This window comes from Lithobates pipiens, unplaced genomic scaffold (genome assembly GCF_037356315.1).
Source record: "Lithobates pipiens isolate NorthernLeopardFrog02 unplaced genomic scaffold, aLitPip1_a1.2 Scaffold_25, whole genome shotgun sequence".
Classification (NCBI taxonomy): domain Eukaryota; kingdom Metazoa; phylum Chordata; class Amphibia; order Anura; family Ranidae; genus Lithobates; species Lithobates pipiens.
Genome location: NW_027507787.1, coordinates 91,420,149 through 91,564,327, shown reverse-complemented (window position 1 = coordinate 91,564,327; position 144,179 = coordinate 91,420,149). Strand labels below are relative to the sequence as shown.

The window sequence follows — 144,179 nt, the reverse complement described above, 5'->3', positions numbered from 1 at the left end:
GGTAAGGTGCATATTACCGCTGACTCATGGTCCAGCAGGCATGGACAGGGACATTACCTGTCTTTCACGGCCCATTGGGTCACTCTTCTGGCAGCTGGGAAGGATGCAGGACAAGGTGCAGTAGTGTTGGAGGTTGTTCCGCCACCACGCCTCCAAAATGCTACTATTGGTTGTAACACACCTCTCTCCTCCACCCCCTCCTCTTCTTCTTCCTCCATGGCCTCTTCCAGTGCTCTGTCCTCAGAACCAGCGGTGCTCCGTAGGCGTTCCAGGGGCTACGCAAGTACGCAGGCAAAACCATGCCATGCCGTGCTTGCGCTGGTTTGTTTGGGGGACAGGAGCCACACTGGGGCGGATGTTTTGTCAGCACTGCAGGGGCAGGCCGAGAGGTGGTTGACACCACGCCAGCTTAAGCCAGGAATGGTGGTTTGCGACAATGGCACCAACCTCCTCTCCGCCCTCCGACAGGGACAACTGACCCATGTGCCCTGTGTAGCTCACGTCCTTAACCTGGTGGTGCAGCGGTTCTTGGGCAGGTACCCCGGCTTACAGGATGTCCTGAAGCAGGCCAGGAAAGTCTGTGTGCATTTCCGCCGATCATTTAATGCCTGTGCTCGGCTGGCTGAGCTCCAAAAGGAGTTGAACCTGCCCAAGAACCGCCTTATATGTGACATGCCCACCAGGTGGAACTCAACGTTGGCCATGCTGCAGCGGCTGCACACGCAGCAGAGAGCCATCAATGAGTACCTGTGCGACTATGGCACCAGGACAGGGTCAGGGGAGCTCGGTTTTTTCTCACCACGCCAGTGGGGCATGATCAGGGATGCATGCACTGTCCTGTCACCGTTTGAGGAGGCCACAAGGATGGTGAGCAGTGACAGTGCATGCATCAGTGACACTGTACCTCTTGTCCACCTCTTGGAGCATACGCTGCGTGGAATAATGGACAGGGCACTTGAGGCAGAACAGAGGCAGGAAGAGGAGGACTTCCTTGCCTCTCAAGGCCCCCTTTATCCAGACAGTGTTCCTGCTGTGCCACCCATCACACAGGAGGAGGATGAGGAGGAGGAAGAGGAGGAGGAGGATGATTGTGTCAGCATGGAGGTGGAGGCTGGCACTCAGCATCAGCAGCAGCAGCCTTGTAGGGATGATTTACAGTCCCAAGAAACACGTGGACTTGTACGTGGCTGGGAGGAGGTAGCTGTGGATCATGTTGTCCTTAGTGACCCAGAGGACTCCGGACCGAATGCCTCAGCTAACCTACGCTGCATGGCCTCCCTGATCCTGCAAAGCCTGCGGAAGGATCCTCGTATTCTTCGGATCAAGGAGAGGGACCATTACTGGCTGGCCACTCTCCTTGATCCACGGTACAAGGGTAAGTTTGCCAACCTTATCTTGCCATCGCAGAGGGAGCAGAGGATGAGACATCTCCGGGAGGCCTTGCAGAAAGCTCTGTGCAACGCGTTCCCAGAGACTGGGAGGTTACAAACTCCTGGTCCTGGACAACGTGTTGCTGAGGCATCGGTCAGAAGGAGCGGTGGAGAAGGTGGCCGTCTGACTGATGCTTTCAGACAATTTTTTAGTCCGCAGCCCCAAGGTATGATCGGTTCCAGCAACCATCGCCAGCGTCTGATTTACATGGTGCAGGAATACCTAGGGGCAAGGTCAGACTTGGACACCTTTCCCACCGAAAATCCTCTGGCTTACTGGGTCTTGAGGATGGATCACTGGCCAGAGCTTGCACAGTATGCAATTGAGCTACTGGCCTGTCCTGCATCCAGCGTTCTTTCGGAACGCACCTTCAGTGCTGCTGGTGGCTTTGTTACCGATCACAGGGTGCGCCTGTCCACCGAATCAGTTGATCGACTGACCTTCATCAAGATGAATCAGTCTTGGATCACCCACAGTTACCAAGCACCTGAAGCTTATGTAACCAAATAATTATTTTTTGAAATATCACATCCCTTCAAGACTGCCTATGCTGATGCTGAGTGACTGTCCTGTTATGTTGATTGTCTATCCTCTTCCTCCTCCGCTGATATGTTGGAAGAACATTTCTGGTTCTGGGTGATGCCATCAGCCCAATTTTTCTGCCCCTGTTTAACAGGGGCGTTTAATTACAATTTTTGATGCAATGCTTTGCAGCAGGGCTAATTCCTGCAATAAAAATAGAGTATATGGGAGAGGTTGCAGTGTGGTGGCACCAGCACCAGTGCCTAAGGCCCAATTTTTCTGCCCCTGTTTAACAGGGGCGTTTAAGTACAATTTTTGATGCAATGCTTTGCAGCATGGCTAATTCCTGCAATAAAACTAGAGTATATGGGAGAGGTTGCAGTGTCGTGGCACCAGTGCCTAAGGCCCAATTTTTCTGCCCCTGTTTAACAGGGACATGTAATTACAATTCTTGATATAATATTTCACAGGAGGGCCCGTTCCTGTGCCCACCCAGAGTAACTGTGAGGACTTATAGTGTTGTGGCACCAGCACCACAACCACCAAAGGTCAATTTTTCTACCACTGTTCAACAATGGCATGTAATTACAATTCTTGATATAATCGTTCACAGCAGGGCGCTCCAGCGCCCACCAAGAGTCACTTTGAGGGCTTACAATGTTGTGGCAAAACCAACACCTTGCTCCGCCATTTCTGCAGAGCATATAGGGCAGGCCCCTACTTTCAAACATCCAACTTACAAACATCTCCTACTTGCAAATGGAAGGAGACAACAGCAAGTGAGATGAAAAAAGATGTACGACAAAACAAATTATACAGGGGTGATAACCCTTCCCTATGTTTTCCAAAAAGCTTAAAAATAGTTTTTTTGACTGGAGCTACACTTTAAAAATGTACCAGTTGAAAATTACAAACAGATTCAATTTAACACAACAAACCTACACAGTCCCCGTCTTGTTTGCACCGCCTGTATACTGCTATTCTGAGTATATAGGGCCTGAGGGCCACACGCATTTCCTTTTTTTAATATGGGTACTGGGTTCCCCTTAATATGCGTACAAGACCCAAAGGGGCTGGCAATGGGCAGGGAGGGCTACCCATGCCATTTTTCTCAATGATTTTGAACCATATTGCAGGAACAAGATATAACATTAAAACCGCAAGCAGTTTTAAATGATGTTATTTCCGTTTAATGTCATTTTGTGCAGGGACTGTTCTAAACACGGGAAACACGTGGCACTTCACAGGCATACTACAGACACCCCCCAGGCACCATATTTAAAGGAATATTTCACTTTTTTTTTTCACTTTAATCGTCATTAAAATCAGTGCTCCCGCCAAAACGGCCATTTTTAAAAACATTTTAGGCATTGACCCATGTCCCCTGGGGCAGGAGCCAGGTCCCCAAACCCTTTTTAGGACAGTATCTTGCATATTAGCCGTTAAAATGAGCACTTTTAATTTCGAACATTTGAGTCCCATAGACTTCAATGGGGTTCTAAAGTTCGTAGGAATTTGGGGTCTGTTCGAAAGTTCTGGTGGGAACCGAACCGGGGGGTGTTCGGCTCATCCCTAAATCTGAGTAAGCTTTTTTAAGTTTAGATAAAGTGCTGTTGTTATCAAAAACAATAAGTGATAATTATGGTGATCCAACGGAGTTCAGTGAGGTGGTGTTATTTTCCGTGTGGTCCTAGATGTTCTTTTTATGGGTGTCCCCTTACCTTACTGCTGTAAGGTTACAGCATGTATCTTTGGGTGTCCCTGGAGACCTTTTTCCTTTATGGATCTTGTTACAGTAATTCCTGCCTGGCGTCCCTCTCTTGCTCTCTATAAGGTGCGTGGCCTCTTTAAGAGTCAATTTAGGGTATTTGCTATAGGTGGTCCCGTGCCGGGTATCATATGCGGTAAATCAAGACATAAAGGAAGGATACCCCATAGTGTAGTAGGTTTTTAGTGCAACATTTATTTAGGACATAAAGCGTAAAATCAGGTACTCACAAACAAAGGGTACAGGTAGGCAGTGTAAAAACGAGCAGCAAGCTCGACCAGCGTCACTTCTGGTAGCGGAATTCCTTATTCCCGACGCGTGTTCGTCATCCCCTGATGAAGTCATGTGACCCGTGATGAACACATGTCGTGAATAGGGAATTCCGCTACCGGAAGTGACGCTGGTCGAGCTCGCTGCTCGTTTTTACACTGTCTACCTGTACCCTTTGTTTGTGAGTACCTAATTTTATGCTTTATGTCCTAAATAAATGTTGCACTAAAAACCTACTACACTATGGGGCATCCTTCCTTTATGTCTTGATTTACCACATATGATACCCGGCACGGGACCACCTATGGCGAATACCCTAAAGTGACTCTTAAAGAGGCCACACACCTTATAGAGAGCAAGAGAGGGACGCCAGGCAGGAATTACTGTAACAAGATCCAGAAAGGAAAAAGGTCTCCAGGGACACCCAAAGATACATGCTGTAACCTTACAGCAGTAAGGTAAGGGGACACCCATAAAAAGAACATCTAGGACCACACGGAAAATAACGCCACCTCACTGAACTCCGTTGGATCACTATAATTATCACTTATTGTTTTTGATAACAACAGCACTTTATCTAAACTTAAAAAAGCTTACTCAGATTGTATGCGATTTTTGGATATAATCGCATCGAGAGTTTACTTAGTCCTATGCGATTCCTAGACATAATCGCTACACTATTAAAGACCCAGTTGAATGCACCAGTGAATATGTACTAAAGCATAATGTTTGCAATGATACAGAGTTATCTCCCGTATGTCTTACTAACAACACAGACCTCTTAGCTTCAAATGCCTGAGCCTCTTCAAGTCTACAACACAAGTGCATATATGCAGTAAACCGCATCACCTCTTGCTGACAACAAGGTGACTTCAAGCGACAAGCCACAGCCAGCTCAAGCCTTAGGGACTACACCACAGTTAAACATTCCTGCAACATAATTTCATCCTGGTAACCCTCACCCTACTTCACCAGAGAACTTTCACACCCGAGGGGTTCCACAAGTTACTTTGGCACTGAAGAGTGAGAGATCAGACTTGAATGACTTCACCAGATATATGGTACTCTGCAACTTCATTAACACTACCCTCTCATGGTTGACAACTGTCCGGAGAGCTACAGGGCCTGGAGATCAACCTTCAAAGCTGTCATTGCTGATCTCAACCTTACTACCAAGGAGGAACTTGATTTGCTCATAAAGTGGCTGGGGCCAGAATCTGCAGACCGTGTTAAAAGACTGAAAACAGTGCACGTGGACCACCCAGATGCAGGTCTTGTTGCTGCATGGGCAAGACTTGAGCAAGCCTATGGTAGCTCTGAAGCCATAGAAAGTGCTCTATTCAAGAGACTACAAAACATACCAAAAATAGGGAACAAAGACTATTGCAAGCTCCAAGATCTGAGTGATCTTCTCATGGAGCTGGAGTTGGCAAAGACAGACCCACGTCTACCTGGACTAAGCTTCCTGGACACTTCTCATGGTGACAATCCAGTGGTGTCTAAACTGCCATACTGTCAGGCTAGGAGCAGATAACAAGTAACAGTTCAGGTGTGCTGATTATACAAGAGTTCAAAGCACATACCATGAGCAGGTCTAAGCAGAGCAGGTCAGCTGGGACTTGTAGTACACCGCTGCAGACAAAGGTAGATGATTGCTGCACCTTGTAGTTCACTGCTGTAGATGATAGATGATTGCTGGACCTTGTGGTTCACTGCTGCAGATGAGGGTACTAGTAGAATCAGGAAAAGCGTAGTCTAGGCAAGCTGGGTCATACACAGGTAGATCAGAATCAAAACGGTACCAAATCAGAAGCATGCACGGAGGGTCAAACAAGCCGGGTCAAACACGAAAGACACAGAGCAAATATCAGCTGGATCAAACACAAGTGAACTCTAACACGAGCACTGACTGAATGCTGATACAGGTGATTTAAACGTGAGCTGGCCAATCACTGTTGTTTCCCAGACACAGGCTGTGTCAGGTGAGTTGTGCTGGGTCCTAAAGGGATTTTAGTACTGACAGTACCCCCCCTTTCTCAAGGGGCTGCTCCTGCATCCCCAGGCTTACTTGGATAACGGAGATGGAACTTCTTCTTAAGTCGATCAGCATGAAGATCACGAGCTGGTACCCAAGATCGATCCTCTGGGCCGAACCCTTTCCAATGAACGAGATATTGTAAGGAATTGCGTACTCGTCTGGAATCAAGAATAAATGCCACTTCATATTCTTGACTGTCCAACACATCCACAGGCTCTGGTTGGAAGAACAGGAGGCTGGAAGAACAGGTTTCAACAATGAAACATGAAAGACATTTGGAATGCGCATGGATGGGGGAAGTTTTAATCGGTAGGACACAGGATTAACATTCTCCGAAATTTCATAAGGCCCAATGAATTTTGGGCCAAGCTTTTTAGATGGAACATGCAGGGACAGATTCCGAGATGATAACCACACTTTGTCACCAACTTTATATCCTGGTGCCTTTGAGCGCTTCTTGTCAGCAGTTTTCTTAAAAGCCTGCACAGAGTGAGAAATAGAACGATTTACATCGGACCAGATTTTGGAGAAATGTTCAATCGTGGTGTTGGCATCTGGAACATCAGAGGGCGGAAGATCAAACGAGTATACACGAGGATGCCACCCGTAAACACAAAAGAAAGGAGAGGTCCCTGTAGATGTACTGGCACAATTATTAAAGGCAAACTCTGCCCATGGAAGGATGTTGACCCACTCCACCTCATCTTTGGCCATCAGACAACGTACCATCTTCTCTAGAGTCTGATTAGTCCTTTCTGTTTGGCCATTTGTCTCAGGATGATATGCTGAAGAATATGATAATTTAAACCCCATCTGAGAGCAAAGGGCCTTCCAAAACTGGGCTATAAACTGAGAGCCACGGTCAGAGACAATGTTAACTGGTGCCCCATGGAGCCTGAAAATATGCTTAATGAATAAAGATGCCAGTTCTTTAGCAGATGGAAGCTTCGGAAGCAGAACAAAGTGGGCCATCTTACTGAACCTGTCTACCACCACCCAGATCGTGGAACATCCATGGGACAGAGGCAAGTCTGTGATAAAGTCCATAGATAAATGGGTCCAGGGACAGGTAGGTATTGGTAGAGGACGAAGGAGACCGGGGGGCTTAGAGGTACTGCTCTTGCTTTTGGCGCAAACTTCACAGGCCTGGACGAAGGCTAACACATCCTGCCTAAGCGATGGCCACCAGAGGTTGCGAGAGACAATCTCAAAAGTTTGTCTAAACCCTGGATGTGCTGCAGGTTTTGATGCATGTACTTGTTGCAATACCTGCAAACGAAGAGCCAGGGGCACAAAGAGCATACAAGAGGGAGTGGAGGGGCTTCAGCCTGTGCTGGTAACAAGGCCTCAGAGATGTCAGTCTGGGTAAAAGCCAAAATCCTATCCTCAGAGATAATGGGTTGTGGAGGAAGCGGAGGAGGAGACTCTGCTAAAAAGCTGCGAGACAAGGCATCAGCCTTAATGTTTTTTGGACCTGGTAAATAAGAAATTGTGAAGTCAAATCTGGAGAAGAACAGTGACCACCTGGCTTGACGCGAGTTCAGTCTTTTAGCAGAACGGATATATTCAAGGTTTTTGTGGTCAGTCAGAACTATGAATGAATAGCGAGCTCCCTCCAGCCAATGTCTCCACTCCTCCAAAGCTAGCTTTATGGCTAAAAGTTCTCTGTTGCCTATATCATAATTGCACTCTGCTGGGGAATATTTACGGGACAAGAAAGCACAAGGGTGGATGGCAGCATTTACAGGATCTTTTTGTGACAAAAGCGCCCCCACTCCTACTTCAGATGCATCTACCTCTACAATAAAAGGTAGCTCAGGAACAGGATGGTGTAGAATTGGTGCAGAGGTAAAGGCTTTCTTTAACTGAGTGAAGGCTGCCTGGGCTTCAGTAGTCCATTTAAATGTAGTAGGAGTCTTCCTGGTGAAAGAGGTGATGGGATGTGCAATTGTGGCAAAGTTCTTAATGAATTTTCGATAGAAATTTGCAAAGCCCAGGAAGCGTTGAACTGCCTTCAGGTCTGAAGATGGTTCCCAATCTAAAATGGCTTGAACCTTGGCTGGGTCCATGGTGAGGCCTGTGTCAGAAATTAGGTAACCCAGGAAAGGTACTTGTTTAACATGGAAAAGACATTTTTCAGGCTTCACAAAAAGGGAGCGAGTCTTTAGTCGGGCTAATACTGAGCAGACATGCTTCTGATGTGTTTCAAGATTGGGAGAGTATATCAAAATATCGTCTAAATATACAAGCTTGAAGCGACCCAACATGTCACGAAAATGTCATTCATGAAGTTCTGAAAGACTGCTGGTGCATTCCTGAGGACGAAAAGGCACGACAAGACATTCGTAATGACCATCCTTGGTGTTAAAGGCTGTCTTCCATTCATCGCCTGCACGGATTCGCACCAGATTATAGGCTCCCCTTAAGTCCAGTTTGGAGAAGATTTTGGCTCCCTGGATTTGAGATGAGAGGGAGAGGATACTGATTGGGAACAGTTATTTTATTTAGACCTCTGTAATCAACACAAAGTCTCAGTTCTCCATCCTTCTTCGGGACAAAGAAGCATCCTGCTCCTGCGGGAGAAGCGGAGGGACGGATGAAACCCTTAGCTAGGTTTTCCTGGATGTATTCTTGCAAAGTAAGATTCTCTGGTTCAGACAGTGGAAAGACTCTCCCTCGAGGAGGTGTAGTGTCAGGCAAGAGGTCAATGGGACAATCATAACTGCGATGAGGAGGTAAAGTGTCAGCAATTCCTTTAGAAAACACATCCCAAAAGTCCTTATAACAAAGCGGAATCTGTTCCATTCCCACTTGACAGGTATCAAGTCGAACAAGGTGCTGGATGCAGCTCTTTTTACACTGATTGGACCAAGCCAGAATATCTCCTGTTGGCCAGTCAATTACAGGATTGTGCTTCTGAAGCCAAGGAAGGCCTAGGATCAAAGGAGTGGATGGAGAGTCAATGACAAGACATGAAATCTTCTCCCAATGCAAAGCCCCTAATTGTAACTGGAAAGGGTTGGTGGATTGGAGCACTAGGTCTTGTGAGAGAGGCCGATTATCCACGGAGATCAGGCGGACTGGGCAATCTAGAGCATGAGTTTCCAGGGACAAAGAGGTGATCAGAGTTTTATCAATAAAATTATCAGCTGCTTCAGAATCCACCAAGGCCAGCAGTTCATGAGCCCCTGTCCCAAAGTGAATGACAGTGGGTAAAAGTATACGATTGTCCCCCTGAGGAGATGAGAGTAGACCTAAGGTGACCTCCCCGCAATCACCTAGGTCCTGGCGTTTCTCGGACGTGTAGGGCACGAACGGAGCATATGACCCTTGAGGCCATAGTATAAGCAGAGTCCCATATTACGCCGGCGTTTGTGTTCCTGGGCAGATAACCGGGTGGAGCCTAACTGCACAGGCTCTTCCTCAGATTTGGCACTGGAGATGGAATAATCAGGTGGTAAGGAAGGTATATAGTTTGCCACAGCCATTGTTTGTTCTAGCCTCCTCTCTCGCTGGCGGCGGTCAATTCTAATGGCTAGACACAGTGAGGCTGGGTAGGAGAAGTTGACCAGAGCGTCTTTAATAGCATCTGAAAGGCCAATTCTAAACTGGCTGCGAAGAGCTGCATCATTCTAGCCAGATTCCGGGGCCCACCTGCGAAACTCTGAGCAATACATTTCAGCCCCTATGCGTTTCGCATTTGAGCGTCGTCAGGAAGCAGCTTCCTAACGACGCTCAAATGCGAAACGCGTAGGAGTTGTGGGAGACATACGGTCCTTGAATACAAGCCAGGAACAGGTCAGCCCAGTGGAGGGAGATTAACACCACCTGCGGAACATCAGTGGCTTGCCTGATTTTAGAACGGTTTTCTCATTGCTGGAAAGCCTTGGTGTCGGCCAATAGACACATTGAAATGTGAGTGCAATATGTTTTTTATTGATTTTTCCATTAAAGTTAAAATGGTTTTACACTATATTGGTTCCATTTAATTTTGTATGAATATATGGACGTTGAGGAATTGCTAACGGGAGGAATGCGTTGTGGATTGGTTATCCGTTGAATGAACCGAAGGCTTACTGATTGGGGACATCTGGTGAGTGGCCATTCTGCTTGGTGATGGTGGCACAGTTTTGGTTATTTTAGTTGGCACAAGTGGACTTTTGATTATAAGATGATCGGTGATTAAGACGGCACAGTTGGAGCAATCAAATTAAAATATCGCACAATAAGGACGCTATATTTTTTGCAATTATAAATTAATGTCTTGTGTATATATTTTGGATAATATGGGGGCACAGTGATTATTTCGTGAATATAAGTATTATTAAGCATACTCTATTGAGAAGGGGGTAGTATAAATAGTGAGTGGGAGGCGCAATCCCCTAAAGATATATATATATATATATATATATACACATCATTCACTTACCCTGGTTTTTCTGGGGGGGGGGGTTTAAAGGGAAAAACTGCGCTATAACTAAAGGAAACAATATGCCCCTGTTGAAGACCTTTTGTTGTCGAAACGCGTCACACTTGCATCTGGCACCCCACATTGCTTTTTTATGTTTTATCCGAATTTGTGATCACATATTGTTTTTATGTCATGGCTTTTATGACCCTTCTTAAATAAACTCAATGGTTACCGTCTGACCTGCACCATTTGGAGCCTTTTTTTCTTTTCTCTTTTTTGAATACTCACCGCACTTGGGGTGACACCCCAATGTGAACAACTGGACCCTGTTGATCAGGGAGACACATGTCCCAGCGTCCAATATTGGAAGTCTGTGCAAGTTGGAGACAACGTGGTGATCCATGAGAACCATCATCCACCCGTAACACCGGATTGGCATTACTTGGGATTACAAGCGCAGTCGACCCACTGTCATATGACAGATGAGTCCACTCTCTCTGGTAAGAGTATTTATTTATTCTCTTTGAAGTCACTTCAGACAAGCTGTTACTCCTGGTCCAACCGAATTGTGTATTACCTGATCCTTTTGTTGGGAAGACCGACATTGTTGTTCGTCCATTATTCAACATATATGGACTGTTTTCTTTGGGACTCACATTTATAGCCACTAATATTCACTAGTAGTTGCGTGTTTTATACACATATTGTGTAACAAGCGCACCAATATTTGTACTTTTGCTCACCCATTTTTTGTACATTTTGTTATTAGTATGTGGTATAGTATTGGTTTTATTACTAATACTCCTTAAAGCGGTAGTAAACCCGCATTTTTTTTTTTTTAAAACCTGCAAAGCAAAAGGCATAATGAGCTAGTATGCACCGCATACTAGCTCATTATGAAATACTTACCTTAGAACGAGGCCCCGACATCTCGCCCGATCCACGCCGAGGAAGCCGACATGCTCCCTCGGCGTCTCTTCCGGGTATCGCGGCTCCGGCACTGTGAGTGGCCGGAGCCGCGATATCATCACTCCCGCGCATGCGCGCGGGAGATTTAAATCCGGCCGGACGAGCGCTGCCGGATTTTCGCGGAGAGAACCCCCTTGTGCGCATGCGCCGCTGCAGTCAGCGGCGCATACCGAGGGGAATATCTCCTAAACCGTACAGGTTTAGGAGATATTTTTTTTACCTACAGGTAAGCCTTATTATAGGCTTTCCTGTAGGTAAAAGTTAAAAAAGTGGGTTTACTTCCACTTTAAATATTCCCTTTTTGCTCACTCATTTAGCGCTACACTATTTGTCCCCTCATTTTCTGGGGGGGGGGGGGGGGACTAGGACTGGGATTGCAGCGGACCCTCAAGCACAGCAAGAGGGAGGTTGAGCATCGGTACAACTTGGTATTTTTGATCTCAGCCATAAATATCTGAAATCTCTAGGTTGGATTCTTAACCTAGAAAGATTCTCCTTAAAACCATCAAGAAGATTACAGTATTTGGGGGCTGGTTATAGATACCATATAGAAGAAGGTATTCTTACCCCCAGACAAGAATCAGTTCCATTGTAGGACTAATTCAACTTATCAAAACAAAGGAAAGTTCCTTCATTCAGCTGTGCAGGAGATTTTTAGGGGAAATGTTGGCCTCCTTCAAGGCCATCACTTACATGCAGTTTTACTCAAAGACTGCTTCAAGACACCATCCTGTCGGTCTGGAATAAAAATTCAGGCCTTGTTTGTTTCTAATACGCTTGGCTCCCAACACAGTCAGAGCCTAAATTGGTGGTTGTTATCCAGCAAAAGGGAAAATCTTTATCCTGGAAGGTGTTAACAACAGATGCCAGCCTTCTAGGCTGGGGAGCAGCCCTGGAAGGAAGTTCTGTCCAGGGGAGATGGGCAAGGTCCTCTAACCAGGACCATCAACTTTTTTGGAAGTTTTGGTGCATAACTTATTCAGGGGATAACACGGTTTATTCCTCCTATCAAGGCACCTCTAAATCCTTGGGATTTAAAATTTGTCTTATCGGCTTTGCTGAATCAGTTGTTTGAATCTTTACGAGAAATTTCCTTGATTCTTTGACAAGAAAGATTTTCTCTTTTCTCTTGTAAGAGCCATATTTCTTCAGGCATAAAGATGGGGGTGGTTTTATGTCCTCATCCTGAATTCCTACAACAGTGGTAACAGGTTTTCATTTAAGCCCAGATATTTTTCCTTCTTTCTCCCCAGAGCCTTAATCTAGGGAAGAGAAGGCACTACATTCTCTTGATATAGTAAGAGCGATCAGAGTCCATGTTAAGGCGACCACTCAGGTTCGCAAAACACGGGTTTTGTTTGTACTGCCAGAGGGTCCAAGATGTGGACAGGCAGCGTCAAGATCCACTATTTTCCAAATGAATTTGTCAAGTGATTATTCAAGCTTCAGCTTAAAGAAGAAAAATCTTCCTTCTCATAATAAGAGCACACTCATCCAGGGCTATTAGTGCCTCTTGGGTGGTGCATCATCAGGCCTGTAAGAGCGCGACTTGGTCTTCGGTTCATACGTTTATCATATTTTATCAAATCAATATTAAAGGTCATGAGGATATGGTCTTTGGGCACAGTATACTGCAGGCTGCAGCATGAGTCCTCTGGCCTCCTGTTTTTTGTTCTGTCTCCCCTCTTCAGTTGCTATTGCTATGGGACATCCCACATAGTAATTACTATGGCTCTGTGTCCCCTGATGTAAGAAAAGAAATTAGGATTTTTATAACAGCTTACCTGTAAAATCCTTTTCTTTGATATACATCAGGGGACACAGAGGTCCCTCCCTTCTTTGGTATACACTTGTATTGCTTGGCTACAAAACTGAGCACTCCCAGTAATGGGAGGGGTTATATAGGGGAGTACACGCCTTTAGGGGCGTGCCAGTGTCCAGCACCTGTTGGTCCGATATAACCCACATAGTAATTACTATGGCTCTGTGTCCCCTGATGTACATCAAAGAAAAGGATTTTACAGCTAAGCGGTTATAAAAAATCCTATTTTTTCAATGCAGTTTCACACATACACACACATTAAATATTTAATCATACATTCACTGTCAGCACAAGGATAATGCCCATATACATCTATTTTATTAAATTTTTACCTGTTTGGTTTTATTTTATTGGAATAAAACACATACACAGTAAATACAAATTATTCTCCAATTTAAAAGGTTTTTAACAAGGTTGGGCATTGGAACATTAAATAAGAAACATATAAAAGACAATATAACTATAAAAGCATATATATATATATATATATATATATATATATATATATATATATATATATATATATACACATATACGTATTATACAAATATACTATATAATTATAATAAATTAAAAATCACTTTTTGCCAGTCTGGCATTTTTTTGTTACTATGTCAGAACTACCAAAGCATTATGAATTATTACTCACTCAGTTACAGCTATCATTTGGGAACTGCATCACAGGTGCTGCCCGTCTTCTTCTCCTGAAGGCCAAGAGTGTCACTTTTTGTAAGCCTCTTGAAGCTGGATTCCATGTTTGAGGGGGTGGGGATGGTCCATGGAGGCTTTTGGATCACTCAATCTCTTTTAAATCTCTGGCTATAGGACTGTTTCAAAATTCCATTTTATGGTGGTAAATATACCATTCTTATGTATGTAGATTCTTGTATATCATGACATGTTGCAATTCAACGTTTTTTTATGTATCTTTTTAGAATAAAAGGCCCCCTGAAGACCATGACCATATGGGTCGAAACACTTTGAGGTATCTATAAGGTGAGCATTCTGTAATGTTTTGCACCACTGTATCGATATTGTCATGCATGATGAAATCTGTCCTTTCACATGTGCAACCAGAGCTCATATTTTAAAATTCATGAATTTCAATTCCCTTTTGGTATAATAAATAATTTTTTTAATTAAAATTACCACATTTGAGCAATTCAATTTCTTGCAATATATAGTGTGCAACCCTATTATCTCTCATGTGTTTTCCTCCATTTACATAGAGTCAGGAATGTTTGCTAGGTGATTTTGCCACTGAATTGCTAAGAGAAATAAGAATCCTATATTTGACGCACATTTGGCTGGATTGATCATTTTAAGTATCTCTTTCTGTCCTTCTGTTGATCTTATTTACAAATGGTACATTTTGCATTGGGATACTACCATCTGTCAAGATCTATCTATTGGCCTGTGTATTCAGTATACAGATCAGGTGAGCAGCAAATGCTTGTTAACCGCTTGCTGGCTGCTTAACGTACTAGTACAGTGTCAAAGCAGCCGGCTTTTGTGATTCGTCACAACACAAGCTAATCTGCGGGTCTCGGCCAATGATTGGCTGCCAGCACCCGCTAATCGGCTCAGTGATTCACAGATTAAACAATACAGAGCTCTCTTCACTGACAGGGGATCTTGCTTTTTTGCCCCCTGCTAAGCAGGGAAAAAAAACAAGATCCAGTAAAAACAGCACATATCACACACACACATCACACATTGTTAGGTGCACATATAACCCCTTGGTCACCTAAAATGTTAACCCCTTCTTACTCAGCGTCATTAGTACAGGGCAGTGCATATTATTAGCACTGATCGCTGTATTAATGTCACTGGCGATGTCAGTGGCGGTTAGTCAGTTCCCACCCAGTGTCAGATTTTTCCAAAGTTTTTGGTCTTTTTTGTTTATACTGCAGAAAAAAAAAACTGTGGTGATCAAATACTACCAAAAGAAAGTTCTATTTGTGTGAAAAAAAAAAAACTATATACATTTTGTTTGTGTATGGTGTTTCATGACCGTGCAATTGTCAGTTAAAATAGTGCAGTGCCAAATAGCAAAAAGTGTGTGACTGCTCAAAATAAAATGCCTAGATGACTGGCTGTCATGCTGTCCTTCTGGCTTGAGCCACTTGCCCAGAACATATTTCCTGGAATTCATAAAGGGTGTCATACACACTCCATAGAATTCTGTTGAGCTTTTGCAGCCCAACTGTCGGTGCGTGCACTGGATTCAAGTGCCTGGTGGAAACAAGTACATTAATCTGTTGCATGGAAGCTGGTACTGAGGTTGGAGTGTCGAAAGTGGAAACCCTGTCAGTGAATCTCAATAATGCTAAGCTTCCTGCTTGGCTGCATAAACAGGTGCATGGCTGAGGAAATTTGTTATGGGTGGGCAGAGTATGATGGGGAATTCTGAGTGACTAGTTCTCCTTCAGGTCTTGTGATTGATAACATGTGGAAGTAGGAGAATTTCAGCCCAATAACGGTGGCACTGGTGGCCAAATTTAAGTTGGTCTTAATTACCTCCAGTTTAGTTATTTATTTATAATTATATTTGAATCTGTAACAGTTATACTGACACATTGTAAAAGTGAAGCAAATAATAACTATGTGAATCTGTTGTACATGGGCTGAAACATATTTTAATGCCATGCCTATTTATGAATTTTGGGTAACTGTTTTTCACTGCTTCACATGCACATGTCATTATTAGCCTAAAAATAAGCCAGCACCTGTTGCAATGGGCCAGCTGTTCAGTAATTTTGATCTATGTCTGTCAGGTAATTATAATCATAGTACTAGGAAATGCCTAATATCTAGAAATATAAAATATATGCCCTTGTTTATCGACCATATAGCATGGACATACTGTATCTAACAAAATGTATACATATTTTGGGTTCCTGAAAGCAAAATAAATAGGAAAAATTATTTGGAATAGTAATAATTAAGCAAAACTTTACACAATGTTGTCAATTAGTCAGCATATAATAAAATTGCTTTATTTATATTTAGTAAAAGTTTGGCAATTAACATTCCTAGGAGTCTATAAAAAAAAATTATAATTATTATGGTAGGCAAAATAGACACAGAGTTATTGTGAAGTTAACCAGTGCATAATATAATTGCTAAATGTGGTAGAATCATCCAAGTCTCATTGAACCCTGGCCACCCAAAAATGGAACTTCCGCTTTAAGTGATGGTGATCCCCTGACATGCCACATTTGGCATGTAATTTTTTTGGGGGGGGGGGGGGGTACCCTGTTTTTAGAGGCACTCAGCTCCCACTTTCTCCGCTGGTGCCAGAAGGAAGATCACCTCTCCCCCTACCCTCCCTGCAATCTTCTAGGACACATCACAAGTCCCTGAAGATTGCCCGGCCATTCACAGCACACAGCGTGGCTCGTGCATGCGCAGTGCGTGCCTGGCTATGAAGCCACAGCCGGGCGCCCACTGATAGAATGCGAAGTGGAAGGAAGAGGATAAACGGTTTTCAATTTTTTTTACTAAGAAATATGTGAAAAGTGTGGTGTGCATTTGTATTCAGCGCCCCCCTCAGTCAATACTTTGTAAAACCAATTTTCGCTGCAATTACAGCTGCAAGTCTTTTTGGGGATGTCTCTACCAGCTATGCACATCTAGAAAGTGCAATTTTTGCCCATTCTTCTTTGAAAAATAACTCAAGCTCTGTCAGATTGGATGGAGAGAGTCTGTGAATGGCAATTTTCAAAGTCATGCCACAGATTCTCATTTGGATTTAGGTCTGGACTTTGACTGGGCCATTCTAACACATGAATATGCTTTCATAGTTTCATAGTTTGTAAGGTTGAATAAAGACACCAGTCCATCCAGTTCAACCTGATTGAGTGTCTACAATTGCCCCTGTACATTGCACACTCACATTGGTCCCAACCCTCAAAGAGCCCACAATCCAAGGTCCCCATTCTTATACTAGGGCCAATTTTGGACAGAAGCCAATTAACCTACCTGCATGTCTTTGGACAAACATGCTTTGATCTAAACCATTCTATTGTAGCTCTGGCTGAATAATTAGGGCCGTTGTCCTGCTGGAGGGTGAACCTCCACCCCAGTCTCAAGTCTTTTGCAGAATCTAACAAGTTTTCTACTAAGTTTGCCTTGTTTTTGTCTCCATCCATCTTCCCATCAACTCTGACCAGCTTCCCTGTTCCTGCTGAAGAAAAGCATCCCCATAACATGATGCTGTCACCACTATGTTTCACGGTGGGGATGGTGTGTTCAGGGATAGTTTTCCACCACACATAGCGTTTTGTTTTGTACTCCCCGTAAAATCCTTTTCTCTGAAGTTCATTGACGGACACAGCATCTTCATCTTGACCTTAGGATTATATCGCCCCTTTAGGAGAGGACTAGGCAGAAAGTGTTAAAAACAGCAACACTTGCGCAGTACCGCCCAGGGGGGTGATCCTACTGGCTATAACCCCTCACACTGCATCTAGCAGCTCAGTTCCCCAAAAGCAGTACAAACATAAATAGTTTGGGTGGGGGCTGTGTCCGTCAATGAACTTCAGAGAAAAGGATTTTACGGTGAGTACAAAAATCCTATTTTCTCTTTCATTCATTGACGGACACAGCATCTTCATCTTGACCTTAGGGACGTCCCTAAGCAGTGTCAAAGAAATAAGGGGGTGAGAACAGCAAGAAAATAACTCCACCCATAACAACCAGAGCTCCTCAACGGAGGAGTTACAACCTTAACCACTTTCAGACAGGACCATTTTGCTGGTCAATGACCAGAGGTCTTTTTACAATTTGGCACTGCGCTGCTTTAACTGGTAATTGCGCGGTCATGCAATGTTGTACCCAAACAAAATTTGCGTCCTTTTCTTCCCACAAATAGAGCTTTCTTTTGATGGTATTTGATTGCCTCTGCGATTTTTATTTTTTGCGATATAAACGTAAAAAGACCGCAAATTTTGAAAAAAAATTATATTTTCTACTTTTTGTTATTAGAAAAATCCAATAAACTCAATTTTAGTCATACATTTAGGCCAAAATGTATTCAGCCACATGTCTTTGGTTAAAAAAAAAGTCAATAACTGTATATTTATTGGTTTGCGCAAAAGTTGTCACATCTACAAACTAAGGTACGTTTTCTGGAATTTACGCAGCTTTTAGTTTACGACTGCCTATCTCATTTCTTGAGGTGCTAAAATGGCAGGGCAGTACAAAACCCCCCCAAATGACCCCATTTTGGAAAGTAGACCCCCTAAGGAAATTGATAAGTGGCATGTTGAGCCTATTAAATATTTTATTTTTTTGCCTCAAGCGATTGAATAATGACAAAAAAAAATGTTATTTTATTTTTTTTACACAAAGTTGTCACTAAATGATATATTGCTCACACATGCTATGGGCATATGTGAAATGACACCCCAAAATAAATTCTGCTGCTTCTCCTGAGTACGGGGATACCACATATGTGGGACTTTTTGGGAGCCTAGCCGCGTATGGGGCCCCGAAAACCAAGCACCGCCTTCAGGCTTTCTAAGGGCGTTACAGTTTTGAAGGCCATAAAATGCCAAGATGGCACAAACCCCCCCCCAAATGACCCCATTTTGGAAAGTAGACACCCCTAAATTTAGGGGTACACTAGTGAGACTAGGTAATAAATGGCGGGTGCCCTGAAACTATAAAAAAATAACTAACCAACCAGCGTCACCTGTAACAGTTATATGGTGATCACTGGTGAAAGGGTTAACTAGGGGGCAATCAGGGGGCTTTATGCGGTAGTATATGGGGGTCCCTGGCGCTATAAAAAGCTGCGACGAACCTAAATACCTACCTGCCTAACTAGCGTCACCTGTGACACTAATACAGCGATCAGAAAAACGATCGCTTATTAGGCTGGGTTCACACTGGAGCGATGCGGGAACGCTACGAATCCGCGGCGGGTTCCCGCATCGCATGCCTCCCGGCGGCAGTTCACACTGCCCTATGCGAACTGCTGGGAGTGCCAGTGAAATGTTAATGACACCCCCAGATCAGTTCGCATATCGCAGTGCGATCTGCAAACTCGGATCGCATGGTGTGAACACCCATGCGATCCGATTCTGCTGCGGACCAAAAAAAGGGTCCCGTGCGAATTTGCGGCGGGTGCGGCGCGAATTCAGCCATACTATCTGTATGGCTGAACTCGAATCGCACAGAGATCGGATGTGATTTGCACTGCAGTGCGGTGCGAATCACATCCGTTCTCATAAACCGCTGCAATGTGAACCCAGCCTTAGTGACACTGGCGACGGGGGGTGATCACGGGGGTTAAACCTTTATTGGGGGGGTTAGGGGGGTACCCTAGAGCTAAAGGGGGCTAACCCTAACTGCCCTAACAGTTATTACAGTCACAAATGACACCAATGCAAAAAAAAAAAAATGCTATTGGTGTCACTGTGACTGGGGGGGCAGGGGTAATTGGGGGGGTGATCGGAGGGTGAAGGGGGGGGTGTGAGTGTGCCTGGCATGTTCTACTGTGAAGTGTCGTGTTGGTGCAACTCACCGATCCTCTCTCCTCGGTGCCGGAACGAAAAATACCGACACGGAGGAGAGATTACATCACTTCCTCTCCTGTGTTTACATTACAGGAGAGGAAGTGATGTCACGCCTCACTTCCATTCGTCAGGAGCGATCGAGAGGGGGTGGCCATGAATGAATGGCCGCCCCCTCATCCCGGATCGCTTCTGAACGAAAACCGCCTGCCGCTGGCACCGGGGGGGGCCCGATCGGGCCCCCCACCCGCGGGAAGGCAGGGACGTACAGGTACGCCCATATGCCTGCCCGTGCCATTCTGTCGACGTACATCGTCGTGCGGCGGTCGGCAAGTGGTTAAACAGCCGCCTGCAAAACCTTGCAGCCGAAGCAAGCATCTGAAGATGCGCTCACATCAACCTTTCGAAATCAACCAAAATTTTGTGAAAGTGTGAACAGATGAACAGGTCGCCGCCTTACACGCCTGGGAAATGGACACTTGATGTCGAAAAGCCCAAGAGGCACCAATTGTCCTGGTAGAATGTGCCGCGACAGGAAAGGGGGGTGCCTGTCCCCTTATGGCATAAGCCTGAACCACAATCTGTCTGATCCACCAAGAGATGGTGGCTGATGAGACCACCAGTCCCTTCTTTGGACCAGTCACTGATACAAACAGCGAGTCTGACCTCTGAAAAGGAGCCGTAGCAGATACACCAGCAGAGCCCGGACCACGTCCAAGGAATGCAAAGCCACCTCTTTGGGGTGTGACAGCCGAGGACATGTCCTCATTTAGATGAAAGGCCGAAACAACCTTTGGCAGAAACGAAGGCTGTAGGCGCAGCAGCACTTCATCCTTGTGGAGGATCAAGTAGGGAGACTTGCAGGACAAGGCTGCCAACTCAGAAACCCTCCTGGCAGATGTAATAGCCACTAGAGAGCACCAGATTCAAATCCCACGGAGGTGGTGGTGGTCGAACCAGAGGGGCCACATGTCAAACCCCCTGAACAAACGTACTCACCAATGAATGAGTCGCCAGGGGTCACTGAAAAAAAGACAGCCAAAGCTGATATCTGAAATTGAGTATGTACACGGATGCCACCCCATCTCCTCACACATGGAGATGTAGGCCTTCCACGTAAGATGATGACTTCTGTGCCCTCAGTATAGTGGATATTACCGAATCCAACAGACCTCGGTCTCTTAGCACCTGGCTTTCAACAGCCATGGCGTTAAAGCCTGTTATAGTAAAGCAGGACGAAGTATTGGACCTTGCGACACAAGGTCCTCTCGCATTGGCAGTCGCCAAGGAACATCCGCCACCATTCGTACTATGTCGGCATACCACGGACGCCGAGGCCAATGTGAGGCAATCAGAATTCCTGGAATCGCCTCGGCCCCCACTCTGTGAAGCAGACATGGTAGAAGTTTGAGTGGGGGGAAAAGCATAAATCAGACAATAATGCCCCCATGGAGCCACCAACACGTCTGCCGCATCCGCCCAGGAATCCTTTGACCTGGCTACAAACCTTTGCACCTTCCGATTGAGTCGAGAAGCCAGGAGATCCACATCTGGCGTGCCCCGCCTTAGGCAAAGGAGCCAAAATACATTCAGATGTAGCGACCATTCCCCTTGGTCCAGCATCTGATGACTTAGGTAGTCCGCTTGCCAGTTTTCTACACCCAGGAATGTACACGGCCGACAGAGCCGGCAAATGCAGCTCTGCCCACCACAGGATGTGAGCGACCTCCAGTGCTGCAGCAGAGCTCCTTGTTCCTCCTTGATGGTTGACACATGCCACCGCCGTGGTGTTGTCCGACTGGATCCTGACCGAATGCCCCTGCAGCCTCTGTAACCATGTGGAGAGGCACCGCCTGATTGCCCAAAGTTCCAACATGTTGATCGGCAGGCGGGATCCTCCCTGGGTCCAGCGACCCTGGGCTGACTGTAAGCCCCAAACTCCCAACCGGTCAGGCTGGCGTCTGTTGTGATCACCGTCAAATGAAGAGGAAGGAACGACTTCCTGGACCAAAGGGCCAGCGACCTCCGCCAGCAGAGCAAGGAATCCCTGACTAGCTGACTCACCCAAATTTGACAATCCAGAGACAACGGAGATTTGTCCCATTTTGACAGGATCTCCTTTTGCAAGACTCAAGTGTGGAATTGAGCATACAGTACCGCCTCAAAAGTGGCTACCATAAGACCCAGTACTCGCATGCAAAAACGCAGCGATGACCACCCTCGGGACACCAACAACTTCACCTCAGCTTGAAGGCCAATAGGGAGAGCTACAAATTGGTAGTGCTTGTCCCGAACGCAAATCGCAGAAACCGCTGATGCTTGATGCCTATGGGGACATGCAAGTATGCGTCCTTGATGTCCAGGGATGCCAGAAAATCCCCCTAATGGAGCATAGTGACCACTGAGCGGACTGATTCCATCCTGAACCTTTGTACCTTTGAACCTTCACAAAGCTGTTGAGGGCCTTTAGGTCCAGGACCAGAAGGACCCCTTCCTTCTTTGGGACAACAAACAGATTGGAGTAGAATCCCTGAAACCTTTCCGGCATCGGTACAGGCCTCTCGACGAGCTGGAAGAAGATGAAGGTTGGAGGGAAAAAATCTGTTTGGCAGACAAGAAAGAAACTCTATCTTGTATCCTGATGAAAACAGTTCACAGACCCACTGGACAGAAAGTAGGGAGGTCCACCAAGCTGCAAACTCCCGAAGGCGACCCCCCACCCGAGAATCGGGCGGGGGCAAACCTTCACGTGGTAACAGATTTGCTCGCAGGCTTGTTTGGTTGCGAAACCAGGGACGCTTTTGTCCCTCAGCAGGAACCTTGTCAGACTGGGAATGCTTACCTGCAGACCTGGGCGGATGAAAAATCCACTTATGAGCGGAAAAGGAGGGCCCTTGCCTATGGTTTGGCTCCTTCCGTTTTCTGGACTGTGGGAGCAACCCACAAGAGTACTCTTACCCCCAATAACATTCTTAATAATGTCATCCAGCGAGGCACCAAATAGCCTCTCTCCCTGGAAGAGCAAGTCCGCCAGTGCTTTCTTAGATGCCTGGTCCGCAGACCAGCATTTCAGCCAAATCAGGTGACGTAGCACTACTGCTGATACAGAGGCTCTAGAGAGCAAGGGTATCTCAGCCCCCATCACAGACATACTTAAGGCCCTGCACCAACTGGTCCTCCAGCTCCACGCAGACCGGGGAAGCCTGTTGCTTCTCCAACTCACGGTGCAACCATTTTGCCCATTCAGTAAGAGTCTGTGACACCAGGGCCATGGCTAACACTGGCCACAATGCTGACCACACCACCATAAACATGGACCGGGCAACCACCTCTGCCCTTCTGTCGGCAGGGTCCTTGAAAGCAGGAGTCCCTTCCACCGGAATCGTGGTCACCTTATTAAACCTGGATACCGGGGGGTCAACAATCGGAGGAGATGTCCATTTCTTCAGGAAACTCCCCTCAAAGGGGTAACACACCACCATGCGTTTCGGGACTGAAAGGGCCCGCTGCGGTTTCCCCACTCCTTGTAAATAAACTTATCAAAATAAGTTAGGTAAGGAAACACCTTAGCCATGCGGGCTGGCTTGTGGGACCTGAAAGGGACCGACACCTCTGTAGATGCCCCCACCGTATCCTCAATTTTTAGAGTATCCCACTCCGCTGTAATAAGTGCTCCTAAAAGCTCCTTTTCCTGTGCTGACCCAGACACTGAGTCATTCTCGCTGTCTGAACGATCCTGGTACGCATCCTCAGAACAGGGGCCGCCTGTCACAGTGGGGCCGAGTCTGAATCAGAGGTTTCCCCAGAAGATGTGGGGGGAGGGAGCGTTGTTACCCCCCCTTGCCGCCGCACGCCGCTTCCACCCTGGCAACAAAGTCCTCCAGGACCGCTAACAGAGCGTCCATAGGCACCGCAGGTGCAGGGGAACCAGTTGCAATAACAGGGATGTCTGGAGAAGAAGCGCCAGCTTCCAACACTATGCTGACCCACACTCGCCTCTCACCACTTAGGGACCTAAGGCAAGTCACACAAAATGTCCACCCTCACCAAGGTACTGCGCTGTTCTGCTGCTGTCCGCTCTCCCCCCATCTCACCCACAGGGTGTTTGTGTGAAAAGTGCGCTGTTCTAGAAGGAAACAAGCACTCAGCGCTAGAGGCAAAACTACCTGAGGCTACTAGAAAATGTCCGCCAGCCGCCTCAGCAAAAGGCTGCCGAACTACCAGAAAATGGCTGAACGGCAAAAACTGGCTGTGTCTACAAAAAAATGGCCACGGCCCCAGGAAAATGGCCACGGAGTGCGCGTCGGCCTCCCCATATGTCACACACAGCACAACACCCCACCGTGACCCAGAAACAGGGAAAAGGAAGAGGCCAGTCACACAGCATCCCCATGCTATGGGACACTGTGTGACTAGGCACCTGGCCGGGGGTCCTCTGGGGGGGGGGGTCTCTGGGTCCTGGCAGGGGGCTGCGCTGGGTGTTGGGGGTCAAGTGTCAGTTTGAGAGGACGTACCCTTATTCCTCCCAGAACTGCACTTCGTGTGCACCCCCCAGGGAGCACATCAATGTGATCCTGTGATTTGGTGTACACAGCAGATCACCAATATGAGTACTAATTGGCGGTGCTTCACTCTGATACAATGTGATTGCTTTGACCAATCACAGTGAGCACACATGTCCAATAGATAACATGGTTGCCATTCATATGACCATTAAGAACTACTGTGATTGCTGTGACTGGTCACAGCGATCACATGGTACAGTGCCAAGCAGCACCACCCTGTACCATGTGATAGATGTAGCCAATCACAGATATCACAGTAGTTCTCATTGTCCAAAAATGGGCCCCCATGCTATCACACCTCAACTGAATCACACAAACAAAAAAATGTATTGATTGCTGCCAACACTAATGTGCTACCACATCCAGCAGCTGAAATTCTATACAAAGTGCAGGGCACACAGATTGTGCTACACTTTGTATAGAAGTTCTCAATGGCTGTATGAATGTAGCTGAGAACTGCCAGAAATGATTGCTATAAGAAATCATGGTGCAAAAAACCTAATCACTTCCCTACAGTAGTGCAGTGTCACAATGGTAACACTGCACGGCTCTGATGATACGATGTAGTAAAAAATAAATAAAAAATTAATAATAAACAAATGTAATAAAATTGTTATATATATAAATCTTTTTTTATACTGTCATCAGAGCAGGTGCAGTGTCAGTATGGTGACATTGTACCACTGTGACAGTGATTATGTACAATGCCTGGCTGCTCCGATATCACTGTATGTCTGTGCCACCAGCCATTATCTCTGATCACCGCCATAGGAGTACAATGTCACCAGACCAGTGCTGCCAGTCAGTGTTCCCAATCACCATCACACCACTCACAGTGTCCCTGATCACTGTTACAACAGTCATAATGTCCCTGATCACAGCCTTAGCAGTTACAGTGTCCCTGATCAATGCCAAACCAGACATATTGTCCCAATCACCACCAGAGCAGTGATATTTTCCCTAATCACCGCCACACCAGTTAGTGTCCCTGATTCCCACCATACCAGTTAGTGTCCCAGATTCCTGCCACACCAGTTGTATTGTCCCTAATCACTGCCACACCAGTCATATTCTCCCTAATCACTCCACCACCAGTTAGTGTCCTTGACCATTGCCACACCAGTCATATTGTCCCTGATCACCACCACACTAGTATAAGCCAGCAACGGTGTCCCAGATTGTCACCACACCAGTCACAGTGTCACCTTTGACATGTGTTTGCCTGCGGCTTGAACTGACCCATCTTCAGGTCCAACTGACTGTTCCTGCGAGACACTAGTCCTGGCTTTCAACCACAGGGACTCTTTTCTGTTCTTTCCTTTCTTCAGCCTCCTGTACTCCCTAGTTAACCACTTCGCACCCAGGCCAATTCTGACATTTCTCTCCTACATGTAAAATTCCAAATTTTTTTGCTAGAAAATTACATAGAACCCCCAAACATTATATATGTTTTTTTAGCAAAGACCCTACAGAATACAATGGCGTTCGTTCCAACTTTTTATCACGCACGGTATATGTGCAGCAATTTTTTTAACACATTTTATCACGCACGGTATTTGTGCAGCAATTTTTTTAACACATTTTTTTCAGAAAAAAAACAGTTTCATGCTTTAAAAAAAACAAAACAGTAAAGTTAGCCCAATTTTTTTGCATAATGTGAAAGAGGAGGATACGCCGAGTAAATAGATACCCAACATGTCACGCTTCAAAATTGCACGCGCTCGTGGAATGGCGCCAAACTTTGGTATTTAAAAATACCCATAGGCGACGCTTTCAATTTTTTTACTGGTTACATATTTTGGGTTACAGAGGAGATCTAGGGCTAGAATTATTGCTCTCGCTCTAACGTTCGCGGCGATACCTCACATGTGTGGTTTGAACACCGTTTTCATATGTGGGCGGGACTTACGTATGCGTTCGCTTCTGTGTGCGAGCTCACGGGGACAGGGGCGCTTTAAATTATTTTATTTTTTTTATTGTTAATTTCATTTTTATTTTTTTAGTTTTACACTTAAAAAATAAATAAAAAATTGATGACTTTTATTCCTATTACAAGGAATGTAAACATCCCTTGTAATAGGAATATGGCACGATTGGACCTATTTACAGTGAAATATGGGGTCAATAAGACCCCATATCTCACCTCTAGGCTGGGAAGAATTTAAAAAAAAAAAAAAAAAAAATAAAAAAAAAAACGATCCTGGCTTCCTAGCCAGATCAGCGCCGTTAATATGAATACCGAGGCCGGGCGTGACGTCATAACATCGCGCCCGGCCTCCGAACGATCATAGAGACTCCGGGGGCAATCTAGTCTGCCGGAAATCTCTATGATTACTTGCTGGGGCCGGCGGATCCTGTGACCGACTCACCGATGGAAACGGTGAGTCGGTAGAAGCATTGATTATAGCGGCTATTGCCGTTTTCAGCCGGTGATTCCCTGCACCATAAGAACGATCATAGTGGCTATTCCGCCGCTTGATCGTTCTTATGGGCGGCAGGAGGGGACGCCCCCCCTCCCGCCGCCCGTAAGAACGATCAAGCGGCGGAATAGCCGCTATGATCGTTCTTATGGTGCAGGGAATCGCTGGCTGAAAACGGCAATATCTGAATGATGTCTGTGGCCTCAGGCATCATTTAGATATAACCACTGAAAGCCCATGACGTCAATAGACGTAGTGTGGGAACCAAGTGGTTAATGAACATGGCTGCCTGCCCTAGGGCTGTTTTGGATCTATGCTGTGGCTGCAGCGCAGCACTCTCCTCCCTCCTTCTCACGCAGAGTGGAAGACCGCTGTGTCACAGAGCTGTGAAATGTTCGACCGTGCTATGACAAAAGTCCCGTCCTCCTCCTAGAACAGCTCGTGTGATAGACGCAGTGTTCGGTCTATCACATGAGCTGGTCTAGGAGAAGGGCGGGGCTTTTTTCACAGCACGGCCGAACATGATTTCACACTCAGCTCCGTGACACAGCACTAAGGCTGCAATGATGGTGAGGCTGTCATTAGGACACAGTGAAGCTACAATGAGGACACAGTAAGGCTGCAATGAGGGCACGGTGATGCTGCTACGATGGCACGATGAGGCTGCAATGAGGGCACAGTAAGGCGGCAATGAGATGGACACAGTGAGACTGTAATGAGGGCATGGTGAGGCTGCAATGAGGGCACAGTAAGGCGGCAATGATGGGCATGGTGAGGCTGTAATGAGGGCACAGTAAGGCTGCAATGATGTACATTTAAAAGAAAACGAAAAAACAAAAAGACAATACCGAAATCATAACCCTGGCTCCTCCCCCAAAGCAGCACATACAATCAATGCTTGCTTGAACCCCCAGCCGGAGGTAGGCACATGATAACACAGTGCCTGAACTATCCGACACCCTGCACTGTCTTACAAAGGTGCCGCCTTGTTGACCAATGCCTTCCAGGATTCCAAGGTTGGAGTTGAGGAGCTTTTCCATGAAAAGATAATCAGCTTTTTAGCATAGAATAGCAATAGGGTAAGAAGAGTCCATATAGCCCTGGTAGTAGCCAAAGGTACCACCAAATGCAATAGGCACACCTCAATAGACAAGGGAATCGAGATAGAAGTGACCGACCTGATACATCGTGCAACAGCTTGCCAGTAAGGTTTCACATTTGGACAGTCCCAAAATATATGCATGAAGTTTGATAGGGGTGCTGAGCACCTCCAGCATAAAAATTGTTGGTTCCCCGAACATTTTAGCAAGTCTAGCTGGAGTTAGATAAATCCTGTGCAAGAATATATAATGAATTAGTCTGTCTCTGGTAGAAACCAGGTGCTGAAATGCAGTTCCCCACATATCATCCCAGTCATACCTGTCCAACTTCAGGGCTACAGCTTCCCAAGACCGTCTGCAGAGTTCCATCAATTTGATCGTTTGCTGGAAGAGGTCCTTATATAGGCTGGAAACAGGTTTTGATAAAGAATCGCTACGTGTCAATAATTCTAGGTTGCTAAGCTCAAGGTCAAGAGGCTCTCTGAAAAATTGTGAGTAAAAAGCATGTCTCAATTGAATGTATCTAAAAAAAAATGTGAGTTTGGTAAATCATAATGTAGTTTCAAATCACTGAATGTCATTAGGGTACCGTTCGCTACAATTTGGTGCATAATCTTAATTTCGTATTTAGTCCAGACTATCGGGTCTGGGTAATCAAAAAAATGTGATAAATTAGGGTTTTTGCTCTTGAGCATTACACTTTTTATTTTTCAATACAAGTAACAAACCTGATGTTATTCATGTTTACACTAATCATCTTAATTGTGAACACCATCCATCCTCTTTTTTGTGACATAGACTTGATCTACATCATGGTCTATCATATCTGCTCAGTCTGCTGTATATGCCTAGTTAGTGTTAGATCTGCTCAGCTATTAGATCTTAATCCTTTATAGTAAAAGTCTTTATACATTGCATTCGTCATATCTCCTTACACATATGTGTCCCAACTGAGGGGCTTTGCTTTTTGACTCCAGGTTGCCCACTCCCCTTTGTGGAGGTCGCTTGCGGCCAACTGACCCTATCAGAGCAATTTTGTACCTTTTGTTTATTATTAAAGTTTATGCTATGCTAATGAACTGTATATTAATTTGATGTTTTTCTATATATATTCAATAGATTTTTATGCTCCTGAAGAAGCGTATCTTTACGTGCAACATGTCAAGCGAATAAGTGAATCATTTGTGCCCGGATCCACATCCTGACCCACCACATTCTATACATACATCCCTATTTGGATAATACTATGGGAATTTCAATTACCGCCCTTTTGGACGTATCGTATTTTTCTATTTCATAAAGTGGTGTCAGAGTTTGTGTGTAGGGTATACAATACTAGTCTTATGAATTATATATGTATCTATATGTAATAATCTTCTTTAACTAACTTTCTACCAAATAAACACATCTAATTACTGTTATATGGTTTACCTGTGTACCTTTAAAGTCCAATTTTTTAGCCTCTAGGTTCTATATGTCCATCACTGAGACGTTGGCACACTGCTACCTGTGTACCCAGTGTCACACTGTGAAAGTACACATCAAATTCGAAATCCTTTGCAACAAGACCCAAAGGGCCTTGAATAGACTTGGGGAGGGGACTTTTTTCAATTTTTTTTTATCTGTATTGCTGGGAGCTGGACATAAATTACGCAAGTTTAAATGAAATTTTTTACTTTAGAAATTCCATTATTGCTGCTGCATTTTATATACATCACTTTACAGGCAGACAGGCACGATATTTAAAGGAATATTTCATTTTTATTGTTTCACTTTAGGAACATCATTAAAATCACTGCTTTTTTTTAAATGATTGTTTAAAAAAAATAAAAAAATTTGCATTGATACATGTCCCCTGGGGCAGTACCTGGGTCCCCCATACACTTTTTATGGCAATAAATTGCATATAAGCCTTTAATATGAGGACTTTTGATTTTTCATGTTTGTGTCCCAAAGACTTTAATAGAGTTTGCATGATCGCTAGAACTTTTTACCTGTGAACCGAAACGGGCGGGGGAGGGGGGGTGTTCGGCCCATCCCTACTCACAAAAAATGTGGGAAAGAGGGTTTGGGCACAGGACACCCAGCCTTGGACATTAGGCAGACAGATCAGCAGACTCCAAAAAAGAAACAGCCAAGTAGAGAGCAATACAGAACAAGCGCCTTAGGCTTGCACCCAATGTTCTGTACCTACGTAGCAACAGCTGTCTCCTAAAGCAACAAAAAACTCACAACACTGTGCAGGGTTTGCTTGGATGAGTTCCCCTTGACGCTTTCCCAACCTCTCTACAGTCCCCGGCTCATGAAGCGTAACCTCTGGTACTCAGAACTCCATCCTTCAGAGTTACACACTGCATTTGTCCTGCATACGGTGGTTATGCACTGCGTTTGTTGTGCGTATGGAAAAGTTACACACTGCAGTTGTGTGTACAGTGGAGTTACGAGCTGCGTTTGTTGTGCATATGGCGGAGTTACACACTGCGTTTGTTCTGTGTACAGCTGAGTGATGTGCTGCGTTTGTTGTGCGTATGGTGGAGTTATAGGCTGCGTTTCTCATGCGTATAGCGGAGTTACACACTGCATTTGTCCTGCAAATTGCAGTTATGTGCTGCATTTGTTGTGCATACAGTGGAGTTACACGCTGCATTTGTTGTGCGTATAGTGGAGTTACACACTGCATTTGATGTGCATATGGTGGAGTTACGTGCTGTGTTGTATGTACGGTGGAGTTACGTGCTGTGTTGTGTGTAGGGCCGAAACAATTAATTGATTAATCGACAACTAATCGATTATGAAAATAGTAATCGATTAATTTCATAATCGATTAATCGGCCAGTAACAATGGGTTAAAAAAAAAAAAATGAGCCCTTTATAATACAAAAATAGCAAATAATCACTACTGTAAATATTACTTTGAATGTTCTACAGTAAAAAATGAACCCCTTTCAGTAGTGATTATCTGCTTTTTATACTATAAAGGGCTAATTTTAGTTTTTTTAACCCCATTATGTTACTAAATGTCTTAGACCTGGTTCACATCTCTGTGTTTATTGGTGCTTTTTGCATAAATGCACTACAGTTCATTTACATGATTTCCTATGGGACACGTTCACATCTGAAAGGGTCAGGGACTTTTAACGCAAAATAGTGCTTTATTGGTTCAATATACTTCAATGGAGAAGCTGCAGAAAAGCATATAATGTGTTTTTGCAGCAATTTGTGTTTTTTAATCTGCCCAAAAAAATTTAAAAATACAAATTGCAGTAAAATCACGTGTGCAAAAATCAAAACGCACAGCAAAAGGCACTGCAGAAACAGATCAAAAGCAAACTGCATAGGTGTGTACCGAGCCTTATGCTGACCACACAGATCAATTTTCGGATGAGAATATTCAGACTAAAAATCTTTGTACATTCGCTGAATGAAAGAATTTTGTTTGAAATTCTCACTTGTTTTTAAAATGAACATAACATCTGAACGAAAACCACATAGACTGTCTGAAAATTTCTTTGACTAAGAAGTTTTCTGTTATTTCTAAATTTTCCCGTCACTGTGGTGGAAAATGAACATCTACCGTATATACTCGAGTATAGGCCGACCCGAATATAAGCCGAGGCCCCCAATTTACCCCCAAAAAAACTGGCAAACTTATTGACTCGTGTATAAGCCGAGGGTAAGACATGCCTGTCCATCCCTGTGTGTGTGTCCGTCCATCCCTGTGTGTCCGTCCATCCCTGTGTGTCCGTCCATCCCTGTGTGTCCGTCCATCCATCCCTGTGTGTGTGTGTGTCCATCCATCCATCCATCCCTGTGTGTGTGTGTCTCCATCCATCCATCCATCCCTGTGTGTGTGTGTCTCCATCCATCCATCCATCCCTGTGTGTGTGTGTGTCCATCCATCCATCCATCCCTGTGTGTGTGTGTCTCCATCCATCCATCCCTGTGTGTGTGTGTCTCCATCCATCCATCCATCCCTGTGTGTGTGTGTATCCATCCGTGTGTGTGTGTGTGTGTGTGTGTGTGTGTGTGTGTGTGTGTGTGTGTGTGTGTGTGTCCAGCCTACCTGTGTCCCGAGCCTTTGTCCCGAGCCTCCGTCCCGTGCCGAGCCTCCTTGCCTCCGTGCCTCGCCGCCGTGCCTTGCCTCCGTTCCGTCCCGTCCCGTCCCGTGCCGTGCCTTGCCTTGCCTCCGTCCCGTGCCCTCTTCGTTCGTCGGCGCCTCGGCGGCCATTGTAAAATTCAAAAGCTGCGCCGCCGCCTTCGCCTGTGATAGGCGGAACACTGAATTTCCCAGCAGCCTGTGTTCCGCCTATCACGTACATCGTATCATCCTCGTCCGTAGTACGAGGATGATACGATGTCCGTGATAGGCGGAACACAGGCTGCTGGGAAATTCAGTGTTCCGCCTATCACAGGCGAAGGCGGAGCCGGAGGCGCGGCTTTTGAACTATAGAATGGCCGCTGTCTGTCTGCTCGACACGCTGATCGAGCGGGCAGACAGCGATGACTCGAGTATAAGCCGAGGGGGGCACTTTCAGCCTCAAAAAAGAGGCTGAAAATCTCGGCTTATACTCGAGTATATACGGTATTTGACCCACTTTTTTTTTTTTTTAAGGTTATTAACAGATTAACCAATTAATCGAAACAATAATCGGCCAACTAATCGATTATGAAAATAATAGTTAGTTGCAGCCCTAGTTGTGTGTACGGTGGAGTTACGCGCTGTGTTGTGTGTACGGTGGAGTTACGAGCTGCGCTTGTTGTGCGTATGGTGGAATTAAGTTCTGTGTGGTGTGTATAGTGGAGTTACACACTGCGTTTGTCCTGCATATGGCGCAGTTATGTGCTGCTTTTGTTGTGCGTATAGTGGAGTTACATGCTGCGTTTTTTGTGCTGATGGTGGAATTACACACTGCATTTTTTGTGCATACAGAGGAGTTACGCGCTGCATTTATTGCTCATATGGCGGAGTTACACACTGCATTTGTCGTGCGTATAGCGGAGTTACACACTGCATTTGTCCTGTGTATGGCAGAGTTACGCGCTGCGTTTGTTGTGCTTATGGTGGAGTTACACACTGCATTTGTCATGCGTATAGTGGATAGATGGGTCTTGAGCTTCTTCCTAAAAGGCCAGATAGTTTTCCTCAGAGTGGATGTCCACGGGTAGAGCATTCCATTAATTTGTAACAGGTCTTGGGGATGTGGAGCAGGTTCTGGTTAGTTGACCAGAGTGCGACCTGGGGTGTAGTGCTTTATTTTGTTGGAGAGGTATTGCAGGGCTTTTCCTTGTGCACATTTGTGAGTGAGGCAGAGGGTCCTGAATGCGATCCTTCACGGGTAGCCAATGGAGGGTCCTCGGGGATGGGGTGATTGATTCCCATGGTTTTTTTTCCAGTTACCAGTCTGGCTGCTGTGGTCTGGACGGTTTGTAGACGTGAAATTTGGTATTTTGGAAGTCTTAGGTAGAAGGAATTTGCGTAGTCGAGTCAGGATTGTTCCAACTACTACTGCCGTATCTCCTTCCAGGGTGAAGGGGATGAGTCTACGCAGTAGGCAAAGAAGGCAGTGGGATCTGCTGACTACGAATCCTATTTGTGCATCCATCGTCATGTTTGAGTCGAAGTTGACTCCAAGGTTTTCGGCTTTAGTGCTGGGGGTGATGGGTTGTCCAAGGATGGTGAGTGGTGTGGACATCGTGCCAGGCTTTTTGTTTCGCTTTGCGTGAAGGAACAGGATTTCTGTTTTGGATCCATTGCGTTCAAGGGAGCTCTCTGTCATCCAATCGTTGATCAATGAGACAGTTTTCCAGTGCCTGGTATTGGTCTTTTTTGTTGGTGATGCGTAGGTAGAGTTGGATGTCATCCGCATAGGAGTGATAAAGTAGATCCTGGTTGCTGATGATTTTGAGGAGTGGGCGGAGATAGATGTTACAGAGCATGGGTGACGGGGTGATCCTTGAGGGACTCCGCATGTCATTTTTTTGCTTCCGAAGTGACCGTTCCTAGTTTCACTTTCTAGAAAGGATGCGAACCAGGGTAAGGCTGGGTCTGCAACTCCAGCTACTTCTGTGAGACAAGTGAGCAGGGCTTTGTGGTATACTGTGTCGAACGCTGCTTCAAGGGTATCATCCCATATTTTGAGGAGTGCAGTTTCTGTCCCGTGGCCAGGGCGGATCCCCAAAACATCAGCGATCCACTTCCGTGTTTCACAGTAGGAATGGTGTACCTTTCATCATAGGCCTTGTTGACTCCAAATGTAGTGTTTATGGTTGTGGCCAAAAAGCTAATCACTCCAAATAACTGCGCCAGAAGGTTTGAGACTTATCTCTGTGCTGTTTGGCATATTGTAAGCGGTATACTTTGTGGCATTTGCGTAGTAATGGCTTTTTTCTGGCGACTCGACCATGCAGCCCATATTTCTTCAAGTGCCTCCTTATTGTGCATCTTGAAACAGCCACACCACATGTCTTCAGAATCCTGTATTTCACCTGAAGCTATTTGTCGGTTTTTCTTTGCATCCTGAACAATTTTTCTGGCAGTTGTGGCTGAAATTTTAGTTTGTCTACCTGACCGTGGTTTGGTTTCAACAGAACCCCTCTTTTTCTACTTCTCGATTAGAGTTTGAACACTGCTGATTGGCATTCTCAATTCCTTGGATATCTTTTTATATCCCTTTCCTGTTTTATACAGTTCAGCTACCCTTTCCCGCAGATCCTTTGACAATTATTTTGCTTTCCCCATGACTCTGAATTCAGAAACGTCAGTGCAGCACTGGATGAAAGATGCAAGGGTCTGTCAGGAGTCCAGAAACTCATTGACCTTTTATACACACTAATTACAAGCAAACAGATCACAGGGGAGGATGATTACCTTTAATAGCCATTTAAAGCCCTTTGTGTCAACTTGTGTGCATGTTATCAGGCCAAAATCACCAGGGTATGTAAACTTTTGATCAGGGTCATCTGTGTAGTTTCTGTTGTCATTATGATTTAAAAAGAGTAAACAGTGAGTGAAAGAAAAGTTTTAGTCTTATCATTCATATTCTAAAATGGCCAGGAAATCAAACTCTGCCAGGGTATGTAAACTTAAGAGCACAACCTGTCCTGCATTTCTTGTGCGTATACTGGAGTTGCATGCTGTGTTGTGCGTATGGCGGAGTTATGTGCTGTGTTTCTTGTGCGTATATAGTGGAGTTATGTACTGCGTTTGTTGCGCGTATATAGTGGAGTTATGTGCTGCGTTTGTTGCGCGTATATAGTGGAGTTATGTGCTGCGTTTGTTGTGCGTATATAGTGGAGTTATGTGCTGCGTTTGTTGTGCGTATATAGTGGAGTTATGTGCTGCGTTTGTTGTACGTATATAGTGGAGTTATCTACTGCGTTTGTTGTGCGTATATAGTGGAGTTATCTGCTGCGTTTGTTGTGCGTTTATATTGGAGTTATGTGCTGCGTTTGTTGTGCGTATAGTGGAGTTATGTGCTGCGTTTGTCGTGTGTATGGTGGCGTTATGTGCTGCTTTTGTCGTGCGTATGGTGGCGTTATGTGCTGCTTTTGTCGTGCGTATGGTGGCGTTATGTGCTGCTTTTGTCGTGCGTATGGTGGCGTTATGTGCTGCTTTTGTCGTGCGTATGGTGGCGTTATGTGCTGCTTTTGTCGTGCGTATGGTGGCGTTATGTGCTGCTTTTGTCATGCGTATGGTGGCATTATGTGCTGCTTTTGTCATGCGTATGGTGGAGTTATGTGCTGCGTTTGTTGTGCATATAGTGGAGCTATTTACTGTTTTTGTCATGTGTATGGTGGAGTTATATGCTGTGTTGTGTGTGTGTGTGTGTGTATAGTGGAGTTACACACTGTTTGTCCTGCATATGGCTGAGGTATGTGCTGCGTTTGTTGTGCGTATAGTGGAGTTACAGGATGCGTTTGTTGTGCGTATAGTGGAGTTACACGCTGCATTTGTCCTGCATATGGAGGAGTCATGTGCTGCGTTTGTTGTGCGTATAGTGGAGTTACATGCTGTGTCTGTCCTACATATGGCAGAGTTATGTGCTGCATTTATTGTGCGTATAGTGGAGTGACACGCTGCGCTTGTCGCGCGTATGATGGCGGAGTTACGTGCTGCGCTTGTCGCGCGTATGATGGCGGAGTTACGTGCTGCGCTTGTCGCGCGTATGATGGCGGAGTTACGTGCTGCGCTTGTCGCGCGTATGATGGCGGAGTTACGTGCTGCGCTTGTCGCGCGTATGATGGCGGAGTTACGTGCTGCGCTTGTCGCGCGTATGATGGCGGAGTTACGTGCTGCGCTTGTCGCGCGTATGATGGCGGAGTTACGTGCTGCGCTTGTCGCGCGTATGATGGCGGAGTTACGTGCTGCGCGTATGATGGCGGAGTTACGTGCTGCGCGTATGATGGCGGAGTTACGTGCTGCGCGTATGATGGCGGAGTTACGTGCTGCGCGTATGATGGCGGAGTTACGTGCTGCGCGTATGATGGCGGAGTTACGTGCTGCGCGTATGATGGCGGAGTTACGTGCTGCGCGTATGATGGCGGAGTTACGTGCTGCGCGTATGATGGCGGAGTTGCGTGCTGCGCGTATGATGGCGGAGTTGCGTGCTGCGCTTATGATGGCGGAGTTGCGTGCTGCGCTTATGATGGCGGAGTTGCGTGCTGCGCTTATGATGGCGGAGTTGCGTGCTGCGCGTATGATGGCGGAGTTACGTGCTGCGCGTATGATGGCGGAGTTACGTGCTGCGCGTATGATGGCGGAGTTACGTGCTGCGCGTATGATGGCGGAGTTACGTGCTGCGCGTATGATGGCGGAGTTACGTGCTGCGCGTATGATGGCGGAGTTACGTGCCGCGCTTATGATGGCGGAGTTACGTGCCGCGCTTATGATGGCGGAGTTACGTGCCGCGCTTATGATGGCGGAGTTACGTGCCGCGCTTATGATGGCGGAGTTACGTGCCGCGCTTATGATGGCGGAGTTACGTGCCGCGCGTATGATGGCGGAGTTACGTGCCGCGCGTATGATGGCGGAGTTGCGTGCTGCGCGTATGATGGCGGAGTTACGTGCTGCGCTTATGATGGCGGAGTTACGTGCTGCGCTTATGATGGCGGAGTTACGTGCTGCGCTTATGATGGCGGAGTTACGTGCTGCGCTTATGATGGCGGAGTTGCGTGCTGCGCGTATGATGGCGGAGTTGCGTGCTGCGCGTATGATGGCGGAGTTGCGTGCTGCGCGTATGATGGCGGAGTTGCGTGCTGCGCGTATGATGGCGGAGTTACGTGCTGCGCGTATGATGGCGGAGTTACGTGCTGCGCGTATGATGGCGGAGTTACGTGCTGCGCGTATGATGGCAGAGTTACGTGCTGCGCGTATGATGGCGGAGTTACGTGCTGCGCTTGTCGCGCGTATGATGGCGGAGTTACGTGCTGCGATTTTTGTGCGAATGATGGAGTTATGTGCTGCATTTGCCTTGCATATGGTGGCCATTTACCGGATTAACTGCTCTAAGTTGTGGTATGAAAACAGGCCAAAAAAGTGCAAAAGAAGCTGCGTTAGCGCTACCTGAAGGTGTGAATGGGGCCCTAGAGATGTTGTGGCCAGTCAGAAGCCCAGTCATGTCATGTCATGTGACCTCTCCGTACAATCACCTCAGCCCCCCCCCGTCCGGTCCCGGTCCTTCCTCTCTCATACTGTCCCTAGGACCGCTCACATAATAAAGTGGTGTGTGTGTTTAACGACGAGCCCTCCTCCCTCCCTCAGTCCTCCTCCTCCCCCCGGCTCTTCCCTCCTTGTAGGGCCATGTCACTTTCTCCTCTCTTCCCCCTCACATACCTCTCCGACCCCTCCCGCTCCTCCTTCAAGGGGCTGTCCTCTTCTCTCTTCCTCATTGACTTGCAGGCAGAGCAGAGAGCGACACCGAGGAGGAGGAGGACGGGGAGCTCCGGGAAGTCTTCTCTGAGGAGGTGGGAGGACACAGCACCGGCTGCCGCTCATGGCTCTGGTCACCGTCCAGCTGTCCTCAGTGGACGGGGGGGCGGAGACCACTCCACTGCAGGTAATGGGGTTCAGGTAAAGGGGCGGGGCTTGTGTGTGTGTGTGTGTCTGTGTGTGGGGGGGGCTGCTGGCTCCCTACATAGGAGTGAAGATCTCTCTATATGAATGTATAGGCGCTGGGTGATCTGCTCTGGACGGTGGATTTGCTGTGTAATGGTGATAAGGATCTGCACTGTGTCTGTATATGGAGCAGAGATCACTCACCTCTATCACTACTAATACACACCATACATTCCTACACATCCAGGAAGTTTTCTTTTCTACCAATCTGAATTCAGCTGATTACTTCAATGGGCCTGTAAACCCAGACATAGGGATCAATCGGGACAAGAAATCTGTGACTGGTCAGTGTTATATGCGCAGTGTGTGTGTACACACACACACACACACACACACACACACACACACACTTACACACACGTGAGTTCCCCCCCTCACATTTTTGTAAATATTTTATTATATCTTTTCATGTGACAACACTGAAGAAATGACACTTTGCTACAATGTAAAGTAGTGAGTGTACAGCTTGTATAACAGTGTAAATTTGCTGTCCCCTCAAAATAACTCAACTCACAGCTATTAATGTCTAAACCGCTGGCGACAAAAGCGAGTACACCCCTAAGTGAAAATGTCCAAATTGGGCCCAATTAACCATTTTCCCTCCCCAGTGTCATGTGACCCATTAGTGTTACAAGGTCTCAGGTGTAAATGGGGAGCAGGTGTGTTAAATTTGGTGTTATCGCTCTCACTCTCTCATACTGGTCACTGGAAGCTCAACATGGTACCTCATGGCAAAGAACTCTGAGGATCTGAAAAAAGAATTGTTGCTCTACATGAAGATGGCCTAGGATATTAGAAGATTGCCAAGACCCTGAAACTGAGCTGCAGCACGGTAGCCAAGACCATACAGCGGTTTAACAGGACAGGTCCAACTCGGAACAGGCCTCGCCATGGTCGACCAAAGAAGTTGAATGCACATGCTCAGCGTCATATCCAGAGGTTGTCTTTGGGAAATGGACATAGGAGTGCTGCAGAGGTTGAAGGGGTGGGGTTCAGCCTGTCAGTGCTCAGACCATACGCCACACACTGCATCAAATTGGTCTGCATGGCTGTCGTCCTAGAAGGAAGCCTCTTCTAAGGATGATGCAAAAGAAAGCCCACAGTTTGCTGAAGACAAGCAGACTAAGGACATGGATTACTGTAATCCTGTCCTGTGGTCTGAACCTATTTGGTTCAGATGGTGTCAAGAGTGTGTGGCAGCAACCAGGTGAGGAGTACAAAGACAAGTGTGTCTTCCCTACAGTCAAGCATGGTGGTGGGAGTGTCATGGTCTATGGCTGTACGGGTTCTGCTGGCACTGGGGTGCTACAGTTCATTGAGGGAACCATGAATGCCAAAATTTACTTTGACATACTAAAGCAAAGAATGATCCCCTCCCTTCAGAGACTAGGCTGCAGAGCAGTATTCCAACATAATGACCTCAAACACACCTCCAAGATGACCACTGCCTTGCTAAAGAAGCTGCAGGTAAAGGTGATGGACTGGCCAAGCATGTCTCCAGACTTAAACCCTATTGAACATCTGTGGGCCATCCTCAAACGCAATGTGGAGGAGCGCAAGGTTTTTAACATCATCCACCAGCTCCGTGATGTCGTCATGGAGGAGTGGAAGAGGACTCCAGTGGGAACCTGTGAAGCTCTGGTGAACTCCATGCCCAAGAGGGTTAAGGCAGTGCTGGAAAATGGTGGTGGCCACACAAAATATTGACACTTTGGGCCCAATTTGGACATTTTTACTTAGGGGTGTACTCACTTTTGTTGCCAGCGGTTTAGACATTAATGGCTGTGTTATTTTGAAGGGACAGCAAATTTACACTGTTCTACAAGCTGTGCACTCACTAATTTAGCAAAGTGTAACTTTGTGTTGTCACATGAAAAGATATACTATATTGACAAAAATGTGGGGGTGTACTTACTTTTGTGAGAGAGAATTGGTGTGTCTATTGATATAAATCAATCAGTAAAAAATCTGCATTACTAGTCAGTGGGTTTTTTTTTTTTTTCGTGCATAGATGGATTATGTAAATATTTGTAACAAGCCTATAATAAGGCTTACCTGTAGGTAAAAAAAATATCTCCTAAACCTGTACGTTTTAGGAGATATTCCCGTCGGTATGCGCCGCTGACTGCAACGGCGCATGCGCACAAGAGGATTCTCAGCCTGAAAATCCGGCAGTGGCCGGCTGGAATGAAATCCCCCGCGTGCATGCGTGGGAGTGACGATATCGCGGCTCCGGCCACTCACAGCGCCGGAGCCACGATACCTGGAAGAAACGCTGAGGGAGCATGTCAGCTCCCTCGGCGTGGATCGGGCCAGATGTCGGGGCCTCGTTCTAAGGTAAGTATTTCATAATGAGCTAGTATGCGGTGCATACTAGCTCATTATGCCTTTTGCTTTGCAGGTTTTTAAAAAAAAAAAAAAAAAAAAAAATTTACTACCGCTTTAAGCACCATCAACTTATGCAGCGCTTTACATACTCTGTTGCCAAAAGTATTGGGGCACATGAACTTTAATGGCATCTTAGTCCGTAGGGTTCAATATTGACTCTTCTGGGAAGGCTGTCCACAAGGATTAGGAGTGTGTCTATGGGAATGTTTGACCATTCCTCCAGAAGTGCATTTGTGAGGTCAGGCACTGATGCTTGACGAGAAGACCTGGCTCAGAGTCTTTGCTCTAGTTCATCCCAAAGGTGTTCTATAAGGTTGAGGTTAGGACTCTGTGCAGGTCAGTCAGTTTCCTCCACCCCAAACTCGCTCATCCATGTCTTTATGGACCTTGTTTGTGCACTGGTGGAAAATCATGTTGGAACAGGAAGGGGCAATCCCCAAACTGTTCCCACAAAGTTGGGAGCATGACATTGTCCAAAATGTCTTGGTATGCTGATGCCTTAAGAAACCCCTTCAAGCCCAACCCATGAAAAACAAGCCCACACCATAATCCCCCCCCCCCCACCAATTTATTTGGACCAGTGCACAAAGCAAGGTCTATAAAGACATGGATGCGCAAGTTTGGAGTGGAGGAACTTGACTGGCCTGCACAGAGTCCTGACCTAAACCTCGTAGAACACCTTTTGGGATGAATTAGAACGGAGACTGCGAGCCAGGCCTTCTCATCAAACATCAGTGCCTGACCAAATGCACTTCTGGAAAAATGGTCAAACATTCTCATAGACACTCCTAAACATTGTGGACAGCCTTCCCAGAAAAGTTGAAGCTGTTATAGCTGATAAGGATGGGCCAACTCAATATTGAACCCTACGGACTAAGACTGGAATGCCATTAAAGTTAATGTGTGTGTAAAGGCAGGTGTCCCAATACGAATAGAGTGTGTGTGTGTGTGTGTGTATTGATCTAAAACAATCCGTATATAGTGCCGTTAACTTATTCCGCGCTGTACACAGCGTATTATACATTCACATCACTCCCTGGCCTCAAGGAGTTTACAATCTAAGGTCCCTAACTCAAATCCATACAAACACACATATTACGGCCAATTTAGACAGACAAGTAACCTACCAGTTACTCCCTGTCTTTGGAGTGTGGGAGGAAAACCAGGCAGGCAGGCACAGGGAGAACATGCAAACTCCATGCAGGTAGTGCTGTGGTTTGAACTGACAACATAATGCTGCTGTACACACAGGCATAAAAATTAATCGGTAAGAAAAAAAAAATCTGCATTACTGTCAGTATTCTACTTGCATAGAGTGTATATATGTAATATATCTTTTTTTTTTTTTTTTTCATGGTTCCTTTTAAGAACCTGCCAGAGGGTGCGCGCCCGCTGCACGTGGCCGGTGATCATGAGCCCCAGCATGATGGGGATTTGTGTGTGTAAACACTCAAATCCATGTGCTGTCAGAGAGGAGACATGTGCTTTGTTCCTATTATGTAGTCCAATCCCCATACAGTTAGTACACACGTTTAACCCCTTGATTGCCCCCTAGTGTTAACCCCCTTCCCTACCCGTGTCATTTACTCAGTAATCTGTGCATTTTTATAATAAATTTCATTTGGGTACAGCATTGCATGACCGCGCAATTACCAGTTAAAACGACGCAGTGCCAAATAATAAAAAGTGCTCTGGTTAGGAAGGGGGTAAAACCTCCCGGGGCTGAAGTAGTTACCCACTTGTCTACTGGACACTTTCACCCCCTTCCTGCCCCGTTTTCAGCACTGTCACACTTTAAATGACAATTGTGCGTTCATGCAGCACTGTACCCAAATTAAATTTTTATAATTTTTGTTTCACACAAATGGCTTTCTTTTGGTGTTATTTAATCACTGCTGGGTTTTTTTATTTTTTGCTAAAGTAAAAAGTCTGAATAGTTTGAAGTTTTTTCCTAGTTTCTGTCAGTAAATAAGTAATTTTTTTATTTTTTTTTCCCTTCACTGATCTGTTCTGGTGAGGCTGCACTGATGAGCACAGAAAAGCGGCACTGATCGGTGTCACTGATGGGGCCGTACTGTAATTATCATCAGTGCCTTGATTACCTGTAAATGTCTCCGCTGCGAGGAGAGCCGATAAACAGCACTTCCTTATTTAAAACACAGCATGGCCATGATCGGCATGCTAGGCTCCCCCGCTCTGGGGCGCCGTCATATGACGTCCCAGAAGTGGTTAAAGTAGAACTATAGACAACTTTTTATTTTCATAGATGGTCAGGGAGGGTTTTAACCCTGTCAGGTTTTTTTCCGCCATCTGTGTCCTATTGCTGAGATTTCCCTTCACTTCCTATCCTATAGTCAAACAAGAAGTGAGAGGAAATCCCTGCAAATTAAGGGGATTCTTTGGGGACCCCCAGGCCACCAGAGCTAGCGTCCCCATTGGATGATTTTGCCTCTGTTACTTTTTTGGGGACAACCCAAAACTGGGTGAATCTGCTTAAGGCCCCTTTCACACTACCACGTCTTCAAAGTCGCATGATTTCACGGCCGCGATTTCAGATGTAACTTGCATCAAAGTCGACCCAAAGTAGTGCAGGGAATTCTTTAAAATCGGCATGACTTGAAGTTGTACTAATATGAATGGTTGTCATTGGAAATTGTGGGGAACGACATGTCATACGACTTTGGAGTCCCAAGTCGCAGGACAAGTCATACAAGTGTGAAAGGGGCTGTAAGGAGAAGTCCAGGCTGAGCTCCTTTTGGCTGGTCTTCTCCTCTGGGTCACAGGAGTGTAATTCGTTTTGCACTCCTGTGACCCTTTTTCAGTAGAGAAAACGGTCTGAAGTCCTTTATCTGCTGACGTCACAGGAATCTGTCCAGGCAACGCTTCATCACAACAGTAAAGTATGGATCCGCCAGGTGCCTGGACTGATGCACTTCTCGGGCTCTCAGCAAGCCACTGAGAGCCTGAGCTACTCCCAGCCCCTTCGTAGCTCAGCGTTTCAGTGAGCGTGGAGGAGCAGAGCGGACAGTCAGTAACTCTCTGCTTGGGGAGGAGTGAGAACTGAGCCATCGGTTCTTAGTGTAGAGGTGACAGATGCAGCATCAGACGGATGATACATCCACCTAGGTAAGTATGATGGAGGGAAAAAAACAAGCCCATACTTCTCTTTTAACGTGGGAGAGGCAGCAAAAAAAACACGGGGGTTCTACTCCACTCTAGCCAAAACACAAAAAGTTTTGCCTTTTAGTTATATACCACCCCCCCCCCCCCCCCCCCCCCAAGACATTCCTCAGCCAGATCTCAATCCAGTGCAGTGCACAAGAGCAGCATCTATTTTTTTTTTTTCTCTCTCTCCCTCCAACTAGACAGCTATTGGCTCCTGCTGCTGTCAATCAGCATCTGTGAGGAGGAAGCTGAGGGTGGAGCTGAGCTTCACTGTGTTTGTCAATGGACACACACAGCCTGGCTCAGGACCAAGCCCAAACGAGTGCCTTAATATCGAGCTGCTTGCTATGGGGGAACTTGGAAGGAAGGCGGAGCGCCGACAGGGGACCCCAGAAGAGGAGGCTTCATGGCTGCTCTGTGTAAAACCATTGCATAATGCGGGTAAGTATAGCATGTTATTTAAAAATAAAATAAAATAAAAATACCTTTTACAATCACTTTAAATCCTTTAAGAGGGTGGGGCCTCCATCGATTGGACTCGTTTTTACAGCACATCCCACACCTGGCCGTCCACAGTATGTAAAAGAAAATGTAATTTATCAGACCAGGCCATCTTCTTCCATTGCTCTGTGGTCTAGTTCTTATGCTCATGTGCCCATTGTAGGCCCTTTTTCGGGTCAGCATGGGCACCCTGATTGGTCTGCGGCTACTGGCTTTGCGAAGGGGTGTTGGTCCTTAAACTATGCAGCTACTATCAAGTTGGTCGTTCAGCCACAGCTCAAGGAACCCAGTTTTGGCAACGGCTGGTATAGTTACATTGGTCCAGCCTGGCACAACGTAATTGCCATATCTCATACCTAAAGGACAGCTGGGGAAGCCGACAATCAATGTAGTAGTCACAATGATCGCCATGATCTTTTGGGACCTGTCCGAACGGCTTCCCCTCTGCACAGAACACAGGGGGTTGCTTGTTTAGCAAGGCCGCCATTCATAGAATGTCTTAAGAAATACAAGGCATTCTCTGATTGGACAAGGTGGAGTGGCAGGCAGTAACGACGTGATCTCTGCCTCAGAAAATGTGTTGTATTCCCCAAAAATAAAAATACAAGGTTCTGTGAAAGGTGGCAGTGCCAAGAGAGCGCCTCCTGTGATTACTAAGAAGGGAAGCCACTTGGCACAGGACTTGTGGGGTATTAATACAATTGGAGGAGGTCTAAAAATATATTTGGTCTGTGTATTTAAAGAGGAGCTCCAAGCTCCTTCAGAAAAAAATAAGTCAGTAGCTAGAAATACTGTAGTTGCCAATATTTTATTTTTTTATTTTTTTATTAGGCCACTTACCTGTCCAGAAATGTCAGCATCCAAGCTGATTTTTCAATCAGCTATTGGGTGCTGCCACAAGACCACTGAGTCCAACCCATGTGTGTGATTGTATATCAGTATTACAATGTATATCCCTGTATGTTGCAGTCGTTCAGGTGCTTATCTAATAGTTTTTTGAAACTATGAATGCTCCCCGCTGAGACCACCGCCTATGGAACGGAATTTCACATCCTTTGCCACTCTTACAGTAAGGAACCCTCTACCTAGTTTAAGGTTAAACCTCTTTTCCTGTAATTTTAATGAGTGGCCGTGAGTCTTTTTAAACTCCCTTCTGCAAAAAAAAAGGTTTATCCCTATTGTGGGGTCACCAGTATGGTATTTATAAATACACTATAATATGTAAATAAAATATAATACACTATAGTGCAAAAACAGGTGAAAAAAATCGGTCAAAGATTATTAGGCGCAAAAAAAAAAGATAGATAGAGATATAGATAGATATATATCTCTCTCTATCTCCAATAGTTACTACTCAAAACAATACTTAAAATGCATGTACCAATAGTTAGAAAATAGAATTTCTATAATTCAATACCTTCAGTACCTGTCCCACTTCCAGGAGACCGTGCTGCGCCGAAGTACGTCAGCAGCTCAGTCCCCCTCCTCCTCCCTTCCCTTGTGCTGGGCCAGTGAGAGAGCGTAGCGTGCTTTGCACATGCGCACTAGGGACCTGGCCGTGAAGCTGACAGGCTACACTGCCTGGTTCCCCTACTGGCAATGACTGCATCGGCACCCGACAGCTGATGGAAACATCAGCTGCACTACCGACATCTCTGGACTCTGACAGGTAAATATCCTAATATTAAAAGTCAGTAGCTAAAGTGTGTATAGCTGCTGACTTTTCATTTTTAAGGGGTCGGGTGGACCTCCACTTTAAAGAAATCACAGTGATACTGTATGTTAAATAAGTCTTTGTTGCGATAACCTTCCAGACCAAGATGAGTCTGTGATAAGTATGCTCTCACGCTCATAAAGCCTTGTCTGACTGTACACAATGGAGACAGTTAGAGAATGTTCTTCAAAAGAAACTTGCTTAGTTAATTGCCATGATGGAGGAGATCAAAGCAATCGTCAGACACTCCTCCAGTGTCGGTCACTGGTATGAACCTGTATATCAAGAAGAAGTTTAAAATAGGTTGTAAACTCTTGTGAACAAAAAAAATCAAAAACCTGTAAGATAAAGGCATAATGAGCTAACGTGCACCACATACTAGCTCATTATGAACTACTTGCCTTAAATCGAAGCCCTCCAGCGGTGCCCGCACACTGCTGAGGCAGCTGACATCTTCCCCGGTGTTTCATTCGGGCTCTGGCGCTGTGAGTGACCGGAGCCGCGATGACATCACTCTCGCGTGTGACAGCCGCCAATCGCAGCACAGGGCTCTGAAGAAACGGCACGGGCGACGGCTCTTTCAGAGCGCATGCGCCATTTATTTCACTGGCTGCATGTACAGTAAATATCTCCTAAACAGTACATGTTTAAGAGATACAGTATTTACACTGCCTATAGGTAAACCTTATTATAGGCTTACCTTTTGGTAAGATTCAGTAGTAGAGTTTACTTCCTCTTTAACTTGTAAAAGAGAGAGAGTGTAATAAATACATACCTGGAGTTCAGCGATTTACATCTTATTATTGTAAAGATGCTTGTAGATCTGTCGCTTAAACCTGGATATTTTCAGCTGTGTTGGGTAATTATCTCCCATCTATAGCTTTGTACATACAGGGCTCCAGTGACCAAGTGTTTGTACTGAGCCAATGACTCCAGAAGCAATGATGCCTAAGACTGCCAGGAAACTAGCAGTTTTGCAAGGTGTGACATGGCAGCATTTCCCTTCAATTCCTAGAGACACAACAGGAAGTGAGGGGAAATCTTAATCTTAAAGGGAGAAGAATTTCCCTCTAATGCCCTGTGCACACGGTCGGATTTTCCGACGGAAAAGGTCAGATCGGATTATGTTGTCGGAAAATCTGATCGTGTGTGAGTTCTATCGTACTTTTTCTGTCGGAAAAAGTTTGAGAGCTGAATTTAAAATTTTCAGACAAAAAAAATCCAATCTGACTTTTTCCGATCGCTTGTAGAGAATTCCGACAGACAAAGTGCCATGCATGCTCAGATTAAATTACGAGACCAAAGCTATTGGCTACTAGCCTCTACGTAGTCCCGTCGTACGCAACAAACATTACCTCGTTCCGAACAATCGGATGTTCTGACAACTTTGTCCGACCGTGTGTATGCAACACAAGTTTCCAACAAAATCTGTTGGAATGTCCGCAAGGCATTAGACCTCATTCACATGGGAAAATATAAATATAAATATATATAATTTTTTTTTGCACAACTCTGAAGTGGATCACTTTTCACAGACCATTGACAAGTGGCTTGAAAGTGATATGATGCCTATTTTTTTATTTTATTTTTATTTTTATTTGTGAAATCTCCTAAAGCCTCATACACACAATCAGATTTTTGGCAGGGAATTGTATGATAACAGACTGTTTGCCTAAAATCCAACCCTTAGTACGCTCCATCAGACAATTGTCCAACTTTTTGCCAACAAATGTTGGATGGCAGGCTAGTAAATTTTCCTCAGACAATGGTCTGTTGTCAGATTTTCCTTTCGTCTGCACACAAGACCAAGACTGTCACACACGTTCAAAGTACAAACGCGCATGCTCAGAATCAATGCTCACCAAACATGACTCTAGCAGAAGGTGTCCAACGGGGGGCGCTCAAGAGCTGAAATTCCTTTTTTCGTGTTTGGCCGACAATTGTGTGCTGTTTGTATGCAAGACAAGTTCCTGGCACACACCCTTCGGACAAAAGTCTGATGCTTTGTTGGCCAGCAATCTCATCATGTGTACAAGGTTTTAGGCTTCTTTCACACAAAGGGTCCAATCAGGTAGACCCAATTGGATAATCCATTCACTGCTATGGACCGGTGGGTGTAAACAGACTTCTATCCATTTCCCCCTGCCTACGTTGAGTTTGGTCCGCTAAAAACAAACGGACGGGGAATCGTCCTCCTCAGTAGCGGCAGATTAGATCACATTGCAGTTGGGTGTAAACGACAGTCCGGCCTCCCTTAAAGCAGAGCAGGCTCGACTCGTCTCCACTGTGCATAACCTGAGCAAAGACAGACCTGTCATACGCCTGCTCTTCTCTGGGATCTTTCTTGCTGATCAGGGCAGAGCGGGTGGAAGACAGGTCTTAACAGAGTCCGACCCGTGTGAAAAGGGCCTAAAAGTTTTGAATATCACCAGCAGGGACACAGGCAACAGTGACATTTTGCCAAAATTAGGGCTACATTCATACTAGCCTAGCATGCGTAGTAAAAACGTGACCTTTTGCCACACAGGTTAGTGCAGTTACAACTCCCCCCCCAACTTTATTCCTTTTAATTTATGTCACAGCACAGTGGGATGCGCTGCTGTTCAGTGGCATGTTGCCACCCAGTGCGGTGCAGAAAAAATGCAGACGTGGTGCAGTCTTCCACACTGCACAGCATTGCAGTATGAATGAGGCATATAGAAAATAATTGCTTTCTATGTGCCCTAGCACTAACCTGTGTCCATGCGAACAAGCCCTTAGGCTCAGTTCACACTGGATGCCGATGCGGCTCACAGCAGGGATCTGGTGTGTCATGGTTCACCGTTGCAGGTCCGATTTCAGTCTCTAATTTTGGGCTGAATTCAGACCTGAAACAAACCAAAAGATGTACAGGGCTCCTGTGCAAATTTGCACCGGAACCGCATCGGAGATATGTGAGCCGGCTCCATAGAGATTCCACATTCAATTCGCAATAGTGTGAACCCGGCCTCAGGCTGGCCATAGATTGTGAAAATTGAACCTGAAAGCGGGAGGTTTCTCCCCGCCATTAGAAAATGATGATCACTGCTGGCAAATATTGCCCCTGCAGTGCTTGTGTGTGTGTGTGTGTGGGGGGGGGGGGGGGAGAGAAAGACAGGCTGATTGTACTGAAGTTGATTGGATCCACTTCAGTACAACCAGCCTGAAAATAGATTGAGTGAAATTCAGCCGGTCCCTGCCAAACCAGACAAATTTCGATCTGTCTACAGCTGGCTTTAAAAGTTTTTTTGCTTTTTATCTACATTTTAATAAGCTTCAGCACTGCTTGAAGATTGTACAAAACCTGCTAAAGATTGCTTAGAGTGACAGTCAGCATTCCCATTCAGATCGAACATCCTTCTACTGGAACTGATGTTTGCTTTAGGCTTTTCGCACCTTAGCATTGCAATGGACATGTTGTGTCACACGATAACATGCATTACATCATTTTTAACACACTATGTAAAAGCATGTTTGAGCCCAAGTACAAAAACTGTCATATATTGCAGATTACCAATTTTGCATTTTTAAAATTGAACTATGAGACTATGGGATCTGTTCGTACTGGTGGGTGGAGAAGTACTAAGGGGGCGATCTTTTCCTGGCGGGGGCACGATCTGTGGTGATGAGGATCTGTATTTTGCGTGGGTAGCTTTACTGGCTGAAGATCTGTAATGATCGTGCACTCCTGACACCTGCCATTCTGTGTGATTTTCACTTATGCATTCTGGCCTCTGCGGATCCCTGATCTATATACATTATGCTATGTATTTCATACTCCTCACCACTGCATTCCTTATCCTATATTGTACAACAATTGCTGGTTGCTTAGTAGTCAGTGACTATGGTAGGTTGTGTGCAGAAGAGCATATGTAATGGAAGAGTTTTCATTTTACAAATGATTGCGCTAAATGTTATAAGACTGTTAAGCTCTTGCTGAGAACAATAATTACAAAATATCTTTTGGGTACAAGGACTGTTGCAATTGGTAGAGTGTACTCAGCGAGTAGGCAAAGTTGGTTATAAGCCTCTCCTATTGTTAGAGCAATTTACCACACCTACAATCCTCTGCAGCTCCTTTCTAAATAAATTTTCCTGGCCTCTATGACACTCGGGGTCTTCCTTCCCTGCTTCTTCTCTGGCGGTGGTCAGTCCTAGATGAAAAGTGGTCATTATTTGATGGCGTTTACTCTGCACCCTCTGTATAATGGTGTGAGGAGTTGAGTGCTATGGTGACACGTCCTCAGGGGTGGGTCCATGTCAGCCTGCAACCAGAGTATGCCTATCCAGGTTGAGTCAGCTTGGGAGTCATTCAGCGTCAAAGACTTGGAGGACAAGTCTGTGGTAAAAAAGGCAGTACTGGGCACTGAGAAGAGCCCATGCTGCTTGTGCCTGTAGCAGTCCAGGGGTGGCAAAAAATTTAATTTTGGGGTAACTCATTGTTTTTATTATAGCACTATTGCATGCTTTTTTGTTTAGGTCCTTGGACTTTCCCTGAAAATCTTGGAGGGGGAGGGTATGTGACCTTTTTAAAAAAATAAATAAATAAATAAATAATTTTTATTGGGTATTTGCAAAAGGTGTTTACAACAAGATGTAAGGAAAAGACTATAGAAACTACAGTGTGTCATAGTATACAATAATAATCCAAGAATGGAACATATTAACACATGACGGTAGTTAATACAAGTCAGTAGGCATAGTGACAATAGACTTTTATGGGGAGAGGATGCCTCCCCTCTCAGGCACCCCGGGTGGGAACAAGCTGTACGACGGGGGGAAGGCAACTTCACTGACCTTATGGAGTGAAATAAACTTTTAATCATAGTAAAAAACACATAACGAAGTCTGGAAAGACACATTTTTCCCCAAAGATTTCAAAGGAGTCAAAACTACCAATGTATGGATAGAAAGACCAGGGGGAGTTCCGAATGGATAACTTCGCTTTACGAACAGGTTCTTCAAATTTTCCCACTATCCCGAGTGATCGTACTAAGTTTGTAGGATTCAGTATGAAGATGATATCTTTGTGTAGTCGTGTGTTCACTCCGATTTCCCTGGTGATAGCTTATTGTGGGTGACTAGTGCCTATGAGTGGAGGGGCGTCTGTTGCATAGGATCAATGAAAGAGTAATGGGCCTGTGGTGGTTAGGATGTCAAATCTCCCATTTGGTAGGACATCGGAGTCAGGACTGAGAGAGGATGGGGGTAGTGATGTGGTGTTGTATGAAAGACCTTTGTTAAATTGGGATTGTTGTTTAGCTGAGGGGTCACTGTCACCTTTATTAGAGTTTTGTTGTTGGTTTCTGCAGGGGGGGAATGGTGAGGGGAGTACCGGGGTGATTGGAGATAGAGATGGGGTTGGGACCGGGGTGCGGTAGGGCGTTGAGTGCGCTGGTCGGGGAGAAAAAGTTGAGACTGAGGGGAAGAGGGAGAAAGAGGGACAAAAGAAAAAGGGAAAAAAAAAAACAGGGGGAGGGGGATGGTTATGCATCTCTGACTCCCCCCCCCCCCCCCAAGTAGAGAGAAAGTAGGAGTATCATTTCGTTGGGTTGGCTTGGTGGGTATTAAGATCAGATTGGGTTAGGGGGGGAGGAACGAAGTGGAATGTTGTGTTTCGGGCATTTGTGTATTGTCCCTCAACTGTTAACTGTCCTGTTGTAGTTTCGTTCCCGCTTGCAAACGGCTTCATGTATTGAAGAGGGAAGGCCTATGAATTACAATATCATTGTTCCCGACATTTTATGGGGATGATCTGAGAATGCCGGAGTAGCTAGGAGTGGTTCGGTAGTGTATCCAGCATGCCCAGTTACTGCTGAATTTAGATGGCCAGGGACAAATCCCGCTTGGTCAGGGGAGGTAAGTGTGGGGAGAAACGGAAGAAGTCTATTCGCCAGGATTTGAGAAGATTTTGATGTCCACGTTTAGCAGAGAAATGGGTCTGTAACTTCCTGTATTAGTGGGATCCTTTCCCTCCTTGGTATCACTGTCACATGTGCCTCCAATAATCCTTGCATGAGTGTGTTCAAGGGGGTAAGTGAGTTAAAGGCTTTCCGGAATGGGGATTGGAGTGTTTCCGCAAATAGTTTATAGTAAGAAGCCGTCGGCCCATCCAGGCCTGGGCTCCTGCCAGGTTTTAGCTGTCTCACAGCTTGCGTCCACTCCGTTGGGGGAAATCGCAGACTCAAGGAGTTCGGCCGCATCGGCAGGGATTTGTGCTATGGGGAGATCTCGTAAAAATGCATGTATGATGTTCGATCTATTTGGCGGGGGGGGGGGGGGGTATTAGAGTTTTGTTTTTGCTTTTAAGGTTTTATAAAAAGTAAAATTTCTCAAAGGCGTACGCAATATCATTGTTTTTCGTGTATATGTTTCAGAGCGGGTCATTTATTTGGTGTATTGTGTGTTGCGCTCTTTTCGAGCGAATGGCCTGGGCGAGTAGGTGGCTCGATTTATTTCCAAATTCATAGAAAAGCTTCTGTGAGAGGAGATATTTTTTTTTTCTTCAGGTTGCTGCCTAATTCCTCTAGGATGAGTGTACGCACCTCTGTGAGTTCTGTCGGGTGTTTGGGGCTGAGGTGCGTTTGTGAGAAGCCTCCAAAATTTTGAGCTTCGCAAATAAGTCTTTGAGTTTAGTTGTCTTCTCTTTTTTGAGTACCGCTGCTAGGGAGATTAATTTGCCTCGAACAACACACTTGTGTGCCGCCCACTGGGTTAAGTGGGAAACATCGGGAGTGCCATTTTCAGTGAAGTATTGGGTCAAGCAGGTGCGGACTTCCTGTTCTCTAGCTTTATCTGTCAGAAGGGTCGAGTCCAATCTCCAAATACTGGTACGTTCCATTTTGTCTGGGAAGGAGAGAGTGGCTGAGATGGGGTGATGGTCAGATAATGTCATGGGTTCTATGGTTGCTCGAGTCAAGCCTTGTAAATCTGGTTGAGTGATGAAAAGGTAGTCAAGTCGGGAGTATCGGTTGTGGGGGAAGGAATAAAAGGTGAATTCTTTGTCTTTGGGGTGAAGTGTCCTCCAGGTATCATGGAGTAACATCTCTTGGAGGCATTTCCTGATTTGTTTTAAGGCCCTAAAGGGGAGATGGGAGGTACCAGAAGATGTGTCCAGTAGGGGGTCGAGTGGGACATTTAGATCTCCCCCAAGTATCAGGGTCCCCTCTTGAAAGGTAGCTAAACGTCTTGTGACGTCTCTAAAGAAGGAGACTTGGGATGTGTTTGGGCTATATACATTTGCAAACGTTATCCGTTTGTTGTGGTATACTCCCTTGATAAAGAGGAATCTACCCTGTTCGTCTGCAAGAGTGTCCGAGACTTGAAAGGGTGCATTCTTTGAGAGCAGTATGGAAACTCCTTTGGACTTTGAGGTGGGGGATGTAGCGTTGAAGACATGAGGGAAGTGGTGATTGGTTCGTTTAGGGATCGATTTGGTACAGAAGTGTGTCTCTTGTAGAAAAACTGTCGGCTCGCATGGAGCGTATGCTGGATAGGACTTGTGAAAGTTTTTCTGGAATATTTAAGCCTTTTGCGTTCAGGGAGATAAGTTTCACAGTGGGATTGGTAGCTTGAGTGTTTAGCGAAGCCATATTAAGGGTAGGTCAGAATCTAGTGGTGCCAATGTCGTGTGGTGTTTTTTTTTTTTTTTATGGGGGGGGAGGGAGGAGTCGGCTAACGCGGTGGAGAAAAAGAATAAAAAATTAGGGGGGAGGGGGAAGACGGGAGGAAGGGAAGATGAGAAGGGATAGATAGGTGGATATACCAGGTGCAGGTTGAACCAGTCAATCTGCTGTGTATAGGTGGGGGTGCCTGGCAAGGTCAACTGTAACTACCAGGGTTTTTGGGTGGGGGTGGCAGGCAAGGTATCACGAGGGTCGTGCTCTGTGTCCCTGGGAGGCCCATAAGAGCAAATGATCGGTTCCATATAAAGGTCAGTGCGGTCGCCGACTTTTCCATGCGTCCCGACTGTTATTGACTGGGGAGCGTGAGGGGACTCCCCTTTCTACTCCGCCATGGCCAGATTGTGGTGTGGGATTGTGTAGTGGGATCTTTTGAACTCATAAGGTGGTCAGGGATGAGGTGTTGAGCATGGGGATCAAGGGTGTTATGAGCATGGGGGGCATTTTAGACCTAAGGCTGTACGTGTCAAAGCAGACAATAGATAACTAAGCAAAACGGTAAACTGAGAACCAACCAAACGAAATTAAGAAGACAACAAAACAGAACAAATGTTATCTTACCCGTTGATGAGAGCTGTGGGTTCGACAGGTCCGAGGGGGAGGTGTCTGGTGTTCGGTTCCGGAAATGTGGATCCTGGGGGTAATATCCCCGGAGCTATAGCAGGGGGGAACAGGGCCTCTGTGTGGCTGATCAGTTTGTTGGGCATGGGTGTTAATGCTCTGCATTATAGATGGGGAGTGTGGGCCGTGGAGATATCTTACCTGGACACCTCTCTCTCGGGTCACCAGGACCCAGGTATGTGTGATTATGCACATAATTTAGCGTCATCACCCTCTGAGATCTAAAAGAAAAAGTCTGTTACCGAGGCGGCCATAAGATAAAAAAATAAAAAGAACGACACTTCTCGGGTTACAGTCAGAAAGTGGACAGCGAGGCCAAGGGGAGTGGAGAGCGAATGGTGGGTGCGGTATTACCCATGACCCTAGAGGGACAGAAGGATGAATGGAATAGAAGTATCAAGAGTAGTTTTGTGGACAAGAAGGAGAGAGCATAGAAAGGTAAATAGAGTATAATATAAGGGGAAGGGAGAAGAGGAGGGAGGCAGGAGATACTCGCTGCCATTCCGTAGCCAGTCGATGCTTGGTAGAGTGGTTCCCGGTCGTCTCTGCTGAACGTGAGGAGATAAGGCCGCTCAGCGGGGGATCACAGGGATATGTGGTTTGATGTCGGAATGTATGGCCGGAGCTCGAGTATGTCCATATAGTAAGTGGACTCATTGTCTCTCTGCATCTCAGCATTGTCGTGTGGGTCTGGCAACTGGGGAGAGCATGGTGGTAAGGGCATGTGTCCATGTAAAGTCCCGGAGTACATCCCAAATGCCACAGATAGCTAAGTTCCTTATTCCAGGAGCAAAGGAAGAGTAAACTCTATTCCACTGATTCAGGTTCCAAGCTTTCGGGATGCCTCAGTTACCCAGCCCAACACGTGGAATATTAGTCAGTATTGGCAGGCTTTGCTTAATTTTCTTTTTATCATTACCTTGTCCTGTGGTGCCCTTTCCTCTCCCTCCTCTCTCCCCTCCCCATCCTCCGTGGTGAATTTATAGTCTGTGAGGTCCAATTAAGTTGGATATGATCAGTTCTGTACCGGGGGCTATAATAGTTGCTCATGACGGCCCTCGTTGTGCCTTCTCTCTGATCACTACTAATGTGGGTTCTATATTGATTATGGACTTAATCTATAAGAATTTGGTAGTGAGATCATTTATGGATGGAGAGCTGTATACATGTAAGCGGGGTAAGCAGAGTGGGGGTGCCATAACTTAAGATGTTCATCAACGGTTCTAGGGGAGTAAACAGTGGTGGTCTCGTGGGGGGTACAGTTCCAAAACTGGATCCGTGCTCTGTGATGTGCCAGGGAGGCCGTGGGACTGCCGTTTCTTGGAGCTTCTGGGGCCTGTCGAGGAAAGCATGGTGGTGGAGGATGCTGTGCATGTGGCGCCGGCGTCGTATGCTAAAGTTACCCGCCTCTTCAATGCCATCCATTGAGGTTGTCCTGGCGAGTGAGGGGAGCTTGAATTTGCTGTACCAATCCGGTAGATCTATGAGTGGTAAATCTAGCGTAGAGCAGAAATGATCTAAGTCTTCAGGAACCCTGAGATTGGCTGTGCGTCCTTGGTGTGTTACCGACAGGCAGAAGGGGAACTTCCAGCGGTATAAGATGGATCGTTCCCGAAGCACTTCTAGGAGGGGTTTCAGTTCCCTTCTGCGTTGCAGGGTAATGTTGGAAAGGTCCTGAAAGATCTTGATGTTCGCCCCCCGAAAGGTTAGTTGATTCCTACCTCTGGCTTTGTGTAGGATCTCCTCCTTTAGCGGAAAGTCCGTGAGGCAGCAGACAGTATCTCTGGGCGGATCAGTATCTTTCCCCTGGGGCCGGAGCGCTCTGTGGATGCGTTCAAAAATGATTGGAGTGTCAGGGAGTCGTTATAAGAGGTCATTGAAGAGGTTGGTGACAGCTTGAGAGAGGTGGTTTGGGTCAACAGCCTCTAGAATACCTCTAACTCTCAAGTTCCGGTGTCTCCCTCTGTTATCCAAATGCTCCATATGACGGTTGATATCTCTCAAGTGTATGGCGTGTGACTGTCAGTTGCTGTACATGACAGAAGGAGACATCATGGCGTGCCTGAGTAAACTCTATTTCCTCCACCCTCGTGGCTATCGCATGGATGTCGGCCCTGAGGACAGATATGGCAGCCGACAGTGTGCTCTTGATATCTGTGGCAACAGTGCGGCGGTCCTCCAGGCTGAGCGTTTTGGTCCTCGGGGAATCTGAATCCTCCCTGTCATGCTGTGGGCTTCTGCTGTGAGAGTGCGAGTCCCGCGAGAGAGCTGCAGATGCGGCCTGCAATCCCCCTCTAGGCCGTGCCCGGAACAGCTCCGGTATGTGGTGGTTGTTAGGCGGGTCCTGTTCCCGCAGAGAGCGGGACCTCGTCCCTGACGTGCTGGTAGGTATTTTCTCCATGCTATCGCGGAAATGGGGTTAGGTAGGAGCCGAGTGCTAATGAGATTGAGCCTCATGGACAGGAGCTCCAGAGCTACGCGTCCATCTTGGCACGTTGCCAGGCCACGCCCTCCATGTGACCTTTTATGGTCAGGTTCTCTCCCTCCTATTGACCCTCCCCTCAGGAGAGCTAACCTTGCTTTGGGGGGTCCCCAAAGAATGAGGTCCGCCTGATTTTGGCCGGGTGAACCATGAGAACTTGGTCCCCGTCAGAAGTCTTGTGGCCCAGGAGGTTAGAGTTCTTTCTCTTTTGAAATTTCAGTTATTTGGGTGTATTGTATTACATGATTGAGCTTTCAGTTTACATTGTTGATTTGCATTTCTAGATGAGAACTGGTTGGAAAGAAGAAGTTCGTACTGGGTGTAGCATGTAGTATAAATATCTGTCACTGGTGGTGAAATTGCAAAGCGTCACAGCTTTGCAGAGCATTACTATTTTACCATTACCTTCCTGGATTGTGAGTGTAAACATAATCAAGCCTGTCTAAAATCAAGGACAGAAAGATAATATATTGCAACTTCCCAGTCCTTAGCTGTGGTGGTCTCATTAGTTTCCTTGTTTCTGGCTTTTGCTCCTTTTTCACCTGCTGATTCTGTCAGTAATACATTTCTGTGCTAATTCACTATACTGCACCCATGGAGGAGTAACCTCATTACCCTAGGACAGGACGCCTAACCCACTCCTCTCCTTAACATAGGGGTGGTGGTCTGTAGTTCACAGGAGTAATCTCGGTATAAAGATGACACTTCTTGCAATAACACTGAATAGGATACAGGACAGCAGTGCTGAATTTATAAGGGGGCAAAAAAGGGCAACTGCCCTGTGCCCCTATATACAAAAATATAAAAAATGATATAAAAATATTGAATACTAAATGACTTTTTTATTAAATGTATGTTGAGAAGTAATATTTTGCTGGTTATAATCTGTAAAGGTTTTTTTTATTTTATTATTTTTTTTATTTTTTTTTTTATTCAATCTTATTTTTATTGAGATAAGAAAAAGACATGGTAGAAAAAAAAAGGAGTACAGAATAATCCAACATATATTCTTTCACATTGATACATAGACGGATAAACAGAAAAATCCAACTCTGCTACAATGGAGTCAAACCATCTCTAGGTTAATAGGAGTTCTTGGGGTTCGGTTTGTGTAGTATGATGTAAGAGCCTGTACGCCCACAGTGTCTATTCCAAGGTAACGTGAGTATGTGCGCACCACTATCCTCTCAATGCCCACTCATTACAGTTAGGCTACGGCTGTTGTTCCTATTCTGTCCACGTCCCCTCTTGGGGGGGAGCACTGCATGTGCCACCATCCCGGTCTAATGAGACTGGAGGTCTTGAATTAAATAATGAGGTGTTGTTGCCCCATGTATAAGGGAGGAAAGAAAGGGGGAAGAGAGTAAGGGAAGAGGGTTCAAGACAGTAAAGAGCTTTAGGGTTCAAGAAATAGACATTCCACCCTGGTCAGCTTAAACCCCTTTTCTTGAGAGTTGGAGGCTAGAGACATTTTGTGAGTCAGTATGAAGCACTTTTGCCAGTCTACAGTTGAGATGGCGTGGCCCAGGTCCTCCTTCCATGCCTGTGTGTAAAGGGGAAAGTCAGGATTATAAGCCGTATGCAAAAGCGAATATAATTGAGAGACTACATGTGTAGGAGGGGTGGCCTGGAGCAGCAAGTCCTCCAAGTCTGTTAAGTCAGTGAGTACGTTGGAAAGGTGCGAATGAAGGATATCACCTGTTGCCTCTGCAACCAATGCGTCGAGGTATGAGCCGGGGGGAATGTCTTGAGTCAGAGAGGGGTCTGAGCGTAGGACTTGAGCAAGTCGCCTATGGTCCTCTTTACACCAAGGTCCAAAATTCGCTCCCCTTAGGGCCGGTGGAAAATCCGGTGTCCCAAACAAAGGAGTCATGGGTCCCTTCAGGGAAGATGGGGTCTTGGAGGAATTCATTCGGATTCAGTGTAAAGTTGTTTATTTTTTTTTATTTTTAATTTTTTTGCTCTGGACTGGTATATTGTATAATTTTTAAAAACACATTTTGGCAGCTCGAGTGAACCACACACACAGTTATATTATTTGTATGTGTTGTATACATGACCCTGAAGGGCCTCGGGCCCCACAAGGTCTAAATCTAGCCCTAAAGTCAGTACTGGATTTCTGTCCAGTTCAATGGATATTTTTGCCAATTATTGAACAGATGTAACAAATAGGGTTGCCATCTCATCCCTTTAAACCCAAACACACATAAATTACACAGGTTCTGAGGCTAATTTAATGCAGATAAGGCACCAAGTGAGTTTAATTACCACTTTAATCAGCCACAGAACCTGTGTAATTAATATGTGTTTGGGTTTAAAGGGATGAGATGGCAACCCTAGTAACAAACTACATTCATTGCTAATTTTAACAGACAGACAGGGCACAAATAAGAGAAGTTCATTGTTAATATTTACATACAAATTAAAGGATAAGTGGGGCTTGTAAAAAAACAGACCTATACTCACATCTATGCTGCAGCATCGATGTGATGCTGCAGCTGTCTCATGTTGGCTCTAAGCCTAAGTACTGAGGGATCACATGATCACTAATCACCCAGTTCTTGATCTGCTCGAAGCGGAGGGCTGTGACTATCTGTCACCACTCACAGCTCTGCCCCTCCAGTGCTCACTGGAGCATCGGGTGGGCAGAGTTGGCTCTGCCTTTGAGCCTCATGCTGAGAAGTAAAGCAAAACTAAGTGCACTCCTTTGCAAGAAGTATGACCAAAAATGCATCGACCTACTTCTCATTTAATACTATTTTGAATTTGTCAAAAGCTTGGATTACGTAGGCAACTATTTGCGGAAACAGATCTCTCCCTTAACTGGTGTAAAATAAAAAACTGTTTTGCGTTTTTGTTTTACCCCATTTTCCTCATTTTGTGTAAACTCATTATTGGTTATGGTCCCAGTAAATTTGATCCCTATACACTCACAGTAGCTTAGCGCCCAGGTGCTGGTGCTTGGCCAGCAACTCTCTAGCTGTGATCCCTGCTTGTCAATGTTACCTACAGCCATACATGCCATTAATGCACACTTGTCTTGGGGGGGTGTTAAAGGGATTGTAAAGACAGTTCTTCACCTTAATGCATTAAGATAAACAACCTTCTTTGCTGTTGCGCCCGCCCCCAGACCACCCCATTTTCTTACCTGAGCCCATTCGTTCCAGCACCGTGCATGAGCCCAGTGGCTGTCAATCATATTCAATGACGCGGGATTTGGGCCGAGTCCTGCTGTCTGTGTCAATGGACTCAGCAGCAGGACTTGGGTGCATCCGTACGGGTGAACCCAGGGAATGCGGCTTTCTGTGGGGGCACCCAATGAAGGGGAGGAGCCAGGAGCGCCAGCAACGCACCCCTGAAGACCAAAACCCTTGCACAGAGCAGGTAAGTATAACATGTTTGTTATTTCTATTTAACCACTTAAGGACCGCCGCATGGCAATGTACGTCAGCAGAATGGCATGTACAGACACAAGCACGTACATGTACGTGCTTGCCTTCCAGCGGGTGGGGGGTCCGATCGGACCCCCCTCTCGCTGGATGCGGCGGTCCGTTTCACTTCAGGAGCGATCCGGGATGAGGGGATGGCCGTTAGTTTCTGGCCATCCCCTCTCAATCGCTCCTGGTGAATGAGAAGCTTCCCTCACTGTGTATTGTAAACACAGGCAGGGAGGAAGTGATGTCATTCTCCTCAGGCGGTCTTTTTGACCGGACTGCGAGGAGAACACAGAAAGTAAGTGCACCAAACACTACACTGACATGTAGGTACACATAGGCACACAAATCCCACCCCCCCCTCCTAGTCACAGTGTCACTGATTGCAGTGATCATTTATTTACTGATCACTGCATTTAGTGTCAGTTGTGACAGTAAAAACTGTCAGGGCAGATATACTACCCAATAATGGTTTTAACCCCCTGATTGCCCCTAGTTAACCCTTTCACCCCCTTTTGCCAGTATCACTAAGCAATCGTTTTTCTGATCGCTGCCTTAGTGTCACTGGTTATTTTTTTTAGGTTCACCGCCAGGTTTTTATAGCGCTAAGTACCCCCATATACTACCCAATAATGGTTTTAACCCCCTGATTGCCCCTAGTTAACCCTTTCACCAGCGATCACCATATAAGTGCCACTGGTGACACTGGTTAGCCAGTTAGTTATTTAGGTTCCCCCGTCAGGTTTTTATATAGCGTCAGGGACCCCCATATACTACCTAATAAAGATTTTAACCCCCCTGATTGCCCCTAGTTAACCCTTTCACCAGTGATCACCATATAAGTATTACGGGTGACTCTGGTTAGTTTTCTTTTTATAGCATCAGGGCACCCACCATTTATTACCCAATAAAGGTTTAACCCCCTGATCACCCGGCGGGTGATATCAATTAGGTTTTAGGGTCAGGGTCTGCGTCGCCCCAGGCAGCGCTAGGTTAGTGCCAGTACCGCTAACACCCACGCGCAAAGCATAAACCTCCCGTAGTGGTGTAGAGTCTGAACAGATCAATATCTGATCTGATCAGATCTATACAGCAGTTTAGGGTTCCAAAAAAACGCATTGTTAGCGGGATCAGCCCAGATGCCTGCTAGCACCTGCGTTTTGCCCCTCCGCTCAGCCCACCCAAGTGCAGTATCGGTCGATCACTGTCACTTACAAAACACTAAACGCACAACTGCAGCGTTCGCAGAGTCAGGCCTGATCCCTGCGATCGATAACAGTTTTTTTTGGTAGAGTTTTATATTTAAATCCTGAAGGCAGTGCTTGGTTCTCAGGGTCCCGTACGTGGCTAGACTCCCAAAAAGTCCCCCACATGTGGTATCCCCGTACTCGGGAGAAGCAGCAGAATTTATTTTGGGGTGTAATTTCACTTATGCCTATAGCATGTGTGAGCAATATATCATTTAGTGACAACTTTGTGCAAAAAAAAAATTTTTTTTAATATTCCTGCAACTTGTGGCAAAATATAAATATTTCATGGACTCAACATGCCTCTCAGTAAGTAGCTTGGGGTGTCTACTTTCCAAAACGGGGTAATTTGGGGGGGGGGTTTGTGCTATTTTGGCATTTTATGGCCTTCGAAACTGTGATAGGTAATGAGGAGTGAAATCAAAAATTTGCACCCTTAGAAATCCTGAAGGCAGTGATTGGTTTTCGGGGTGCCGTACGTGGCTAGACTCCCAAAAAGTCCCACATATGTGGTATCCGCGTACTCAGGAGAAGCAGCAGAATATATTTTGGGGTGCAATTCCACATATAACTATGGCATGTGTGAGCAATATATCATTTAGTGATAACTTTTTGTAAACTTTTTTTTTTTTGTGTCATTATTCAATGACTTGGGACAAAAAAAAAAATATTCAATGGGCTCAACATTCCCCTCAGCAATTTCCTTGGGGTGTCTACTTTCCAAAATGGGGTCATTTGGGGTGGGGGGTTGTACTTCCCTGCCATTTTAGCACCTCAAGAAATGAGATAGGCAGTCATAAATTAAAAGCTGTGTAAATTCCAGAAAATGTACTCTAGTTTGTAGACGCTATAACTTTTGCGCAAACCAATAAATATACGCTTATTGACATTTTTTTTTTACTAAAGACATGTGGCTGAATACATTTTGGCCTAAATGTATGACAAAAGTTTTAGTTCATTCGACTTTTCTTATAACGAAAGTAGAAAATATATATATTTTTTTTTTATAGTCTTTTTTCCTTTTATAAAAACAAAATCTACACAATGAATAAATATACTCGTTTTATAAAATCATAAGTCGGATACATGTGTCGTTTTTTATTATTCATTGTGTAATTGTTTTTATATTTGTACGGGTTTAAAACCCCTTTTAAAACAGCTGCTAATTAGAAATAGACCAAAAAAATTCCACAGCCCCCAGGTAACAAGCACGCAAATTGAGTGTAAGCACCTGAAATTGTTCAGCTAACGGGGCGGAGGTTACCTGCAACAAAAGGGTTGATTAACTTTTTCCTTTTATATCGTAAAAAAATAAATATCTCAGAGGCAATCAAATACCATCAAAGGAAATTTGTGGGAAGAAAAGGAAGCAAATTTCGTTTGGGTACAACATTGCATGACTACGCAATTACTAGTTAAAGCAGTGCAGTGCAAAATTTGTAAAAAGACCTCTGGTCCTTAGGCTGACAATTGGTCCGGGGCTGAAGTGGTTAAAGGATATGTAAAAGTGCTTGGTTTAAATAAAATAAAACGTATCCTTTTAAATAAAGTGTTTTGGTCTTCTGGGGTGCCCCACTGGTGGTCCTGGCTCCTCCCCTTCATCGGGTGCCCCCACGGAAAGCCACTTTCCCTGGGGAGACCCGTGCGGGGCCGCTCCCGAGTCTTGCTGCTGCGTCCATTGACACAGACAGAAGGACCCGGCTCCCACATCATTGGACTTGACTGACTGCAATGGGAGCCAATGGCCGCGCTGCTGTCAATATATCCAATCAGGACCCGAGGCACCAGCTGGAGCCGGTCTTCTTGTCCCCATTGCTGGAAAGATCAGGTTCAGCAAAGTAAAAGGAGGGCTTGGGGGGCTGCTGCATCACAGGAGGTTTTTCATCTTAATGCGTAGAATGCATTAAGGTGAAAAACCTTGAGAGTTTATAACCACTTAACGAGGCCTTAATATTTAATATATGTAAGGGATAGTTTGAGGAATTCAGTAAACAATTTAAGAACATTTTCTGGTGGTAAAACTACCTGCATCTAATTGAGACAAGCTATTGTGACAACTTTAGTAACAATACCGACATGTCACAAAGCCAGGTAGCTCTTACCACAGCTACTATGGCAGGGACAGATACAAAAGAAACTGGCAGTAATTAAGACCAATACTCTGGTGTACTGAGAGACACCGGTGCTCAGGGTGGGGCATGTCTGTGCTGGGAAGCTGCATTAAATGTGACAGATTCCCACAAAGTACTCTATCCCCAACCATATTCAACTATCAGCCGGGAGATTCCTTGACTAAAAGCTGTATGTAAACATGGGGGTCGGGAATACTGACTGACAACATTGGCCAAATATGACGGTGCCCATATCTGGCCAGTGACAAGTCAAACAGAACGTGGCCTTGATGTGGAACTAGTATCGGACTTCCTTATCAGGCTTCACCCACCCAACACTGCAGCTGTAGCGCCTGGCTTGCGCTTTCAAGTAAAAGAAAAACTGACCTGATGGGGATCTAGTCTTTCATGTATGTACTCCTAGATACACTCACCGGCCACTTTGTTAGATACACCTTGCTATGAGGGGGTGCTGATAAGGGTGAGGAAGCTAAACTAAAATTCCAAGGTGTACGGGATAATTTGTCTATATTCAATGGTGCAAAAATCAACTACCGTATATACTCGAGTATAAGCCGAGATTTTCAGCCTCTTTTTTGAGGCTGAAAGTGCCCCCCTCGGCTTATACTCGAGTCATCGCTGTCTGCCCGCTCGATCAGCGTGTCGAGCAGACAGACAGCGGCCATTCTAGAATTCAAAAGCCGCGCTTCCGGCTCCGCCTTCGCCTGTGATAGGCGGAACACTGAATTTCCCAGCAGCCTGTGTTCCGCCTATCACGGGCATCGTCTCATCCTCGTACTACGGACGAGGATGAGACGATGCCCGTGATAGGCGGAACACAGGCTGCTGGGAAATTCAGTGTTCCGCCTATCACGGACATCCGATAGGCGGAACAGCAGTCAGTGGGAAATTGAGTGTTCCGCCTATCACCGACGGAGGCGCGGCTTTTGAATCCTAGAATGGCCGCCGACGAAGAGCTGAAGGACGGAGGCTCAGCTCGGGACGGGACGGGCCGGGCCGGGACGGGACGCAGGCTGGACGGGACGCAGGCTGGACGGGACGCAGGCAGGCTGGACACAGGTAGGCTGCACGGACACACACACACACACACACACACACACACACGGATGCATGGACACACACACACACACACACACACACACACACACGGATGCATGGACACACACACAGGGATGGATGGACCCACAGGGATGGACGGACACACAGGGATGGACAGGCATGTCTCACCCTCGGCTTATACACGAGTCAATAATTTTTTCCAGTTTTTTGGGGGTAAATTGGGGGCCTCGGCTTATATTCGGGTCGGCCTATACTCGAGTATATACGGTACCTATGATTTTAATTTTTCTTTTTTTTTCAGGTCCAAAATGAACATGGCAGCACCTCCAGAAAAATTAAATGTGGAAGAGCATAGGACCGTAATAAAGTTCTGTTTCTCCAAGGGAAAGGTGTGAAGCGGATCCATGATGAAATGTCAAACTTTGGGTGACAGTGCCCTTCATATGCAACTTTGGGTCCTCCATTTTAAAACTGGCCATTTTGGTGTTGAAAGTGAGAAACCCAGTGGCAGGCCTGTTTCTGTCTCTCTGCCTGCAAAAGCCAAAAGTTTTGGGATCCACATTGCTGCAAACTTTCTCATTTCTAAGTCATTTTGGATAATAGCACCAATTCTATCATGTGATATTCCCAGATATGTAGCAGAACTTTTGGCTGATATTCAGCAGTCCTCCACGTTTATGTCATGGATGGCTTTCACATTTGCAGGCGCAGAGACAGAAACGGGCCTTCCACTGGGTTTCTCACTTTCAACACTGAAATGGCCAGTTTTAAAATTGGCAGCCCAATGTTTAACTGTTGCATATGAAGGGCCACTGTCACCCAAAGATTGTGACATTTCATCATGGATCTGCTTCGCACCTTTCCCTTGGAGAAACATGAACTTACTTATGGTCCTATGCTCTTCTACATTGAATTTTCCAGGAGATACCATGTTCATTTTGGACCTGAAAGATGGTTCAAAAATCAACTACCTATGATTTTAATTTATTTGAATATAGACAAATCGGCCAGTGTACCCTGCAATTTACAGCTTCCTTGCTCCAATTTTTTTCTGGGCAAGGCTCAGTACTTATCAGCAACCCCTCGTAGTACCGGGTTGGACCCCCTTTTGCCTTTCCAAACTGCCTTAAAGGGGTTGTAAAGGTAAATTTTTTATTTTCTACATAGGTTCTTTTAAGCTAGTGCATTGTTGGTTCACTTACCTTTTCCTTTGATTTCCCTTCTAAATGTTTTTTTTCTTTGTCTGAATATCTCACTTCCTGTTTCTCCTCAGTAAACTTCTCACCATCATCCGAGCTGGTGGTTAGTCAGCCAGAACAGCTTACTGAACAGCTTACTGGGGAGGAACAGGAAGTGAGAAATTCAGACAAAGAAAACAAAGAAAAAAAAACATTTAGAAGGGAAATAGAAGGAAAAGATAAGTGAACCAACAATCCACTAGCTTAAAGGAACCTATTTAGAAAATAAAAAAATTACCTTTACAACCCCTTTAATTTTTTGTGGCATAGATTAAACAAGGTGTTAAAAAACATTCCTCAGAGATGTTGGTCCATATTGATAAGTTGCTGCAGACTGTAAGCTGCACATCCCAAAAGTACTCTATTGGATTGAGATCTGGTGAGTGTGGAGGCCATTGAAGTACAATGACCTCATTGTCCATGTTCAAGAAACCAGTGGTGAGATGATTTGAGCTTTGTGACATGGTGCATTATCCTGCTGGCAGAGGCCATCGGAAGATGTATTTATGTAGTCATAAAGGGAATGATATGGTCAGCAACAATACTCAGGTTGTGGTGTTTAAATTATGCTCAATTGGTACTAAGGGGCCCAAAGTGTGCCAAGAAAATACACCAGTAGTAGTGTCTGTAAAATGTTAAATGTCTTCAGTTCAAAACCCTGAATTTATTAAACATTTATACAGGATAATCAGCCCTACAAATATATTCCATAACCTTTATAAAGATTTAATTTACGTTTTGACTATTATTAGTTGTGTATCGCATGACCATTGCAATTTGTGTTTTATAGCTTTACCTTTGCACAAAAAGGGAAGAAAGCTTAATTACAAAAAAGGAAACAAAAAGTGTAAAAGAAACATTGACTACAAACCACAGTCATTCTGATGAAGCAAATTGCATCATTTGTCAACTGTGTGAAGGTTTTGTCTACAAGTGCAGAGCACAAAGTAGTTTCCAAGGCAAATGCGACAGAACAAGGTACAATGTGAACTCAGCTAGTGGGTTCTGAAGTCAAAATTGTTTTGTCCTTTTGGATATAGAAAAATCTTATGTTGTTCATGGGGACAACACAGACCTTTATTTTTAGACACATGCAATAGGGATTTCACTCTGTAAATTTCAGATAATTGTAAAAGTGTCTATGTACTACTCCACCACCTATTCTACAATGTGAACGGGGTAATTTTAATGCTAACTGAGAGGGTAATGATGAGTTTGTTTGACATCTTAAGGCCAAACTCTAGTCTAATTTAACTTTTCAGAAAAGTCCCCCAGCTTATTTAAAAAGAAAAAGCAGCTCAGGGTGCAATACTCCACTCTAATCCAGAGATGTGACCGGCAGTACCACTTTTTTTATCCACAAGCTGTCCCTGGCCCTTCAGGTTGAAAGGTGCCCAGCGTCACTCGACCCAAAAGACTGAGGACATGTTTTGAGTGCAGAACATTACCACGGCCATGTGCAATAGAACAGATTTCCTTCGTCTTTAGCTCCTGTGTATGGCCACTTCTTCTCCTCAGCTAGGCACACTTGCCTAATCTTAACGGGAAGAAAATCACAGCCCATGTGCAGTTTTCCCTATTCTATACACAAGCTGTACACAATTTTTGTGAGGTTGTCGAGAATAGACACACAAGCTGATTTTCCGTTTGCAATCTGGCAATACCCTCTTTGCTTGATCAATGCATAATGGAGACCTGTGCAGGGGGGTGTTGGACCATTGGAGGTCCTCACTATTGTGCAATCTTGAGTAGTGGTGCAGAACTTCACAATGCTGCTGATGCAGGAAATTTTGCCCATAGTTGCAGTACATAGAAAAAGAAAAAAGAGGAAAAATAATGACGGAGCCTTTACTGTTTATACAGCCTGATGGAATTACAGTAATAAAAATGGAAGTTCAAATGGGCTTTCAAACATTCTTTTATTTAATTAAGCTGCTTCTCCTAACTATATAAAAGAGAGGATTATGGAATTTATGTAAGCCAAATTGACTTTGTGTGACTGTCTTGCTACAGTTGGTATGGTGCCATGTTGTGCCGGGACCTTGTCCAATAAGTAATTTAAAGGGAACCTACAGTCAGAAGACTGGAAGTAGCCCTGTTATTGAAGGTGCAGTCTACAGGGGGTTATGAATCATTTCTTTGGCTGGCTGGATTTTTTACATAATGACAGAAGTTACTGAATGGTGGGTGCAGGGGAGAGCTGTTATTAAGTTTAACCACTTGCTTACTGGGCACTTAAACCCCCCTCAGTCCCAGACCAATTTTCAGCTTTCAGCGCTGATGCACTTTGAGTGACAATTGCGCGGTCATACAACACTGTACCCAAATGAAATTTTTATCATTTTTTTCCCACAAATAGAGCTTTCTTTTGGTGGTATTTAGTTACAGCTCGGAGTTTTATTTTTTGCTAAACAAACAAAAAAAGATGCAAAAAAAAAAAAAAAAAAAATCATGTTTTAATAGTTTGTTATAAAATTTTGCAAACGGGTCATTTTTCTCCTTCATTGAAGTGCGCTGATTAGGCGGCACTGATAGGCTGCATTGGTGGGCATTGATGGGCTGCATTGGTGGGCACTGATGGGCTGCATTGGTGGGCACTGATAGGCTGCACTGGTGGGCACTGATAGGCATAGTTAAGGCGGCACTAATAGGCACAGATAAGGCGGCACCGATGGGCACAGATAAGGCGGCACTGATGGGCAAAGATGGGCACAGATAAGATGGCACGGATGGGTGGCACGGATAAGTGGCACGGATAAGTGGCACGGATGGGCACTGATAGGTACCACAGATAGATGGGACTGATGGGCACTGATAGGTGGCACTGATAGGTGGCTCTGATAGGTGGCACTGCTGGGCACTGATGGGCGGCACTGCTGGGCACTGATGGGCGGCACTGGGGTGCAGCACCTGAGGCAGATTTTGGGTGGCACTGTGGGTGGCACTGCTGGGTGGCACTGTGGGTGGCACTGTGGGCACTGCTGGGTGGCACTGTGGGCACTGCTGGGTGGCACTGTGGGCACTATGGGCACTGCTGGGTGGCACTGACAGGGGGGCACTTACTTTATTTCAGGATGGCACTGCGGGTGGCAGGTGGGCACTGGCAGGGGGCAGGTGTCCTTTTAAATTGCTGGCCGTGTTCGGGACTGATGTCCCGAACACGGCCGCCGGCGATCGGCTTTTTTTTTTTCTCCTCGCGCTGTCAGCGCGAGGAGGAATACTAGCCGATTACCGGCTCCGTTTTATCACATGATCAGCTGTCATTGGCTGACAGCTGATCACGTGATAAGGGGTCGGGATCGACCCCTTACACGGATCGGTGATCAGGCGAGTCTCACGGACTCGCCGATCACAGAGCGCGCCGCGCGCGCCCCTCAGGGGGCGCGCAGGCCGCTCGTAACCGGGACTACGTCAATAGACGTAGTCCCGAAAATGTGGGTCCGCGCTATTGCCGTCATTTTGCAATAGCGCGGATCCCAAGTGGTTAAACAACATTTCTGTAGAGTATTATATTTATAACACTGCAGAACATTCCTGCCTGTACTACTGTGACCAGCAGGTAAAGTGGTAGTTGATGAGTTGCTATGACCTCATACAGCACCAGCTGATGACAGACCCCCTTCCATATGATGATGGATGGTAAGAGATCCATTATCTGATACAATTGGCAATTGAGGGAATTTGTAGCCAAATTCATTTCCTGGTATGAGTGGCTGTTCAAGAGGGATTCCATTTCATGTAATGGTTGACTGTGAGAAATCCACCTGGTAAAAGTGGGTAATGATGAAAAACCCTGTAGTGCAGGGGTCTCCAAAGGTCCAGTTTACCATATTTTAGACTTTAGGAGGGCCATACTGTGGCCAGTGGGAGTAAATGCCCTATTGTGTTTTATTGGGAGGAAATGTGCTGCTGTTGGTATATGTGGGGATAATAGTGTGCCATTGTTGTATCCATGGGAGGAATAGGAGCCCATCACTGCTGTCTGTGGGAGGAATGGGGTCCCATCATTGATGTTAGTGGTTGGAGTAGTGCCTCAAGGGGCAGTTAAAGGGCCCCATCAGACCCCCAGGCCGCAGTTTGGTAGTCGAATACAAGTGGCAGTTGATGCGAGAAGTCTTGTCCTATTATAGGTTTATGAGGGCTCTTATTTTGGGGCAGCTGAAATTTAAATGGCGGCACAGTGGTGTAGTGGTTAGCACTCTCACCTAGCAGTAAAAAGGGTCGCTGGTTTGAATCCCAACCACAACACTACCTGCCTGGAGTTTGCATGTTCTCCCTGTGCCTGTGCGGGTTTCTTCCGAGGTACTCCGGTTTCCTCCCACACTCCAAAGACATGCAGGTAGGTTAGTTGGCTTCTGTCCAAAATTGGCCCTAGTATATGAATGGGGACCTTGGATTGTTGGCTCCCTGAGGGTAGGGACCGATATGAGTGTGCGATGTACAGGGATAGGGACAATTGTAGACACTCACTCAGGTTGAACTGGATGGACTGTTGTCTTTAACCACTTAAGGACCGCCGTATTGCCATTATACGTCATCAGAATGGCACAGGCAGGCACAAGCACGTAGATGTACGTGCCTGCCTTCCAGCGGGTGGGGGGTCCGATCGGACCCCCTCCCGCTGGATACGGCGGTCCCTTTCGGTGCCGGAGTGATCCGCGATGAGGGGATGGCCGTTGGTTTCTGGCCATCCCCTCTCGATCGCTCCTGGCCAGTGACGAACTTCCTCCCCTGTGAAAATGTAAACACAGGAGGAGGAAGTGATGTCACACTCCTCGTGGCGGTCTTTTTGACCGGACAGCGAGGAGTGAAGACATACAAGTGCACCAACAGTCCACTGACACATAGGTACACATAGGCACACATTTCACCCCAGTCACCCCCCGATCACCCCCCCCCCCCCAGTCACATTGTTACTAATGCAGTGTTCATTTATTTATTGATCACTACATTTGGTGTCAGTTGTGACTGTAAAAAGTGTCAGGGCAGCTAGTGTTAGGCCCCTTTAGGTCCAGGGTAGCCCCCTACCCCCCCCTAATAAAGGTTTAACCCATTGATTGCCCTCCCAGTTAACCCTTTCACCCCCTTTTACCGGGTGATCGGAGATTCGCTGTCCAAGGGCCTCGGCTATGGAATGCTCTACCAATCAACATCCGCCTGGAAGAAAATCACCTGGCTTTTAGGAAAAAACTCAAGACCTTCCTCTTTTAGCAGATGATCAAAGCTCGCCACAGCGCCTAGAGGCGATTCAGTTCGCATTGTGCGCTATATAAGTATTTCATTCATTCATTCATTCAGTGTCACTAAGCGATCGTTTTTCTGATCGCTGCAATAGTGTCACTGGTCCCGCTAGGAAGCTAGTTTTTTTTTTTTTAGGTTCAACGCCAGGTTTTTATAGCGTTAGGTACCCCGATATATAACCTTATAAAGGTTTTAACCCCTTGATTGCCCCTAGAGTTAACCCTTTCACCAGCGATCGCTGCATAAGTGTCACTGGTGACGCTGGTTAGCCAGTTATTTAGTTATTTAGGTTCCCCGTCAGGTTTTTATAAAGCTTCAGGTACCCCCATATAAATACCCAATAAAGGTTTTAACCCCTGATTGCCCTTAGTTAACCCTTTCACCAGTGATCACCGTATAAGTGTTACGGGTGACGCTGGTTAGGTAGTTCGCTTTTTATAGCATCAGGGCACCCGCCATTTATTACCTAATAAAGGTTTAACCCCCTGATCACCCGGCGGGTGATATAAATTTGGTTTTAGGGTCAGAAAGGGTCTGCGTCGCCCCAGGCAGTGCTAGGTTAGTGCCAGTACCGCTAACACCCACGCGCAAAGCATACACCTCCCTTAGTGGTATAGTATCCGAGCAGATCAATATCTGATCTGATCAGATCTATACTAGCGTGCCCAGCAATTTAGGGTTCTAAAAAAACGCATTGTTAGCAGGATCAATCCAGATACCTGCTAGCACCTGCGTTTTGCCCCTCTGCCCAGCCCAGCCCACCCAAGTGCAGTATCGATCGATCACTGTCACTTACAAAACACAACACACATAACTGCAGCGTTCGCAGAGTCAGGCCTGATCCCTGCGATCGCTAACAGTTTTTTTTTGTAGCGTTTTATACAGTCGCTGACAGGCTAGGTGCTTTTTTTACCTGTGAGTCTCACTACTGTACCCCTAAATTTAGAGCCCAAAATGGCAAAGCGAAGGTACACTAGTGAAGAGGCCTACACGTTTCTGAGCATGACAGATAGTGAAGAGGAAGACACTGATCTGTCAGATTCAGGCTCAGAATACGAACCTGTAGAGGACAGCGCCTCCATGTCAGATAGCTCTGACGACGAAGAAGAGGTCCCTGCTAACGTCAGGCATACCCGACCCCGATTTACTGATGTTGTTGAGGTGCAGGAACCGCAAGTCCCTCGTATGGAGTATAGAGCCAGTACTAGCGGCGCTCATCCTTTTGGTGAACTGGCAAGCACCAGCGGCCTAGTACACCCTGGACGTACATCCAGCACTGCAGTATCACGTGGTGACGTGGCGAGTCCCATAAGTGCAGTTCAAGCTGGCGAGGTGGCAAGCACAAGTAGTGTCCCGCTGCGACCAAGAAGACGAAGACAGGCCCGTCGTTCCCATAGTGCCCTTCCTGCAGAATTCGCCAATCCTGATTGGGTGCCCACCACTTCTGCAGCACCAGTACTTCCCCCCATTCACTGCCCAACCCGGTATTCAGGTAGATACAGATGATTTCACGCCACTCGATTTTTATTCTCTGTATTTCACGGAAGATCTCTATAGATCTATTGTGGACCAAACCAATTTATATGCTTTTCAACACATCGCCGCTAATCCCCAGTTGCCGTCTCTTGCCAGAGATTGGAAACCAGTTACGGTTTCCGAATTTAATACCTTTCTGGGCCTTTCCCTCAACATGGGCACACATAAATTCATGAGGATGCGGGCTTATTGGTCCACGCATCCGGCTGACCACATGCCCGTATTCTCTAACTCCATGTCCAGGAAACAATACGAGCAGATCTTGCGGTTCTTGCACTTCAGTGACAATGAACTTTGTCGTCCATGTGGAGACCCTGAATACGATCGGCTCTACAAAATTCGGCCCCTCATAAACCACTTCAACCAACGTTTTGCAGACTTGTTTACTCCCCAAAAAGGTGTCTGCGTTGATGAGTCCCTGGTTAAGTTTACTGGTCGCTTGTCATTCAAACAGTACATTCCCAACAAGCGTACCAGATACGGGGTACGCTTGTTGGGAATAAATAAGTGCTGTGACAGGGCCACAGGCTATGCATGGAGCTTTATGGTTTATGAGGGTAAAGATAGTTACGTAGAGCCGGAGAACTGCCCTGATTACATGGGAAGCGCTGGCAAGATAGTGTGGAAATTGGTGTCACCCTTATTCGGAAAGGGGTACCACTTGTACGTGGACAACTATTGCACCAGCGTGCCACTGTTTAGTCATTTATTTGATCATCAGATTGGAGCATGTGGCACCGTGCGACCTAATCGCCGGGGCTTTCCCCAGCAGCTTGTAGATTCCCGTCTTAGGCTGGGGGAGAGAGCCTGCTATCGGTGTAATAATTTGCTCGCTATGAAGTGGAGGGATAATAAGAATGTTTTCGTTCTTACCTCCCTTCATGCAGACACGACAGTCCAAATTTCTACGGCGACTGGTATTGTGGAGAAACCCCTCTGTGTCCACGAATATAACAAAAATATGGGAGGGGTGGACCTCAATGACCAGATGTTGGCGCCGTATCTAGCTTCCCGTAAGGCCAGACGCTGGTACAAAAAAGTGTCTGCTTACTTATTTCAATTGGCTTTGCTGAATGCTTTTGTGCTATACAAAACTTCAGGCGGGACATTAACCTTTCTTTTCTTCCAAAGAGAGGTTGTCACAGAGCTTCTGTATCCAGAGGGTTCTGCACCTCACCATTCCCAACCAAATGCAGTAAGCCGGCTGCATGAGAGGCATTATTCTTATGTCCTCCCGAGTACCCCTACCCAACAAACCCCCCAAAAAAGATGTCGTGTCTGTACCAAGCGCGGATTTAGGCGTGACACCCGTTCTTATTGTCCACGCTGTCCTGGCAATCCTGGTCTTTGTCAGGGTGAGTGTTTTGAACGCTACCACACACTAGTGAAGTATTAGCGTAGGGTACAGCATTTCACAGGCTAGGCACACTAACACAGAGTCTCCCAAGATGGCATCGCATTTTGAGAGACCCGAACCGTAAATAGCTTGGGGTGTCTACTTTCCAAAATGGGGTAATTTGGGGGGGGGTTTGTGCTATTTTGGCATTTTATGGCCTTCGAAACTGTGATAGGTAGTGAGGAGTTAAAAAAAAAATTAATGCCCTTAGAAATCCTGAAGGCGGTGCTTGGATTTCGGGGTCCCGTACGCGGCTAGGCTCCAAAAAAGTCCCACATATGTGGTATCCCTGTACTCAGGAGAAGCAGCAGAATGTATTTTGGGGTGTCATTTCACATATGCCCATAGCATGTGTGAGCAATATATCATTTAGTGACAACTTTGTGCAAAAAAAAAAAAAGTTTGTAATATTCCCGCAACTTGTGGCAAAATATAAAATATTCCATGGACTCAACATGCCTCTCAGTAAATAGCTTGGGGTGTCTACTTTCCAAAATGGGGTCATTTTGGGGGGTTTTGTGCTATTTTGGCATTTTATGGCCTTCGAAACTGTGATAGGTAGTGAGGGGTGAAATCAAAAATTTGCACCCTTAGAAATCCTGAAGGTGGTGATTGGTTTTCGGGGTGCCGTACGCGACTAGACTCCCAAAAAGTCGCACACATGTGGTATCCCCATACTCGGGAGAAGTAGCTGAATATATTTTGGGGTGCAATTCCACATATAACTATGGCATGTGTGAGCAATATATCATTTAGTGACAACTTTTTGTAAATTTTTTATTTTTTTTTTGTCATTATTCAATCCCTTAGGATAAAAAAAATAAATATTCAATGGGCTCAACATACCCATCAGCAATTTCCTTGGGGTGTCTACTTTCCAAAATGGGGTCATTTGGGGGGGGGGGGGTTGTACTGCCCTGCTATTTTAGCACCTCAAGAAATGAGATAGGCAGTCATAAATTAAAAGCTGTGTAAATTCCAGAAAATGTACTCTAGTTTGTAGACGCTATAACTTTTGCGCAAACCAAAAAATATACGCTTATTGACATTTTTTTTACTAAAGACATGTGGCTGAATAAATTTTGCCCTCAATGTATGACTAAAATTTAGTTTATTCGATTTTTCTTATAACAAAAAGAAGAAAATATCATTTTTTTTTCAAAATTTTCGCTCTTTTTCCATTTATATCGCAAAAAATAAAAATCGCAGAGGCAATCAAATACCATCAAAAGAAAGCTCTATTTGTGGCAAGAAAAGGACGCAAATTTCGTTTGGGTGCAATATTGCATGACTGCGCAATTACCAGTTAAAGCAGCGCAGTGCGAAATTGTAAAAAGACCTCTGGTCCTTAAGGTGTTTATTGGTCCGGGGCTGAAGTGGTTATTCAACCTTACTATGTAACAGTTGGGAGATCCAGTAACTTCTAAGTAGAAATTTTAAAGGTGGTTCCATTATACATGGAAGTTCATAGTGATTGCTTGTTCTTTTACAATTGGAAGTTCAGGAGAAACAGTTGAGGACTGATGTCTCATAACAAGTGTCAGTTATTGAAAGGTTTAATTATGAATGGCAATTGATGGTGAAAGATCCCATGACTTGTCAAAAGTGGCAGTTGATGATAGAGACCCAGGAAGCTATTACAAGTGGCAGTTGATGATGGGAGATGCATCTTGCACATTCCGTTTGTTTTACATTTTACAAGTTGTTGCTGCAAATCAACCTATTTGTTTGGTAAAATGTGATTTGAGAGAATTACTAACTATGTTGTATTTTTTTTTTGTTTTGTTTTTTTATTTGATAGGAAGATGCGAAGAACAGGAGAAAGCGCATGCAGAGAAGGTGAGCAAAGCCTCAGTTTTATATCTTAGCTTTCTCCCTTTGCATTACAATGGGGGATCCTTTTTATACAGACCTTTTCTACCAGAAACATATCTCTGCTTTGCATCCTTTTTTTTTAAATTGTATATTATTTTTTTATTTTAGCCTTTCTATATCTCTTAACCCCTGCATCTGCCTCAATAAATGCAATTTCTATCACACAGGCAGAGCTTTGTCATGGTTAAAGGAGCTGCCCTGCTACTCCAAGATGAGGATGAGCATGAAGAGGTTAAAGAACCAGAACCCTCACAGACTGCAGGCCCTAGTGAACAGCAGCTTCACTTACAAGCCATGCTAAGACTTCTTCGGCAGGAGGACACTTTAAAATTGGTGAGAAGGTTTCTCTTTCTGCTTTTCAGACTATTTCAAAGGATGTCATGGATAATTTTTCTACTACCACATATGATGAAGTTGCTCAGTCCTTGACCTTTCCTGGGAAACCATATTTAAGGGCTTGTCCAGCCTAATGGCTTACGCCCTGGATGGGTTTACTAAATGTAACACCTCCAGAGATACCCAAACCCAAGAAGAAATTGGCACCATTCCTTCAAACTTAAACTGTATAGACCAGGGTTCTTCTAGAGGATGCTAGGGGTTTTTGAGCAATGAGAAATTTCTGCCTCACATAAGTTCCCTCTGATACCATTGATCTTTTTATCTATCAAAGGGGTAATTCTTGCCAATGGTCACAAGTGTAAGGATCATTCTTCCCACTGACAATTGCACTAATGTATCATAAGTTGTAGATTTAGTAATTTTTAGCAGGGGCTTCCTGAGACTGGAAATGTATTTAAATAGTTCCTCTGTGGTAAAAAGGTTGAGAAAAGCTGGGATAGACCAATGTAAAACAAACTCCCCAGAAACATGGTTCATATTAAACTAAAGAAGATATGTTTGCAAAGTAATCCTTGGCACACTTACAGGCAACTTACAAAAATGTAAAGGTATCCAGCATCCCCAGATGCAGTAACATGACCACCTTGCCTAACCAATCAATACTTAAAATAACTAACGTTTTAAAAGGGGGCGTATCACAAGGTTCCCTGAAAAATGCTCCTGCTTAGCTTGATGGATTTCATTTTTTTTTTAATTGGATGGGTTTCCCCTAAATTTCCATAGAGGGGGGGAGTAAGAGGACATCTGCCTAATAAAGACACATACACAGGGCAATGGAAAAACCTGCAGTTCTAAACCTTCTCCCAGTAGGGTTTCCCACTTAAAAACAGAGCTTCATCCATTATCTGAGAGCAGAAGTTCTCCCCCTTCCCTCCCTCCAGTCTTCTGGGATACAGCAGAGGTCCTAGAAGAGTGCAGAACCAGTCACAATGTGAGGCTCGGACATGAGCAGTAGGCACCCGGCTGTCAAACTGCGAGATGTTACAGCCGGGTGCCCACAGTTAAGGTGCTGCCGTTGGGGACCGAAGACCGGTGGAACACAGGGCTCGGGTGAGCACAGCACTAGATCCTGGGACAGATGGGTATCTGTTTATTAAGTCGGCAGCTACGTTTTTGTAGCTGCTGACTGTTTGTTTTTACATTATACTGGAGCTCCTCTTTTTAAGCAATAATATACTAAATAAGTAGATTGTAGTAGTAGTAGTTGTTCCTTTTTTTTAAAGAAGTGGTCTCCAAACTGTTTTCTTTGGGGCCAGATGTGGCCCTTTGCTTGCCTTTTATCTGGCCTTTGGGGCACTATTCCTCCAACTGACACTATCTATGGTGAACTATTTTTGTCACGGATATAAACAGTTGGGAACTATTCCTCCCAATAAAGCCAATGATGGGGCTCTGATTCTTGGACATTTTCTGCTCCCACTGGCCACAGTCCCACTCCCATAAAGCTTGAAGGACTGTCAACTGGCCATAGCATATAAAGTTTGGAGACTCTCTCTCTAAATGGCTTTTATGCGATACCAACCACCCACTATGATGGTTTTCTGAGCCTTAGTGGGCACTTGGTAATTTATGCTTGGGATTTGTTCCCTTTAACTGGCGAATGCCCACAATTTATATGCCATTTTCCACCACTATATGCAATGTTGCTATTCTTTACCCATGGTTTGACCTACAGAATCTCACCAAAGTGAGTACACCCCACACATTGTTGTAAATATTTTGTTATATCTTTTCATTAGACAACACTGAAGAAATTACACTTTGCTACAATGTAAAGTAGTGAGTGTACAGCTTGTATAACAGTGTAAATTTGCTATCCCCTCAAAATACCTCAACACACAACCATTAGTGTCTAAACCCCTGGCAATAAGTGTGAGTACACCCCTAAGTGAAAACGTCCAAACTGAGCCAAAAGAGTCAATATTTTGTGTGGCCACCATTATTTTCCAGAATTGCCTTAAACCTCTTGGGCATTGAGTTCACCAGAGCTTCACAGGTCGCCACTGGATTCCTCTTCCACTCCTCCATGATGACATCACGGAGCTGGTGGATGTTGATGACCTTGCGTTCCTCCACCTTCCGTTTTTGAGAATACCTCACAGATGCTCAATAGGGTTTAGGTCTGGAGACATGCTTGACCATTTAATCGCCTTTACCGTCAGCTTCTTTAACAAGGCAGTGGTTGTCTTGGAGGTGTGTTTGGGGCCGTTATCATGTTGGAATACTGCCCTGTGGCCCAGTCTCTGAAGAAAGGGGATCATGCTCTGCTTCAGTATGTCTCAGTGCATGTTGGCATTCGTGGTTTCCTCAATGAACTGTAGCTCCCCAGTGCTGGCAGCACTCATGCAGCCCCAGACCATGACACTCCCACCACCACCCTTGACTGTAGGCAAGACACACTTGCGTTTGTACCCCTCAGCTGGTTGCCACCACACACGCTTGACATCATCTGAGCCAAATAAGTTTTTATCTTGGTCTCATCAGACCACAGGACATGGTTCCAGTAATCCATGATGTCCTTAGTCTGCTTGTCTTCAGCAAACTGTTTGCAGGCTTTCTTGTACATCATCTTTAGAAGAGGCTTCCTTCTGGGATGACAGCCATGCAGACCAATTTGATAAAGGTGTGGGGCATATAGTCTGAGCACTGACAGGCTGACCCCACACACCTTAAATCTCTGCAGCAATGTTGGCAGCACTCATATGTCTATTTCCCCCTCTCTCTCCCTGATGGGGATCCCCAGTGTGAACTGAGTTAAAATTCTTGTAAAATCCTAAACTCCACTCTATTACAGTAGTGTACAATGTGTGTGTGTCTCTGTAATATAATTGCGCCGCTCTGTGCTTCTGTGACCCACCAGAGCTCTCTTCACCGCAATTATATTACAGAAATACACACCTTGCACATTCTGTTCTTAGTTTGCAGTATATTCTGCCTGCATTATGGATTTTCATCTCCTATGTTTGATCAATCATAATGTGCCTGTTATGGTCTTTGCTCTTTTTGTGAAAAAAATATTCTATAAAATTATTGAAACATAAAATTTGCAGATCTCTGCTAAAGAGAACCTATCATCAGATCATTTATTTAAACAAGTTTCCACTAATATATGTGCATTCAATGTATTTAAGGAATGTTATTTACCTTTTTAAAAGTCTCTATTCTGTAGACATCCAAAAGCCCTGAGACTGCTGCTGGGTTTTACCCAAAGGTCAAGTCCTGGGGGAAAAAAAAGTGTGGGAACTCCCACCCAAGATCCACTCCCCCACCAAAAAATAAATAAATATATGCATATATATATTTCACAGAAAATACAGTGCAACATTTATTGTAAAGTGCCAGTTTACAAAAACAGACAGAATAATCACCACAAGAACGGGAGGGGGAGAGCAGAACAGAGGGGGGCATGGAGGAAAACTGGAGGGGGACAGTAGCAGAACGGAGGGGGACATGGAGGAAAACTTGAGGGGGAGCGGGGGACACAGCAGCAGAATGGAGGGGGAGTGGGGGACACAGCAGCAGAACGGAGGGGGTGCATGCTCACTGTAACTAACAAAGTGTATGTAACACTAACCTTAAAGTTTGTCAATGACTCTGGCGGGCGGCAAACTTGTGCCGGACCTCGTGGGCGGGAGGACTCGGAGGCTCAACTCAAGAGAGGGGAAGTTGAACTGGAGAACTCTGGCAGCTCAGAGTTGGGCTGCACTGCTGGCAATGTGCTACAGCGGCTGTGGGAGTAGTCGGCGGCGGACCCGGGACTGTCTGGCACTTACTGGGCAGTGGGCACAGGCTGGATCCTTACCAGCAGTAAGTGTGGCTCTGTCTGGTGTGGTGTCTGTGGCTGGCTGCTCTCTCTCAGCGTTGCTCAGCCTAGCAACCAGTTACTCAGGCATATGCAGGTTGCGACTGCTAACGGGAACTGAGTTCCTGTTGTGGAAAAAGTACAGGAACTCCGTTACCATGCGTTCCCACAGGACTTGAGCCCTGGTGTTACAATCTTGTATGTCATGTCAGCAGACTCAGACTGTCACTTAAATGATGCTCTATGGCAGGGGTCTCAAACTGGCGGCCCTCCAACTGTTGCAAAACTACAAGTCCCATGAGGCATTGCAAGGCTAACAGTTACAAGCATGACTCCCTCAGGCAGAGGCATGATGGGAATTGTATTTCTGTAACAGCTGGAGGGCCGCAAGATTGAGATCCCCTGCTCCAGAGTATTCCTACCGCAGGAGTTGCTTAAAGTCGAATTTCACCCTAAACGTGAAGTTCCGCTTTTCAGATTTGAGGTTTATTTTTTTGGGAAGGGAGTGGCTACCTAGTTTTGGCAGGTAACCATTCCCACTTACTAGGCGATTTCCAGTGGCAGTTCCTCTAAAGGGTCCTCAACCTCTTGGGACACTTCACAGGTCCCCGGGCAGTGCGGGACTATTCACAAAGTGCAGCACAACTCATGCATGCACAGTAGAAAGGCGGCGATGAAGACGTAAGGAGTCACAGCTAGCTTTCCACACTAAACATGTTGGTGCTGAGGATGCAAAGACTGGCAAAGAACCAGCCTGGGCGAGGACAGCGCTGGATCCCTAGACAATTAAGTATCCTCTTATTAAAAGTCCGCAGCTACAATATTTATAGTTGCTGACTTTTAATAATTTTTCTCAAGTGCCTCTTAAAAAGATTTTATGGAGCAAGGTGGCAGGAGAGGTAGAGTAGCTAGGCCAAAGCAGAAACTGCCAAAGTAGGAAAGAACTGTGATGGAAAGAAGCTCCACTGTTATAGAATTTACACTTCCTGGAGTGGTTGAACATGCCTAGCTGATGAAAAGCAAAGACACATTTAAAGTACTTAACAAAAATTACAGGTCAAAGCCCAGAAAAATTAGGTTGGTGACGGGGGTCCCTTTTTAAGAAAGGGCACAATAAGCAGGAAATGTATAAATATATATCCTTGAAGATTTTTTTTTTTATGTTCAACTTAACTTGAGATGTGCTTATTATCTTTCCACCTCAGGCTGTCCGCTTGGAGCCTGTCCGGTCCTGTCTAACCAGATATCTGTTGGTGGTTTCCTCTGTGGGAAGAACCAATGAGGAACAGACCATTCTGTTGGGTGTTGACTTTCCACATGATGGGTAAGACTTGTTGGTGATACTTTGGTGTCACACTTTATTAGGAGACATTGCAGATATTTGAGAAGCAAAAAACTCAGAACAAAATGTTTTATGTGCTCCTCTCTGATTTAGTCTCCCTTCGTTACTGGGGCCTGACTTCCTATGATTTATTACAGGTACTTGTATAGCCTTGTCAAATTTACACAGCACCTGACATATTTATTATACATTGACATCAGTCCCTGCCCTCAAGAAGCTTACAATCTAAGGTCCCTAACACACATTCATACATACACATACTAGGTCCAATTAACGTACCAGCATCTCTTTTGGGTGTGGGAGGAAACCAGAGTACCCGGAGGGAAGCCACACAGGCACAATGAGAACATGCAAACTCTGTGCAGGTAGTGCCGTGGTTGTGATTCGAACCGACAACCCAAGTGCTGCTAGGTGGAATTGCTAACCAGGCATAAAGGATACGTTTATTATGTTTTACTTGAAATTTTAAGTTCAGTATTCACAATTGCCACAGTTAAGTGTGTGTGTTTATATCCTGGGTAGGCAATCCCAAGCACAACTTCATCTAAGGGGAACTCTAGTGCCTGACCCAGAATACTTAGCCTGGTGAACAGTTCTTCCCCTGAGATTGGGGTGTACCTGAACAGATCAGGCAGAGCCAATAGGCATATGGTCCTCCATTCAAGTGGGTGATGAACCTCTCCTATTTAAGCACAACTTACCTAGCAGTATACAGTAAAACCTTGGTTTGAGAGCGTTTTGCAAGACCAGATACGTTTTTAATAGATTTTGACTTGATATACAAATAGCGTCATGTCACAAATGAGTATAAAAGAGAAGAGAGGAGCCTCTAAATGTAGCAATATGGTTACATTTAATGAAGGTACAACATTTAGCAACATTATTGCTACAATTAGAGGCTACTCTTCTCTTTTATACTCCGTAGCTCCTGCTGAATTTTGCTTCTAATCCCCTTGTGGAGGTGGCCATTTGTGGATGGACATTTTATGGTTACACAACCTGGTCACATTGCTATAATCTTTTTATATGGACTAAACTGAAGGACCTATGAACATAGTAATACCTTGGATTGCGAGTAACGCAGTTAACGAGTGGTTCAAAATATGAGCTACTATTTTTTTTAAATCCTGACTCTGTTTGCGAGCATTGTGCAGTACCGCATTTGGCCAGAGGTGTGGGGGCACCGTTGACACTCGGAGCCGCTCGGAAACACTCCATTCCTGAGTGTTTCCAAGTGCATCAGAGCGGTTCCCGAGGGTCTCTGGTGCCCGCCTCCCCCACCTCTAACCACATGCGTTACTGCATACAATAGAAGTCGCTGTGGAACAAATTATCCATTGATTTCTATGGTTGTGGAACAAATTTGCTATATCAAAGCAAATGGTTTGCTTTGATATACAAGTGCTTTGGATTACAAGCATGTTTCTGGAATGAATTATGCTCGCAATCCAAGGTTTTACTGTATTAGGAACAATTGGACACTTGTTTCTTTTAATTTATTTGTTAAGATCTGCCTTAAAGAACAACTCCACTTTAGTGGGAAAAAAATATACAAATAAAAAAAACAAAACAAATAACATATGCAATTGTTAAACAAACCATGTTAACATTTTAATGTTATTAAAATTACCTTTCCTTTTCAACCTGCAGCCTCTGTAATTTTCTATAAAATTCAATGCAATATGGCAACCTGGAGATGTTCTGTACACAGAAATGTCTTTTCTTACTTGTGTGATTAGTGCATACCTCTGGGCCAAGATACAAGTCACCCTCTGCAGTAGGAATTTAGTTTATTTATTTTTTTTGCCCCAGGGATAAATAATTCTAAAGGAATGGAAACCCTGCAACGTTTCTCTTCGGAACACTGAGGGTGTATACCAGCTTATTATAATGAACCAGACCTTCCCATTCAGAATCTGTATCCAAAGGACATAGTAAAACAAACTGCTTTTTCTCCAGAGCAACAAAAGATAAGAATCTGCAACAAAGTTTGTTAAAGTCTCTGTACTGCACATTGATCAGCCAGATGGGATTGTGTTTTTTTTTTTTTTTTTTTCAACAGAAGTGAAGTTTAATCTTTAAGGCTTTTCTGCTCGTAACAGTTGTAAATGGTGGTTGTCTGAGTAATGCCCTATACACACGGTGGGACATTCTGACAACAAAATCCATCAGATTTTTTCCGACGGATTTTGTGCCAAACTTGTCTTGCATACACACGGTCAGACTAAGTGATCGGAAAATCCGATCATTCTTAACGAGGTGATGTACAACACGTGTCGGGACTATAAATGGGCCAGTAGCTAATAGCTGTGGTCTCTTAATTTATTCTGAGCATGCGTAGCACTTTGTCTGTCGGAATTGTCTACGCAGGATCGGAATTTAAACAATTGGCTTTTGTTGTCGGAAAATTTTAGATCCTGTTTTCAAACTTTGTGTGTCAGAAATTCCGACGGAAAGTCTGATGGAGCCCACATACGATCGGATTTTCCGACAACACGACCCAATCGCACATTTTCCGTCGGACAGTGTGTACAGAGCATTACAGAAGTCACCTAACCCAGTCTGGCCATTCTGCTATGACCTTTCATCATCAAGGCATTTCCGTACAGAGAACTGCTGATTGGTTGATGTTTTTTGTGTTTTGCACACTTCTTAATGAATTCTGGAGACTTTATGCAGGAAAATCTCTCAAGATCAGCAGTTTCAAAAATACTCAAACCAGCCCTTCTTGCACCAGCAATCTGTTCTAGGTCATTAATTGAAGCACCTGACCTGTAGTTGTATTGTTTTACGTATTGGACTGCAATAAGTAAGCAGATATAAAGGGTGTTCCCCCCCAAAAAAATCCCATGTATACAAGTATTCACAGCTTTTACGCAATACTTTGTTGAAGCACCTTTGGCACCAATTACAGACTCAAGTCTTTTTTTGAGTAGGATGCTACAAGCTTGGCACACCTACATTTTTAAAGTTTCTCTCATTCTTCTTTACAGGACCTCTCAAGCTCCATCAGGTTTGGATGGGGAGCCGTTGGTGCACAGCCATTTTCAGATCTCTTCAGAGATGTTCATTTGGGTTCAAGTCTGGGCTCTGGCTGGGCCACTCAAGGACTATCACAGAGTTGTCCCGTAGCCACTCCTTTGTTATTTTGGCTGTGTGCTTAGGATCCCTACTAGTCTCCCAGGTCCTTCCACTGAAATACATCCCCACAGCATGATGCTGCCACCACCATTCTTCACTGTAGGAATGGTTTTGGCCAGGTGATGAGCAGTGCCTGGTTTCCTTCAGACATGATGTTTCATCAGACCAGAGTATTTTGTTTCTCATGGATTTAGAGTCCTTCAGGTGCCTTTTGGCAAACTCTTAAGTGGGCTGTCATGTGCCTTTTTATTGAAGAGTGGCTTCTGTCTGGCCACTCTACCATACCGGCCTGATTGGTGAAGTGCTGCAGAGATAATTTGTCTTCTGAAAGTTTCTCCCCTCTCCACAGAGAAACGCTGGAGCTCTATCAGAGTGACCATCAGGTTCTTGGTCACCTCCCTGACCAAGGCCCTTCTCCCCGCTAAGTTTGGTTGAGCAGCCCACTCTAGAAGAGTCCTGGTGGTTCCAAACTTCTTCCATTTATGGATGATGGAGGCCATTGTGCTCATTGGGACCTTCAATGCTGTAGAATTTCTTTCTGTACCCTTCCCTAGATCTTTAATTCGGTACAATCCAGTCTCTGAGGTCTACAAACAATTCCTTGGACTTATTTGTATAGTTGGGGTGAAAAAAAGACACAAGTCAATCCAGTTCAACCATAAAAAAAAAAAAAAAAATAGAGCAGAGCATGCTCCAATTTGCTACAGCAGGGGAAAAAATTCCTTCCTGATCCCCCAAGAGGCAATCAGATTTTTCCCTGGATAAACTTTACCTATAAATGTTAGTACCCAGTTATATTATGTACACTTCATGATTTGGTTTATGCTCTGACATGCACTGTTAACTGTGGGACCTTTTATAGACAGACAGGTGTGTACCTTTCCAAATCATGTCCAATCAACTACATTTACCACAGGTGGACTCCATTTGTAGAGACATCTCAAGGATGATCAGTGAAAACAGGATGCACCAGAGCTCAATTTTGAGTGTCATGGCAAAGGCTGTGAATACTTGCGTACACGGGATGTTCTTATTTTTAATACATTTGTAAAGATTTCAAACAAACGTCTTTCACATTGTCATTATGGGGTATTGTTTGTAGAATTTTGAGAAAAATAATTAATTTAATCAATTTTGGAATAAGGCTGTAACATAACAAAATGTTAAAAAGTGAAGTGCTGTGAATACTTTTCGGATGCACTGTAGGTGTCGGCAGTGATCACACAATAAAACCACAACAGGCTGGTTATACTAAAGATTGACAGATCAAATTCAGTACAACCAGCCTGCCCATAGAAGGATAGAAATTTGTCTGGTTCCTGCTGACTCTGCCGAATTCCGATCCATCTAAGGCCGGCCATACTGTACTAAGAACTTACAAGCCGTTTGTGGCTGGCCTGAGTTAAATTTTGTGCAAGTGTCTTTCATACTACTGATCTCAGGCTTTGTGATCTTTCTTTTTTACTCTCATTAATATCCAGCTAGCCATAAGGCCGAATTTAGTCATTTTTGTTTTCCAAAAAAAATTCTTCATCCCAACTATCTCTCTACTTATAGATTTAAAAGGAATCACAATGCACTTTATTAAAATAGAACTTTTTTCCCATTTTTGAATAGTGTAAGGGAAAGTTATAAACCCTCTAAGGTTTATTTTTGCCATCTTTGTCCTATTGGGGAGATTTACCTTCACTTTCTGCCGAATAGATAAACAGAAAGTGAGTGGAAATCGCTGCAAATTAAGGGAATCTCTCTCACGGGGACCCCGAGGTCTCCAGAACTAGTTTCCCCATTGGAAGATTTCCCAATACTGTAGCGGCTGACTTTTTAATATAAGGACACATACCTGTCCATAAATGCAACAGTGTCTTCACTGGGGGCCGATTTTTTTCAGTCTGTTTTTGGGTGCTACTCCACTAAGTGAAACCAGCAATGAACCTGTGCGGCTTCAGAGCCGGTTCCCTACTGCGCATGTATGAAGTGCACTGCTCTCTAATTGGGCCAGCTGCAGGGGTAGGAGGAGGAGGCCACAGTGGACTCAGCCGGAAGTGGGAGCGGTTACCTGTTAAAACTAGAACAAGGTACCCACTCCCCCCAAAGTTGCCAAATGTGGCAGCGGATGGGGGCGGAAGCAAATAGGTAGAGGTTTCCCTTTTGGGTGGAGCGTCACTTTAGGGTAAGAAGGTAAACACACATATGGAATACATATTTATAAGCTTTTGTATTTTTGTCCATCTAGTGCTAGGAGTTACACAGCTCTGTCACAGAGTGCAGCCCTGTCTGACAGGGCAGGAGTCCCACAGTCTATGATTGGACAGTGCAGGAGAAGCAGCAGACTGGTGAGCTTATCTCTTGGTCACAATTTGCTCAATCCTCCTATCAGAATGCTTCATGTCAGCACATAATCTGAATGGCTTCATGTGATGCTTGTTCCTTCCCCTGTCTGTGCAGAGGCTGCAAGAGGCTGATGCCAAACCAAATTTAGGTACTTTCTCTACTGCATTAGGACCCGTTCACACTAAACTGATAGCTGCTACATAATTAAACCACAGGAGTTTACCTGTCTGCCAGCTGCTGCTGTCCATGCCTGAGCAGGAGGGCGGTGTGGTGCGCAATTCAGTACATCACACGGCTCCCTTATTTCTTTTTTTCGAACCAACTTTACAAAAGTGACACTTTTTTTTTACAGATTATAATAGTGTCTCTTTAACAAATTGAGAATTAACTTTCCTCACTGTCATAGGTCCCAAGGCTGCACTATAGGCAACGTTCTGCCAGTATGGAGTAATACACAGGTCTTCATAGATGGAGATGGGTAAGTTCTGTTGATGCATAAATCTGTCAGTCAGTAACTTTAGGCAATGGATATCTAATCACTTCATGTGTTTCTTTAGTGGATTCAGCGTTACATTCGGTTTGGATGTCCGATCATTTAAACCTATATCTGTTCAAACAATGTGGTAAGTTAAAAATTAGTTTTCTTGTTGAATATTTATGCTGTTCTTCCAGTATATTGCCTGTTCTGAGACTCATGTCACAGTCCAATCTGTGGATGGCTCTGTCAATAGTATTTAAAACTCCTTTAAAACAAAAGATGTGGAAAGTTTTACAGCATGTTTATCTATCGAAAGCAGCCACAGCTTGAGTGGGATAGCCTGTCCCCTCTGTGCAATCTGACTGCAGAGCCCTGACACACCCCTGCTGAGCAAAAGTTCTATGATAAGAAAAGCTAAACTCCTGGCTGATTGGAGAACTCTAGCTTTGACTCACTAGGGGGCGTGTCAGATGTCTGCAGAAAGACTGACTTTTCTACACAATGAGAAAGTCCTTTTTGGCTGTAGCATACAGGCATAGGAAAACAAACTGTAATGACTTTGCGTACTTCTCTTTGTTTTTGATTCACCTGGAAAGTATATAGCTAATTTAAGCTAAAAAAGGTCTGTGAAAATGTTATAGGTAATATTTTTTTAAATAACAAACGTGTTATACTGATCTGCTTTGTGCAATGGTATTAGCGCAGAGCAGCCCCGATCCTCCTGTTAGCTGGTCCCCTGCCGGAACTCCTGGCTCTCTATGGGGCCTAGCGGCTTGCTATGGGGGCACTTGTGTGAGTTCACTACTGAGCCCCACTCTGTGTCTCCATAAGACCCAGAGAGCAGGACTGGGCCCTGCTCCCTCCTTACTGACAGCAGCGGGAGCTAATGGCTGAGCCAATGAGAAGGAAGAGAGCCTGGAGAGCAGCTGCTCTTGTTCACATTGCCAGGTCAAGATTGGGCACAGGTAAGTATTGGGGGGACCTGCATACTGAAGATTTTTTACCTTCATGCATAGACAAGTCCCCCTGTCGTTTGTTATCTGGTGATCCGGCCAACAAGTCTGTTTTTCAGCTCCCTTCAACGGATCAAGCTGTCCAGCAAAGGTGGCAGTTAAAGGGTTGACACAAACCATTTAAAGTGGAAGTAAAGTTGAAAAAATTGTGAAGAGGCAGGTTCTTTTATTGCAGAAAAGACATGCAGTGTCTTCTCTGCAATAAAATACACTTGCCTGCCTGTTTACAATCCTCTGTGGAATGTACACTGAGCTGTGCATGCACAACTCAATTTGCATTCCGGCACATTGCCTGTGTGCTAGGGTGATCGCCAGCCTGTGCGTGGGCAGGAGTGACATCATCTTGCAATGGCTAATCAAGACAGCTGAAGACCGCCGCCTGGAAGAAATTGGGGAGAAGATGCTGGCACCAGGGAGGGACCTCACGAGCGTTGGAACTAAGGTGAGTGTTTTTTGCTTTTAGCTCTGCCATAAAGTGGCAGTAAAATTTCAACAACAAAAAAAATTCACCCTGTAAGGTAATATCTATATGTGCACATTGTGATAGACTCACCATAAAACAAAGCCCTCCTGCACCGCGCTGTCACCGCAGACAGGGCTTCTATCTTCACCTTTGTCTTCCTTCTGGGTTCACAGGCTCTGGTTGTTTGCATGGCTGAGCCACAGTGACATCACTCCTGCAGGATGGCATGAGTGTTTACTACCAATTTAACACTGGCAGGGGGGCCTACAAAAAAAAATAAACTGTAATAGAAGTTCATTGCTAAAGTGGTTCTAAAGGCAGAGGGTGTTTTTTTTTTTTTATATAATACATTTGCATGACCATAAAAAAAACTTCTGCATGCAGATTACCTGAGCCCAATCTCGATCCAGTGATGTGCACGAGAATCTGCTTTCTTCCTACTCATTGGCTCAGAGACAGCAGCAGGAGCCATTGGTTCCTTCTGCTGCCAATCACAGCCTGTGAGGAAGGAGCAGGGGGCATAACATCACTAAGGTTTGCATACAATTTATGTTGTAATCTCTTGCTTTTAATGTATTTTTGATTGCAGGTCCCTTCTTCAGACGCTTCACAAAGCCTGTGAAGCTGCAGAGTCCTATAACTATATCCCAGGCAATAGTGTCCATTCTGGGCTGGCATATTACCAGGACCACCGTCATTCACCCCAGGGTTGTATTCACGCTTGGATGGCCACAGCAGACTTGACGTCTACCCGCAGAGATGCTACCACACAAGAGAGGTCAGAGAAAATTGGCAAAAATCATAATAGTAGACTGTTTAAGTAAACCCATTTCAAAATCGACCCTCCTTCCCACAATGACTGCCTTGCACTATTAGAATATAGTAAAAAAACAAAACCAAAAAAAACCCTGCATTACTTTCCTGTCTGTCATGAACAGCTCTGGGCTCTCAAGGTAGCCAGTCATGTGACCAGATTAACCAGTGGCCTAGTGCCACCAGATCTTATCTAAACTAGGGGAATTGGAGTTCAAGCACTAAACTCTGCACCAATGTCAGTCCTCTAAATCCTCTTCTAGTGCAGAAGCCCTAAATACCGAAGTTTGCCTGAAAACTGTATTTTTAAAGCTTTGGCTTTGGTATCCGTTACTGCAATTATAATACCCAGTAATGGTATCGGAGGCTGCAATTATAACCACCAAGTTTGGTGTCTGTAGCCACAATTTAGAACCCCCGGGATTGGTGTCTGTAGCCACAATTTAGAACCCCCGGGATTGGTGTCTGTAGCCACAATTTTTAGAACCCCCCCAGGATTCGTGTCTGACACCAATCCTGGGATTTAGAATTGTAGCTACAATCAGTTTGTAAGTCGTTTGGTAAGCTTAAAGTGATTGTAATGTCTCCTCATTATTTTTATAGGAATTTTTTTTTATAATTACCTGCTCTCCTCTTCTTACCAGGTCCTTCTGTGCTCCTGCCCCCCTTTATGTTCAGTCAAGCAGCTTGCTGTGGGGGCACACCGAGCTGAGTCATAACTCCCCTTGTCCATTCAGACACAGAGCCCTGACCCGGCCCAGGCCCCTTTCTCTCCTGATTGGCTATCTGATTTTGGTGGGAGCCAATGGCACCGCTGCTGTGTCTCAGCCAATCAGGAAGGTACATCTCGGACAGCTGAGACACTCGTCAACATTGCTGGACAGAGATGGATCTCGGGTATGTATTAGAGGGGCTGAGGGCGGCTGCTGCACACAGAAGGCAGTAGTACAGGAACCTTTTCTAAAGTCAGTGACTTCAGTAAAGCTAATTTAAGAGAGCTCTCATTGACTAACATGTCACGTGACTTGGGGCCTTCACAAGTCGTATCCCAAGTCGCAGCAGTGCGAACCGAGCCTAACATAAGAGGAAAGTGTTCGGTAGTCCACAGAAAGCCGGGCTGATGACACTGCTTACTGAATTTCTGTCAAGTTTAATAGAGATACACTACATGTATGTATGTAAGTTTTATTTTTTTTTATTTTTTATTTTTTTGTTTTTTTTTTTGCTATATGTGGTCTCGGATATATATTTCTGTGTTAATTACAGTGGGGAAACTGAGAAGATCATCCGAAAAAAGCTGCGAGACATCTTGCGGGAAAGCGACCTTGAGAATATAACGTCTAAGCAGGTGAGTGGACGAAGATAAAAAGGAAGACACATTTACACTTCTATAATTAACTTTATGCCCAATTTACATACCAAAATAAACTTTACTTTGGTTTTAAAATCCGGAAATGACTTTTGTTACATTGTTTTAATTTAATACCCTGTTGTGTTTTTTATTATAAGCTGACAAATGGACGCATTTACACTGTGTGCACAATTATTAGGCAAGTTGTATTTTTAAGGAATAATTTCATTATTGAACAACTATAGTGCTATCGGTTGTTAATACATCTCAAACCTGAATATCTAAATTAAAAGTGAGGTTTTGGCTTTCTCAGTAGAATATCTGTGTTCACAATTATTGGGCAACTATTTGTGTGCAGAATTATGTAACTAAATGAAAAAACGAAAATGTTCTTTTCTCACTTGTCTATTTTTATCAATCACAGTGAGAATATCAAACAACTCAAAATTTTCAAATAAACATTTCTGACATTAAAAAAATTTGTGACCAATATAGTCACCCTTCTTTTCAATAACGGTCACAAGCCTTCCATTGTTGGAGTCTGTTTCTGTTGACAATCAACTTTTTCTGTAGCAGCAACCACAGCCTCCCAGTCTTTAAGGTCTGTGACAGACTCACCTGGGACAGAGGCTTTTGGAGGGGACTGAATGCATCTTGCCCACTGATTATGGGCCCTGGCATTTGGGGGAACAGTGCTCTTTGTGAGCTGTATGCCTGGGGACCTTGGAGGAGGTGTTACTTTAGATTCAGGTCCATGTTCCCCAAGACACACAGACTCTGAGATCCCTGTATATGCCCAAAGACTATTCTTGGTTCTTAATTCTGAACAATACACTATCCTTGAATGAGCTGGTCACATAGACCTGCGGAGACGGACTGTCTGGTCACCTAGGCTGCCTTAACTGCTGTGTTAATTAACATGTTAATTATGTAATTGTCTTTTAACGTGTTGCTATAGGGGAGGGGGGAGTATCCATGAGCAGCCCTACTTCATTATCTAACCCCTTGTGTTAAACATGTATAAAAAGGCTGTATTCTGTCCAATAAAAAGCATTCAAGATTCTACAAGCTATTTTCGGCTAGACTTGTATTCATTGCAGCTATCACTCTCTGATGGTCAGACTGGAGGAAGTGGGATATACTGACAGAAGCAGTCAAGCGGTGTTGGATAGGATCCGTCACAAGGACTTTACTGGCTAGCCACACAGTGGAGAACTTCGATGCATGCTATGGAGTATTGTCCTATATAAATATCATGGTCTTCTTCAAAGACGCAGACTTTTTATTTATTTATTTTTTCCTGTACCACTGCTTGAAGAAAGTGTTTTCTAAACTGGCAGTAGGTTTGGGAGTTGATTTGGTGTCCATCTTCAAACCGAAAAGATCCAACTAGCTCTTTGCTAATCATACCAGCCCATACCAGTACCCCACCTTCACCTTGTATTGAAGTGGAGCTCTGCCCATTACTGATGAAGCCACAGGCCCATCCATCTGGTCTGTCAAGAGTCGCTCTCATCTCATCAGTCCATTAAAACCTTTGAAAAAGCTGCCTTTTAGATATTTCTTTACCCAGTCTTGATGTTTCAACTTGTGTATCTTGTTCAGTGGTGGTCTTCTTTATCTTGGCCATGTCTCTGAGCACTGAACACTTTGTACTTGCAGTTTTGAATTCTGACAGCACTGGAGGATAATGGGTACCTGGTAGCTTCACGTTTTTGATTTTTCGCAAATCTTTGGCAGTTAATTTGCATCTTTTTTTTTTTTTTTCCTCAATGCTTTTTTTGTGACCCTGTTGACTATTTGCAACAAAACTTTGGTTCTGTGATCAGGCCCCAATATCTTAGCAATTTCAAGAATGCGGCATCCCTCTGAAAGACTTTTTACAATGACTTTTCACAGTCAGTAAAATCTTTTGTGGCCCATTTTGCCTGCGAAAAAGAAGCTGCCTAATAATAATCATCCACACCTTGATATAGGGCGTTGCACTACTTATGCCACACCCTCCCTCATTACACAAATACACATCACCTGATATGCTTAAAGCGGAGTTCCACCCAAAAGTGGATCTTCCGCTTTAAGTCCTTCTTCCTGGCTCCTGTTTGTGAACTGAGCTTTTGGGCTGAAAGGGGGGTGGGAGCAGATGCCCGATTTTTGACAGGTACCCACTCCTACTTCCGTTCCTGTTGCCTTAGGTGATCAGAATTGGAATTTCTCTCTTCCCCTGTGACGGACCCCCGTACTCCTGTCCACTGTATGAGCTCCCTTGCCCAGTGCCAAGACAATGCCCCATCATACAGCCCACGCAGTCACTAGTCAGGACAGTGGATAAAAGCATAAAACATTTATTGAAGAACAGATACAAGTGCATATACACCCCAGGGGACAACACCCCCCGCTTGCATAGAGACACAGGGCGGGGTACACTGTGCATCCAATAACATGAGGCACAGATAAATTCAAACATTTCTACAAATCCTATGAACAAAACCTGGGCATGCAGCCAACTTTGTCATTGGGAAGAACAGTTTAGGAAACTTTCCTCTTTCTTACACTACCTCTGGCCTTCGTGCTTGGAACATGCATAATACAAACAGTAAAAAGGGTGGGGTAACGTTAGTGACTGGCATTAAACCCCATAGATCCAGCTGGACGAAGAGTGGCTGGACGAAGAGTGGCTGCCCGGTACCTGAGCAATGAAATGCTGTATGACCAGTGACAGCAATGTTACGTCCAATGTCTGTGTTCTAAACATAGAGTACCTGGCTGGTTTAGGGGCCAGTATCCCAGTGAAGAAAAGGGACTTGGGACAGATGCTAAATGGGACTGGTACTATCACACCCAATCCCTCCCAAAGGTTTCTGGGACACATGACACATCTTAGGCTTCAGGACCAGTCACAGAGCGCAGCACCACTCGGGCATGCACAGTGGGCGCCCGACTGTGAATCTGCAAGGTGCCCATAGTGAAGATGCCTGCGGCGCTGCAGGAGAACACGGCTGGAATGGGTGGACCGCTAGATCGTTGGACAAGTGAGTGTGTGTTTATTAAAAAGTCAGCAGCTACAGCTGCGCTTTAAACTGTAAGTTCAGTCAAAAACTAATTCTAAGTCTGCTCTATGCCACATTCTAAATGGAATCTATCTAACCCTGTAAAGTAAAAACGCTATACTTGCCTATTCTGCAACCGAGTTGTGCGGAGGTGAGGACCGACAACAGCTGTGAAATGGATGGGAAGTGACCCCCATAGACTTATGGGACTTCCATTGTGGGCTGCCTCTCCTGCACCTGTCTCCACATTGAAGCCACTGCTGATACTGGGACCCGACCAGTTTGGCTGCAGAATAAGCAAGTACAGCAATTATTATTTTTTTGTTTATTTTTTTTTATATTCGCTTTAGAATGTCGCAAAGGGTGGGTTTAGCTTTAATCAGGTTTTACCTGGATTTCCACTTTAAATCCAATAAGCATTTAAGTTTCTACAGCTTGGACAATATGCATAAAAATGATTTGGTCAAAATACTCACTTGCCTAATTGTGCGCACAGTGTATATAAAGTTTTTTTTACATTATTTTCCTACACATTGTAATGATTTCTAACTCTGTACCTCTTTCCCTGTGCACACTGTCTGACAGAAGAAATTTTCAGCAGTAGCCACCTGTGAATTTTTCTCTGTGCAGGATCTGTATAAGAAAATTGACCACAAGAAAAACCATAGCATTGTTTTTATCAATATAAAAGTATTCTATAACAACCATTTTAGCCTTTTCTTTTCTTTAGATATTACTATAATAACGTGACACCTGATGCAGCTGTGTCCTCTGTTTTAGGTTCGGAATGCTCTGGAGCAGCACACCAATTGCAACCTGCAGGAGTACACAGAGTTTATTGATAACGAGATGATTATAATCTTGGCACAAATGGACCGACCCTCAGAAATCTTCCCCTACTTGTACTTGGTATAGTCTGATAGTTCTCTTACACCATGCAAAATAAATAACCATCCGCCTGCCATTTAGGCTGTAAAAATGACAGATGGGAAATGATTGGGTGTCCTGGGTAACACAGAGCACTTCCCTTTTAAGGCTACCCTGTCGCTATACTAAAATGTTAGAGCAAAGCCCTGTAAAACAATGTATTTACTTGCCTCCCCTGCAGCCTATCCCACTGAATGCTGACCACCCATGAAAAGTGTTTCCCTGAAGTTTGCTGGGAAGCTGACACTTCTGGATTGTCAAATTACCTAGTCCCCCACAGCACCCTCTAGTACTTCCTGCTGAACCCCACATTACACGATACAGTGATGTTGTAGAGGTGAGCAGGAGGAACAGTGAGCGCTTCAGAGGCAGGGCCGTTTTGAAGGCATTTGGGGGCCTCCAAGCAAAATGGACATGGAGGACCCCCGCACGCACGCACGCACACAGTGGACACAGTATATCTGACAATATCTAATCAGGAGAGCTAAAAGGAAAGATTTACCATCCCATTTCCATCTTATTGATTCTCTGCTTTGTAAAAATTTACAAAGCAGAGAAAAGACTCTACAGTAGTGTACTGTAGAGTCTTTTCTCTGCTTTGTACATTTTTGCAAAAAGCTTTAATAAATATTACCTGATTCAAAAAAGAAGCAATAAGATGGAAATGGGATGGTAAAGAAAGAGAAAATGGAAAGAAAGCTATGGTAATTGTTTTTATTATGGTCAGCAAGCTACCATATTGTTATTACTAAATGAGTCTTGACTGCCCCCCCCTTGCGTTCTTTTTAACCCCCCCTCCCTACTGCATACCACGCGGCAGGAGATTGTTTCCTGTTCCCGGCCAGCTGGACTGAAAGGAAGTGAGCACTCCGTGTGTGCACTTCCTGTCAGTCTAGCCGGGAACAGGAAACTGAATCTCCTGTACCGTGTGGACTGCAGGAGGAAGGAAGAGGAACTTCGCCACGCTACAGGCTGTCTGCAGCTTGTAGGAAGCGGCGGCCGGCATCGCGGCTGGGGCCCCAGGCCAGCTCGGGGCCCCAAGCATTTGCTTGTTTTGCCTGTCCTGACGCGACGGGCCTGTTCAGAGGACCCCACGAGGTTGACGCACCTGTGTTCTTTTTTCCCCTGGACTTCTGGGAACATTTCAAAGAGAAGTGTTTAGTGGCATGGGCAGCAGGAAAGGTAAGTGTTTTTGTTTTTTCATACAGGCATCTGGTTTTCTCATAATGTTAAATTTAGTGACGGGGTCTCTTTAATCTCGTTATCTGATTGTACCCCCTTTTATCACCTGTGTATTTTGAGCTTTCATTATTGAAGTTACTACAGTCAGATTGTTTGCAGTTACCAGGTAAGAGTTGTGTTCAGCTCTTTGGTCACAGCAAGCATATAATGTGAAAGTGGGTACGGTCATGTATGTGTAAAAAATAGCCTGTGTAAAGCTGGGTACACACGGGCCAAAAATCAGACAGTGTGTATAGCAGGAAACCATCATCCGATCAGCACTTGTAGCCAATGGCTGCAAGCGCTGATCAAAGTGTCCTTGTGGCGGGGGGGGGGGGTCCCCGTCCCGTCCCGTCCCCCAAAACAATAGCACAGCAGGAGCAGATCGCCGCACTAACATCACTTGGTTAGCATGACAAACTCATTAAATTATTATTTATTTTTTTTTTTCTTTCAGCCCGCTGGTTTGAAAGAAAAAAACTTAACATTTGTACTAGGTTTTCATCTATGCCCTTGGGCAGAAGTGCACAGCACATTAGGGCATACATCAACTGGCTGATCTAAAAGGAGTTGGTGTATGAAAATGTAAAACCCTAATTTTGACATCATGCATCACTGTATACATTTTTCTTGAGTAGATTGTTTGTTTGTTATTTTGTGAATGTTTTTCAAAAATTCTTACCTGGCGATTCTGACAGTAACAGAATTTTTCCTTTAGAAAAATGACAATGCGAAGCCACTGGCATGCAGTTATCAGCAGTGTTGTCAGCCTTGAGGCCTGGTTCACACCTATGCAGGTTGTAGTTTGCATATTCCAGCTGCATTTTACATTTTTTCAATACGCGTCATTGATCCATTGACGTCTATGGAACCAAAAACCAGATTAAAGTCCCAGGCCCTTTCAATAAAATGCATAGATGTAGACGTGACCCATAGGAAATCATGTTAAATGGACTGTGGTATGTTTCTGCAAAACTGAAAACACACTAAAAAATGCATAGGCGTTAACCAGGTCTTAATGCACACTGCTTTAGTTGGCTACATATATGCTCACACAGACAACGCTGCTGATAATTTCAGTGGCTTAAGGTTATCCTGAAACAGGAAGTTCTGTTACTAGCAAGATCTCCAGGTAAGAAATTTGTAACCAATTCATAAAAATATGAATGAATTAAATTGCATAGTGTGAGACATGGGGTTGATTTACTAAAACTGGAGCGTGCAAAATCTGGTGCACCTCTGCATAGAAACCCATCAGCTTCCAGGTTTGTTCTCAAAAGCTGTAGTTGGAAGCTGCCTACCTACCATGCACAGCTGCACCAGATTTTGCACTCTCCACTTTTCGTAAATCAACCCCATGACATGAAACTTACAGAAAAATTGATTTTGTTTTTATGTAAACTTAAAAGCCCGCTCCCCTTCTTCTTCTTTTTTTTTTTTTTTTTTTTTTTTGTGTGTAGCCGAGACAACCCAGTGTACATTGGGTTGTGATTGGAAGTTCTTCAGAGCACACAGTGCAAAGAATCTTAGACCCCTTTTACGCTAGCGGAGCCTGCCTGCTCAGCATGTTATCTCTCCGCTGATCACTGCTTAGCAAACGGATGATAAGTCTGTGTTTTGCTCCACTGATGCTGAGTGGACACTGACACAGTCCGCTGTTTTCTATGGGCTGTCGGATGGACATGGACCGACTGTCATCTCAATCCGATCTGCCAGATAGAACCATGTTCTGGATCAACTGTGGGTATAGAATTGGGTATATGGGATTGCATGATATTATTAATTATATATATATATATATAAATATTTTTTTTTTGGGGGGGGTTGAACTGGATGGACTTGTCTTTTTTCAACCTGACTAACTGTTTTCAGCAGGTAGAATTTAATTGGGTGTCAACGGACACATGTCTGATAACATCCGCTGCTCCATAGAGAGCAATGGATGGTCCAATTCCATCTAAAAAAAAAACTGACAGGTGGACCCGATCAGCCCATCTGTGTAAAAGGGGCCTTACTGAGATGCTTTGTACTACACTAGCCAAAACAACCAGCACTGTTCACAAAGTGGGACTGCTGCTCATAGGATTTAATGCATCTTATAAGCAATGGGACTATTTTAGCTATGCTGGACACCTTTTGATGCAGCTGTTGCTCTGTCAGCCATTTACACCTGCCCTTGAAGTGTATGTAAACCCTAGAAACCAATTTCTTATTTCTTCGTTCTGGTCTGTTTAATATAGTTAGAAGCATTTTGTTATATTTGTTTTATAGATGCAAAAAAAAAAAAAAAAAATTTTGAAATTTTGAGTTGTCCTGTGTCCTCTGCATACTTCTTTTGTTAGCTCAAAGGGCCCTCCTAATTCTTATGTTGAGAGATCTGGAAGTAGAAGTTTACCAAGAGACAAGTGGGTAGGGCTGGTGCTGCTCAGTCCGCAAAAATGCTGTGTGTTTTCTGCCCACAACAAAGCTTAGGAGACAATTTTTCAGATGTCTAAATCAGTTGTTCCTATATTGAACAGTGAGAGCCTTTCATCTTGGGGTGCCTCCTTTCAGTGCACAAGGATGCATCTATCCCAGATTTTACTGTACCTCCTTATAGCAGATTAGCAGATAGAAATCTGTCTGCATGTACTCTTCCCCTTTCTTGAGTCCTTGATGCTGGAAAATGGTTTCTCTTCCAGTTCTTTGCACTTTTTGTATTACTAATGCTGCTAAGAGGAGTTGGTTTACCAGGTTCCCCTTCTGGGATCATCTGCCCTGCTTGTTTGACCAGGTTTATCCCTGGTGTCATTCATTTGTCAAAGTCCTTTTTCCATCAACCCTTCATTCAGGTGTTGATTCTAGTAAGCTAGCCTGTAATGTTTGCCTTGGGCACTGGATCCTGCATTTGGTACTCCCCTTGGAATGTGGTGTAACGAGTAGTTAGCTGCTAGCAGTGGTGGCCCGTGCATTGTTGGCACACAGGCACCGCCCTCCCTATTCATGTGCCCGGCCCCTTTCAGGATGCACTTCGTCCCGATCGAAATTTTCACACTAATGTTCCTCCCTGCCAAACGGCAGGCAGGTCAGTTATACCTGTCTCCCGATTGGCCAAAGCATTAGGAGATCCTATTGGATGCCTATCGGTTTGGAGGAAGAGGAGACGAGCGGACATAGGAGCTGCAGTAACCGCTTCCCACATAGAGGGAGGAGAGCCCCGTCACTCCAGGAGAGGAGTGGTAAGTGCCGCTTGACCAGCCGCGCACGCGGGGGGGGGGGGGGGTTGGTTTGGGTGGTGTGTGTTAGTGAAGTGACAGCGGAGCCTGGCTCCATTTGATGGGGTACAGTGAGGCTGCAATTGATGGGGGGGGGGGGGGTTCAGTATTTTTCAGTCTGTTTGCGCCCCCCCCTAAAATTTGGAGCACCAGCTGCTAGTGCTATACATGTCAATTTTTGTAGTACCCAGCCCCCAAAGACCCAAAGAGGCTGGTTGTACTGAAGTTGATTGCTGGATAGCATAGATAGATAGATCAAAATGTGTCTGGTTACTACTAAACAGGCTGAATTTCAGTCAGTCTATGTCCGGCTTAATTCTTACTCTAATGCCTTGTACACACGGTCGGACTTTCCAAAGGAAAAAGTGCAATCGGATCTTGTTGGAAAACCCGATCGTGTGTGGGCTCCATCTGACTTTTTCCGTCTGAATTTCTGACACAGTTTGAGAGCAGAATCTAAAATGTTCCAACAACAAAATCCGATCGTTTAAATTCCGATCGTGTGTAGACAATTCCGACGGACAAAGTGCCACGCATGCTCAGAATAAATTGCAAGGCAAAATCTATTGGCTACTCGCCCATTTATAGTCCTGTCGTACGCGTTGTACGTCACCGCGTTCTGAACGATAAGATTTTCCGCCAACTTTGTGTGACTGTGTATGCAAGACAAGTTTAGGCCAAAATCCATTGGAAAAAATCTGATGGATTTTGTCGTCGGAATGTCTGACCGTGTGTACAGGGCATTAGGCTCAGTTCACACTGGTGCAATGCGAGGACCCTGCAAACCCAGTGCGGGTTCCCGCATCGCACCTGAATCGCACCTGAATCGCACAGTGGTTCACACTGAGATCTGCAAACCACTGGGGGTGTCAATGTAAAGTTAACGACACCCCCAAATCAGATCGCAGTAAGAACTGTGAAATGGTGCCGGAGTCAAATGGCATGGGTGAGAACATCCAATGCGATCCTATTCCAGTGTGGCCCAAAAAAGGGTCCTGCCCCATTTTGTGCGAATGTGACTTCAGCCATACAATTTTTGTATGGCAAAAATTGCATCACGCAAACATCACATGCCATCTTCACAGCAATGGGGTGCGAATCACTTGCGATGTCTGGCATTGCACCAGTGTGAACCGAGCCAAAAGCCTCGTTCACGCGATCAGATTATCGGACTCATTTTCATCCGTTTTTTTGTTGCATGCTAGTCTCCTGTCGAAAGTGAAGAGGTTACTTTCATACAAAAAATCTCATATGACAGAATTCAACTTCAGAAGTGATTTCATGTGTTGAAATGTTTTGTATATATTTTTTCGTTTCAGAGTATGCGTGGTCTTGCTCTTACAAATTTTTTGGCCTAAAATCGGACGTTGTGTTCATGTACAATAACAATTTTATGGCCTGCACATACAATTTTTGTCATCCGAAAATTCGTAATCAGCTGTCGAAAGCACCATACTAACGATCCGAAAATCGGTAGATCATTTGTTGGACTAAATTTTACTTCCGATTTTCTTATCGTGTGTACAGGCCTTTAGACACAGAACAGACAACCTATCTGGCTAAGGCAGATCTCGCTGCATCTATATCTGATATATTTGTAAAACTCTCTGCTCTTCTACAGAGTTCAGTCTCTTTGAGGAAGGTGAACTGGCCGCCGTATTTTGATCCATCTATGGCTAGTTTAGGCTTATATTGAATAGACAAATATAGTGCCTTGCAAAAGTATTCCCCCCCCTTGTCATTTTCGTGTTTTGTTGTCTCACAACCTGGAATTAACATGGATTGTTTGAGGATTTGCATTATTTAATTTACAGAACATACCCACAACTTTGAAGATATGTTTTATTTTTATTGTGAAGCAAACAAATAGGACAAAATAACAGAAAAGGTTAATGTGCATAACTATTCACCCCTCTAAAGTCAATACTTTGTAGAGCCACCTTTTGCAGCTATCGCAGCTCCAAATCGCTTTAGATAAGTCTCTGAGCTTTCCACATCTTACCACTGGTATTTTTGCCCATTCCTCCTTCCTCCTAGCAAAATTGCTCCTGCTCCTTCAAGTTGGATGGTTTGTGCTTGTGAACAGCAATCTTTAAGTCTGACCACAGATTTTCTATTGGATTGAGGTCTGGGATTTGACTAGGCCATTTCAACACATTTACATAAACCACTCAAGTGTTGCTTTAGCAGCGTGTTTGGGGGTCATTGTCCTGCTGGAAGGTGAACCTCCATCCTAGCCTCAAATCACACACCAAGTGGTACAGGTTTTTCTCAAGAATATCCCTGTATTTACCACCATCCATCTTTCCCGCAACTCTGACCAGTTTTCCAGTTCCGACTGCTGAAAAACGGGGATGGTGTTCTTTGGGTGATGTGGTGTGTTGGGTTTGCGCTAGACATGGTGTTTTCTTTGGCCAAAAGGTTCCATTTTAGTCTCCTCAGACCAGAGTACCTTCCTCCATACATTTTGGGAGTCTCTTGCGTGCCATTTTGTTTTTTGTTGAAAGTAATGGCTTTCTTCTGGCCACTTTTCCATAAAGCCCAACTCTATGGAGTGTACGGCTTATTTTCGTCCTATGTACAGATGCTCCAGTCTCTGCTGTGAAACTCTGCAGCTCCTCAAGTGTTACCTTAGGTCTCTGTGCTGCCTCTCTGATGCCCTCCTTGCCCGGTCCGTGAGTTTCTGTGCGGCTGTCTCTTGGCAGGTTTGCTGTTGTGCCATGTTCTTTCCATTTCGTTATGATAGATTTGATGGTGCTCCTAGGGATCAGACCATGAAAGATTTGGATATTTTTATTTTTATTTTATTTTATTTTTTATACCCTAACCCTGACTTGCACTTCTCAACAACATTATCCCTTACTTGTTTGGAGAGTTCCCTGGTCTTCATGTGTTGGGGCCTTTCAAAAAGGGGTGTGTGTGTGTGTGTGTGTGTGTGTGTGTGTGTGTGTGATGACGGATCATGTGACACTTAGATTGTACACAGGTGGACATAATTTTACTAATTATGTGTCTTCTGAAAGTAATTGGCCACACCAGAGCTTTTTATGGGCTTCATAACAAAGGGGGTGAATATATACTCGCATGCCAATGATCAGTTTTTTATTTCTGAAAGTTTTTTTTATATATTTTTCTAATTTTACTTCATCAATTTAGACTAGATGTGTATACAAGTCCATTTCAAAGAAAATAATCCCAACTGTGAAAGAAATATTGTGACATCCATCCGTATAGAAACAATGTGTCAAAAGCCAACCATCACCAGGTGAAATGCCCGCTCACCTCTTTCTATGACCCATTACAGGTCCTATTGCGCCTTTTAGATCCTGTCTTGTGGGATTGGTGTACCTCCTGGATGGATCACCTCCTCTTGTGCTCTACTATTTAATTAGGGGAACCTTGGCTAGGAATCAGGTCTCCTCTGCTGCCAGTTCCAGCAAAGTTTCCTCTCTCCTTCCTCCCGACTCACCTCTCCTATTTATATTGTTTCATTTTAGAACAGTAGTGTGTGTGTGTGTGTGTGTGTGTGTGTGTGTGCGCTATGACCATGGTTTTAATTGCTAAAATCTTAATTTATAGTAGAGTAGTGGTAGGCTGGAACCTCAATGGGCTTTTTTATAGCAGCATGTGCCTCCCGTTGCAGCTTTTTCCCCAGTTCCTCACTTGTAAAACCCATTGTCAGCTGGACAGAAATGGAGGAAAAATCGAACAGAGCCCGAGATGGCAGTAAAAACCAAACTGGATTTCTTATAAATATTTTTGGCTTGATATTTGCTTTAAAAGAATCACTCAAATGATTTTACCTGGGAACTTGGTTCTGTTTGTGTCCATACAGAGTTCTAAAGCTCATGCTGTGTTTTTGGGTTATTTCAGGGTTCAGAATGGAATGCTTCAAATCTGGAAGAGCTTCAGAGGAATAGGTAAGACCTGGCTGCTTATTTTACTGGAAATAATCAGCCTTATGTATATAATGTTCTTGGTCTTTGGTACACCGGGTTGCTCCTGTCAGTAATCCAAAAATGAAGTGCTCTGTACTAGCTGCTGATATGTAGACAGAATACCCAGAACCTATGAAATGTCGCCTTTTATTTCATAAATGTGCTAGGGCCAGTTTGTCTCTAGGCCCAAGCCCCTTGTGTGTCTTGTCTAGTGCACACAGCATCAATACCTTTTCTTTAAATGTTGCTTCTGCTGCTATTCTAAATGTATATTAAAATTTATATAGGATTTATATGGAGCCAACCGTTTTCATAGTGCTTTCAAAAGAAAGGTAGACAGTATAGTTACAGTAATCTTCAAGATTAGGGTTGGGAGGGCTTGCTCATGCTTACAGTCTAAAGCAGGAGACTCCAAACTTTCTAAACAAAGAGCCAGTTTACTGTCAGACTTTAGGGGGGCCGGACTTTGGCCATTAGGAGTAGAAATAGTGGGAGTAAACAGTGCATCTTTGATAGTAGGGAGAGGAATGGTGCTCCATCGTTGGTGTCATTGGGAGGAATAGCACCTCATCGATGGTGTCATTGGGAGAAATCGTGCCACATTGATGATGTTGGTGGAATAAGTCATACCACATGGATGGTGCCGGTGGGATGAATAGTGCCCCGTCGTTGGGGTCAGTGGGATTAATAGTGCCCCGTCGTTGGGGTCAGTGGGATGAATAGTGTCTCATTGTAGATATTAGTAGCAGGAATTATGTCACATTGTTGTAGTCAGAGGAAATTTACCCTAAAGACAAGCAAAGGGCAGTTTGGAGACCACAAATCTAAAGGACCAAGATCAGGGCGATATGTGACCAATTATAAACAAGGCTAAGGATAAATCAAAGAAAAAAAGCAAGCTTAACTTACTGACCAGCCCGCAGACAACCAAGTAAACCTGTCTAACAGTATGCATTAAAAGCAGGGGTTTGGTCTGCACACATTTGCAAATGTATGCATAGGTACCACAGATATCAGGGTGACTTGACAAGGCTCTGTGGCTTAACACTAACTTATAAGTGCATTCTGATGGATAGGTGAGAGCAGGTGGACTGAAGGGGAGCCACCCCTTCTTAAAGGTACAGGGGCACACTAGACACCCAGCATGTAGCTCAATGGCTGCAAAGGTGTTGATGCATTGCCTGACCAAAAAAAACACAACAGTAATACAAAAAGGTTACGCCACTTGCCCCCATCTATAACTGGCTATCACGGTAAGAAGCTAAGGAAGGCTAACAGTTATTAACAAGGCCAAGGATAAATCCAAGGAAAAAACCAAGCTTAACATACCGACCAGCCCGCAGACAACCAAGTGATATGTGACCAAGTCTGTGTTTGCTTTGAATTTAGAAACACTGATTCCAGTCCAAAAGCACAACCCCAGTGAACTTTATAGCTGTCTGTAAGTGTGGCATGCTGATTACTACTATAAAATGAATATTCTTCCCACTGATCACCAATGTAAGATACTTTCTTCACTCTGACCTCAATGATTTTATTTTAGCTAGGGTACCCTGGAATCTGAAAGTTATTTCAAGGTTTCCTCTGAAGTAAAAAGGTTGAGAAAGGCTGGTCTAAAGTGTGTGTGTGTGTGTGTGTGTGTGTGTGTGTGTGTGTGTGTGTGTGTGTGTGTGTGCGCGCGTGTGTGTGTGTGAGAGAGAGAACTCTTTAGTCTATGCTCCAGAATGTAAGGAACTGCTTGCCATGCACACTCGTCTACTCGACTACTTGTCTATCAGGCAGGGTGCACTGTGCACAGCAGGCTGACAATTCTGATGTTAATCGCAGTAGCTTAGAGGTGTCCGCCTAAAACAGGAAGTGCTGTTACTGGCAGGATCCAGATGAGAAACTTTGCAAAAGATTTACAAAAAAAAAGTTTAACGAGAAATTCCAGGTATGGTATATTTGTACTTTGTTATGTAGCGCCGGGCTCCTGAAGAGCATGCGCTATGTTTTTAAAGTTAAAACTTTACCCAAACTACAGTTTGGTTTGAGTCTATTTGTCTAAATTTGATTTCTGTGTCAGTCTGACGGGACTGTGAGATGTTCAGCCTGGCCACAGGGGGCGCTGTCTTGGGTGGCAGGCGTGGAACATGGTCTGGTCAGGCGCTTAAGTTGCTCTCTTTCAGAGCCAGGTCAGTGGGAGTGGCCCTCTTGCTGTGTCCTCTGGGGGGGGGTATTTAAGATGTGGACGTCGTGTAGTTCGGGGTTCTGGTCCAGTATGAAGTGCTGATTACATGGTCCTGGTCCTCCTGACCAGCCCCCAGGAAGGCTATGGCCTGGGGTGCGGTTCCACCCATCTTTAATGCCTCGGGGATGGCTAGCCCAAGGCATGGAAACTAGAGGAGGATTCTGAGGTGGATGGGTGTCGTCTTTGGTTCGGGAGAGACCCATTGGACTTTGCGCATTCCAGGGGAGGACTTTTTAGAAGAACACCACGCACGGGGGGTTTTCTTAACAAGAGCCTGGAAGGGCTGAAGTAACCAAGAGAATCCGGACTTGTGGATATCGCCAAGTAGGCTGAAAGATCCAGGTATCCTACAAGTGTTCTACAGCTTAGTTTCCTACGTGTTCTGCAACAAGGTCGGTGTTAAAGACTTTGTTCCTGAGCAAACACCTTGTTGGCTGCTAGGCCTTGTGAGAGAGGGATTGTCCAACCTGAGTGTTCATCCAGCTGCGAATGTATATTCTCTGGATGCAGTGAAAGTAATAAAGTTACTTAACGTTTATAGACTTTGACATTGAGAGTACCTGAATTCCTTTCCAACCCTCTGATCCCAAGTTAGACTGTTCAGTGGTTGAAGTTTGCATATAAAATCCATTTAATTGGATCTATTGTTAGCTTTTAGGTGCACCAGCACTAGTAGTATGGTATATACATTGGCCCAAACTGGATCAATGTAACCATGTATAAATATACCAAACCTGAAATCATCTTTAAGAAATCCGTATGCAGCGGGATATGATGCCAAACGCTCTGAAAATTTGACTTTGGATTTAAATGCACTATGGGTACTAGGCTCTAAATCACACCTGGCACACCGCAGTAATAAGTCTCTTGTAGTCTCCTGAATGTCTTGGTGACAGATGTGAAAGCATAAATGATAGAAGTAAAGTGGTGAGCACAGACACATCCAGCCTTGTTAGTAATAGCAGTGGTTTTCAGATGCATGCTGTTGGGTTGCAGATGCAGAACCACACACATCTCTACTTTCACTTCATCATTGCTTTGCATTAAGAAGTGTGATAATCTACCATGGCTTAAATTATCCAAACCCAAAAGAAAACCATATTAGGCTTACTTTGCCTTTGATGTGGTGGCTGCATTTGTTTTTTATTTGTTAATGTTTTTCCCTAACACACTTCCAGTCCCTAGGATGACAGCATTGGTACCCAAGGACAGGACTACAGAACACCCCACTCCTCTTCTCCATAACATGGGGAGTTGTTCTGTAGTCCTAAAAACTTTCTGCTAACTTTGTTTGAGATGGGACTGCAGAGTCCATGGGATAGCAGAGGATTTCTATCAGGATTCATTTTATTTAATTTTTTTCACAATTGAACACTTCATAAGGCTTAAGGAGAGCAAATATGAGAACTTTATTGTTGCAGTTTTACATATTTTTTAATACTTTTTTTTTTCTTTCTTTTCCAGGGTTACTCAAATACTTAACGTCACCCGAGAAATTGACAACTTCTTTCCTGAGACTTTTAAATATCTGAATATTAGAGTTTTAGATGAGGAGAGCACCAACCTTCTACCATACTGGAAAGAGACACACAACTTTATTTCCACTGCCAAGTAAGTCGAATGTTCATGCAAAAAAGTGTTTTTTAACCCTTTCACTGCCACTGGCTTAAGAAATAGGGTGGTACAGAACCATTTGGCCAGTTCAGTGAGTATGCATTTATAACAAAACTATCCCCCAGATGCTGCTGAATTAAAGAATAACTGTGATCAGCAGCTGACATGTCGGAATTACTGAAGCTTGGGAACGATGTTGTCAAGCAGGCTGAAGTATAGGGATAATGCAGATCACCGACTGAGATGGTCACAGAAAGCAAGCTGGATCAGCAACATGCAGGCGAGACGTATCAAAAGCTGGTTTACAGTTGGGGGACAGGCCGGTCAGCAATATGCAGGCGTGAAGTATCAACAGCAGCTTTGTAGGTCAGCAATATGCAACTAAGCCGTGTGTAATTGTGCAGAGAAAGCCTGTTAACGCCATCATTGCAAGGAGACTCCACAGGGTGAGTATAAGTAGTAGCATAATATTCAGCTTGGAGGACCTTCACGGGAGAGAGGGGTGACTGGGATTGGGGGGGGGGGGGGGTTAGTTGTGGCAAGTCCAGAGTCCAGAGTTTGGGCTTTAACTCAACATTTCTCCCGCTCCTCTCAGATGTTAACATGGTAGGACATTATTATCCTGAGAACAATCAATAATGAAGTTACACCTTAACCACTAGTCACTTTTATTTTGCACCTTCTCATTTCTGACTTGACATTCCCATCATTTTTCTAGCTTGAATGGCTGTCTTGCTTCCCGCAAAGGAGGTTACGGGTAGAAGTACCTCTGTTTTCTGCCTGCTTTCCTGGTTTGACTTCTACTTATCCTGGGATCTTCTCTAGTCTGCTGCCTTCCCCAATACGCCACAGGGTTCGTTCTCCATCTCGCTTTGCTGCATGCTTTGGATCCAGTTTATGTTCAGAATGTGTTTTTTGTGGTTTGTGTGTGTGCGTTTTTTCCCTTTGTTGTGTTCTTTCGTGAGTTACTAGATTTCAAGCAAACATCTGTTTCTTTTCATTTTTGTTTTTACACTCAATACTTTTTTGTTCAGTCAGGTTCTTTTACGGTATGTATTTTTTTCACTCTTTACATTTGCATATCCCACATGCCTAAAATTATAGCCAACTACTGTCCTGTAACAAATTTCACACTTTCTTAGTCTGTAAGTAGTGGAGGATGAATAATCTTATTTTAGAATTACACCAATCAGCCATAACATTTTTACCACCTACAATTAAGTAGGTCCCCCTTTTAGCTGCCAAAACAGCCCTGATCCCTTGAGGCATGGACTCCACTAGACAAAGCATCACACTGCCTATACCAGCTTGCTTTCTTTCCATAGTGCATCTTGGTGGCATCTCCTCCCCAGGTGAGCAATGCACACAACTGGCTATCTGCAAGATGTCAAAATGTCTTCCATTGCTCCATGGTCCAGTTCTGATGCTCACATGCCCATTGTAGGCACTTTCAGCTGTGGACACAGGTCCGCATGGGCACCCTGACCGATCTGCAGCTATGCAGCCCCATACACAATAAACAGTGATGCACTCTGTGTTCCGACATCTTTATATCAGAACCAGCATTCACTTTTTCAGTAATTTGAGCTACAGTAGCTCTTCTATTGGATCAGACTACACAGGCCAGCCTTCCCTCTCCATATCCATCAATGATTCTGTCACTGTTTCACCAGTTCGCCTTCCTTGGACCACTTTTCCTGACCACTGCAGACTGGGACAATTCCATAAGAGCTGCAGTTTTGGAGTTGCCTAGCCATTTGAAATTTTGCCCTTGTCCGAGTCACTCAAATCCTTGTGCATATAAAGACCTCTATGGAGCAGAAATCGCATCTGTTGGCTCAGCTGTTAATGTGGATTAACCATAAGTGCCTAAGCAGCAATGGTGGAATGGACTTCCATAGTAAAGGGAATGTTCAGAAATGGGGTAGTGAGATTAGGGAGTGAGGAGGATGGGAGGGCGGGAACAGAAATTGAGAGGCTCATATTGCTAGTTGCATCAAATGGTTGGGGGATGGTCAAATCTAGATGGGTTGACATGGGTTGTGTAGGTTTGCCAAACTCAAAGAAACGTGGGACGGGCTAATATTTTGGCCGTGGCTTAATATGTTTGAAACTTGTATTGAATCCATAAGGAACAATAAGGTTCTTATGATGTTGTTCTTGCTCAAAGACTCTGGATTTCTTGCACTGAAGGAATCGAACAAGCAGGAAACAAAGATATTTTAGATGGATTGGTTTCTCTATATATAATATCCAAGGGTAAACCAATAGGTCTCTGTTCCTTCTATGCTTCATTACTCATTACCATATCCCACTATAAGTCTGATATAATGTTTCAACTGTTTGTACAAGGGGCGTTGGCATTATTTAATGAGCAAGTATTGAACGTGGTTATACACAGCACATCAATTCAATGAAAGACTGATTCAGTTGTTGGCAACTATTGATCAGTTGAATCATTTAATATGGAACCAAAATCTTCTGAGTGGAATAAGCTCACTTTATGGCACTTGCATACAAGTGTGCCCTTATCCAGCACAGACAGATTCAGACTCAGTTGCCACTTCACCGCCTGCCATCTTTACCTCCCTTTTTTTGGGTCCACTGTCGCTTCTCTTCACCTGCTGGGCAGCCAGTAATGATGCAACTCTGCACACACACACACGGGAGTTGCATAGTTCTCAACAACTGGCTCCAGAAGCCAGGAATGTATACTGTACGGCTCTTGGCCCGTGCAATGAATGTTGAAGAGATAGGACGGAACGTTACACTCCAAAAGAACAACCCAGATGTGAAGAAAAGTAAAAGCGGCTTTGGCTCAATTCCTCCATGATCACAAATCCCCCCCCCCCCCCCCCCGGAATCATGTCGCCCCACCTACAGTGCCTAGTTCTCTATGATGCAAAATGGGTTGGGGGCATGATCTAGGCTGGGTCAGCCTGAAGCTGATTTTAGGCTCCATTTACACTTGAGTGATCTGCAGTGATAGCTACTGCTCTTCTTCTTTTTTTCTTTTTGTAGCAGCACCTCGGCTTCAAAGAAGCTCATACCTAATTTTGGCACAGAGCCAGGAGCATTTGGTTGCGATTTGTCGCTCGGTTTCGCCCGTGATCCGGAGCGCTCAGGTGTGAAAGGCGTTTTACTCTTCATTACTTCTGGGCTGTACTGTTGGAGTGCAGTTCCAGCCTTCTCCTTTCCATTTGTGTATACATAGCTGGGACGGGCTCTATTAACGCCGGCACCCTAACAGTAATGTAATTCACTGGAGTATCACAGGATAACTGTTTGGAGCGGCACCTGAAGTCTATGTGGTTCTTGGTCATAATGAAAAGATTGAGAAGTCTTTTTGACAGAATAGACTTTGCATGTCCATAATATACTAAGCTAGGTTAGGACCAGTAAAACAAGAAATTGTTCTTTACACGTCCTTGCAAAGAAGCGCTTTGCTTCCGGTGCTTGAGGTTGTGTGTCTTTTGGCTCCAGTGATGGAAATCCAGCCCTGGGTGGCTGAAGTTAAGAACATATACACGTATACACATATTTACTGAAAAAGTCCCAGAGAAATGGCAGAATCACCTAGCCAGCATCCAGACATAGCTGGAATATTCAGTTTTAGCCAAAAGACCCTTTAAAAATAAGCTTGGGAATTTTTACTAAATACATGTAGACCTCATGGGCTTTTCTTATACCTAAAATGCTTTAAGGTTTAACTCCAAACAGCTAAGTACACATATATACATTTAAGGGAGCCGTATTATCTAAAAGTGGATTTATATTTTTGTCTATCCAGTCCTCATAATTACTCAGCTCTTACACAATATTCTACAATGCAGTGCCAAGTGAAGGTTCATGTACAGTTAGGGACTTTTCCCAACCTACTGACTGGACAGTTGAAGAGTATCAGCAGATTGAGGGCATCTTTCTGCTCATTGTACCCTATCCTCCTGTCTGCATGTTCCTCTGCAGACTTGCTTGTCCCTACCTCTCTGAATCTGAGTGCTGCTGTACAGTGTTTTTTTTGTTTTTCAAACTTTTTCCAGTCAAGGCACCCTTTAACATTAGACAATCTCGAGGCACCCCTCAAAATTATAGACAGTGTTGGGGCGCCTCATTCTAAAATGAAATGAGATATAGGATTGTATCAATCAAACTTTGAAAAGTTGTGGGGAAACTAAAATATATGTACCGGTATATTTAGATAAAATGGGAGTATAGAAGATGCATGTGTTTTGCAATTATTATTTTTCGGGGGAGGGGGGAAATTAGGGCCTTCCAGTAAAAATAAATGATATACTTCCCGAAGATATTCTCCACTCCAAGTTGACAGTTAACCAGGGCCCTCAACAAAGTCTGTCCATTGCTCTTCATTCCCACTCCTTGGTTGATGAATTTCATATGTTAACAGTCCCAAATGGAAGCCATTTATCATTTTCCAGTCTTTAGGCCCTGAAGAAGGGGTCTGACCCTGAATCATGTTGGATCTTTTTACTTTTCCAAATATGAGTTTTATAAAGACCAGAAGTCCTTGAGACCTTTCTTTCCAGCGCTTCCCTCAACAAGTATCACGTTGTTTTTTTATTAGTATTTGTAGCACACTACAGTCATGGAAAGTATACACGGTATTCTCAGGTTCACCAGCATGTCATGCAGACTTTGGAAATATGTAAGCACTGGGGATTCTCCCACACAATATGATTCATACAGGGTTTTTCCACCTTTCTTGATTAATGCCATGAAGGAAATGATTGTATGTAGTAGAACCTTCTCTCTGAGGTCGGTCACATTATACATCATCCCTTCCTCCTTTCTTATCCACAGACGCCAGAATACCTGTGTCCTTGTACACTGCAAGATGGGGGTGTCCCGCTCGGCCTCCACAGTGATTGCTTATGCCATGAAGGAGTACGAATGGACGTTGGAACAAGCTTTGAAACATGTCAAAGAGAGAAGGAGCATCGTCCAACCAAATGCTGGATTCCTGCGACAGCTGCAGACATATCAGGGCATCTTGGGAGCAAGGTGAATAGCTGTTTTAACTATAACAAGAAAAATAAGAAATAATATGGGCTGCAAAGAGCAGGACTGTCACCATAAATTGCAGCATACATGAGCTACAATGTGGCAGGAACACTTTAACCACTTCCCACCTGGCCAATGCACATATACAGCCGGGTGGGAGCCGTCTACTCCTGATAGGACGTTCAGGAACGTCCATCAGGAGGAGCGGGATCGCGCGCGTGCCCGCGCAGCGGTGCGATCCCGATGCGCCTGTGTCACCGGGACACGGCGCATCTCAGATCGGCAGGAGGGCTCTGTGATTGGCCCTCCTGATCACATGACGGCCGTGTCCAATCACGGCCGTCATGTGATGTAAACAAACAGCCGGTTGCTAGGCAATCGGCTCCTCCTCTCCTCACACAGAAGTCATCGCTGAGGAGAGGAGAGCAGATTGCTGCAGCCGGCTGATGATCAGTGAGTATGAGCTGTTTTTTACAGCTTTTTACTCACTGATCTTCAGTCTAGTGTAAACACACAACACACCACACAGTATAAACACAGTCCCCACATATGTCCCCATAACACACATGTCCCCAAAACATACATGTCCCCAAAAAATAAAAACTCATGTCCCTAATAATAAAAACATGTCCCCCACATATGTCCCACTAAAATCACTTGTCCCAATGATTATGTGCACACATATGTACGTGATCACCTGCACACATATGTACATGATCATTTGCGTACATATGTCCGTGATCACACAAACCAATTATTATACACTTAACGGAATTTTTTTTACCAAAAACATGTAGCAGAATACATTTTGGCTTAAATTTTTGACAAAATTTGATTTTATTGGATTTCTTTTAAAATAGAAAAAAGAAAATATTGTTTTTTTTTCCAATTTTCCGCTTTTTTGCGCTTATATCGCAAAAAAATAAAAAACGGAGTCGTGAATAAATACCACCAAAATAAAGCTCTATTTGTGCGAACAAAATGATAAAAATTTCATTTGGGTACAGTGTAGCATGACCGCGCAATTGTCACTGAAAGCGCGAGAGCGATGAAAGCTGAAAATTGGGCTGGGAAGGAAGGGGGCGAAAGTGCCCTGTATTGTGGTTAAAGAGAGCATGGACTCAAAAAGTTAAGCTTTTCTGTTCCACAGGAAACCTCCAGATATGTCAATTGTGCCTAAGCAGTGCCCTAAAAATGTACCATTTTGTTGAATTTGTTTTCAAAAATACCAGTAAACTTTCTGTGCCTATACACCACTGTATCCTAAAGGCTCGTACACACTATAAAAAAAATTGGGCACATGTTTTTGTCCAAGAAAATCTCATTTAGCGTGTACTCTACACAACATTTGACTGCCGATTCCGAATTTTCGTACGAAACTTCCCAAAGGGACAAACTCCAAATTTTTTTCTCATACAGGAACTGAACAAACAATTTTCGTTTTTAATGTGTACCTCTAACAAGAAAAATCAGAAAAGAGAGACTGCACATCATCAGAAACAAACAACAAAAAAGCCTTTGTCGTACGAGAATATTCGTAGAATTTTCTTTCTTCAGTTCCGATTTGCTTTGCATCAAGAAACCTCAGACGAACGTTCGCCTGATTTTCTCATAGGGTGTACCCCACTTAAGCCTCATAGCTGTTTATCTGTACAGTAGTGTGAATTTTGGGAATCTTGGCTTCCTCTGCCTTGAATATTACCCTCACTAGTCATCAGATCACCAGTCCTAGATCTGGTGACAGGGTCTTTTTAAAGTATAATACTTTGCATTTTATACATCTCAATCCTTTTTGTAAACTGGTATCGCATTTTCAGTACGCCAATCAGTTGCTTCTGTTCCAGTGTCCTCCTTTCTTTTTTTTTTTTCTCTTTTTTTTTTTTATAATTAGCTTGCCTATAACTGAGCTAAGTTCGCTGAGGTGAGCCATCTGCACCTGGTGATTTTGTTCATATTAACCACTTGCCGACCAGCTCACGCCGTTATACGTTGGCAAAGTGGCACTGGTGCACAAAACGATGTACGCGTACATCACTGTGTCATCGGCGCACGCGGGTCCCACGGACTCTGTGTCCGCCAGTGGCCTGCGATCGTGGCACGGAGAGGCAGAACGAGGAGATGTAAACCAGGCATTTCCCTGTTCTGCCTAGCAACATGACATGGATCTACTGCTCGGGAGTGATCAAGAGCAGTGATTGGTCATGTTCTAGTGAGCCCATCCCCCCTACAGTTAGCACACACTGAGGGAACACACTTAACCCCTTGATCGCCCCCTAGTGTTTAACCCATTCCCTGCCAGTGACATTTACACAGTAATGCATTTTTGTTTTCTGTGCATGTTTATAGCACTGATTGCTGTATAAATGACAATGGTCCCAAAATAATGCCATAAGTGTCCGATCTGTCCGCCACAATGTCGTAGTCATGATAAAAATCAGATTGCCACCATTACTAATAGATAAAAATGCCATTAATCTATCCCCTATTTTGTAGACACAATAACTTTTGCTCAAACCAATCAATATACGCTTGTTGCGATTTTTTTTATTTATATAATATTTTTAAAGCTGTAGAAGAATACATATTGGTCTAAACTGAGGAAGAAATTGTGTGTGTTTGATATTTTTTTGGGGATATTTATTCTAGCAAAAAGTAAAAGATATTGCGCTTTTTTTTTTTTTTTTTTTTCAAAATTGTCCCGCTTTTTTGTTTATATCGCAGAAGATAAAAACTGCAGAGGTGATGAAATACCACCAAAAAGAAAGCTCTATTTGTGGGGAAAAAAGTAAATTTTGTATGGGTGCAACATGACCGCGCAGTTGTCAGTTAAAGTGCCGTATCGCAACAAAGGGCCTGGTCAGGAAAGGGGTAAATCCTTCCGGGGCTGAAGTGGTTAAATTTCTATAGTTTCTATAAGGTTAAGTCTCTCTCTCTCTCTCTCCCTTCAGATGTTAAGAGTGCCCCCTCATCCTTTGTAATGATCTTTTTTAAAGTGAGTAACTCTACACTAAGTTCACTATATGAACCACTTATAAACCCCCCCCCCCCCCCCCCTAGTCCCCTCTTCTTAAAAGAGAATACGTGAAGCTCAGCTAATTTTTCCTCATAACCAAGGTCTTCCATGCCTCCTATCATTTTGGTTGCCCTCCTCTGCACTTGTTTCTGTTCCCCAATGTTATTTGTGTGAACTGGTGCCCAAAACTGAACTGCATATTCTAGATGAACATGAATTTACAGCTTGGCATTGCATGCTATTATTAACCACTTGCTGACCGCTGCACGCTGATATATGTTGGCACAATGGCTGCGGTGGGCAAATGTACGTCCCCTTGTAATTGGCGAGGCTAGTGGACTCGCGCGGCCCCTGCGTACAGCGCAACCGTGCCCGCGTGCCCCCTGCATACAACATGAACATACCCCTGTGTCCAGCGTGATTGTGCCCACGGCTCCCGCAGACTCTATGTCCGCCGTGTCACGGAGAGGCAGAACGGGGTGATGCCTATGTAAACAAGACATTTCCCTGTTCTGCCTAGTGACATGACAGGGATCTACTGCTCCCTGTCATCAGGAGCAGTGATTGCTGTCATGTCAGTGGTAGCCCACCCCCCCCCCTCCCCCCAGTTAGAATCGCTCCCTAGGACACACTTAACCCCTTGATTGCCCCTAGTGTTTAACCCTTTCCCTGCCAGTGTCATTTACTTTAACAAATTCCTGAAGTGGGGAGGGAGGTTAAAGTAGTCCTGTGTTTCTGTACAGCAGTCCGGTTGATCTTCAGCTAGCCCTTGATGTTTAAAGGGGTTCTAAACCCTTGTGCTTTTTCACCTTAACTGGTCGCTGACCAGCCTCTGCAGTTTTACTGCAGCATATGCCTGGAGCCAATGTAATTGCCCGGCGGGCGCCATGACCGCTTGGCATCCGGGATCGCTCGTGACGGAGCGAGAACCGGGACCTGTGTGTGTGTGTGTGTGTGTGTAAAGGAGGAGACGGATCGTGTGTTCATACAACGTGTCAGTAATCAGTGCATTTTTTTTAAGCACTGATCGCTGTATAAAGGAGAATGGTCCCAAAATAGTGTCAAGTGTCCGATGTGTCTGCCATAATGTCGCAGTCGCAATAAAACTCATATTGCCGCCGTTAATAATAATAATAAAAAAAAATAAAAATAAAAATGCCATAACTGTATCTCCCATTTTATAGTGTGTACGAGCCTTTAGGATACAGTGGTGTACACTTTTGCGCTAACCAATCAGTATATGCTTATTTTTATTTATTTTTACCAAAAATATATGTAGAAGCATACATATCAGCTCAGACTGAGGAAGAAATTTGTATTTTTTTTATATATATATTTAGGGGGATACTTATTATAGCAAAAAGTAAAAAAAATGCCTTTTTTTCAAAATTGACGCTTTTTTTGGTTTATAGCACAAAAAATAAAAACTGCAGAGGTGATCAAATACCACCAAACAGCAAACATCTCACGACTGCACAATTGTCAGTTAAAGCGATGCAGTGCCGAATTGCAAAAAGTGCTCTGGTCAGGAAGGGGGGTAAAATCTTCTGGGGCTGAAGCGATTAAGCTTATGATCTTCCAGAACACCCAGATCCTTCTCCACTATAGATTCCCCCAGTTGTACTCCCCTAGTATGCATCAGGCATGCATGTTTTTAACCCAAGTGCATAAGTTTACATTTATCAACATTAAACCTCATTTGCCACATAGTTGCCCAATTAAATGGTGCATTGAGGTCAAATGTAAGTTGGAGACATCCTGTAAGGATTCTACTACGTAGCTTGGTATCATCTGCAAACGCATAAATAGTAAGTTTTAATCCCCAAATCTATATAATTCATAAATGGTTTAAAAAGTAATGGCCAAAGGCAGGACATTTTACTGGCTGTCTAGTACATCTAGATGACCCTGAGGCTTGGTTTAGACTATTGTAATGTCAGACATTGATTGTGATTCACATTGCACTTTTGTGCAGATCACATGCGATATCTGTGCGAAGTGAATTCAGCCATACAGATTATATGGCTGAATTTGCATCACGTTCAGAACAAAATGGTGCTGGACCTTTTTTTTTTTTTTTTTTTTCTTTTTCTTTTTTTTTTGTCCGCACTGAAATTGGATGAACATCCATGCAATACAGAAACTGCACAATTTCACAGTTCACACTGTGACCTGCGAACCGATCTGGAGGTGTCATTAACTTTGTATTGACACCTGCAGCGGTTCACATAGGGCAGTGTACACTGCCTGGGAGAGACATTTGATGCCGGAACCCACACAGGAATCACACTGGTTCTCGCATCGCATATGTGTGACCCCAGCCTAAAGGATGTGTAATCCGCATCAATGACTTACTTAGTTTGAAGTCAGACTATAATGTTGTAGTGAAGCAACTTCTCTATTATGCCATCCTATTTTATATGTATGCGTTAATATTTTGTTGACCTACGCATAAAAGTGCTTTTATAATTGTCATTGTCCTACTAAAATTTTAAATAATATTTAACCACTTCCAGCCCAAGGACGTCATATGACGTCTTTGACTTTGAGTGGGAATATCTGAATGATGCCTGCAGCTACAGGCATCATTCAGATATCATATTTACAGCCAAGGTTTCTGTGCACCGTAAGAATGATCATAATAGCAGTTTAGCCGCTTGATCATTCTTACAGGTGGTGGAGGGGACATCTCCAAACCCCTCCCCCGGCGCCCTCCTCCGGTGCCTCTCCGGGCTCGCTCGTAGGATCGGAAATCCCCCACATCTCTCCATAAAGTGAACCCATCACGTGCCGTTCCTATTAAAAGGGATGTTTACAATCCGTGTAATAAAAGTAATTTAAAATTTTTTAAGTAAAATAAATTTTTTTTTTACGTGTCACAGTGTGCACCGAAGCGAACACACACGTAAGTCACGCCCGTATATGTAAATGGCGTTCAAATCGCACATGTGAGGTATCGCCACGTGCATGACAGCAAGAGCAACAATTCTAGCACTATAGACCATGTCTAACTCCAAACTGGTAACCTGTAAAAAAAAAAATGTAAAGCTTCACCTATAGAGATTTATAAGTACTGAAGTTTTGTTGCCATTCTACAAGTGTGCGCAATTTTAAAGCGTGACATGTTGGGTATCTATTTACGCTGCGTAAGCCATGGCTGGGCACTTAAAAAGCAACATACAGGTACGTGCTTGTGCCTAGCCGTGCCATTCTGCCGACATACATCGGCGTGAGGCGGTCCTTAAGTTGTTAAATAAAAAAACGCGTTTGAAAAATTGTTGAGCAAATAAGGTGTGACATAAAAAGTTGCAACGACCACCATTTTATTCCTTAGGGTCTCTGATAAATTAAAAATAAATAAATAAAGTTTGGGGCTTCTGAGTAATTTTCTAGCAAAAAAGATTTTTACATGTAAGAGAGTAGTGCCAGATTAGTATGGAAGTGGTTAAAATAAATAAATGTCCCAAGACTAAACCTTGGGTTACAACACTATAAGCTTTTGACCAGTGATTCTCAACCAGGGTTCTGTCAGCAGTGAGCAATTTCTGCCTCTGAGATAAGTTCCCACTGTCACCATTGACCTTTTTAACCATTTGTAAGGAGGTAATTCTTTCCAATGACCACAAGTGTAAGGACCATTCTTCCCACTTACCATCACACTAATGTATCATGAGTTGTATCATGAGTTGTAGATTTCAAATTTTTAGCAGGGGTTCCCTGAGGCTGTAGAACTATTTCAAGGGTTCCTCTGTGTTGAAAAGGTTGAGAGAGGCTGCTTTAGATCATAATATACAGTATCTGACAAGTGAGTACACCCCTCACACTTTTTTTTTTTTTTTTTGTAAATGTTTTATTATATCTTTTCATGTGACAACACTGAAAAAATGACACTTTGCTACAATGTAAAGTAGTGATTTTTACTTATGTGTACTGATATGGTGTGCACTTAGGACCCCCATCCATAGAATGCCCCTGACACCTGGATGAGTCATATACATACAGATAATCTGAAAATCAAATCGCAGCCAATCACATGCTAAAAATATTTCATTCCATTCCCATCAGCACTTTCTGAAATCTTATCGCCCACATCTATAGATTGTGCAGCCTATCCCAAATCCTGGACGTGACTCCACCCCCCCCCCCCTCATAGTAGCCGCCTCACCTCAGGCTCAAGGAAGTGCAGGTGGACACTGGACAGGCTCCTCTCTGACGTGCGGTGCTCATGCTCCCTTCCCTCAGGCTCAGGCTCTGAGCCACATGGTGCTGGAGAAGATGGAGGAAGATGGGAGCCACAATTGAGTCTCTAGGCGTGGAGGAGGAATTTTAACTCATCCTCCACTCTGAATGCTGGGGCCTCGCCTCACACTCTCCTTGTGACATTGTGAAGTCACTGGTTGCTAGATGGCAAGCGATCCTAGCAACCAGTGCAGTGGCTGCAGTAGAGGCCAGCAGATCATCGGCCTGCCTCCTTGGACTAGCACTGTGAGACCCAGGGTTTTTGGGGGGGGGGGGGCACCCAGGGCTATAGCCCGGGTGAACCCACTTTCCACGGCACACAGTTTGAGAAACATTGATCTTTAGTCACAGTAGTTGTTTTAAATGAATACTTGTCAAACTTAAGAAAATGCACATTTTAATATTTAGAAGTTTTTTTTTTTCTGCTTAATATACCAGTGAAAGGGGTTTTTTATTTTTAATCCTTTATAGAAGTGCATGAAATGCCTTTTTAATTCTCAGACTACAACTACCAGAATTCTGAGTAGAAGTAGATGCGCACAACCTCCGGCTTCCTCACATACGTTTCATCGATATGGCATCATAGGGGGTACCTTTTTTAATTAATTCTGATATCCTGTAAGCAGTTATCTGCCTGTGCTATATTTTTTCTGCTGCATGCTTATCAGTTGCATTGTTCTCAGCTATTCCTGTGGACTACAGAACCCTGCTCCATGTGTTATGGAGAAGAGAAGGTGAGGTGGTCTGTAGTCCTAATACACTTTTTGTCCAAGGCTGACAACATTGTTCCTCCAATGATGCAGTGTGGTCAGTGAGCATTGTCACTGTAGAGCAGGAAGGGCTACTTGAAGGATCACCAAGTGAAAATAATGGAAAGAAAATCCAGAAAAAACGAATGTAATCAGTAATCTATTTTTTGTTTTTTTATTTTGGTCTTTAACTTTTAGGCATTTCTTACAATATTTAATACTTTTATAGCCAAAATGCATAAAGTAATCTAATTTTTTATATCCCATCTTTTTCACATTTCCTGGTCACTGATTGCAGTAAACAGCGACACAGTTATTTGTGGGACCCCAGCTCTGCAACTGCCATTTCGAGGTACCCCAGCCCTCCGGATTCTTTACCTACACTATCCTCCGCGCCTAAACAAAAGATGAACCTGCGTTTTCTTATGAGGTCTATCAGTGAGATGGACGTTACTGACTCCACCCCTGAGATGAAAGTAAACCCAATAGAAAGGGAGAGGTGTGCCTCAGACATAGGCAGTAGCCAACTGGAAGGCTTTGACATTGTGCCTGAAGAAGAGGATAGGCTATCAAACCAACTGGATAGTCTGCCATCACTGCATAACAGCTTGCTAGAGAGAAACAATAGTTCAATGGATCAAGATGAGAGCCCAAGTACGATCGACCTGGATGAGCAAGATGGAGAATTGCCTGAATCCTCCACTAAGAACAACGCAAAATGTGCTGCAATGCAGGAGGAGAGTACATCATTGGATGAGGTTAGTGGAAGAACCAAAAATGACTATGCATTTTATTAGTAATATATTATAACATTTGATTCTTTATCCTTTAGCTTTAAAATTGATAGTTGCCTTTTGAAACCCTTTCGGGTTTTTCGTTGGCCACATTGTCCATGAAGCTATTATTCAAAGCCCTGTACTTACTGCTTTGTGATTTGGATTTTCACAAATCTGCCAGATGAAGGGACCATGTCAAAGCTTTAAGGAGTGTGTAATATATCATTTTTTTTATTTTTATTTTTTTTGTTATAATCCATAAAAAATTTTTTGGATGACTTGCTCTAAATCACCTGGAACCTAGAATTAAACAAAGGCAGGGTGTGCCTAAGCCTACTTGGGATCTCAAGACCATTCGCTTGGTAAACTAGGTAACCACTTTAATACTAAACTTCTTCAGGCAAGCAGCTAAATACAAAGATTAAATACCTAAAAGGGAGACCTTGAATTGTTCCTGCAGTTAGTGTTACTAAACCCACAGCAGTACAATCAGTCTGTATATGCAGTAAAGCATGCTTGTTATGCTCACTGGGGAACCCAAGGGGTTAATCCTTTGCGGTTTGTATATAGGCTGTTTGATCTTGTCACTCTGATCCTCTTCCACTGTCTCCAAAAAAGAACCTCCCTTTTTATAAGTGATCACGCACCCTCTGTTCAAAGCTGCATAAGAGCTGGGGGGAGAAGGAACGGCAGCACACTGAGCTTCCCAGTAAAAGTTTGAAGTGGGGGGTGGGCGTGTCAGGACAAAGCTAATCATTGGAGGACAGCAGGCTCAGTTTGCAACACAGCTAGAGAACTGACGATGTTGTACTCTCATGCCTAGTGTCATCAGTTTTTAAAAGGAAAGTGGAAGGATTGACAGGAACACCAGGGTTTTCACACTAAGGAAGCAATACAAAGAAAACAGGATGCTTTTTCATACAGCAGGCATATAGCAGGAATATGAAATGTTGGGTTGACATATTCTTTAATGAATGCTCAACTGTTTTTTTGTGTCTAAAATATCAGTCTGAAATTGAGTTAGGATTGGACACTGGCAAACAGAAAAAGCATAACCCAGCCTGCAGTATAACCCCTCTATACAGACTACGTTGGACTGGACAATTGCAGGGTTGGCCTGGAATGTGTTCTTCAGGCACTGGGCTCCGCTTTTTGGCACTTTCCAGACCTTGATGTAAGGTTGGTTTGTCCCTGTAGCTTCATTTCATTGTTTGAGAAAAGCTTTATTCCTGTTGTCTTATAGTCCCCAGCCATAGCTACACATTTTGTCAGGTTTCATCCTGATTGGGCTTAATCTCCCAATAAGGGCGAAATGCATCAGAGGGGGTGGCTATGGGCCGAGGACTGTTAAGTAGGCCATATATTATACAATTTTTCCTATTCAATTTCCTTTAGATTTTCCTTCAACTATGTACTGAAAAGGCTTGCCTGATTATATACAAATTGAAAGTGTTTAGGTCTGACCTCATATTAGAAGTTTTCGTAAATCTGGAAAATTGAGACATGTCAAAGCCATTGTTTCTAATATTTAGGGACTTGTTAATGACTGAAATGGTACCATTGGATTGGCGTAGGGCCAATGTGGTGCCAATATTTAAAAAGGGATCAAAGTCTTTACCAATAACTATACACCTGTTAATTTAACTTCAGTAGTCAGGAAGATACTGAAGAGTTTAATAAAAGACGACATAGATGAGTTCTTGCTAGAAAAAAATATTTTAAGCAACAGACAGCATGGATTCATGAAAGACAGGAGTTGTCAGACGAACCTGATTTCTTTTTGAGACGGTAAGTAAAACCTTGGACAGAGGGGTGGTAGTGGACGTGGTATACTTGGATTTTGCAAAAGCGTTTGACACAGTTCCCAACACACTGCTAATGTGTAAGATAAAGTCTACAGGCTTGGAAAGATCAGTTTGTAAATGGATAGAAAACTAGCTAAAAGATAGAATTCAGAGTAGTGGTTAATGATTCTTACTCTGGTCCAAGGTTATCAGTAGTGTACCCCAAGGTTCCTTTTTAATACCTTTTTATAAATTATGTAGGGTCTGGGATTAAAAGTACCATTTCAGTGTTTGCAGATGACACCAAGCTGTGATGGAATAACGTCTTTACAGGATATCTCCAATTTACAAGCCGACCTCAATGCACTGTCTAATTGGGTGACTAAGTGGCAACTGAGGTTTAATGTTGATGTAAATTTATGCACTTGGGGGCTAAGAATATGCATGAATCTTACACACTGGGGGAATCCATAGTGGAGAAGGATCTGGGGGTTTTGGTAGATCATAGGCTCAATATTAGCATGCAATGTCAAGCTGCGGTTTCCAAAGTGAGCAAAGTCCTTTTTTATTAAGAGAGGTATGGACTCCAGAGATCGAGATTACGGAAAATTGTTATCCATACTTGCCGTAATTTTTTCTTTTCTGGATCCTCCCCATGTCAGCCTACTATGGGTCAGCTCCGCCCTCTCTGACCCCTCCAGGACCACCTTTTTCTTTTTTTAACAACACGGTTGGTTTTATTGAGAAGACATCACAGAACAATAAATATACAGACATCACAACAGGCTTGTACATTACAGAAGTCACCAAAGACTAATACAACATAGCTAGAGGACCAATGAAGCAGTGAGCACCAAGAAGGGGCCTGTAGCCGGGTACATAATTGCCACAATAATGAAAAGGAAAAACAAGAAAAGAGGGAGGGGGGGAGGAGAGAAGGGTAGGGGGGGAGAGACGGGGGGCAGCACCCCCACATTCAATACATCAAGTTTTCAGAACTGTTCCACCCAAGATAACCATACTTGGTCAAACTTTTGCAGGCACCCTCTAACCAGGTAGGTCAGTTTATATAGGGGAGGACAGCATTAACCGCTTCATCCCACGACTCCACCATGGGGGGGGCGAAGACTATATCCAGTGCCGAAGAATTTCCTTCCTGGCGTAAAACGCCAGGAGTGAAAGCAACAGCTTGCTGTACCGTGATCGCTGATCGTCATCCTGAATCCCTAGAAGGGCAAATTCGGGTGACATAGGCACTCCCAACTGTAGCCGATTGTTAATACATTCAAAAACGGCCCGCCAGAACCTTACAATACGGGGGCATTCCCAAAACATATGTAGGAAAGTACCATTAGGGTAGTGACACTTGGGGCACTCCGGAGACCTATGGGGATAGATTCTGTGCAGTCTCTGCGGTGTAAAGTACACTCGGTGCAAACATTTTGTATGGATTAACCTGTCTCTAGAGGAGATCAGCAACCGGGACCCATCTTCAAAACACTCCTCCCAAGCTTGCCTATCCAAACTGGGGATGTCCGCATGCCACTTGTCCCAGAGGGTGTTCATCCTAGGAGAATCAGAGCACAACAGGACCTGGTACAGTGTGGTAAGAGTCTTTTTAAGGGATTCCTGCGCCATGGTATCCTAAACTGGGTCTGCCCGCAGCACAATAGGTCTAGGGAACTGAGCCCTGGCCGCATGCCTCAGCTGATAATATCTGAAAAGCATAGCCCCAGGAAGCCCCGATCTCTCCACCAGACTCCTTAAGGGAAGCAAGGACCCCTCATCATAAACATCCCGAAGGGTCCGAATGCCATAGCGGGCCCACAACTGCGGGTCCGGTATGGACTGGAAGTGAGGAACACCCGGGTTGCCCCACAACGGGGTAAAGGGCGAATACTGGTCCTCCCGCAGGAATCTCTTCCTGGCCACCGCCCATACCCGTAAAGTTGTTTTGGTAGGGGACGGAAGGGACCGATACGCCCTGGGACCCCTGTACACCAGATTCCCGAGCTCTCGCAAGGAACCAAGAACCGCCGCCTCAAGGCCCACCGCTGCATTGGTCCTAGATTGCTCAAACCACCATCTCACCGAAACTAAGATCGCTGCCCAATAGTAGATTTGCAGATTTGGCATAGCCAGTCCCCCACACCGAACTGGCAGCTGAAGGGTAGTCCTGGCTAGTCTAGGGGACCGGCCACCCCACAGAAAAGTGCTCATGTGTCCCTCCAGCTCTCCAAAAAAGGAACCAGGGAGCCACACCGGGCAATTTGCAGAACAGATACAGAAACCGCGGGAGGAACATCATCTTGAGGATGTTAATCCGCCCCAGTAGGGATAGAGGTAACTCCCTCCATCGAACGCAATGTTCCCTAAGTTTCCCCACCAGGGGCTGAAGATTGAGACGATAGAATGCCCGAAGCTCCCTCGTGATCACTACCCCCAGATATCTAAACTCCTCCACCCAAATCAGAGGGGTCGGTGACTGCGACGCACGCGCCCTGAGGATCTAGCGGGAAGAGGACAGATTTAATCCAGTTAATTTGGATTCCCGAGTATTTGCCAAATTCAGTGAAGATGTTTAGAGCTGCCTGCAATGAGGATGCATCTTGTAGGTACAGCAGGGCATCATCCGCATACAGCGAGATTTTCTCCTCCAGAGGGCCCACCCGAAGCCCCTTCACCGCAGCCGACCCCCTAATCAGAATCGCCAACGGCTCAAGGGCCAATGCAAAAAGGCTGGGTGACAACGGGCACCCTTGCCTGGTGCCCCTCTGGAGGAGAAAAAACACGGAAAGGGTGTCATTAGTAAGGATCCGGGCCCTCGGGCCTCCATACAACATTCGCAGCCATCCTAAGAATCTAGGGCCCATCCCAAACCTACGGAGCACCTCCCAGAGAGAGACCCATTCCACAGAGTCAAAAGCCTTCTCTGCATCCAGGGAGGCTATGACTCTGGTGCCAATGTTGTCATGAGGCATATCCAGATTAAGAAATAGCCTACGAATGTTGATGTCGGTGCCCTTCCCCGGCATGAACCCCGTCTGGTCCTGGTGAACCAGGTCCTCAAGCACCCGCATCAAGCGGAGTGCCAAGACCTTCGCTAGTAACTTAGCGTCTGCATTAAGCAGCGAAATAGGCTGATAAGCGGCACAGTCTTCAGGGTCCTTGCCCGGTTTGGGCACCAGCACCACCACTACCTCAGTCATAGAGTCTGGGAGGGAACCCGAGTCAGCAAATTGGGAAAGGAGGGAGACCAGCCTCGGGGCCAGTAGCTCCTGGTGCGTTGAATAGAATTAGATTGGAATACCATCAGGTCCTGGGGCCTTGCCAGCCTGCATACAACCCATGGCTATCTGTACTTCCTCGAGCGATATTCCGATCTTGGTCCTTCCTCTGAGTCGAGTCCAGACACGGGAAATCCACCCCATCCAGGAACCCAGCTAATTCCCCCTCCGTGTAAGCAACTCTGGAGTACTAGAGCTCCCGATAATACTGTAGAAATCTAGTGTTGATCGCTTCAGGGGTAGTCAAGGGGGAACCATCAGCGTCCCTCAGCCTCCCGATGTGGGTCATAGCGCATTGTCCCCTGGCCAACCAGGCCAGAAGCCTCCCATTTTTATCCCCGAATTCGAACACCCTCTGGGCACTGGACAGCATGGATTTCTTGGTCAGGTCAATCCTAAGCAACGATAACTCCCGAAGGGTACCCTGCCATGTAGTATAATTAGTAGGGTTCGGGCTGGTGACAAACCTCCCCTCCTGTTCCTGCGCTCGATCCTCTAATTGCCACAGACTGCACATACTCCCTTTTCCGTTTACTGATCCTTCTCATATGCTCGCCCCTGACCCATGCCTTGAAGGCATCCCAGGTGCACAAGGGGTCAGCGGAGCCCTCGTGCAACCAGAAGTCACACAGCGCCTCTGGCATCTCGTCCCAGATTCCCACCTCCACAATCCAGTACTTCGATAGTCTCCACAACCCCCGACCTGCCGGCCCCTCCACCCCAACTGACATCAGCAAGGGAGCATGATCCGATATGCCCCGGGAGAGGATCTCAGCCGAGACCGTCTCCCGGAGCATACCAGAGGACGCAAAAGCCATGTCCAACCTGGACAGTGTCCGATATGTGGCGGACAGGCAGATAAACTGTGCGTCAGAGGGGTGGAAGTGCCGCCACAGGTCAGTTAAACCAAATGCAGAGGCCCAGCTTAACAACTCAGCACTGGACAGGGGAGAGGGGCGGAGCCTATCCAAGGCATTTGACATGACCAGATTAAAATCCCCAACCAATAGCACTGACTGGCACTGACGGGGGCTGCACTGACGGGCACTGATGAGGTGGCACCAATAAGGTGGCATTGATGGGCACTCATGGGCACTGATAGGTGGCACAAATTGGCACTGATAGCTGGCACGGATTGGCATGGATAGGCGGCACAGTTTGGCATGGATGGGCACTCTTTACCGAGATCGTAGTTGTGGGGTGTCGGACTGAAACCCCGCAACAACGATCGCCGCGATGCGCGCCCCCGGGGGCGCACAGTGGCTCAAAATCCTGAGGACGTCCTATGACGTCTGGTCAGGATTTTGAAACCACTTTGCAGCCGTCATTTGCCTATAGGGTGGGCGGCAAGTGGTTAAATCTGTCAATTCTGCGATCCATGGGGTGTCTGAAAAAAACAATACTCCATTGGCAACGTAATATGGTGGGCCAGACTGCCTTTGCAATGACGCATCCACCCTAGGCGTAGTTAGGCGTAGTGTCCCATAGCTCAGCATCCTTTGCACTGAACGGAAACAAACTCTATTGTGGACGTTGAGCTTCTTCTCCGGCCTAGCCTATTCATCTTCCACCACTTCCTGAATATCAAAAATGAGAGGAAAGGAAGGCAAAGTGCTTTTTAACTTGGAGGGGAGGCCTCCTCTTGCCACTGCAACACTGCTTCCAGGGGGGGGGGGGGGGAGGAGAGAGACTAACGCAAAATCAAATGTATGCGATTCTGGCCCCACTTCGATTTCAGAGGAATCCAGGCCTCTATCCACATTTGGGTTGAAACAAACTGATACCCCCCCTGATCTGAGTCTGCAGAAGCTGAAAATTATGCAGTGCAAGTGCTTTTCTTAGACACGCTTTTTAACCCCTCCTTGACTGTGGTTTTAATATAGGATTTCACCTGCCGTGCATCCGCCGCATTGTCTCGTGCTGCTTTCTTGAAGCAAAAGGCGGCATATCGGCTTCCCTGGAAGAACGTCAGCTGAACAGGCCCAGCAGCATTTTTCTTCTGACTGGCCTGGTGACAAAAACCTAGCCGAAGAAGAGGGCCGCTGCCTGTGCCCGGATTTGATTTTTAGAGACTTTCCAATGGCTTAACCTCTCTTGGCCCGGTTGCGAGCGACTGCAGCGAAGCAAAGGTGAAGGAGATCTGGATGCTGTGGGCAATTATCCAGCTGCGTGCGACATTGCAATTTGTCATGTATCTATTTATTTATTTTTTTTCTGAGACTGCGAAGCAGCTTTGGAACCTCTTTGTGGGCGTTTATCCCACACTGTGCTCTTCTCTCTGCAAGAGACCAAAGAGGTGCTCCCTTTCAACAAAAAAAAATCAGTTCAAAAACCTTTCCATGGAATCTTCAGTGCTAAATACAGGCAGAATTCCAGATAGTCCTGCAAGGCAAGAGTAAGCTTGGGACTTCCTATTGGTAAGGCTTAGCTACAGCATGAAGCCAGAGAGACACCAGCAGAGCAGAAAACTGATCAGCTGGAGCCAGAACGCCGGCGCAGGACTGCCAGGTCCACCCCTAAAAGGCAGAATAGCACCACGAATTGGCGGCGAGCGTCCCGGTGGTTGCTCGGCAACTAGACGAGGAGGCCGACCTCTGACATTACCTGCCTGACTCGGAGATGCCCTGAGAATACACGTGGGGTGGCCTGTGCACTACAGATCCCAGTACCAGGCTGAAACGATAATAGAAACCAGGCTAGGAGTGCTCTATCTCTATCTCTATCTCGTACTTTATACCGCCCTGTAATATCAATGCACCAAGGGAACCCACCTCCTCTGGAGATTTACAGCCCATATGGGGGGGGGGGGGTCTTCTGAACCGGTAGAGGCTGAACCCAAACGGGGCGGAAAAAACTTGTCCCAATTATTCCATTCCTTTTTTCTTTTTAAAAGGCGTCCGGAGGGAGGATGAAAAAAGAACACTGGCCTAGACCGACAGCCACCCTTTATGGGCTAAGAAAAGGGTGGTCCATGAGGGGTCAGAGAGGACAGAGCTGACCCAAAGTAGGCTGACGTTGGGAGGTCCAGGAAATCGTTTTTCCCCTGTACAAATCATTAGTAAGACCTCATCTGGCATATGCGGTTCAGTTTTGGGCACCAGTTCTCAAAAAGGATATCCGGGAAGTGGAGAGAGTGCAAGAAGGGCAACCAAACTGATAAGAGGCATGGAGGAACTCGGCTATGGGGAAAGATTAGAGGAACTTGATATATTCTCTCTTGAGAATGGAGATTATGATCAAAATTTACAAATACATAAGTGGTCCATATAGTGAACTTGGTGTTGAGTTATTCATTTTAAGGTCATCACAGAGGACAAGAGGCCTGGATTATTTCCTAACTGTACATAATATAAGTACAGACATTTATAGGTAAAGTTGATCCAGGGAAAATCCGATTGCCTCTCAGGGGATTGGGAAGGAATTTTTTCCCTTGCTGTAGCAAATTGGATCATGATTTGCTGGGGTTTTTCGCCTTCCTCTGGATCAACTGTGGGTGAAGGATTGTGTATATGGGATTGTAATTTTTTTTTTTTTTTTTTTTTGGTTGAACTAGATAGACTCCTTTTTTTCAACTTGACCAACTATGTCCCATGAAGTATGACTTCTCCATACATTCACAAGTTTTTAAGGCACTTAATGACCTGTATAGAGGTGTACTGAGCTTTATGTGCTGCACTATGTATACTGACATTTATGGACGGTAGATGGAGCTGTTCTTCAACTAATTGGCTGACCAACTAATCGATTATGAAAATGACAACTATTTTTACAATCGATTGTCGATTTAGCAGTTTTAGCCCTACTCCAACTATATAACCAGTGGGGTGAACGGGGGGGGGGGGGGGGGCAGATTCCGCATCCACACAATTTATGTGGATGTAGAGAGCTCCCCTGCCAAGCTTTTGTATTCTGACTCCCCACCTTGTTGGTATACACAGTTTAGCACTACAGCTATTGGCTGCAAGTGCTGATCAAATGCTGGTTTTCAAGCATGATCGTTCAGCAGACGTCAGAGGAGAGGAGATAAATTCACACAGGCCAATGTGTGTATCTAGCTTTAACTACTTAAAGATCGCCCACCGCAGGGCGGCTCTAATGTGCGAGACAACGCACCTGGACATCATTTCATGCACTAGACGGGGGGGGGGGGGTGTCCCCATCAATTAGTTTGTTTTGCAAGACCTGGGACCCGCCGATCATTACCCAGAGAGGCAGATCACAGTTCTACCATGTAAACAAGGCAAATTGCCATTATGACAGGGATTTACTCAGTGATCCTGTGTTCCTGCTAAGCCGGAACATAGATCTCTGTGTTCCCCCAATCAGTTCATCCCCCACACAGTTAGAAAGCATCCCCTAGGGACACACTTAACTCTTGGATCACCCCTGGGGTTTACCCCTTCCCTGCCAGTGTCATTAGTACAGTAACAGTGCATATTTTTAACACTGATCACTGTTAGTGTCACTGGTTCCCAAAAAAGTGTCAGTGTCCTATTTTTGTCTGCCCCAATGTCGCAGTCCAGCGTTTTTTAGCAGATCGCCACCATTACTAGTAAAAGATAAATATAAATGCCATAAAATTATCCCATGGTTTGTAGACGCGATAACCATTTTTTTTACGAAAATATGTAGCAGAATACAAATTGGTCTAAATCGATGAAGACTTTTTTTATTTTATTGATGTTTTTAAAGCAGAAAGTAGAAAAACCTTTTTTTTGTTTGTCTTTGTTTTTTTTGTTTTTTTTTTCAAAATTTTCACTTTTTTGTTTTCCAGCGCAAAAAATAAAAAAACGCAGAGGTGATCAAATACCACCAAAAAAAAGCCCTATATGTGGGGAAAAAAGGACATCAATTTTATTTGGGCACAGCATCGCAAGATGGTGCAATTGTCAGTTAAAGTATAACAGTGCCATATCGCAAATGATGGTCTGGGCATGAAGGGGGTAAAACCTTCTGGGGCTGAAATGGTTAATAATCATCAGAATTCAGATTTATAATTTCATTCCTATCTTCTGACTAAATTTGGTTATATTCTGTTTATACTTGCTGGCAGGTCTGAAGTGTAATGAGGAACGGTTTCTCACCATAATATCTGCATCTTTTTGAGTAACACCTGGGGACTACTGGAACACTATTGGGCACTTGTATTTATGGAAGGGTATTAACACACCTTAGTGAAGAGTATTAGTGTCACCATTTTTGTAGGCATCAGCCTTTTGAGTATTTAGCACTTTATTAATTATTCCTAATCTGTGCACGTGAGAGAGGGTTGATTTTGGCGCACTATTGTTTATTTTTCTAATGTATTTCACTTGATGTGGCAGATCATCTTATGAATGGGTGCAGCTTGATCATTTTTCGTTTTTTTTCTATCATTTTATTATCACTATTTAATAGCTATTGGCGCTTGAGTATTCACTTTTAATAATTTGGTTATATTCTGACTCTGGTGACAAAAGATTGAATTTTATAGTCCTGAATTCTTTTTTTCAATGTTTATTTTTTTAGGTGTTTGTTTCTCCATCTTCGTCCCCCCGCTCTCAGTCCTCGGCAGCTCGTAGAAGAGCAAGACGCAAAAAAAAACTTCAGACTCAGCATCCAGTAGAGAACCCTCGAGTGGGCCTTTCGTCAAAGTCCGAGTCTGTGGCAGTGCTTGAAGGAGCAGGACTTGTATCTAAGCGTCTGCAGGAAGTAGAAGAAGAAGGCCGCAAATCTCGGATCATGCGACAGAGCAATGTTGGAGAGATGCCAGAGGAATTATAAACCTTCAAGGCTTCCACATGTGTTTTTGGCCAAAGGGAATGCAGGCAGTATTTGACCTGGGGGAGCATATTTTTATATTTTTGTAAAAAAAAAATATTTTTCCATTGCCATTACCACATGGTAGACAACGGAAGCTTTGAAAGAAAAGACTCAGGGATGGTATTTACATTTTATATCTGGTTATTTTTTAAATATGTTTGTCATAAGATTCATTTTAATAAATAAAATGGAGTCAGTTGAGTCTTTTAAAGACCAAACCTCTTCAACAGCACGGCTGGCACAGCAATGAAGCCTTAAATAGTAACATTGGCCATTATGCGAATGCTATGTCTCTTACACACACTGGCACACATCATACCCATGATGGTATATGCATTACTTTTTGTATATGATGAATAGAAGCTACCTGTACCTAACATTCAAAATCTAAGCCTCCCATATTGGAGTAGGAAAGGAACAGTCCAAATCGGGTTGGTTGCTGATAGGTTTTGTATTTCTGTCTGTCCAGTCTTGACATTTTACACAACCCTGCCTGGCAGGGCAGGAGACCTAGCTTTTTCCCTGCTCAAGTTCAGTACCATTTGTAGGTCTTGTCCCTCCCCCAGCACTGTGGTTGGATAGATAGGAGAAGCAACAGTCTGATGACCTCATCTCTATTAACCTCTACACGCCGACCACCTCCCAGCCCTTCAAGAGTTCTAAAAGACAGTAGGGGGGCATTAGGGCCTTGTGACTGCTGTGATTGGCTGTTACAATGGTCGCATGATCAGAAAGCTCCCGATCGCTAGTATGCATTGGGAGCTTTCCGGTACCCCCCTGCTACCATCCTGGGAGCATGCTATCAGCATGGTAAGTTATTTTAACAGGGCCACCTCGGCAGGTGGGCCTTAGCACCGAGCAGCTGCATATATGCACCAGCATCAAGGGGTTAAATACAAAAACATTCTCAAGTGGAAGTTTTTTTTGAGGCACATACCACCAAAGAAAAGATTCCATCACAAAATGTTATACAAGATCATCAGATTTTATTATACAGCATCTCATATGAATTAGATTAGAAATTATATTATTTAGTTATGTCCAACTCTTCGTGACCCCATGGACCATAGTGTGCCAGGCTTTTCTGTCCTCCACTGCCTCCCGGAGCTTGCTTTTAACTTCATGTTCATTGTTTCGATGATACTATCTCTCCATCTTGTTTTCTGTTGTTCCCTTCCCATTTTCCATGTTTTCCAGCATCAGGGTCCTTTCCAATAAGTTCGCTTTGCATTAGGTGGTCAAAGTATTAGTTTCAGCTTCAGGATCTGTTCTTTCAGTGAATATTCAGGGATGATTTCCTTCAAGATTGACTGACTGGTTTGATCTTCTTGCCGTTCAAGGGACTTTCAAGAGTCTTCTTCGACACCATAGTTCAAAGGCATTCATTTTCGGCGTTCAGCCTTCTTTATCCAACTTTCACAGCCATAGGTTACTACTGGGAATATCATAGCTTTGACTATGCGCCACTTTGTCGATAGGGTGATGTCATTTTTAACCAGCAAACAGTATTTTTTTTTTCCTTTTGGGATAAAGGTTTTAAATAAAATCCGATTATTGTATTCACCCCTGCCAGTGTTAAATTGTTCGTCTCATCCCAGTTACTGATGCATTCTGCTGGAGAGCTTGTTCTTTTGAAAGACTTGCTGGCTGGATCATCAGATAAAGATAGAAGAAAGAGAGCCTAAAAAAAGAAAACAAATGCAGCCATCACATCTGAGAATTGGTAAGCTGCAGTATAATACATTTTTGCTTTTGGGGTTTATACAAATCCTTGTATAGCCTATGACCGTGATGGGGAACCTTGGCACCCCAGATGTTTTGGAACTACATTTTCCATGATGCTCAACTACACTGCGGAGTGCATTAGCATCATGGGAAATGTAGTTCTTAAACATCTGGGGTGCCAAGGTTTGCCATCACTGGCCTATGACATTAAATTTGTGGATGATTCAGCACGTTTCAATAAACTGGGGAATGGAACAGATATGTGTAATATGCATACTAGTGACATTCTACCCAATTTATTCTGAATATATCACATCTGCATAAATCAATCTCTTATCCAATAACACTAGGAAGCATAGACTTTCAAATTTGGTTATCCTTATGTTCCAAACATTTCATGCAGCATCGGTCTCTTCTGTGGAAACTATCATCAGCTAAGGAAGCAATGTCTAGAGCAGGGTTTCTCAACCAGGGTTCCACTGAACCCTAGGGTTCCTCCAGAGGTTGCTAGGGGTTCCTTAACCACTTTCAGACCGGACCATTTTGCTGGTAAATGACCAGAGGTCTTTTTACACTTTGGCACTGCGCTGCTTTAACTGGTAATTGCGCGGTCATGCAATGTTGTACCCAAACAAAATTTGCGTCCTTTTCTTCCCACAAATAGAGCTTTCTTTTGATGGTATTTGATGGCCTCTGCGATTTTTATTTTTTGCGATATAAACGTAAAAAGACCGCAAATTTTGAAAAAAAATGATATTTTCTACTTTTTGTTATTAGAAAAATCCAATAAACTCAATTTTAGTCATACATTTAGGCCAAAATGTATTCAGCCACATGTCTTTGGTAAAAAAAAAGTCAATAATTGTATATTTATTGGTTTGCGCAAAAGTTGTCACATCTACAAACTAAGGTACGTTTTCTGCAATTTACGCAGCTTTTAGTTTACGACTGCCTATCTCATTTCTTGAGGTGCTAAAATGGCAGGGCAGTACAAAACCCCCCCAAATGACCCCATTTTGGAAAGTAGACCCCCTAAGGAAATTGATAAGAGGCATGTTGAGCCCATTGAATATTTTATTTTTTTGCCTCAAGCGATTGAATAATGACAAAAAAAAAAATTTTTTTTTTTTTTTACACAAAGTTGTCACTAAATGATATATTGCTCACACATGCTATGGGCGTATGTGAAATAACACCCCAAAATAAATTCTGCTGCTTCTCCTGAGTACGGGGATACCACATATGTGGGACTTTTTGGGAGCCTAGCCGCGTACGGGGCCCCGAAAACCAAGCACCGCCTTCAGGCTTTCTAAGGGCGTACATTTTTGAGTTCACTTCTCACTACCTATTACAGTTTTGAAGGCCATAAAATGCCAAGATGGCACAAAACCCCCACAAATGACCCCATTTTAGAAAGTAGACACCCCAAGCTATTTGCTGAGAGGCATGTTGAGTTCATGGAATATTTTATATTTTGCCACAAGTTGCGGGAAAATTACAAACTTTTTTTTTTTTTTTTTTTTTTCACAAAGTTGTCACTAAATGATATATTGCTCACACATGCCATGGGCATATGTGAAATGACACCCCAAAATAAATTCTGCTGCTTCTCCTGAGTACGGGGATACCACATATGTGGGACTTTTTGGGAGCCTAGCCGCGTACGGGGCCCCGAAAACCAAGCACCGCCTTCAGGCTTTCTAAGGGCGTAAATTTTTGAGTTCACTTCTCACTACCTATTACAGTTTTGAAGGCCATAAAATGCCAAGATGGCACAAAACCCCCACAAATGACCCCATTTTAGAAAGTAGACACCCCAAGCTATTTGCTGAGAGGCATGTTGAGTCCATGGAATATTTTATATTTTGCCACAAGTTGCGGGAAAATTACAAACTTTTTTTTTTTTTTTTTTTTTTCACAAAGTTGTCACTAAATGATATATTGCTCACGCATGCCATGGGCATATGTGAAATGACACCCCAAAATAAATTCTGCTGCTTCTCCTGAGTACGGGGATACCACATATGTGGGACTTTTTGGGAGCCTAGCCGCGTACGGGGCCCCGAAAACCAAGCACCGCCTTCAGGCTTTCTAAGGGCGTTACAGTTTTGAAGGCCATAAAATGCCAAGATGGCACAAACCCCCCCCAAATGACCCCATTTTGGAAAGTAGACACCCCTAAATTTAGGGGTACACTAGTGAGACTAGGTAATAAATGGCGGGTGCCCTGAAACTATAAAAAAATAACTAACCAACCAGCGTCACCTGTAACAGTTATATGGTGATCACTGGTGAAAGGGTTAACTAGGGGGCAATCAGGGGGCTTTATGCGGTAGTATATGGGGGTCCCTGGCGCTATAAAAAGCTGCGGCGAACCTAAATACCTACCTGCCTAACTAGCGTCACCTGTGACACTAATACAGCGATCAGAAAAACGATCGCTTATTAGGCTGGGTTCACACTGGAGCGATGCGGGAACGCCACGAATGCGCGGCGGGTTCCCGCATCGCATGCCTCCCGGCGGCAGTTCACACTGCCCTATGCGAACTGCTGGGAGTGTCAGTGAAATGTTACTGACACCCCCAGATCAGTTCGCATATCGCAGTGCGATCTGCAAACTCGGATCGCATGGTGTGAACACCCATGCGATCCGATTCTGCTGCGGGCCAAAAAAAGGGTCCCGTGCGAATTTGCGGCGGGTGCGGCGGGTGTGGCGGGTGCGGCGGGTGCAGCGAATGGCTGAACTCGAATCGCACAGAGATCGGATGTGATTTGCACTGCAGTGCGGTGCGAATCACATCCGTTCTCATAAACCGCTGCAATGTGAACCCAGCCTTAGTGACACTGGCGACGGGGGGTGATCACGGGGTTAAACCTTTATTGGGGGGGTTAGGGGGGTACCTTAGAACTAAAGGGGGCTAACCCTAACTGCCCTAACAGTTATTAGTCACAAATGACACCCGCCGGGTGATCAGGGGGTTAAACCTTTATTAGGTAATAAATGGCGGGTGCCCTGAAACTATAAAAAATAACTAACCAACCAGCGTCACCTGTAACAGTTATATGGTGATCACTGGTGAAAGGGTTAACTAGGGGGCAATCAGGGGGCTTTATGCGGTAGTATATGGGGGTCCCTGGCGCTATAAAAAGCTGCGGCGAACCTAAATACCTACCTGCCTAACTAGCGTCACCTGTGACACTAATACGGCGATCAGAAAAACGATCGCTTATTAGGCTGGGTTCACACTGGAGCGATGCGGAAACGCCACGAATGCGCGGCGGGTTCCCGCATCGCATGCCTCCCGGCGGCAGTTCACACTGCCCTATGCGAACTGCTGGGAGTGTCAGTGAAATGTTACTGACACCCCCAGATCAGTTCGCATATCGCAGTGCGATCTGCAAACTCGGATCGCATGGTGTGAACACCCATGCGATCCGATTCTGCTGCGGGCCAAAAAAAGGGTCCCGTGCGAATTTGCGGTGGGTGCGGCGGGTGTGGCGGGTGCGGCGAATGGCTGAACTCGAATCGCACAGAGATCGGATGTGATTTGCACTGCAGTGCGGTGCGAATCACATTCGTTCTCATAAACCGCTGCAATGTGAACCCAGCCTTAGTGACACTGGCGACGGGGGGTGATCACGGGGTTAAACCTTTATTGGGGGGGTTAGGGGGGTACATTAGAACTAAAGGGGGCTAACTCTAACTGCCCTAACAGTTATTACAGTCACAAATGACACCAATGCAAAAAAAAAAAAAAAAAAAAAAAAAATGACATTGGTGTCACTGTGACTGGGGGGCAGGGGTAATTGGGGGGGTGATCGGGGGGTAAAGGGGGGGTGTGAGTGTGCCTGGCATGTTCTACTGTGTGTGTAGAGTGTTGGTGCAACTCACCGATCCGCTCTCCTCCGTGTCGGAACGAAAAATACCGACACGGAGGAGAGAATACATCACTTCCTCTCCTGTGTTTACATTACAGGAGAGGAAGTGATGTCACGGGGGATTCCTATTCGTCGGGAGCGATCGCGAGGGGGTGGCCATGAACGAATGGCCGTCCCCTCGTCCGGGATCGCTCCCGCACGAATACCGACCGCCGCAGGCACCGGGCGGGGGCCCGATCGGGCCCCCGACCCGCGGGAGGCAAGGGACGTACATGTACGCCAATATGCCTGCCCGTGCCATGCTATCGACGTACATCGTCGTGCGGCGGTCGGCAACTGGTTAAGCATTGAACAATTTCTGTCTCTTCGATAAAAAAAATCAATGGTGCCAGTGGAAACTTAAGTATCTGCAAGAAGGTACTTCTTCCCAATTACCACAAGTATAAGGAGCATTCTTCCCACTGACCATCACACTAATGTATCATTAGTTGTAGATATAGTAAGTTCTAGCAGGAGGTTCCCTGAAACCATAAAGATATTTCAAGGGTTCCTTCAAGGCTCGTCTAGAGGACCACCATAAGTAGAATGTTTTTGTATTTCTATGATATGTGGAATGTTGGCGCAGGATTAAAGTTATTTCCTTCCTCCTGGTTTTCCGTGTTACTCTGCTCTCCCCTCCTACAGCAAGAGGCTAATATCGAGTCAAATTCTGATACTTACCCTGCTTATATTTAAAAAGAAATTTACATTTGATGCATTAACCCCCTCCTGCCACCAATGTAAGGCCTGGAATGTGTTCACATCATGGCAAGTTCACTTTCTACTTGAAATGATTTGGACTGCTTTACAGCTATGGCAAAAATGAAACCCCCTCGTGTTTGGAGAGCATTTCAATGAAAGGGTCATGCTGCAGCTGCAAGCAATGCAGGCAGTTGTGGTATGGTGGTGCAGGCTTTTAAATTTAAAACAGGCAGTGAGGAGGGGACACGTTGTTGTCCTCTCCCCAGCCACCTGTCAACTGCCCTATGAAAAACGATCCACCCTGGGTTGTTTCTCAGAGTGGTGACAAGGGCTACAGCACCTTTAAATGAGCCCTCACTTGCAGAATCAACAAGTGACAACAAAAGAGAAATTAATCTAATACAGTAAAACCTTGGTTTAAGAGTAACTAGTTTTGAGAATGTTTTGCAAGACCAGCAAAAATGTTTGATAAATGGTGACTTGATATATAAGTGATGTCTTGATATACAAGTAGCGTCATATCACAACTGAGTATAAAAAAGAAGAGGGACGCCTTTTAAGTTTAGCAATATGGTTACATACAATATGGGAACATACAACACGCTTCCTGATGACGTGTCAAACGAAACGTACGCCGAGGCGGTATCCAGTCACGTTCGTTTACGTTTAGTTCCGGTCGTCCTTGGTTATCGGCTGTCTTTTGGTGGAACGCACTACGTATCCATTACGAAACGTTTGTTTTAGGCAAGCAGCCTCAGTGCCAGGTTGGGCACCGACATATGTAAGCAGTCATTTGGCCTTATGTTTTTTAAATTTATTTTTATTATTAAACGGTGTTACGCTATGGATTTTTGTTTGGCTTTTTTTATGACCTATCTGAGTCTATGAGGAGAAGCTTCTGTCCATACAAGGTCCACCTTATTCCATGTGAGCAGGGAATCAACCTGCATAAGCCTATTTGACTATCTTTTTAATTAAAGTAGTCAACAGCATCTGGTAAGAAGACATCTTTATCTTCACAAGTGGGGTGTTGTTTCTATGTCCATAAGTTTTTGGTGAAGGGACGTTTCATTACGTTATAGAAGATTCCAGCAGTCTTTTGATTTATGGATTCAGAAGGAGTTTTTCACTGAAAAAATCACTGTTTTTGGACTTTGGAGTTATATTTATTTAAGTCTTTTTGTTTCCTTTTGGTGTCATCACCCAACTGGGACTTTATTTATTATTGTTTTTCACTATATTTTGGTTGTAATTTTTTGTTTATTGCAGTTTTGTAATATGGTGTGTATTATTTTAGATACCATTTGATTATCAAATTGCACATTTTTTTGATATTTATATTTGCTCTAGCGCCCCTATCATCAGTATATCATACAACATTTAGCAACTCACATGGTTTTGTGATTAAAACAGGCACATCTAAGTATGTAGGCATCCTCTTTTAATCATCAACAATGTGAGGCGCTAAATGTTGTACCGTCATTAAATGTAACCACATTGCTACACTTAGAGGCGCCTCTCTTCACAAGGGAATTAGAAGGCAAATCCAGCAGGAGCTACAGTGTATAAAAGAGAAGAGGGCGCCTGTAATGCCCTGTACACACGATCGGACATTCTGACGACAAAATCCGTCTGATTTTTTTCCCAAGGGATTTTGGCCCAAACTTGTCTTGAATACACACAGTCACACAAAGTTGCCAGAAAATCCGATCGTTCGAAACGAGGTGACGTATAACACGTACGTCGGAACTATAAAGAGGCCAGTAGCCAATAGCTTCCGTCACGTAATTTATTCTGAGCATGCGTGGCACTTTGTCTGTCCGGAATTGAGTACACATGATCGAAATTTAAACGATCGGATTTTGTTGCCGGAAAATTTTAGATCCAGCTCTCAAACTTTGTGTGTAGATGGAGCACACACACAATTGGATTTTCCGACAACACGATCCGACCGCACATTTTCCGTTGGAAAGTCCAAACGTGTGTACAAGGCATAAGTGTAGTGATATGGTTACATGTAATGAAGGTACAACATTTAGCAGCTCACATGGTTGATGATTAAATGGGGATGTCTGCATACTTGGATGTGCCTGTTTTAATCATCAACCATGTGAGTTGCTAAATGTTATACCTTTATTAAATGTAACCATATTGCTACACTTAGAGGGGCCTCTCTTCTCTTTTATACTCTGTAGCTCCTGCTGGATTTGGCTTCTAATCCCCTTGTGGCGGTTTCCATTTGCGGATGGACATTTTACGGTTACACAACCTATCACATTGCTATAATCTTTTTATATGGACTATAAATGGAAGGCCTTATGAATAAATGGTGGTGGAACAAATCATTTGAGTTCCCATTATTTCTTATGGGGAAATTTGCTTTGATATACAAGTGGTTTGGATAACAAGCATGTTTCCATAAAAAATTATGCTCACACTCCAAGGTTTTAGTGTACAGCCACCACATCTGAAGAGTGGTAAACTGCAATGCAGTGCAGTTTTGTTTTTGTATACACTTAAAGATTGGTAGAGCTTTACTTTTACAGCAGTGTTTCTCAACTCCAGTCCCCAGGGTGCCCCATCAGGTCATGTTTTCAGCATTTCCCTCAGATGAAACGGCGGTTGTAATTACTAAGGCAGTGAAACCGATTAAATCGCCTGTGCAAAATAATGGCAGGCCTGAAAACGTGACCTGTTGTGGCGGCTTGAGGACTGGAGTTGAGAAACCTTGCTTTACAGCTTTGGTTGCCTGCAGCTGGAGACAGGCAGAAACTGAAGGAGTTCCAGCTCTCTGCCTTATTTACAATTCCTTTGGTGTGCATGGGTTGATGGGAATTCCACATATAAATTATTTCAGATATATGCATTTCCGTTCTTCAGGGAAATGTTTTACAGCCCAAAAAAAAATGCTTTGAGCGTAAACTATCGGACATAAGCAATGGAGTCATCAAGCGCACATGAATACATATGAAGAGAAAAATGCCCAAAGTAACCAGTAAGAATGCCTCTTTGATGTGGCTCCAGTAAGCTTAGATATGATTGGTTGCTATGCACTGCACTTTACATATCGCATTGCCTTGCTAGACAAGCCTGTTCCAACTCGCACAGAATACAGATCAATTTATCGTTGTTTGTCATGAACCTTTTGTCATACTGTTATTTTTGGAGACATTTTTTACACGCAAATTGTACATTGCATTTTTAAATGTATTTTTTTTTCAATTGTGCTGCTAGAAATAATGTTATATTGTGCAAATGTTAACTTTTTTTTCTTTGGAATGCAAATATAATAATGTTATCTCAATCAGCAGTGTGGCTTCTCTAAAACATGGAATTGTGCAACTAATTTTTTTAAATCAAAACCATTACAAAACAAATACGTTTATTTTTTTTAAACATAACCACTTCCAGACTGCCCCACGTACATTTACTGCAGCAGGGCGGCCCTTTAGCACGAAATCACATATCTGTACATGATTTTGATTTCTGGGTCTGGGGTGTGCACACCGCTGGCAAACCGCTCCCGCTGTGATTGCACACAGCGGGAACCAATCAGCGTGTCTGATGTACCAGATGTCCGCTGGGACCCGCCGATCATTCCCAAGGCAGACGTGGAGGTCTTGTGTTTCTCCTAAGCAGGAACATGGATCTGTCTTCCCCCAGTCATCAAAGCACTTCCCCCTCCAGTTAGCAAGCACTCCCGTGGAACACATTTTATTGCCCCTGATTTTAACCCCTTCCCTACCAGTGTCAGTACAGTGACAGTGCAGTTATTTTAGCACTGATCACTGTATTGGTGTCACTGGTCCCCAAAAATTTTAATTTAGTGTCAGATTTGTCTGCTGCAGATTTGTCTGATCGCAGACTCTACTTAAATAAATCTATCCCACAGTTTGTAGATGTTATAACTTTTGCACAAACCAATCAATATATGCTTTTTTGGCATTTATTTTTTTTACAAAAAACGTATCAGAATATTGGCATAAATTGATGAAGAAATTTGTTTTTTTTTTTTGTTTTTTGGCTGTTTTATAGCAGAAAGTGAAAAATTGTTATTTTTTTTCTGCAAAATTGCATGTCTTTTTTTGGTTATAGCGCAAAAAATAAAAACCACAATCAAATACCACCAAAAGAAGGCTCCATTTATTGGGGAGAAAAAGGACATCAACTTTGGGTACCGCTTTATTCAATTCAATTGTCAGCTAAAGTGCTGTATCACAAAAAATGGCTTGGTCATGGAGGGAGGGTAAACCTTCCAGAGCAGAAGAGGTTAAAGTTTTGGTTATTTTGAAGGGTGGTATTTTAGCCCTTCTTGCCATAACATTAACCAGTTAGGCCCTGGAAGATTTTACCCCCTTCCTGACCAGAGTACTTTTTAAAATTTTGCACTGCGTCGCTTTAACTGGCAATTGCGTGGTCGTTCGCTGTACCCAAACAAAATTTGCGTCCTTTTTTCCCACAAATAGAGATTTCTTTTGGTGGTTTATTATCATCTCTGTGGATTCTATTTTTTGCACTATAAACCAAAAAAGCGTCAATTTAAAAGAAAAAAAAATCATTTTTTACTTTTTTCTATAATACATATGCCCAATTTATTTTAATTTTTTTTTTCAAAAACAAATTTCTTCATAAGTTTAGGCCAATATATATTCTTCTACATATTTTTGGTAAAAAATTAAATAAAATACGCAATAAAGCGTATATTGATTGGTTTGTGCAAAAGTTAGTGTCTGCAAACTATGGGAAGGATTTTTTTTATTTTTTATTTTACCAGTAATCCTGTGACGGTGATCTGTCATTTTTAGCAGTATTGGTTATGATAGATTTGATGACGCTCCTAGGGATCATCAAACATTTTAGATATTTTTTTTATAACCTAACCCTGACTTGTACTTCTTAACAACATTGTCCCTTACTTGTTTGGAGAGTTCCTTGGTCTTCATGGCAGTGCTTGGTTAGTGGTGCCTCTTGCTTAGGTGTTGCATCCTCTGGGGCCTTTCAAAAAGGTGTGTATATGTAATGACAGACACTTAGCTTGCACACAAGTGGACATCATTTCACTAATTATGTGACTTCTGAAGGTAGTTGGTTGCACCAGAGCTTTTTATGGGTTTCATAACAAAGAGGGTGATTAGATATGCCAGTTTTTTTTTATTTCTGAAAAATAGTTTTATGTATATATTTTTCTAATTTTACTTCACCAACTTAGTCTATTGTGTTCTGATCCGTCACATATAATTCAGATTAAAATAAAAATTGAACTAAAGGCTGTAATGTAACAAAATGGGTAAAAAGCTAAAGGGGTGAATACTTTTGCAAGACACTTTATGTCAGGTTCCTAGCAGACTTTGGTGGAGAATTACTCTTGAATTTGGCTGGGTTCTGGTGGCACGGGCAGCAAGAAGGCAAGTATTATTTTTTTTTATGCAGATATGCATGGATCACTATAATGATCTGCTTTAACCACTGAACTGTAGTGCTGATTCTTACTCCAACAATATGGAGCTTATTTTACTTCAACTGACACCATAAATGGAAAATCCTTTCCTCTCATTCACACTAATGTGCATCTCAATGGTGGAGAAGGACCTGGGTGTTCAGGTAGATCATAGGCTTAATAATGGCATGCAATGCCAAGCTGCAGTTTCTAAAGCTAGCAAAATACTTTCTTGTATTAAGAGCAGTGGCGGCTGGTGACGTTTTTGGATGGGGGAGCGCCAGACCCCGCCCATCATGACCCCGCCCATCATTTTGGCCCCTCCCACTTCTCATAAAACACACCCCTTATGTAATCTGAAAAAAAATTTGGCGTGGGTTCCCCCCTCCGAGGGCATACCAGGCCCTTAGGTCTGGTATGGATTCCAAGGGGAACCCCCTACGCCGAAAAAATGGCGTGGGGGTCCCCCCAGATCCACACCAGACCCTTATCCGAGCACGCTACCCGGCCGGCCAGGAAAGGGGGTGGGGACGAGCGGGCGCCCCCCCCCCTCCTGAGCCGTACCAGGGCGCGTGCCCTCAACATGGGGGGGTGCCTTGGGGGAGGGGGACGTGCGGCCCCCCCACCCCAAAGCACCTTGTCCCCATGTTGATGAGGACAAGGGCCTCTTCCCGACAACCC

General features: G+C 44.5%; 1 protein-coding gene across 1 annotated transcript; it reads left to right on the top strand.

Moving 5' to 3' along the window:
* Positions 1 to 37,657: 37,657 nt before the first annotated feature.
* Positions 37,658 to 131,912, top strand: SSH3 (slingshot protein phosphatase 3). Its single transcript, XM_077454674.1, has 14 exons — positions 37,658 to 37,892; positions 75,607 to 75,644; positions 75,848 to 76,013; positions 81,087 to 81,205; positions 87,105 to 87,176; positions 87,256 to 87,321; positions 89,242 to 89,430; positions 90,732 to 90,813; positions 94,644 to 94,772; positions 103,139 to 103,185; positions 106,898 to 107,044; positions 111,866 to 112,066; positions 120,366 to 120,825; positions 131,423 to 131,912. The coding sequence occupies exons 1-14, from the start codon at positions 37,830 to 37,832 to the stop codon at positions 131,675 to 131,677; spliced, it is 2,034 nt and encodes a 677-aa protein (XP_077310800.1). The 5' UTR covers positions 37,658 to 37,829; the 3' UTR covers positions 131,678 to 131,912.
* The last annotated feature ends 12,267 nt before the right edge of the window (positions 131,913 to 144,179 follow it).

Coding starts and splice junctions, on each gene's coding strand:
- SSH3 (XM_077454674.1), top strand. CDS start 37,830: ATGGCTCTGGTCACCGTCCAGCTGTCCTCAGTGGACGGGGGGGCGGAG. Junction 37,893..75,606: donor CGGAGACCACTCCACTGCAG/GTAATGGGGTTC, acceptor TTTATTTGATAG/GAAGATGCGAAGAACAGGAG. Junction 76,014..81,086: donor AGGAGGACACTTTAAAATTG/GTGAGAAGGTTT, acceptor TTTCCACCTCAG/GCTGTCCGCTTGGAGCCTGT.